The 102,130-nt window shown below is 39.3% G+C and overlaps 2 protein-coding genes across 2 annotated transcripts; both read right to left on the bottom strand.

Moving 5' to 3' along the window:
• Nucleotides 1-33,056: 33,056 nt before the first annotated feature.
• LOC122000234 (myosin-17-like) lies at nucleotides 33,057-78,066 on the bottom strand. The gene is made up of 37 exons (XM_042554708.1): nucleotides 78,049-78,066; nucleotides 66,305-66,448; nucleotides 66,068-66,213; nucleotides 65,833-65,989; nucleotides 65,647-65,705; nucleotides 65,393-65,552; nucleotides 65,129-65,278; nucleotides 64,843-64,979; nucleotides 64,607-64,753; nucleotides 64,372-64,473; nucleotides 64,223-64,280; nucleotides 64,049-64,150; nucleotides 62,505-62,542; nucleotides 62,200-62,326; nucleotides 61,948-62,118; nucleotides 61,701-61,832; nucleotides 61,489-61,598; nucleotides 61,321-61,381; nucleotides 59,979-60,156; nucleotides 57,420-57,625; nucleotides 57,135-57,254; nucleotides 56,972-57,070; nucleotides 42,432-42,653; nucleotides 41,985-42,124; nucleotides 41,391-41,551; nucleotides 40,342-40,406; nucleotides 40,047-40,217; nucleotides 34,959-35,120; nucleotides 34,639-34,845; nucleotides 34,394-34,534; nucleotides 34,240-34,310; nucleotides 34,046-34,145; nucleotides 33,930-33,986; nucleotides 33,754-33,810; nucleotides 33,588-33,668; nucleotides 33,343-33,422; nucleotides 33,057-33,243 (listed from the first exon to the last, which is right to left on the bottom strand). Exons 1-37 carry the CDS (start codon nucleotides 78,049-78,051, stop codon nucleotides 33,120-33,122), a joined length of 4,446 nt encoding a protein of 1,481 aa, XP_042410642.1. The 5' UTR covers nucleotides 78,052-78,066; the 3' UTR covers nucleotides 33,057-33,119.
• A 3,563-nt stretch (nucleotides 78,067-81,629) lies between these two features.
• Nucleotides 81,630-83,629, bottom strand: LOC122000233 (probable WRKY transcription factor 72). Its single transcript, XM_042554707.1, has 4 exons — nucleotides 83,495-83,629; nucleotides 82,856-83,233; nucleotides 82,566-82,679; nucleotides 81,630-82,314 (listed from the first exon to the last, which is right to left on the bottom strand). Exons 1-4 carry the CDS (start codon nucleotides 83,582-83,584, stop codon nucleotides 81,724-81,726), a joined length of 1,173 nt encoding a protein of 390 aa, XP_042410641.1. The 5' UTR covers nucleotides 83,585-83,629; the 3' UTR covers nucleotides 81,630-81,723.
• Between the last annotated feature and the right edge of the window lie 18,501 nt (nucleotides 83,630-102,130).

Genomic DNA, 102,130 nt, shown 5'->3' with positions numbered 1-102,130 from the left:
AAGTTCTCCCTTTCTATCCACCGGAGGAATAAAACCTACTTGTACACAATTCCAATTTGCTAGGTTAGTCATAAGAAAATACTTCATTCTTACCTTCCAATACGCGAAGTCGTAGCACTCGTAGAAGGGTGGAATCGTGATGTCTTCTCCGAGTCGATCCATTCTCTAGCTCGTGCTCCCCGGGTGTTAATCCGACGAAGAGCAACCTGGCTCTGATACCACTTATTAGGACCTTCGGATAGCGGCTAGAGAGGGGGGTGTGAATAGCCTGTTGGTGCAATATCCCTCAGGTCAAGGTTGACCTGGGTAACCAAGCTGAGTCTTGGTTTGGGTTTAGATGTTTGACAATAAGATATTGATTGAAGAAGAGTCAAGTAGGTCAAGGTTGACTGGATACTTGACTGGGAAGTCCTAACTGGGATGTTAGGCAAAATGAAAGACCTAGTGAGTGAAGCTAGGCAGTATGAAAGTCCTGGTGAGTGAAGCCAGGCAGAAGAGAAGTCCTGGTGAGTGAAGCCAGGCAGAAGGAAGTCCTAGTGAGTGAAGCTAGGCAGATGGAAATCCTGGTGAGTGAAGCCAGGTGAAAGTCCTAGTGAGTGAAGCTAGGCAGATGGAAATCCTGGTGAGTGAAGCCAGGTGAAAGTCCTAGTGAGTGAAGCTAGGCAGATGGAAATCCTGGTGAGTGAAGCCAGGTGAAAGTCCTAGTGAGTGAAGCTAGGCAGATGGAAAACCCTAGTGAGTGAAGCTAGGTGAAAGTCCTGGTGAGTGAAGCCAGGCAAGGGAAAATCCAGATGGATCAAGGATGATCGGACATCTGGTGGTGGGAAGTCCAAGTAGGTCAAAGGATTGACTGGATACTTGGCATGAAAGAAAAGTCCAAGTAGGTCAAAGGGATTGACCGGATACTTGGCACAGAGAAAAGTCCAAGTGGGTCAAAGGGATTGACCGGACACTTGGTAAGGGAGTCCTAGCAGGTCAAGGGAGTGACTAGATGCTAGGCATGACATACCAACAGGTCAAGGTTGACCGGATGTTGGTTTGGGAGGTTTGGGACTTGGTTTTGGACAAAAATCAAGTGCTGGATCGATCAGTGGATCGATCCAGGCTCTGGATCGATCAGTGGATCGATCCAGACCTGTCCCAGCGAACAGAGAGCCTCTGGATCGATCCGTGGATCGATCCAGAGGCCCCAATCGATCAGTGGATTCCAGAGCACGAGGCGCTCGGATCGATCCGTGGATCGATCCAAAGCCTCCGATCGATTGGGAACATTCGAATCGATCGGGATCCGACCGCTGACATCGATAAAGGCTGCAGGCGTTCGGTATTCCTTCACGATTCACTCCAGAGCTCTTGCCAACTCCTCCACAACGCTCACAAAGCTCAGATCGCCAGTTCTTGAAGGATCTTGGAAGCTCTCCAAGTCAAGAGGCGGATCAAAGCCAAGAAGAGAAGCTAGGGTTAGGGTTTTGTACTCATTGTAAGCTTGTAAGCTTGTATTTCTTGTATCCTTTCCCTCTCTTCTTGTATTGAGTCTTGTAGGGCTTCTCCGCCCTTGGTAGTTACCATAAAGGAGAGTTTATTTAGTGGAGGGTGTGTGTGTTGGTGTGGATCCTTGGATTAGTCACCTCTTGTGAGGTGGATACCAAGTAAAACCAACCGTGTTAGCGTTGTGTGTTTGTTTCTGTATTTTCCGCTGCACATCTTTGAAGGAACAAGCAACGCCGAGCACCGAGCGAACGCGACGAGCTATTCACCCCCCCCTCTAGCTACTTTTGGTCCTAACAAGTGGTATCAGAGCAAGGCCGCTCTTCACCGGAATCATCGCCGGAAGGGTCAAGCATAACAAGAAAAGCTAGAGGGTGAAGAAGTTGAAGAAAATTCTTCAAGTTCAAGACTTTATCAAGCTCAACTTCAAGATGCAATTCCAAGATGGACTTGGATTTGACACAAGGGTGGCTCCACCATATTCATCTACAAGCTTCGATTCTTGGAAATCAAGAATCGAAAATTTTCTTATGATGGAGATAGAGCAATGGTTTGCTCTCATGGAAGGTTTTGAAGCTCCCACAAATTCCAAGGGCAAAGTACTCAAAAGGAGAAAGTGGAGCAAAGACCAAATCCAAAGATGTGAGGCCAATGACAAAGTGACCAAGCTTTTGGTCAATTTATTGCCAAGCAACATCTTGGAACAAATTGGAGAGTTTGAAGATGCCAAGGAGCTTTGGAGCAAATTGGCAAGAATTTATGAGATCCCCTCCACTGTATCAAATCAAGGAGAATCCAAAGAGGGCGACTCATTGGATCAAGACCAAGAGGAGGACTCCGAGGTTGAGAGATGCTCAACCTCCGAAGAAGAGGAAATCCAAGAAGCTTCATCCTCAAGGGAATGCAACGAAGGGAACAAGGAGGGAGCATACTCCTTGTTTCATATTCAAGATGATGAAGTCTCCACCTCTAGGATTGAGGGGGAGCAATTCTTGGTGACACCGGATCAAGAAGAAGGAGAAGCTTCTACATCCGGGTCAAGTGAAGAAGAAGAAGATGGTGCCACCTCCACAAGTCAAGAAAAATCAAATGGAGGAGAATCAAGGTCCGATCAAGAGGAAGCTTCTACCTCCGGATCCAAAGAAAAAGATGCCACCCCTACAAGCAAAGGTATAAATATTTCAATTAATAATAAAAATCATATAATATGTTTTGAATGTAGGGAACATGGGCACTATAAGAGCAAGTGTCCCAACTTGGCCAAGAAGAAGGGCCAAGTGGCACAAAAGGGCAAGGAGAAGCCCAAGGAGACCACCCTCGGGACAAAGAAGAGCAAGGAGCACATTGTGTGCTTCTTGTGTCAACAAAAAGGGCATTACCGAAGTCAATGCCCCAAGGGGAAGAAGATGGTCAAGGCTCAAGGAGGCACTAGTCAAGGGGGAGCCTCCAAGGTAAAAAGGAAGGTAACTTTCATTGAGCCTATTCCCTTGTAAAATGGTAAAAAGCATGCTAGGTCAAATTTTTATCATTTTAATGCGATTTACCATAAGAATAGGAAGCATGAGGGCTTTAAGGAAAAGCATGTGGCCCTACATGCCAAAACTACTATCCCTAAGGCTAGGAATGTAGGTAAAAGCCTAGGCAAGAACACTAAGGATAATAGATACAAGCCCAAGAATAAAAATGCTCATGGATCAAATGAAAAACCAAAAACTAAGGACTTAGTGATAGAAAATCAAGTCTTGAGATCAAGGCTTGATAAAATGGAAAAGACCCTAAAAAGGATGGAAAATATCCTATTAGGGCAAAATGAGCATAACCTAGGTTTAGGGGTACAAAAGCCATCCAATGGCCATAGAGGTTTGGGATACAAACCAAAGGCTAAGAAGGATGTGCCCTCTTACCATAGAGTTCCATATAGTTATGGAACAAACCCTAGGTCTAGTGGTCAAGCCAAAAATGCTAGGAAAGTCATCCCTAAGAGTATTTTTGCAATAAATGTGACTAAGACTTCTAAGAAGTCTAAGAAAGTCACAAACAAGGTCACAAGGGAGGTTATCCCTAGAGTTGACCTAGAAAATGTGACCAAGGCTTCTAAGAAGCCCAACAAGGTCACTAGGAAGGTATCTAGGGAAGTTATCCCTAGTGAGTACCTAGAGCATCCAAGGAGCACCAATAGGTGTTGGGTTCCTAGGAGCATCTTCTCTACCCCATAGATGGGTTAGAGAGTGTCAACTCCGATTAGAAGGGTAGTTAACCCAACTTTGAGGAAATTGACACTCAAGGAGCAATTTCAAGGTTTTAGTTAACCTTTGAAAATGAAATGGAATTATTGATTACTCCTTGAAAGAGTAAAAATGTGCCTAATAGTGGAAGAAGTGATTTTAATCTTAAATGGCACATATTGGGAAATTCATAAGAACTATCAAGTTGGGATTTTGGTATGTTCTTAGGCAATTTAAGGCAACCGGGCCTTAAAATTTAAAAGTGCTACTCTTGAGGAAACATGGAATATGCCAACATTTGAGGACATGTTTATTTTCAATTGGCATACATTAAATCAAGGAAATTAGAAATGCCAATTTAGGTTTTGGCATTCTCTTGTAGCACTTTAGGGCAATCTAGGTTTAAGGTGTAAGTTTAGCTAAGACTTTAAGGATACTTAGATAGTTAATCTAGGTATATTTTATTTATGCTAAATCTTGCCATGATTGTTTGCCCATCATATGCCATGACATCATGTCTAGTTTTTGCATTCATGTTTTATTATGGAAAATCCAAAAATACCATGTCATGACATTCATACATCATGTAGTAATAGGATATTTTCTTTTGAAAAATTATTTTTCTGTTGATGTATGCCATAACATAATCATGCATTTAGTTTAATTCCTTGTAATTAAGGACGAATGGCATTTAACGACACTTATTAACAAGTGACATCCTGGGTGGATGTCTAATATCTCAAAAATGCCTAGATAGATATGCATGATCCCTAGATTAGGGCAAAAACCAAATTTTACATCTCACAAAGACCTCTAAAGTGACTTGTATGTGTTTTAGTGCATATTATATACAAGTGAGATGTTAGGATGATGAACAAAGCTCAAGATGTTGATTTAGTGCATTCCTTTGAGTTTTAAATTCATCAAAACACATAGTTATGTGTTTTCCCATCATTGGGAAAGCTAATGTACAAGTCATGTGCATTATGCCCAAGGAACATGATGGGATGTTGGTTTTGAAAATGTTTTTAAAATGTTGTTGGAAAACCTTGGTGAAGGCTATCTTTTGATAGTAATCACCATTGAATAGTTAGACACAAACTTGAAGAAAAACACTAAAGTTTTTGCAAGTTTTCAAGTTTGTGTCAATCTTTGAAAATATGATGTATTTTCATAGAAAGCTATTTTTCCATGATTAAGTATGCCCTAAATAATGTCTACACGAAATTTCATAATTTTTGGATTTTTGTAGAATTTTCTAGGGGTTTCTGAAGTTGACTGAAATGGAATTTTAGCAACTATCAGAGCTCCGATCGATCCATGGATCGATTGGAGTTCCTGAATCGATCCATGGATCGATTCAAACGGCAATTCCCGCGAGCAGAAGCTCGCTGGATCGATCAGCCGATCGATCCAGGGAGTCTGAATCGATCAGTGGATCGATTCAGAAAGGTTCAATCGATTGGAACCCAACTCCAATCGATCCAAGTTGCTGATTTTGGCTGGGAAGGCCTGATTTCAGCATCTTTGAACCTCTTTGAGTCTAGGTAACCATTCCAAACCCCTTATATACATTTGTATACATACAAAGGGTGTTTTCATGTTGAAAACAAGGATGGATTGGTTAACGAAGACTAAATAGAAGTTTAGGTTGAGGTTGTTTCAAATTTTGAATATTTGAACCTCAAAACTTCTAAATTTGGGTTTCCTAATGTGTTAGGGATTCCAAGTCATTGTTGGTGCAATGACAGAAGTCACCACCATGTCTTTAGGGGGAGGGACTCTTTACAGACATGAAAATTATTTTTCATAAACCTTGGAAGGTGGTTAACCTTCTGTTGTGAATTTAAACTTGAAATGGGGAGAAATGGGGAGTGGATATCCTCATTATTTCAAGTGGACACTCAAGTGGTAGATAATGCTCAAGGTTGGGTAGTTGTCTACATTGAGGGAGAAGTTAAGGATAAATGAAGGGTATGGGACCTTCATTATCGTGTTGATCACAACGAGTGATGTTGTGAACAACGATGAGCAACTCTTCAGGGGGAGAGTCTTCAACAAATGGATTTGTTGAAGTGTGCCCAGAATTGGAGCATAGGTTGATGTGTGTCCAACGATGGGTTGATGTGTGCCAATAGGGGGAGAATGTATGGTTAAGTTTAGGCTTTCATTACCTATGGGAAGGTCATAGGGGGAGAATGAAAGGACTCGTGAAAGGGAGTAAGTTAGGCTTTCATTACCTAGAGGGAGTTTGCCCTCTTTGGGGGAGAATGAAGAGCTTAATTTATGCTTTCATTACCTAGTGGCATGAAGAAGGAGGCTATGGGATTAGCCTAACTTACATATGAGATTGTAAGTGTTATTGTGGTATTGTCAAACATCAAAAAGGGGGAGATTGTTGGTGCAATATCCCTCAGGTCAAGGTTGACCTGGGTAACCAAGCTGAGTCTTGGTTTGGGTTTAGATGTTTGACAATAAGATATTGATTGAAGAAGAGTCAAGTAGGTCAAGGTTGACTGGATACTTGACTGGGAAGTCCTAACTGGGATGTTAGGCAAAATGAAAGACCTAGTGAGTGAAGCTAGGCAGTATGAAAGTCCTGGTGAGTGAAGCCAGGCAGAAGAAAAGTCCTGGTGAGTGAAGCCAGAAGGAAGTCCTAGTGAGTGAAGCTAGGCAGATGGAAATCCTGGTGAGTGAAGCCGGTGAAAGTCCTAGTGAGTGAAGCTAGGCGGATGGAAAACCCTAGTGAGTGAAGCTAGGGTGAAAGCCCTGGTGAGTGAAGCCAGGCAAGGGAAAATCCAGATGGATCAAGGATGATCGGACATCTGGTGTTGGGAAGTCCAAGTAGGTCAAAGGATTGACTGGATACTTGGCATGAAAGAAAAGTCCAAGTAGGTCAAAGGGATTGACCGGATACTTGGCACAGAGAAAAGTCCAAGTGGGTCAAAGGGATTGACCGGACACTTGGTAAGGGAGTCCTAGCAGGTCAAGGGAGTGACTAGATGCTAGGCATGACATACCAACAGGTCAAGGTTGACCGGATGTTGGTTTGGGAGGTTTGGGACTTGGTTTTGGACAAAAATCAAGTGCTGGATCGATCAGTGGATCGATCCAGACCTGTCCCAGCGAACAGAGAGCCTCTGGATCGATCCGTGGATCGATCCAGAGGTCCCAATCGATCAGTGGATCGATTGGGACGCGGCTGCTTCGCGCGATAAGCGCTGGATCGATCCGTGGATCGATCCAGGCGCGTTTCCAGAGCACAGAGGCGCTCTGGATCGATCCGTGGATCGATCCAAAGCCTCCCCGATCGATTGGGAACATTCGAATCGATCGGGATCCGACCGTTGACATCGTTTATAGCTGCAGGCGTTCGATGGCTGCGGCAAGCTTCTCCGATTCACTCCAGAGCTCTCGCCAACTCCTCCACAAAGCTCAGATCGCCAGTTCTTGAAGGATCTTGGAAGCTCTCCAAGTCAAGAGGCGGATCAAAGCCAAGAAGAGAAGCTAGGGTTAGGGTTTTGTACTCATTGTAAGCTTGTAAGCTTGTATTTCTTGTATCCTTTCCCTCTCTTCTTGTATTGAGTCTTGTAGGGCTTCTCCGCCCTTGGTAGTTACCATAAAGGAGAGTTTATTTAGTGGAGGGTGTGTGTGTTGGTGTGGATCCTTGGATTAGTCACCTCTTGTGAGGTGGATACCAAGTAAAACCAACCGTGTTAGCGTTGTGTGTTTGTTTCTGTATTTTCCGCTGCACATCTTTGAAGGAACAAGCAACGCCGAGCACCGAGTGAACGCGACGAGCTATTCACCCCCCCTCTAGCTACTTTTGGTCCTAACATAGCCGACCTCAAATTTGTGTTTCTTTCTACAAATCAAGTTAGCGCAGCGAAAAAATAACAACAGAAACGTAAATGGAGAAATCAAACCTCAAGCATAGCGATGTAACGAGGTTCGGAGATGATACTCCTACTCCTCGGCGTGTCCGTAAGGTGGACGAAGCCTATCAATCCGTCGGTGGATGAGACCTCGGATAACCGGCTAATATGAACTTCTTCTGGGTGGAGAAACCTCGCCACAATCACTTGCAACAGCAAGATAGGAGTACAAGAAAGAAAGCAAGAAACAAAAAGCAATACGAATGTAAAAACACTTTGCCTTCTCGTCGACGGGAGTCCGTTGATGAAGCAACAACTTCACGGATGCCCAACAGCAGCTGAACCAGCCGAAGGAAGCTCACTCGAAGCTTCAAGAAGTATGAGCTCAGCAAAGCTCAGTAAGAGCAGAAGGAACCAGGAAGAAGCAGCTATTACACTGTAGAAGCCCTCGACCTCTTTATAACCTGCATCTGCTCACCTGGTGACAGAGTTCTGCGAAGAAGACGGAGATAGTCGTTGTGACTCAACGGCTATGCCTGGACCGATCACCTGATCGGTCCAGGAGATCCCTGATCGATCCACAGACCGATCAGGCTAAGCCTGGACGGATCAGACCATATCCTGATCGGTCCAGGAGGGATCTGATCGGTCCCTGGACCGATCAGTCCTTTCTCTCCTTTTCCTCTGTGTTGCTTCCTGATCGGTCTCCAGACCGATCAGATAACTCACAGTACCACATCGGCGGTTGCGATCGGTGCACCGATCATCGTGGATCGGTCACGGGCCGATCCGTTTAAACTCGGCCCTAAACCTACGGTCTGAGAACGAGCTATCGAGCCCTCTCGGACCTAGTCCGAGAACGAGCTACCGAGCCCTCTCCGACTTGTCCGGTCCAGAGAACGAGCTAGCCCTCTCGACCTAGTCCGGAGAACGAGCTACCGAGCCCTCTCGACTTCGGTCCAGAACGAGCTACCAAGCCCTCTCGGACCTAGTCCGGAGAACGAGCCGACTCTGTGACTCGGTTGGTCCGAGAACGAGCTACCGAGCCCTCTCGACCTAGTCCGGAGAACGAGCCATCGAGCCCTCTCCGACTTGTCCTGGTCCGGAGAATGAGCTACTGAGCCCTCTCCGCCTAGTCCGGAGAACAAGCTACCGAGCCCTCTCCGAATTCGTATGCCAAGCTTCCATACTTGGACTTTTCCCGTGCCAAGTCTCCATACTTGGACTTTTCCGTGCCAAGTCTCCATACTTGGACTTTTCCCGTGCCAAGCTCCCTGCTTGGACTTCTCCGTGCCAAGTCTCCATACTTGGACTTTTCCCGTGCCAAGCTCCCTGCTTGGACTTTTCCCGTGCCAAGTCTCCATACTTGGGCTTTTCTCATGCCAAGCTCCCTGCTTGGACTTTTCACCAGGTCAACTTTGACCTATCTGGATTTCCCTTGCCTGGCTTCACTCACCAGGACTTTCCAACTGCCTGGCTTCACTCACCAGGACTTTCACCTGGCTTCACTCACCAGGATTTTCACCTGGCTTCACTCACCAGGATTTCCCGAATCAGGTCGACTCACCTCGGGTCAACCAGGTCAACCTTGACCAAAGATTGCACCCACAATCTCCCAAGTTTGTATTCTGTCAAACATCAGAATACAACTTTTCTATTCTCGTCAAACATCAGAATAGAACTTTTCTATTCTCGTCAAACATCAAAATACAACTCGAGTCAGGTCAACCAGGTCAACCTTGACCTAAGGTTGCACCAACAATTTCAAGTTTTGTATATTCCTAAGGTTGCAAGGAGTCTAAATATGTCCTCCATTATTTATTCGGCTTCTCCGGATGTGGTATTTTATATCATGCCCAATATGTGTGAGATATAACCCGATTCTTTCAATAACATTTTAATACCTTTGAAGAAGCCGAAATGGGTGCAATCGGAGTTCTCTAGGTCAATCAGTGAGTTTTGATGAATAGCATATTTGAACTCATTGCAATCTCAGAAATCCACATGACCTGAAATGGGTGTAATCGGAGTTCTCTAGGTCAATCAGTGAGTTTTGATCAAAATCCGCTGATTAACCTAGAAAACTCCTATTGCACCCATTTCAGGTCCTGTGAATTTCTTAGGTTGTAAAAAGTTCAAATATACTATCTGATGCGGTGATAAGGAGAGGCTCATCCTGTGGGGGATAGCTGCCACGGTAGAGGCCAAAGTCAAGGTGGTCAACGCTCAGATGTCATCGGCCGATTGGGCGATCAAGTCAACGCTCAGATATCATCGGCCAATTGGGCAATCAGGTCAATGCTCAGATATCATCGGTCGGTCGGACGATCAGGTCAACGCTCAGATATCATCGACTGACCTGGAGGAGAAGGTTCCGGTCCGATCCCGCCTTTGACACAGGGAGGTGTAAATGACCGACGCTCAATGGAGTAGTGGACGCCGGACGGAAGAGGAGACGATATGCAGAAGCCGGGTCGAGCAGCTACCCCGCTCAACCAGGCAACAAGACTCGACATTGGCATAGGGGAGCTCCGGCCGAGTGGACGTGGCACAAGCACAGTGGAGCTTCGCCCGAGCGGACGTAACACAAGCACAGTAAAATTTCGGCCTAGCGGGCGCAACACATGAAAAGAATGTTGGGTTTTTCGGGCCGCAAAAATCAAGTTTTCGCGTCGCGGAAACCCCGATAGCCCCAGCCACCGGATCCGTGCAAAGAAAAATTAAAACGAAATACGAGTACGAGTTTCTAAACCTCGATCTACAGTAGATCTACAAAGGGAAACAAGAATATACCCTTGATGCGCGCCCTACGCGAATCCCGCTCGTCCAATGGTGCCGGATCTCAAGGTTGTCAAAGTAGACAACCTTCTAGAAGATCCACACGAACACAAGAAGGAGATCACCAAACTAAAGTGTGCTAGCACCTTAGTTGGGTTCGGCAAGATGAGGAGAGGGAGAGAAGAAAATGGAGCAAGGAAGAAGATGATGGAATGAATGAGAATAATTTCCAAAATGAAACTTATTCCTCCCATTCATGTGGCCGGCCACATTAAGAGCATGTATAACTCCCATGGAATGCCAAGAGTCACAACTCTTGGTAACTCCCATGAGGTGGTATCCCACTTAAGCAACCATGATGATGTGGAGCATCATCATTGGTCCACATCTTGCCAACTCACCAATGAGGTGGCATAAAGTCAAGTCAAACTTGACTCTTCATCTTCCTCTCAAGTCAAGTCAAACTTGACTTAATCTCTCCCATGGTTGATCTAATCCAACCATTTAATTCAAGCCAATTTAATATAATGAATCTAATTCATTTAATTAAATTGATTCAATGAGTCATAATCTAAATTAGACTCATTGAACACATGAATTAACTTGAGTCCAACTCAATTAGCCCAATTAGAATTACTCTTAATCCAATTTGATTCATCAAATGAATCTAATCCTCTTGGTTCATCATATGAATATAATCTCCATCTAATTGTCCTTAGTGTGACCCTATAGGTTCTTGTAATGTTGGCAATGCCCCTAAACCCTTTTAGGAGCATAATTAATGAGCGGTATCTAGCAACACATCATTACTACCTAATGTTACAAGAATGTTGAGATCCAACATCACCTTGTGACTACTGATTGTGACTCCTCACAATATATGACAAGTGTCATTCTATCCTAGACATCTAGATTGATCAATGTGAGACATAGACCGTGTCATCCTCTAATCAATCTAAATCTTGAACTCCAAGTAGACTCACTAAATCAAATGAGCTTAATATCTCATATTGACTTATTTGGGCATGACCATGCACTTCGTGGTCTCACTCTATCAAGAATATCGATGTCACTCCCGTCATATAAGAGGGATAGATCCCATCTACATCACTCACATCCCTCTGCATAATTCGTTACATACCCAGTAATCACCTTTATAGTCCACCCAGTTACGAGTGACGTTTGACGAAACCAAAGTACATAACTCCTTATATAGGGATCCATGGTTACTTCAGGTCCAAGGACTAGTAGTCATACTAATAGCCACATGAGAAAGTATATGACACTCATATAACGATCCATGATACTTTCTCATGGTGGATCATTCAGTATACATTCTCCAATGCATACCCATGTGTTAACTTGATATCTCTATATCCATGACTTGTGAGATCAAGTAATCAAGTTGACCTACATTCTAGTCTTATTGCATTAACATTGTCCCTGAATGTTAATACTCGACTAGGAATGATTAAGAGTAGTGTTCCCTATATCATCTCACTATCGGTTCAACTAACCGATTGATATAGGTGAGAACCTTCTACTCAAGGACGCTATTATAGTTAGTTTATTTGGCACCAATACAAGTAAGTATAATAACCAAAACAATAAATGCCTTTATTTATATAAGAATATGATACAACAAGTCCATAATACAATCATCAAATGATTGACTCTAGGGCTCTAACTAACAATCTCCCACTAGCACTAGTGCCAATCAGTGTAGGCTCTAAGCCCCAATGACCTAGTGTGACCATCATGCTTCCTCTGTGCCAAATCCTTGGTCAAGGGATCTGTGATGTTAGCCTCTGTAGGTACTCTGCATATCTTCACATCTCCTCTCTCGATAATCTCTCGAATGAGATGGAAGCGCCGTAGTATGTGTTTGGTCCGCTGGTGTGAGCGAGGTTTCTTCGCCTGTGCTATAGCTCCATTGTTGTCACAATAGAGCTCAATAGGGTCAGCGATACTGGGAACCACCCCAAGTTCAGTGATGAACTTACGGATCCAAACTGCCTCCTTTACTGCCTCTGATGCATCAATGTACTCGGCCTCTGTCGTAGAATCAGCTACTGTGTCTTGCTTCGAACTCTTCCAGCTCACAGCACCACCATTAATGCAAAATATGAACCCTGACTGCGATCGGTAATCATCCTGATCAGTCTGGAAGCTGGCATCACTGTAACCCTTTATAGCTAGCTCGTCATTGCCTCCATATATCAAGAAATATTCTTTAGTCCTTCTTAAGTACTTAAGAATATTCTTGACCGCTATCTAGTGACTTTCACCTGGATCTGACTGGTATCTGCTCGTCATGCTCAAAGCATACGAGACATCAGGTCGAGTACATAGCATGGCGTACATGATAGATCCTATGGCTGAGGCATAAGGGATATGATCCATGCGGTCTCTCTCCTCTCTAGAAGAGGGACCTTGAGTCTTCGAAAGACTCACGCCATGTGACATCGACAGAAATCCCTTCTTGTAGTTCTGCATGGCAAACCGAAGGAGTACCTTGTCAATATATGTACTCTGACTTAGGCCAAGCAATCTCTTAGATCTATCTCTATAGATCTGTATCCCTAGAATGCGGGATGCCAAGACCATCACCTTAAAAATCCCCGTGAATTTTGTATGTCACGTTAGTGTGGACGTATACAAATTCAAACTTTAATAGGAGATTTTATCCATTAATTTTATTATCTTGCCAGCCTATCTTTATGACAAATAAAATTAATAGTTGGTCTTACTTTGATCAAATATTTGGTCAAAACTTTGAATTTAAAATAACATTGATTCCTCAAACAATATTATTTAAATTCACCAACACCTCAAACACCGGGAATTATGCATGCCACGTTAGTATGGATATATACAAATTCAAACATTCGTAAGAGGAGTTTTTTACCCATTAATTATCTTGTCAACCTTAAATTACCTCAAACACCATAAATTTTGTATGCCATGTTAGTGTGGACGTATACAAATTCAATTGTTTGTAAGAGGAGGTATTACCCATTATAAAATTACCTCAAACACCGTGAATTTTGTATGTCACGTTAGTGTGAACGTATACAAATTCAAACATTTGTAAAGGGGGGGAGGGGGGGGGGGGGTTTACCTAGCTTTATGACAAATTAATAGTTGGTATTCCTTTGGTCACACAAAACAATAGCAGTGACTCCGTTGGGGAGGATACTATTGAATCTGTCTAAGTGTATACCATTACTTGATACGTAGTCCATTAAATAGGATTGTGCCCCTTCAGTTTGAGAAGATCACACACTCCTAAATAATTTCCTATAACCATCCATAAAGGAAGTTTGATCTAGTGATCCGCAACAAACCCATCCGTTGTGGAGGGAGGCACTCAGAGCCAACACGCAAGCTTGTTGCATCACTTTCAAGCCAGTAATGGAGACCGTGAGATTTATTTAAAAATCCCTCTCCCACTTAGTTATTTAAGGTGAGGAATTTTAACTATGCTAGCATTCATCACATGCACACACACACACATCACAGTAAATAAAAGCAATAAATATGGAAATTAATTTTCCAACTATTATGGCTTCTTCCATCACTGTCCTTCGCGTGCTGCCATCCCTAGGGATCATGCTGTCGGGTCCATCGAGCTTCCTTTTCCGCTGCACCTCTGGTCCTCCAATAACACCACGCCTCGCAAGGATATGATCCGCGATAAAAATAGAATTTTACATATATCGATCCTATATTTCATAAAGGAATGTACATGTAATCTAGATCAAAATAAAATTGTAAAATCTTAATAACTAATACAGTTCCTGCTGTATTTAATATTGCAATCATACACAAACAATAAAATGCCCTGACATGTCCAAGGGTCCAATCACACACAATATCTATATGTCATAATAGTTGGAGTCTGCAACCACAAAGTTAGCACATCCTACTATTATCCTGCCTAAATTATGTATGACATGTGCATAATCTATCTGAAAACCAAACACACAGAGGCAAATCCTAGCTCTGATACCAATTGTTGGTTGGTCCTAGGAAGATCATACCGGTTCTACTGTATAAAAATTTTGTACAAGTGTCGAACCTTTCCTAAACAACCTATTGTGTTATTTAGAAATTAAATTAGGAATCGCAAACGGAACTTAATATTATTGATTCCAAATATAACTTATCTGTTCTTAATGGTTTAGATTTGGATCGCAAGCGGAACTTAACACTATTGATCCAAATCTACCTATGTTATAAAGTTGATTAAATATTTATATCTAAAATCGGCTCCCAAGTCAAACAAGGCGAGGCACTAGGTATTCTTGGGTATGGGATCATCCACCACTGCCTCGACAAAGCTTTTAATAGAAATTCAATATTTAATTTCCTAAAATAACATTAGGTTTAACCGAAAAGAACAATCGAATCACAAATCCAAAAAACAAAATAAAAGAAACACAACTTCGAAACAAATCCAAAACTCTACAATCATATGCCTCTTGTATTTGGAATTCAAACAAAGAAGAACTAGCATAATGCAGAAAATAATTACTAGTTATACCTTTTCTTTGTATGCTAATAACCTCGAGATCTTCTGCCGTATTCCTCGCCTCCTCTTGGACGTCGTGTGGGCGATGATCCTCCAAGATGAACACCACGCAAAACTCCTCCTCCTTCTCTAATATTCGACCACCACCACCACCAAGGAACAAAAGAGAGCAAGGGGAAAGGGAAGGGAGAGAGGGTCGACCACAAGAGAGAGCACCAACAAGAGAATAAGAATTGATATGTCATGAGGCCTCTCTTCCCCTTCTTTTATAATACTTGCCCAAGGCAAATAAGGAAAGATTTTTACAAAAAATTAAAATCTTTCTCTTGTTTTTCCTTTTCCCCTTTTATTTTTTCTTTTCTCCTTTAATTGATTGATTGATTCAATCATTGATTGGTTGACCCCTTGCTTGGGCACCAACCAAGGGTGGCCGGCCCTTTAAAGGAAGAAAATAATCTTGTAAAAAATTTATAAGCAAAGAAGAAAAGCTCTTATAAAATTTTACAAGCTCTCTTTAAATTTCCTAATGTGGATGTTAAAAAAGGAAAGTTTTAAAAATTAAAACCAAGTTTTAAAATTTAAAACTTCTCTTCTAAAATTTCCTTTTTTAACATGGTTACAAAAATAGAAAGTTTCAAATTTAAAACTCTCTTCCTTTTTTCCAACAACCATGAGGATGGTTAAAAAAGGAAAATTTTAAAACTTTTAAACTCTCTTTTAAACCATGTGGCCTAATTCAAATAAGGAAAGTTTTGTAAATTTAAAATCCTTCTTTTAAACTTGTAGTTATCTACAAAGAGAAGATTTTAAAAATTTAAAACACCCCTTCTAATTTGAAATATGATGGTCGACCCCTCAAAACTAATTGTGGCCGGCCCCCTTATGAAGAATAGTGGCCGACCCTTGGCTTGGTCACCAAGCCTCGGGTCGGCCCCCTCTTGGGCACCAAGATGGAATTTTCATAGGTGGATATGAGGCATTAATGAGGCTACGACAGGGACCTAGAGGAGAAATTAGTTTTGGTCTTCCGACGAGCTTGAGTATCCCGTGTTCGCCCCGAACACACAACTCAAGTTCATCAATAATAACTCATTCCACTAGAGAGTTATTATTGCACTACGACACCAATGCCAAATTACATTATGGGCTCCTTCTTATCATGAGTGTGTTAGTCTCCCTGTGTTTAAGATATCGAATGCCCACTAATTATTTGAGTTACTGACAACTCATTTTAATTAATGTCTTAGTCCAAGAGTAGTACCACTCAACCTCATTGTCATGTCGGACTAAGTCCACCTGCAGGGTTTAACATGACAATCCTTATGAGCTCCTCTAGGGGATATTCTCAACCTAGATTACTAGGACACAGTTTCCTTCTATAATCAATAACACACACTATAAGTAATATCATTTCCCAACTTATCGGGCCTATTGATTTATCGATCTAAATCTCACCCTTTGATAAGTCAAAGAAATAAATACTAAATATATGTGCTTGTTATTATATTAGGATTAAGAGCATACACTTCCATAATAACTAAGGTCTAGTTCTTTTATTAAGTCAGTATAAAAAGTACTTTAAACGATCCTACTCAATACACATAGAGTGTATCAGTGTAATTTATTAGTCAAGATAAACTAATACCTAATTACACTACGACTATTCCAACGGTTTGTTCCTTTCCATCTTAGTCGTGAGCAACTATTTATAATTTATAAAGAACTGATAACACGATCTTCTATATGTGACACCACACACCATATTATCTACAATATAAATTAATTGAACAACTACACTTAACAAATAAATGTAGACATTTGACCAATGTGATTCTTTTATTTCAAAAATATTGTTTACAAAAGCTAGGCTTTTAGTATACACTCTAACACTATCCATATGGCTTCCACGATATACCGAGATTTCCATTGCCTCAGTATTCGGCAACCGAGGGATCAGGTCCTCCAGACCTATCCACCTGGATTCCACGATATATCAAAATTTCCCTTGCATATCCTACAACTAGGACTTTCCAAGACTCAGTTGACTTCTCACCCTTACCTAACCATGACTAGGACTTCCCATGATTAAGCTCCATTAAGCATACTTAAACATATTTGTCGTACATTAAAACCTTGGAGGTCGATTGCACCAACAAGTCAAACACTAACTGAATACAATTAACTTAACCTGACTAACCAAGTGAAAACTGTTATCTTATGATAGTCAGTAAGTAACTAATGGTTAGACAGTTGAGGATTTTTTTAATGTTAGGTTCAGGGGGAGGATTAATTCAAATTATTTTCATACTTATTATTTTCTCTTCTTTGAAAATATTTTTGCAAAATTATTTTTGAAAAGTATTTTTCATTTCCTTAAAAATACTTTAGCAAAATTGTTTTAAATTTACAAAACTTATTTTTTATTTTGAAACTTGCTTTAATTTTGTAAACTTATTTTTGAAAATTGTGTTACTTTTGCCAACTCATTTTTGAAAATTGTTTTGAAACTTGCTTTAATTTTGCAAACTTATTTTTGAAAATTATTTCAAAAATTACTTTAACTTACAAAGTTAGTAGGTTTTTTAATAAGTGCTCAAAAGTTATCTTTCAAAACTTAGTTATTTTGAAAACGTTAGTAGATGTTGAAAATTATTTCTGAAAACTTATGTTTTTTTAAGTTAAACTCCCCCAAGTAACTCTGGATTCTGTTAGCAATCTCTACTACAATTTTTTATCACTTATTCCTATCTTTGCTATATTTTTTTGATGAATATCAAAGGGGGAGGGTTAGGTGGATTAAGTTAGCACCAAAAATGCCAAGCATAAAACACCAACTATAACTTAACTAACTTGAAAAACACTGTTCACTTTTTGCATATTTAAACTCTTTAGAACCTAAGAAATTCACAGGACCTGAAATGGGTGCAATCGGTGTAAAATACGACACCTAAATATAACCTTAAGGGAATTTTTAGAAATTTTATGAGAATTTTGGAGCTCGTATGACGAGTTTAAGGGGATCAATAATTGGGTTACGGGAAAGCCTGTTTAAGCTACCCATGTAGACGAGGAAAAGTTTTATTTTTATTTTTTATTTTTCCTTTTCTTTTCTTCTCCCATCGTCGAACACTCTTCTCTTCCTCTTCGTCGTCGAGCCCTAAGTCGATCGACTGCCTTCTCCTCTTCCCCGAGCTCATCCTCTTCCCCAACCCGACGCCGCCTCGCGTCCCTTTCCCTTCTCCACGAGTACAAAAGCAGTAGCCAAGGAGGTGATTCCTTTCTCTTCTTCCTCTTTCGGTTGCCATTGTGCCCTAGCCTTGAGTCGATCGTCACTAGTATGATCCTCCTTTGCCGGTGATGCCTTAGTGGCCCCAAAGCAGCAGCATTATCTCCCTTCTTCCACTCGATGTTGGAAATCGGGCTCTCTCTCGATCTCATCGACGCGGGCGCTGCTCCGTTCGATTGCTACGACGTTGGGCGATGGTGAGGCTACCTCGCACTGAAGCAGATGTTGGATGATCAGAGCACACTGCTGTTTCCCCTCGGCATCGACAACGGAGTGGGATTCGTCCCCTAGTCTGATATCTATAGAAACACCCTATCGGAGGGTGCTTGATGCCGGATCTCATGCACCACCATCGTCGGTGGTGATTGGGGAGAGGAGAACAACCATTTAGAGGGGATCTCTAATCCTTCACAGCAGCGACCAGGATCTCTCTCGAGCGGCTATGGGTTTGAGGGGAGAGCTTTCTCTTCAATTCAGCAGCCTCTGGTTTCTTCACTAAGCAGTTGTAGTGCTGCATTGAGGTGAGAAGTGTATAGAATTAGATTAGTACTAAACTAAATCCATTATTTCTTTGCTGCATTGGATTTATTCTTGTTCTAAGATTTGAAGTGTTAATTGTGAACAGAGGATTGGTTCATTTTCGGGATTGATGTTGTTAATCTGTGCAGCTTGAGTGGTGAGTGATTAGTTGTTTAGTTTCAGGTGATGGATTAAGATTTGAGTCTTATGCTCAAAGGTTAAAGTGTTGATTTTGATCTAGGGTGTGGATTTAGGAAATCAGCAACTTCACCTTGCCCGATTGCAACGACCAACAGCACACACTTTCCGGCTGTGAGTCAACAACGAAACATCCGGGTTTGGGTAAGTTTTGAAGTTAGTTCATTTATACTTTGAATTGGATTAGAGGTGAGTTTTTAGATTGGTTTGATTCATTATGTAGTAGATTGATAATTAAGGAAGATGATGGATTTATTAGGATGAAACCAGTTTAACTCTAGTTGAGGTGGGTAATCAGAAATCGTATTCGATTATGGTTATCCTAAATAGGTTTTGGAATGTGGTTTAGCTATTTTGTTATAATGAAACTTAGCTAAAACTGTACGATTTATTACAGAACCTTGATTCAGGACAAGCACTTTGACATAGCGATTGTTTAGCTCGATCTACATTGGAGGCAGGTACCTTGACTTATCTTTAGATATTGTCATTTGATATGCATAGTAGATTTTAATGAGTAGTAATGATTATGTTCATATCTACATCGGTATGTCACTACTTGTTACTTATTGCATGCTTGATTTTGCTTACTTGTTTTACATTCATTACCCTCTTGATTATTTATGCTCATAGTGGTAGTGACATACCATGCCTTATGATATACCGGACTAGACATTTACCATATCTGATACGTGTACCTAGACCTTCTTATTTGAGCCATTTATTTTTGGTACATGTTTTATGGAGGTAGATATGGTTAGGATTTTCATGCTTAGTGTTATGCATCATCTTGCATGATTACATGCTGAGCGATTGGTAGCTCAATTATTGTTGAGCTCATTGCTATTTACATGGATCTGCACACACAGCCACTCATGGATTAGTGGTATATCAGGCAAGGTGTATGGCAGTTTGCTCTGTCAGTTCTCCGCTAGTCCACTCATGGGTAGCGTGACGCAGCGTGGTAGCACATCAGGGATCCCTCCTCTAAATTGTCTCAGGGAGATGAGAGCATTGAGCTCCCCCACTTATGATTTGGGGTAGGAGGATAGGTGTACTCCGATAGCATCCTGTCTACTCGGTCACTCATCAGGAGTAGTGATAGTAGAGTGCACAGTTGTCATAGCCCTATCCACTCGATCTCACCATCGTGTGTGAGATGGCTGACTAGCATCAGGGGTGACCATGTCATATGCATCATATGCATGATTGCATTTATTACTTATGTTTGCTGCACTTTATTTCCTGTATATTGGATAGATGCATATAATTGACATGCATACAGGGACATGTTATTTACGGTCTGACGAACTTATTATCTTGATAGGAGGTCTTGGTGAGTACAACTTCTCCCTTTTCTTTCAGTTATGTATTTTTCATTACCTCAAGAGACTATATACATATTTATTACTGTTGGTTTTTATTTACTATGCATGTCAGCTTGGTATCCGCTGAGTGTTGGACTCCCCCGTTGATTATTACTATTTCAGGTTGATGCTGTCAGGAGGTTCCAGTCGCTAGTCCCCCACCACCTGTCGCGACGGGGTTTCAGTTTTGGATATTTGGTTTACTTGTTATGTATTTTCTATATACTTGTGATGTAGGATTGTACTCAAGGATTTTTTATCGAGTTTTGGTCTACTACCATTGTTTTCCACTACGTTGGATTTCTGTTGTGGGTTTAGTTTTCTGTTGTTGTAGTAGAGTAGGGCTTAATTAAATATAAACTGCGTGGTTGTGTCAGCCAGAGGCTGAGTTAAATATAAACTGCGTGGATTGTTTGTTTACTTTTATTGTTATATTGTTCCGGCCATGTTGGTCGAGGTTTGGGTGGCTCGGAGGGATTGTAGTAAAGTTTCAGATTGTCATCGGTACAAGGGAGATGCTATCGAAATTTCCTCGAGCAGGCACTCCCCTGGGGCGTGACAATTTATTTGGTATCAGAGCGAGGTTTGTGATGCCTATTTCTTTTTCGTGTTTTAGATTTTCAAGTTAATCTAATACCAATTTATTTGGTATCAGAGCAGGTTTACGATACCTATTTTTCGTGTCTGGATTTTCGAGTTAATCTGATACCAATTCTTCTTTTGGTATCAGAGCCTAGTTTTGTGAGTTAATTTGGGTATTTTCGAATTTGTATGGATTTTCGTCGATTTTCTTATTTTAGAATTTCGAGGTCATAATTGAGGACTGGACAGTGACGGAACATCTCCATACGTCAAATAGGTAAAATATTATTTTTTATAATTTTGATACTTGTAGTAATATCTGGGACATAATTTAACAGATATGACGAGGTCTACACGTGTTCCTGTGCCGAGATGTGGCGCAGGACGACCACGTAAGAGGACGATGGAATCCCTAGCGACGGAGTCGCTAAAGATGTCTGCTGGGGTCGAGCCTGTCGGTCAGGGATAGACTCCACATGGTACTACGGGCGCGTCGGGCTCTTAGACTCCGACGATTTCAGAGGTACATACCTCGATCGTACCCGCCATACTCACTCCCACAGTATGATATAAATCTAGAATAATGGACCATGTATTCATTTGGGTCTGTTTGGTACAGGCTTATACTTGTACTATTCCACAAGGATAACAGGTTGGACTTCCTAAAATATCCTTTTCTTCTTGTATTTGATTCCGCCATTCATCCATTTGCTTTCCCTACCCTTTCTTACCTCCTCTACAACACACTTACATGAGTTATGTGATTCCTCTTCCTTTTTCTAGTCCTTCTCCTGCTACATCTAGGGTTGGTGATTAGTACAACCACTAAAATTCAGTGGCTTCCTCCACTTAGAGTTGTGCTAGGGACCAATACTAGCGTCTTGGACACTTGAAATGTCTCATTCTGACAGTGGATTGAAAACCTATCTTGGTTAGGAGCAAATGAAATGCATTGTAGCAGACCCTTACCAAGTTAAGTTTCAGCGCCGATATTTAATTCACTGAGCATGGTAGGCCAGAGATTGGACGAATTCACATGGTTATCAGAGAGGATGCGCAGTGGGCCGACGAATTCGTTTTCCACAGTATGGTTTTACTTTATGCATTATCCGTTGATATGCTGATAGATACTGGTAGCTCGCATTCCTTTATTTCCCGTACCTTCATGAGGGGCATAGGTAGACTACCTACTCTTAGACCACATCGACTGACCATCTCCCTACCGTCCGGTGATACATTGGACATCACTCAGGAGGTCAGAGATTGTCCGTTAGACTTTGGCAATATGATACTCATGGTTGATTTATTAGTACTAAAAATAGTAGAGTTCGACATTATCCTTAGCATGGATTGACTATTTGCATATCATGCCACAGTTGATTGCTAGACGAGGGTAGTCACCTTCCGACCTCCGAACCAACCCTCATGGGATTTCATTGGCATCAGGGATGACGACATATCGATCATTTTTGCATTTCAGGCTTAGAAGCTGTCGTCGCATGGTTGTCAGGCATTTCTTTTGTCATTAATTAATGCTGACAACAGCGGGAGTACTCAGCTCTCAGACGTTCCAGTGGTCCGAGAGTATCCGGATGTATTTCCATATGAGTTACTAGGCTTGCCCCCCCCCTCCCCGAAGGCAAGTGGAGTTTGCTATTGAGCTGATTCTGGGGACCACACCAGCATCGAAAGCTCCTTACCGTATGACACCGAAAGAGTTGGGCAAGCTAAAGGTCCAACTCCAGGAGTTATTAGATAGGGGATTTATTCTCCCTAGTATTTCTCTGTGGGGTTCTCCGGTATTTTTGTCAAGAAAAATGATGGTACTCTGATGTTGTGCATCGATTACAGATAGATGAATGCAGTGACCGTCAGGAATAAGTACCCCTTACCACGGATCGAGGATTTGTTTGATCAGCTTAGAGGTACATCTGTATATTCTAAGATTAATCTACGGTCCGAATATCATCATCTGAGAGTTAAAGATTATGATATTCAGAAAATGGCATTCCGCACTAGATACAGACATTATGAATTTTTGGTAATGTCATTTGGGCTTACCAATGCTCCGGCGGTATTTATGGATTTGATGAACCACATCTTTCTAGAGTATCTAGATCATTTCGTTGTCATTTTCATCGATGACATATTGATCTACTCACGTTCCGAGGAGGAACATGCACAATATCTTCGCATAGTCTTAGAGACTCTTCGACGACATCGTCTATATGCGAAGTTCAGTAAGTGTGCTTTTTGGCTACCCTCAGTTGGTTTTCTGGGTCACGTAGTTTCTAGCCGAGGTATTTCAGTAGACCCTCAGAAGATCAAGGCTGCCACTAGTTGGGAGCAACCGAAATCAGTTCAGGAGATCTGGAGTTTCTTGGGATTTGTCGGATATTACAGACATTTCGTCGAGGGTTTCTCGCGTATCGCTATGCCGCTGACACGCTTGACTAGGAAAGGCATGAAGTTCACGTGGTTTAAGGCTTGCGAGACTAGTTTCCAGGAGCTGAAGCGGAGACTAGTAACAGCACCAGTTCTGGTTTTACCATCTGGAGAGGACGGTTTTGTACTTTGCACCGACACTTCTCTACAGTGTTTGAGCGCTGTTTTGATACAGTACGGTAGGGTAGTCTCCTATACTTCTCGTTAGTTGAAGGAGCATGAGAAGAACTATCAAGTTCATAATCTGGAGTCGGTCTCCATTACATTTGCTTTGAAGATTTGGCGGCATCATCTGTATGGTATTACATTTGAGATTCTCACTGATCATAAGAGTCTCAAATATCTTTTCACTCAGAAGGAACTCAATCTCCGACAGAGGAGATAGATGGTGTAACGCCCCGGTCTGGGCGGGCCCCACCCTGATCGAACTGGGAACGCCACCAAAATTGCCCATCGGGTTGACAACTAGCTCCACAGACCACCGGAGGTCCTTTCAGCGTGCTTTGTCCTCACTCGCACACACCAGGAGGTCACCCATCCTCAGATTTCTCCAAGCCAAACACGTTTAACTTTGGAGTTCTTAAGTTTGAGCTTCCGAAAAGGAAGGTGCACCTTGGTGATATGGATAGTACCATCTAATCTTTTTAAGTCATACTTAATCAGAATCTTAGAACCGGGGTATAACAATCACCCCCACTTAAAGACACAATGCCCTCGTTGTGTAACCATGAATCACACCACAGACAAATCCCAGAATCTCCCTTGCTAGATGGTACCCTAGGTCCTCTTGCCACAGGCGCACTCACGGTCGCAAGGTCGCTCTGATACCATTTGTAACACCCCGGCCCAGGCGGGCCCCACCCGGACCGAGCCGGGAACGCCACCAAAATTGCCCATCGGGTTGACGACTAGCTCCACAGACCACCGGAGGTCCTTTCAGCGTGCTTTGTCCTCACTCGCACACACCCTGGAAACCTTCCCAGGGGGTCACCCATCCTCAGATTTCTCCAAGCCAAGGACGCTTAACTTTAGAGTTCTTAAGTTTGGGCTTCCGAAAAGGAAGGCACATTTTGGTGATATGGATAGTACCATCTAACCTTTTTAAGTCATATTTAACCAAAATCTCAGAACCGGGGTATTACAGATGGAGTTCCTGAGGAATTATGATTGTGCAATTAGCTACCACCCGGGGAAAGCTAATGTGGTTGCCGATACACTTAGCTGGAAGTCCAGAGGGACTTTATCTTGTCACCGAGCTTTAGTCATGGACTTGATTCAGGGTTTCTCTGGGTTAGGCCTTGAGGAGCAGGGACAGACAGAGAAGGGTATTCTGGTTACCATGGTTGCTCAGTCATCGATCAGGACGAGAATCCGAAAGGCCCAAGTCGGTGATCAACGCTTACAGTCCATTGGCAGCCAGATAGCTTCCGGGAAGTTGATCGAGTTCACCCGAGATGATGAGGGCATTATATATTTTTGAGGCCGATTATGCGTAACTCTATCTCACTCGGTCAGGGAGGAGTTACTTCAGGAGGCTCATCGCTCTTGATTTGCTATCCATCCAGGCGGGACCCGCATGTATCGAGACTTGAGGCGTTCCTATTGGTGGAACGACATGAAGAAAGACATCGTGAAATTTGTAGCTAGATGTCTTGTTTGTCAGCAGGTGAAGGCTGAGCACCAGAGACCTGCCGAATTACTTCAGAGGATTCTGATTCCAGAGTGGAAATGAGAGCACATCACTATGGATTTTATGGCGGGATTGATTAGGACACGGCGAGGCCACGATGTGATTTGTGTAGTCGTTGACCGATTAACCAAATCTGCACACTTCTTAGCGATCCGAAAGATCGATTCTCTAGATCGATTGTTAGAGCTGTATTATCGAGAGATCATCAGATTGCATGGTGTTCCATTAAGTATTATATCGGATAGAGACCCACGGTTCACGTCCCGGTTCTGGCAGAGTCTGTAGCAGGCCTTGAGCACATAGCTCCGATTCAGCATAACTTTCCATCCGCAGACAGATGGGTAGTTAGAGTGGACCATTCAGACTCTAGAGCACTTGCTGAGGTCTTGCATTATGGATTTCAGAGACAGCTGGGAGGACCTTTTGCCATTAGTAGAGTTCTCCTACAACAACAGCTATCATTCGACTATCCAGATGGCACCGTTTGAAACGTTGTATAGTAGACCTTGTCGGACACCCACCCTCTGGGAGGAGGTTAGGGAGGCCCAGCTGCTAGGACCTCATAGAGCTCAGCAGGAGACAGAGTTGGTCTGTACTATCAGACGGAGGATGTTAGAGGTGCAGGACCGCCATAAGAGTTAAGTTGATCGGAGACGGAGACCCCTAGAGTTCTCTACTAGTGACTATGTATTTCTGAGAGTTTCACCCACGAAAGGAGTGAAGAGATTTGACCTCCGAGGTAAGCTAGCTCCACGATACATTGGACCTTTCCGGATCTTGGAGAGGATTGGAGCGGTAGCTTACCGTCTTGCACTACCACCGTCCTTGGTAGGCGTTCACGACGTATTCCATGTGTCTATGCTGAGGAGATATCCGACCTAGCCCATGTCCTGTCAGATACACCAGTTCCCATCCAGCCTGACGTTACCTACGAGGAGGTTTCCGTATGAATTCTAGACCACAAAGAGTGTCAGTTGCAGAACAAGACTATCCGGTTGGTTAAAGTCGGATGACAGCATCATTCCGATGAGGAGGCTACTTGGGAGCTCGAGGATACGATCCGAGCTCGATACCCCCACCTTTTTACTTGAGGTATGTGGGTTAATTTTTTCGTTCAATATTTATACTGTTTAGCTATAGCTAGTACTTGCTGATGGTAAATAACGGAAATTTGGGGATCAAATTTTTATTAGTGGAGGAGAATGTAAATTACGACACCTAAATATAACCTTAAGGAAATTTTTAGAAATTTTCTCAGAATTTTTCGGAGCTTGTATGACGAGTTTAAGGGGATCAATAATTGGACCATGGAAAAGCCTGTTTAAATTATCCATTTAGACGAGGAAAAGTTTTATTTTTTCGCTTTTTCCTTTTCTTTTCTTCTCCCATCATCGAACACTCTTCTCTTCCTCTTCGTCGCTGAGCCCTAAGCCGACCGACCACCTTCTCCTCTTCCCCGAGCTCTTCCTCTTCCCCAACCCGATGTCGCCTCGCATCCCTTTCCCTTCTCCACGAGTACAAAAGCAGTAGCCAAGGAGACGATTCCTTTCTCTTCTTCCTCTTCCGGTTGTCGCTGTGCCCTAGTCTTGAGACGATCGTCACCAGTATGATCCTCCTCTGTCGGCAATGCCTTAGTGACCCCAAAGCTGCAGCATCATCTCCCTTCTTCCACTCGATGCCGGCAATCGGGCTCTCTCTCGATCTCATCGACGCGGGTGCCGCTCCGTTCGATTGCCATGACGCTGGGCGACGATGAGGCTACCTCGCACTGAAGCAGATGTTGGATGATCGGAGCACACTGTTGTTTCCCCTTAGCATCGACAGCAGAGTGGGATTCGTCCCCTAGTTTGATATCTACAGCAACACCCTATCTGAGGGTGCTCGACGCCAGATCTCATGCACCACCATCGTCGGTGGTGATTGGGGAGAGGAGAACAACCATTTAGAGGGGATCTCTAATCCTTCACAGCAATGACTAGGATCTCTCTCGAACGGCTGTGGGTTTGAGGGGAGAGCTTTCTCTTCAATTCAGCAGCCTCTGGTTTCTTCATTGAGAGGTTGCAGTGCTGCATTGAGGTGAGAAGTGTATAGAATTGGATTAGTACTAAACTAAATCCATTATTTCTTTGCTGCATTGGATTGATTCTTGTTCTAAGATTTGAAGTGTTAATTGTGAACAGAGGATTGGTTCATTTTCGGGATTGATGTTGTTAATCTGTGCAACTTGAGTGGTGAGTGATTAGTTGTTTAGTTTCAGGTGATGGATTAAGATTTGAGTCTTATGCTCAAAGGTTAAAGTGTTGATTTTGATCTAGGATGTGGATTTGGGAAATCAGCAACTTCACCTTGCCCCAATTGCAATGACCAGCACCACACACTTTCCAGCTGTGAGTCAACAACGAAACACTCGGGTTTGGGTAAGTTTTGAAGTTAGTTCATTTATACTTTGAATTGGATTAGAGGTGAGTTTTTAGATTGGTTTGATTCATTATGTTGTAGATTGATAATTAAGGAAGATGATGGATTTATTAAGATGAAACCAGTTTAACTCTAGTTGAGGCGAGTAATCAGAAATCGTATTCGATTATAGTTATCCTAAATAGGTTTTGGAATGTGGTTTAACTATTTTGTTATAATGAAACTTAGCTATAACTGTACGATTTGTTATAGGACCTTGATTCGGGACGAGCACTTTGACATAGCGATTGTTTAGCTTGATCTACATTGGAGGCGGGTACCTTGACTTATCTTTAGATATTGTCATGTGATATGCATAATGATTATGTTCATATCTGCATCTATATGTCACTACTTGTTACCTGTTGCATGCTTGATTTTGCTTACCTGTTTTGCATTCATTACCCTCTTGATTATTTATGCTCATAGTGGTAGTGACATACCATGCCTTATGATATACCGGACTAGACGTTTACCATATCTGATACGTGTACCTAGAACTTTTTATTTGAGCCATTTATTTTTGGAACATGTTTAATGGAGGTAGATATGGTCAGGATTTTCATGCTTAGTGTCATGCACCATTTTGCATGATTTCATGCTGAGCGATTGGTAGCTCCATTATTGTTGAGTTCATCGCCAATTACATGGATCTGCACACACAACCACTCATGGATTAGTGGTATATCAGGCAGGGTGTGTGGTAGTTTGCTCTGTTAGTGCTCCGCTAGTCCACTCATGGGTAGCGTGACGCAGCGTGGTAGCACATCAGGGATCCCTCCTCTGAATTGTCTCAGGGAGATGAGAGCATTAAGCTCCCCCACTTATGATTTGCGGTAAGAGGATATGTGTACTCCAATAGCATACTGTCCACTCAGTCACTCATCAGGAGTAGTGATAGTAGAGTGCACAGTTGTCATAGCCCTATCCACTCGATCTCACCATCGTATGTGAGATGGCTTACTGGGGTGACCATGTCATATGCATCATATGCATGATTGCATTTATTACTTATGTTTGCTGCACTTTATTTCCTGTATATTGGATGGATGCATATGATTGGCATGCATACATGGACATGTTATTTATGGTCTGACGACCTTATTATCTTGATAGGAGGTCCTGGTGAGTACAACTTCTCTCTTTTCTTTCAGTTATGTATTTTTCATTACCTCAGGAGACTATATACATATTTGTTACTGTTGGTTATTATTTACTATGCATATCAGCTTGGTATCCGCTGAGTGTTGGACTCCCCCGTTGATTATTACTATTTCAGGTTGATGCTGTCAGGAGGTTCCAGTCGCTAGTCCCCCACCACCTGTTGCGACGGGTTTTCAGTTTTGGATATTTGGTTTACTTGTTATGTATTTTCTATATACTTGTGACGTAGGATTGTACTCAAGGATTTTTTTATCAAGTTTTGGTCTACTGCCATTGTTTTTCGCTGCGTTGGATTTCTGTTGTGGGTTTAGTTTTCCGTTGTTGTAGTGGAGTAGGGCTTAATTAAATATAAACTGTGTGGTTATGTCAGCCAGAGACTGAGTTAAATATAAACTGCGTGGATTGTTTGTTTACTTTTATTGTTATTGTTCTGGCTGTGTTGGCCGAGATTTGGGTGGCCCGGAGAGCTTGTAGTAAAGTTTTAGATTATCACCGGTACAGGGGAGATGCTATCGAAATTTCCTTGAGCAGGGACTCCCCCGGGGTGTGACAATCGAAGTTCTCTAGGTCAATCAGTGGATTTCGATCAAAATCCACTAATTGATCTAGAGAACTCTGATTGCACTCATTTCAAGCCCTGTGGATTTTTGATATTGCAATCAGTTCAAATATGCTATTCATTAATTATTTCTGCTTCTCCAGAGGTATTAAAATATTATTGAAAGAATTAATTGATATCTCATATATGTTGGGCATGATATAAAATCTCACATTTGGAGAAGTCGAAATAAACAACAGAAAATATATTTCGACTCCTTGCAGCCTCAGGAATTCATAGTACCTGAAATGAATACAATCAAAGCTCTTTAGGCCGATTAATGGATTTCGACCGAAATCGGTCAAAATACCACGTTGGGTTTGATATATAATCTCACCTTCGGAAAAGTCAAAATAAACAATGGAGGGCATATTTGGACTTCTTGCAATCTCAGGAATCCATAGGAATTGAAATGGGTGCAATCGGAGCTCTGTAGGTCGACCAAAATCCCATGTTGGGCCCAGGTTGGGCCCGATATGTTCTCATATCAGGCTCATGTTAGGTCTGATATGAAATCATATCAGGCTCAACGTGGGATTTCGACTGATTTCGATTGATTTCGGTCAAAATCCATTAATCGACCTAGAGAGATCTGATTGCATCCATTTAAGTTCCTATGGATTTATGAGGTTGCAAGGTGTCCAAATATGCCCTACAATTTTTTTTTTACTTTTCCAAAGGTGAGATTTTATATCAAACCTAACGTAGGATTTCAACCGATTTCGGTCGAAATCCATTAATCGACTTAGAGAGATCCAATTTTATCCATTTCAGGTTCTGTGAATTCCTAAGGTTGCAAGGAGTCTAAATATGCCCTCCATTATTTATTTCGGCTTCTCCGGAGGTGAGATTTTATATTAGGCCAAATGTTGGATTTAAGTTAATTTTTTAAATAATATTTTAACACATCGAGAGAAGCTGAAAAAAATAATGGATAACATATTTGAACTCTTTACAAACTATGAAATTCACAGGACCTAAAATGGGTACAATCAGAATTCTCTAGGTCAATCAGTGTATTTCAATCAAAATCCACTGCTTGACCTAGAGAACTCCGATTGCACACATTTCAGATCCTGTGAATTTCTAAGATTGCGATGAGTTCAAATATGCTATTCATTAATTATTTCAACTTCTCCAGAGGTATTAAAATATTATTCAAAGAATCGGCTGATATCTCACATACGTTGGGCATGATATAAAATCTCACATATGAAGAAGTTGAAATAAACAATGGAGGACATATTTTGACTTCTTGCAACCTCATTAATCCACAGAACCTAAAATGGATACAATTGGAGTTCTCTAGGTCGATTAATGGATTTCGACCGAAATCCATTAATCGACTTAGAGAGCTCCGATTGTAACCAATTTAGTTCCTGTGGATTTTTTAGATTGCAAGGAGTTCAAATATACTATTCATTGTTTATTTTCGCTTCACTGGAAGTATTAAAATATTATTAAAAAATCAATTGATATCTTGCAATCGTTGGGCCTGATATAAAATATCACCTTCGGAGGAGTTGAAATAAACAATGGAGGGCATATTTAGATTCTGTGCAATCTTAGGAATCCATAAGAACTGAAATGAGTGCAATCGGTGCTCTTTAAGTCGATTAATGGTTTTCGACTGAAATTGATCGAAATAAGCCAAAATCCCGTGTTGGGCTTGATATAAACTCATATCAAGCATAACGTGGGATTTCGGTTGATTTCGGTCAAAATCTATTAATCAACAGAGATCTCCGATTGCACCTATTTCAGGTTTTGTGGATTCCCAGGGTTGCAAGGAATCCAAATATGCCCTCCATTATTTATTTTGATTTCTCCGAAGGTGGTATTTTATATCAGGTCCAACGTTTATAAGCATTTATAAGATATCAACCGATTCTTTCAATAATATTTAATACATCCAGAGAAGCCGAAATAAACAATGATAGTATATTTGAACTCCTTGCAACCTCAGAAATCCATAGGATCTAAAATGGATGCAATCGAAACTCTCTAGGTCAATTAGTGGGTTTTGACCGAAACTCACTGATTGACCTAGAAAGTTTTGATTGTACTCATTTCAGGTCCTGTGGATTTCTGAGGTGGTAAGGAGTTCCAATATGCTATACATTATTATTTTTTATCTTTTCTGGTGGAGGTGTTTTGAAAAAAATAAATTTGAGTAGTATAAATCGATAGGTGAGAAAGAGATTGAGTTTCCACGAGTAGGGAGAGGGAGTGGAGAGAGAGATTGCAGTTGCATGTATTTGACAAGAGGGGTAGAATGAAAAAATTAAATAAATTAGTATACCTTTTGGTAAGTACCAAAGTAAAATGTACTTTTTTATAAATTCAAAATTTGATAAATTATCGAAACACAACAACAAAAGTCAACTTCTCTCTTTGTTTTAATCATAAAAGTATATTTCACTCTGTTTTTTTTCACTATTCAATCAACTACAATGTTATAATTGCTACAAATCTATAATATATATTTAATCTATGTAAATATATTCATATTATAATAATTACGATTTCATAATTACTATAATACAGAATTCAATCATGTTCATCTACTATTCACGTTATAGTAAATATGAAATTATAATTCTTACAATATTATAATCGTTATGATTTTATAATTGTTATAACGTGGACTTCACATGTTCATTTGTAGTTATTAAAATATGTTTGATGAATTCACAATTTAGAAAAAAAAAATTAGACGGAAAATAATAATAAAAAATATTATTGAAAGGAAGGAGGATCAATGTGCACAGTTTGACAATACGAAAGAGTTAAAATGCAAAATGGGTCACCTCCGGATGATTTGGAAAAAAGCAAGGGCATATAATGATAATTATGGAGATGAAATGTCGGAGGGGAAAAGATGACCTAGAGGGCAACTATGAAGGTGAAAAGGAAGATGAAAAGATGACAACAATGATATGGAAGAGCACAGAACAAAAGATGTAGTGTGTTTACTTGAATGAAAAATAAAGGAAGAGTATAATTCTTGTTATTTATCGTTTAGTTATCTAGAGGGTGAATAGAAGAGGGAAAAGAATCACTTTGTGGAAAAGAAAAGTAAGAAGGAAAGGAAACTCATGTTGGCCTGTCCATTCACTAAAGAACTTTGCAAAAACTTATATCACTTGGTATTGGAAAATTTGTTTTTTTTTATCCATCAACTATACACTTATTTAAAGGAATTATGCCAAGATAAATATGTGATTATTTTAATTTAGTTAAAAACTCACTATTGATTAGTGTATAAAATGTTGAATTCCATACTTGTCACTATACATAGATTTTAATACTGTCAGTTAAATCCATAAAGAAAACCTAAATCAAATGAAACCTCAAGGTTTTGGAAACACTATAATGGAAATCAATTTATCAAAATTTTGAATATTTTACATGCTCATTTCATATCCAGGAACGTCCCGAAACAACCCTAAACATGCTGAAAATAACACATTATCGAGGGATACAAGAGAGGTAGAGTTTTAAGGGAATAAAAACCTCAGCTGCCCCTGAAAGTAAACATAGAAAAGGTATTCATACAAATATGTCACAGCTCAAAGCATGACCACAGTTCTCAAACCTCGAATGCTGACTTAACCAGATATTGCTGTGGTAGATGATCTTTGATATATAACTATTGTTTACTGAGAGATGATTCGGTTCGACGCATGGGATTTGGCACATGGTCATATTCTTGTTCTCGAGAGGATTTTTCACACAGCATACGATCCTGTAGTGCATCTTCAACCGAAAGAAACACATAATCAGCCACAGTGAATTGTATTTTGTGATTTAAATATCAAATGCTAGCAACTAACCTATATTAGCTGATGATCTTATAAGAAGTGAATGATATGAATTGGCACACTTCGATGGACAATTGTAGGGAGGGAATTTACTCCTTCCTCTGTGTCAAGAAAGCAAAACCTGAGCTCTGTCGGATCAATGATGGAGGATCGACATCAGTTATCTCTATCCCTGTCATTGACTTACACAGTTCGTCAACCGTGAAGGGGATCCTGCATTAAGAATATCATCTTGTTCTTTGAATTGTGCTATGCACACATACAGAAAGAAAGGGAACAACCACGGCTTCAATTTGCTAGGAAAAGAATTACCTAGAGTCATCATCCAACAAGAAGGTATTGCTGAAACTTTTTGAATCCTCATTCATGATAGATCTCATACTTACAATAGCCTGTAAAACAAGAGAAGCCTTTGGATTCATGCTCTTTGCTAAGATTCACAATGTTTTTCCTAATCCCATTTGTAACTCATTAAGATAAACATCTTTCTGTTTGTGGTTTAGTTTACCATGCATATATTGATGTAAACACTTTGAAGAAAGTAGAACCCAACAGACCTCTGAAGAAACACTGTGAGTGCCATATTTGTCATCCCAATACATCGTGCTGATTCTATGTAGTTGCTGTACGCTGAGAGCCTGAAAGTTCAACAAGAGAATAGTCGATATGCAAGTAAATTTCATTGAATGAAACTGGATGCTATGGGCCAGGGATTCTCCTAACTGGACATAGGTCTTGAGTTAACTCCTCCAGTGTCTTTTTTGGCTTCTGATGTGAAATCTGTTTCAGGTTTTTGTAAGATAGTCTCACCGGAAAAATGGTACGTGCAGCATTGAGTAAACATGTTTGATGTGCTATTAAATAAACCAACATACACACACAGAAAAAAAAGGACATACCAGGAATCCAACAGTTTGCCTGACATGCTTCAACTCATCCCAGGCTGAGCCTGCATACTGCAAGTAAATGAACATTTAGCTCAAGTTTAGATTGCCTTGGTGTAAGAAGTGGCTACCTTTTCAGTTGCCTCATAGCACCATTGTTCTAGTTCAGCCAATCCAGCTTTAACATATTCCCCATTGCTAAAGGAACAGCATTCACGCCGCAGAAGAAGGCTAGAAATAAGTAAAAAATATCTGTGACTTTTTACAGTCATGTCAGAAGAATTAGGACAGAGGCAACAAATTCTTAAGGCAATTTAGTATGTACCTATTAAATAGTTGGACATTAATAAATGAAAATATCTGCATGAAGACCTTACGGACAAGGAAGGGAGGGACCTAAAAAGAAGCAAACTTAGGGATGGAACTTAGATTTATCACAAAAGAGACTTCTACATGTCAAACAATGATGCCATATATACATAATTCTCTTTCAGCGTTTGCAGGCAATTAGTTAAGCTTTTAACGATGCCCTGCCAGTGTGAAATCAAAACTTTCAGGGCCATGGCATTTGCTTGAGAACGAGTAACTTTGACTAAGCTTGCACGGGATGTTCTTGGAGCCTGCACGTACAAAATATATTACATTATTTTCATATTTCAAAAAATTGTAGGCCTTATACGAATGTGCTCATGTGAAATATAAGGTGTTTAATGTTTAACTGTACCTGGATACACAAACGAAGAATTGGCCCTATCTCTTTTTTTAAATTGTCTCTTATCATTCCATAAATTTTCTCAACAAATGCAATAAGTTGTTGCTTGAAAAGCAAAGCTGGATATTTAACTTCAACTATTTGGAAGTCACTTGATGAACCGACCACACGGTCATTGAAAAAAGGAATCACAGCACTCCTGGGTGAATTCCCAATCCCCTTGAAACAGTGGAGAATGGAAATGGATAAGCTATATAGAGTGAAATAAGATAAAATAAAATAAAAAAAGTTATGGTGACATCACTTCAGAAACACAAAGGATCATAGTTTACTTGAGACACTCTCCCAAACAAAGAGGCTGAAGTTCTTCGTCTTTGTGGAGTCATTGGGGTGTAACCATCTGTCCCATTTGCTTTCATTGTTTGTCGGAAGAACAGCAGTAATGTAGACGTGTTGGATAACCAATAGGACAATACATCAGCGTTATCCTGAGTCTTCAGTGAAATTTAGTTAATAAGTAACAAGTAAAAAATGGTAAGCAATATGTACCGCTTAGTATGACTAATAGAGGTGTCACTTGGATTGTACCCAAGGAGGCTCATGGGTCCATATCAAGTGCAAGTCACCGTCTCAGGTGGTAGGGCATGTTTAGAGCTATCTCAGAGACAACCCAACTTCACTATGGACTACAAGTGAAAAAAAATAATGCCCAACTATTCTTCCTATGAAGTTCAACCAGGTTTACACACTTTGTAGAGAAAGGACATTTCTCTTTCATTGTCCCTAGTTCACTTTCATAGTTAACAAAAAAAAATGATCCGTCGGTTTTCGTTAGTCTTATGCCAAGTGATTCACTAACCTAGGGGATTTACATGAGAGATCCTGATAATAAAATAATGATTTGAGGGGAAAAAACTTAAAGAAACTTAAAAAAAAAAAAAGATGGCCATGCAGTACTTTATCATTTAAATCAATTCTATTTAGTTACACTAAAAAAATTGTTAATCACGAAATTGATTCACTGATTAATTTGAAAAGCTAACGAACACAATCAAGAATACTCTCACCTTAATTATAATATCATACGATGAATGTTGTTTGTTTATAAGTTAACAATATCAATCATCCATTGCATAACTTCAAGTCTCCATCTATCTCACACAATGTCTGATGCGTACCAAATACAAATTAGTGATGCATTCCATCTCGATACACTATGCTTAAATTGTGACTTCGTTAGCTATATTCCATCTCTAAATTGTTTTACTCCTCTTCTATCCCCAAATATCATATCTTCAATGAATAGACAATGCCATGGTTTAAAATCTCAAGCGAGTTTCGGACTTGACGGGAACAATATGATTTCAGTATCATACCGTGCTGATATGATTTTAGCATTTTTTAAATATAAAATATATTAACTAAAAATAAAATAGTTTATATATATATATATATATAACAATTTTTAAAAAAGAAAAAATATTATATATTTTTAGAATTAAAATAAATAAAATATATAATTAATTAGATAATTTTATTATAGTTAAGTTTTTTATATTATCTCTATCATAACTAGGAGTTGATTGAGATAATCAAACATAAGTTCCTCAATTTTAAGTAAAAAAAAAACCACCCTCCTCGCGCGACCCCTCCTGTGCAACCATTGGGGTTGTGCGATTAGGGTGCAAATGAATCAAGCCGCTCATGAGCTATTCGAAGCTCGATTCAATAAAAGCTTGTTTGAGCTCATTTAATGAGGCTCGTTAAGATAAACAAACCAAACTCAAGCTTGACAATACTCGGCTCGTTAGCTCGTGAACATGTTCATTAGTAAACTCATAAATCAACTTTTAAATGAAAAAATAATAGTTTTTATATTGAATTTAAAGATTTTACACTCTATTTATGAAAAATATAGACAAATATATTAAATTTATTTATTAGAATAAAATTATAAATTATAATAAGAATATTATAATTTTCTCTAAATATATAATTTAGTTTTTAATAAATATTTAAATTTATAATTTATATTTATTAAGCTCATTTATGCTTGATAAAAGCTCAAATAAGCTCATTAGCCATGAATATATTCGTTAAATAAAACTTGAGCTCGGCTCGATTATAAACGAGCCAAACTCAAACATTCAAGAGTTCGGCTCAACTCGGCTCGATTACACCCCTACGTGTGAACCCTTCGACGGGTCGATGGAGTAGCGCGAACCCTTTGAAGAGGGTTGCGCTACCCCTTTAGTGTGGTCGTGAGGGTCTCGTGACCCCTCCTGTTAAGGTCGCACGACCCCTCTAGTGGATTGTCGCTTGGGTCGTGCCGATGTCGATCAATGGGCGAAACGAAGTGTTATGTCCGTTTCGACCGGCTCGACATGAGATTTTAATCCATTCACAATGCACCTAAATTTGTCAAAATTCCTCACTCAAATACAAACAAGACAATTAGTAGTATGGGTTCATGTGTATGATCTAGAGTTTTCAATAAGTGCTAGAAATAAAAATAATTAAAACAACACACATCATAACAATGTATTTTAAATGGTTTGGAGATTTAGCTCCTACTCCATGGCCTATCACACATTTGGTGCGTGGTGGAAATAAAAAAGTATTAAAACATCAAACATTCTAGCAATATATTTTATGTGGTTTAGAGATCAGACTCCTAATCTATGGCCTATGACACATTTACATCACCTCACAGAAAGAATGAGGTAAGCCTATACAAATCGAGATATGTAATCTCAAGCATTACACCTTGACCCACCCACCTAGCCAATGAGATCGCCACAAGCTTTAACAAGTTGGACTTACACGAGATTTTCACTCAAAACACAATTAATCTCACCTCTTTCTAAAGATAAAAATAAAAAACTAGGGAAAAGTAAATTATCAAGAGTTACACATATTGGGCCTTCAAGCATGGCCCTAGTTCTTGGATCCTTTTGAATAATCTGTTGGTGCGAGAAGCATCCGACGATCGAACCTGTGTTTTGATTATGTCAAAGGGTCCAAAGTTAAGTTGTCTTGTTATCTAACAAGATTCATTGAGCTTGCAGGAAAGTCCTACGTTGTTTTAGGCAAAAGTCCTAGTGGATTCTAGGCAGGTGGAAAATCTTATGGGGTGGTAACCCTAGGTCCTAGGGGGTGGTAACCCTAGGCGGTGGAAAGTCCTTGCTGCGGTTAGACAGGTGGAAAACCCTAGTGGATGGTAACCCTAAGTCTTAGGGGGTGGTAACCCTAGGCTGGAGAAAACCCTAGGGGGTGGTAACCCTAGGTCCTAGGGGTGGTAACCCTAGGCTAAGGAAAACCCTAGGGGGTGGTAACCCTAAGCAGAAAGTCCAGTCGGTCTGGAGGACCGATCTGGCAACAGGTAACTTCTCCTGAGAGGAGTAGGTGAGGACGCGTTCCCCGTTGAGGGAGCAGTAGGCGTCGGTTCGACCTAGGGTTTCCGGAGAAAATTCGAAGTCACAACCAGACAGTCCGAAGGCTGTCAAAGCTTTTTATTACATATTATCTGCTATGTGCTAACTCTGTTTTGCAGGAGACTAACATTTTGTGCAGGGTTAGATTCGACCTTGATCGGTGGACCAACCTTTGGATCGGTCAACCGAACCTCAGTACTGCAGACTGAGTTCGATCGAGGGATCGATCGACCGAACATGGGAATTGGTCGACCAAACCGAGGATAAGTCGTGACCTGGTCGAGCCGGGTGGACCGGATCAGATAGAACAGCAAGGTTAGCGGGATCGGTCGACCGAACGAAGACTTATCCAGGTGGCAGAAGCATGTGGACGAGAAGCTGGGCAGGTTCAGAGGGATCGGTCGACCGAACACCTGGATCGGTCGACCGATCATAGTCGAGTCAAAGACTGATCCCGAGATCAGTTGATCTGCATCAGGTCTACCTCGGCTATAAAAGGAGGGTCGACTAGTAGCTTCGAAAACAACAATTGTCGAGATCAAGAACGCTTCAACAACGCTCAACTGCTGCTCCGACAATCGACGACTTACTCATCCTTATATTGTCGGTATACTCTGTTTAGTCTTGTACTTGTAATTGCATACTTGTAAAGAATTTCTGAACTTATAGTGATTGCCCAACGTAAGCGATCAACGATCACAGGGCTTGGAGTAGGAGTCGTCACAGGCTCCGAACCAAGTAAATCTCTGTGTTTGCTTTGTCTTGTTTACTTTCCGTTGTGTTACTTTGAGTTTTCCGAAACGAACGAAATAGCCACGAACACTATTTAACCCCCCCCCCCCCCCCCCACTCTTGCGCTTTCGATCCAACATAATCTTGATGAGCACTACAAAGAATGATCCACAAAAATGAATTCTTTAATGCCTAAAAGCTTTTCAAGAACTTGTAAATGAAGACTCCAATAGGCACACATTGGACAATCAACTACTAGAACATCAATCGACAAGCCAGTTGATTGCTAAAAGGGCAATTGATTAACAGGTAGATTATCAAGAGGTCAATCAATTTCCATGTGAACAAAATGCTTCTATTCTCGATCCAATTGATTGGTTGAGAAGTTTCCCTTACTTTGGTTACACCCTCGAGAGTTAGTTGTAAAATTTAGAATTGAGGCAATCGACAAATACAACTTTGGAAACATACCAAAGTTAAAGGTTTTAAAAACCAAGCTCTAGGTAGTTCACCCACTAGCTATTACATTATACAATTTAGTCAAAAATAACTCCAAGATTGCAGAGTGTGCAATCACTACAAGGTTCACATTCTTTAGGTCTTCAACACCTCCTCAATCTAGGATCCTTGGCCTTGAGTCTTTTGAGCAACACCTTGATCCAAACCTCCAACTCTTAAGTCCGTCAAGCCCCTCCAAAGCTCCACTTGATCCACACCTACACCCTCGAGGCCAACAAGCATCTCCTAAACTCTTAGTCCACTAAACTCTTTCCGAGCTCCCTTCGATCTAGGTTTTTAGCCCTCAAGTCCATCGAACTCCATTAGATCATTGTTCTAGCCCTTGAGTCTAAAATCTCGCCATCGCCAAGATTGTCATGTGAAATCTCCAAATTGAATTGGCATGGCTATCCTACACACTTGACATAGCAATATCAAAAGCACACATACCTAAGCCATATTGCTAACACTTGATTTAGCTACACACGTCGTTTATTTCCCATTTTATGTGCTATATTTTGAAGTGATTATTATTACTTGCAGGCTGCAAATACAAATTTCAAACAGTTTAAGTTGTGGTTGCATTTGTAGCTTTTAAGGCCAAGCTGCAAATAGGTTTGCAGCCTGCAAGCCACTTGCAAGCAAAACATCTGCAAATATTCTGCAAATTCTATGTGCAACTACGTATTTACATGCAATCAAATAGCCCCAAGTTAAAAATGTAACATGCAACACATGCAACAAACAAGGTTTTACCTCAATAACCCAGCCAATTGCTTGGATAATACGGTCAAAAATATTTGTTGTTTCAACTTCAAAAGATCTCCAGTGAAGGAGACATTTGTGTGTGATACAAGCAGCTACAGGTCGATCTTTAGAGAATCCTAAATCTTGACAAATACATTCAATAAACAAGTCCTGGTATCCCTGAGGGAAGATAAACAGGAACTGTTATTTCCTGATGAAGGAAAAGGATATTAATATTATTTAAATATGAAATTGTTAAGACTATAAATGAATTATTAGATAGGCAATTCATCGAAAACCTTACTTGCTGTTTCTCATTCAGTGACTTCTGTTGTAAATCCTCTGTTTCAGGGTCCTGGGGTTGACAAACTCAAACCCTTTAGTTTCTCTAGTGTGCACCAAACAAAACCAGCTATTGTCAATTCCTTGATTTCTATAATAGTAAATTTTTATTTGGAAATAACAGAAATTTAGCTGCAATAGAGGCTTTTTTTAGCTTGTTCAAAAAATTCTTTTAAGAACAAAGAAATAATGAAGTTGTGGAATAATTGGAGCTGGCATGCTAGATTAAGTAAAAATGTTTAGGTTTCCAATGAACAACTGCTACATCTATTTCTTTATGAACTGATGATCAAGTTTTAACAATCTCTTTGAAGGGATGGTTAGTCCAAAGATACAAAACAACAAAGCCTTATTTTAGAGAAACACTACCATTATGGGAATGTACACACAATAGAAAAATTACATCAAACCATTGAGGTATGATTGCTAATATCTGACAAAAAGAAAAAAAGTATCCTAATTTTCATATGATCCATCCATCATTTATTGCCCTTTTCTAAAGCTAGAGGAAGTGCATCATCAAATAGTGGGTATGAGAGGATAGCATGAGAGTAGTGGGTATGAGAGGATAGTATGAGAGGACAAAAGTGGGATCCTCAAGCAAATGATTCCCATTTCAATGTAGCTTATGTAAAAAACTTTCTTTGACACAATGTACAATTTCCTGCTATGGAACTCACAAAGGAGTGAACGACTCAATTTTTTAAAGATAAATGTACACACTGATTAATGTTATAATGTCCTCAATATCAAACAAGATGAGACAGGACTAGTTGTGGTATGCAGATGTGGTGCATGGATGTGGTATGTAAAATAACGGTGATTTTATTGGGTTGAATATTTTATTTTCTATCTATTCTTCATACACACACACACACACAAAAAAAAAAACCCTATTGTGAAAGTTTAGATTTTTTTAACATCTATTAGGAAAAAACTCATTTGCCAGCACTGTTCTCTGGTGTTCTTGACTTCTTGTAGCAAAAAGTCAAATAAATAGGCAGCAAGAACCTGGGAGATGCATTCCCATACCTATTCTGATAAGGATACATACCAGGACAATGGTTGCTTCTGAATTTGTGGTTACTAATCGACTAGTTGGTGAAATTGCAACTGCTTGTTGACGAAGAACTTGGTTCTCTGATTCCACATTTGATACTTTCTCTTCAAGTCTATTTTAATTGGCAATTATAAGTTACTGCCTCTCATAGCGAAATGACAGAAGATTTGAGTGATAGATATAACTAATAACTTATAATATCAACATCATAATCATCATTAAGCTGTATTTGTTTCAATTATTTAGGGTTGGTACAAGAATGTAACTGTTTGAGATCACCACAAGAATATAAAAGGCATGAATCTTATCTCTTTAAGTTTCATATTCGTAGATTTAGATAAATACTGATGCTGGTCGTATAGGCTCAATGGAGTTCTCAATCTTCAACATCCGGGTTTAGGATGGGTGCTGATGTTTTCTAATTACTAATAACTTATATTACTCTAGATATTTTAGATTCACCTAGTGTTATAGAACCTAAGCTTTTCTATATGTCTGTTGTCAGTTATCTCTCTAAGTTAACAAACACAGATTAGACATAGCACCTCCGAATAGTTTCTTGAAGTTGATCAACTTTCATCTCAAAATCCTGAACTTTCTTAACAAGTTGGTTATATCTTGCTTGTATTTCACTCTTTTCTTTATTGGCTGCATCAGTTAACTGCTTTTTTGCTACCAAGGAAACCTGTCATGATAGCAAAGAGAGGAGAAGAAATAAGGTCATTATTTTCAGATTGTTGGATTAATTAACCAATTTAACAAGTATACAATAAAATAAACATTTCTGCTATATTTATCCTGAGCTTGTGACTTGCAATGTTTAACCCAACCAAGAAAACGTTCAACAACTAGTCAACATGTACAGACAATTATTAGTAGTTGGTAAGTTGCAAATATTTTCACTCTCTTAGATATATAATGGTATAAAAACTATACATGTAACACTATCAGTAAAAAGCGATCAAAATAAAGTTGGAAATAGGCAATCATACCTTCAAAAGCTCAATTTCAGATGTCAATGAATCAAAATTTCGTCTGTCATCAACAAAGACACGTGTTTCCTTGATAACTGGAGATGCTTCTTCCATAGCTTTTTGTGCAACCTTGCGTTCCTTGATGACCATCAACTTTGCTTCTTCTACTTGTAGTTGCATCATATTTAGCATATCCTTAAGTGTAACAATTTCTGTATCTTTTTTCTCTTCAAGTTCAACCTTGCATAATGCAGTAAACATATATCATATATATACCAAAAAAACACACAACAATGTAATTTATCCAAAGCATATCAAAATTATCATGTCCATGTTCAAATTATTATGTCCATAATCCATATTCGACAATATATGTGTGAGATACGACAATTAAATAATAAATGTTGATTAAAAAAATTATCTTGTAGAATTTCTTAGCATTTTAAAGAATTTTTCGAATTTAAACAGAACTCGTATGACATGTTTAAGGAAATAAATCTATTAGGCTTAGAGAAAGTCTACTTGAAATATCAATTAAATGGGAGTTGATTGATTTAATTAACATAACGTCATAATTAATTAACCTAAGATATAAATATCAAAACCTAGGTTTCCTAACCCTATTCTCCTAATCCCTTCTCTTCTTCTCCCTGACCCAAGTCACCGTTGCCCCTCTCCCTTCCTCCCCAAGTCAACGCCACCCTTCGCGTGAGGTCAGAGTCACGACCTGCTACTATGGGTCGCCACTGGAGGGCTAAGACAATGTCGGAGTACTGATCCGCTGTCATCTCACACAGATGGGGCCTAGGGCAACAGCTGCAACTCAACAGCTCTTGTTGTTGCCCCGTTTTGCCATAATTGTTGTTGTGCGCGTGATCGTTGGCACAACTCCCTACCTTGCCGACCGTTGCTCAGTTCATTGAGCCATTGCCACCGGCCCTCCACCGCGTGCTGCCCCACTGTGCTGCTGGGGGAGGAGAAGTCATCGGGTAACGAAACCCCCCACACTTCCTAAGTTTTGTTCATTAAATACCTTATGGGAAATTTAGCTCAGAATGTGAAGGAATTGTGGGATGATTAGGATAATTCAATTAAGGTTTCCTAATCGGTTTAGGATTAGGGTTGGTTATTAAACTTATGATAGAATTGGTTATTATTTGTGTTCTATGTTGTAGGATTTTGAGCTCAAGGCAGACCGTTGACTTGAAGACGATTAAAATGATCTACAGATAAAGGCAGGTATTTTCTTTCCTTGACTTCATTAGTATATTGACCTTAGCACATGAGTATAGTTAGATAGGCAGTTTATTACCTTGACTCTATTCTTATTTAGCTTGAGTTTGATATTTATGTGCTTGACCTTAGAGATGATCTACTTGATATCCATACAGTCTCATCTTTGGCTATCCATATTTCGTAGTTGTATACACGTGTATGGTGTGTACTATAGGTGGTTATTCTTTAGCTATTCATATTTAGTAGTTGTACATACGTGCATGATGTGTACTATAGGTGGTTATTCTTTGAGTATTCATAATTTGTAGTTGTACATACGTATATGGTGTGTACCTTAGGTGGTTTCTCTTTGGCTATTCATGTTGTTTAGTAGACACCTATTAGTTTCTGTATATACATTGTTTACCGTTTATACTTCTAGATATACCTGTATAACTATCGCATAGTGATAATTATATTTGTAGTTATGATTATTTACATTTTATTCATCATTGACATGTTGTCGACCGTGTCTCCCTTATAGTTGAGAGAGCCGTCAGTCATATTATCTGCTCACTCAGCCACTCGGGATAATGGTAGCTAGAGTTCCGTGCAGCTTGTCATGTTGTGTCCACTCGACCACTCGAGGTAGTGGTAGCGGAGTTGCATGCAGACAACGACCTCCTTGGTATGTAGCTAGATAGCTACATTGTATATTGTCCAACCAATTACTTAGATGTAGTGATAGCTGGAGTTGTGTACAGTTGTTATAGTCCTGCCCATTTGATCACATAAATGTAGTGGTAGCTGGAGTGATGTGTAGGAGTGGCTATACATATGCATGTGATGTATGTTTCATATAATGGAGATACTTATTGCGTATGCTTGTGATTTGTTGCATATGTTTGAGATATGGATGTTACATGTGTTTGACATTGCCATACATGTTATATACTGTGATATGTTGCTCGTGTGGTTACGAGTAGTGTTGTTGCAGATCTTCATTTATTACTGTTCATTATACTATACTTAGTAGATCAATTTTGGTATGGGCATTTATTATGTTCTTATTGTTGTTTATGTTGATATTACATGTGAGACTATATACCTTTAATCTCCTTACACTTAGTTCATGCACTATCTATCTTTTATTATCTGCCGAGTCATTTGAACTCACTACCCCATTTGTTTTCTTTCTTCCTCATGTAGTAGATAAAGGATATGTGAAGTTGCTTGGAGATCATATCTGCTAGTCCCATGTCACATCAAGAGTTTTCTACGTTATTCGTTTACATTTTGCTTACACTTTGGTTTTCCGAACACGTACATGTAATAACTGTCTTGTGCGTGGATTTTGTTTCAGTTAGGTACTTTATTATGATTATGGTGCTTGTTAGGTTTAAGCCGTGCTGACACGCAGTCTATCAAGTTATGTTTGGGTGGTTTTCATATGTCTTTTCAGTTGTAAGTTTAATATTATTATCTTGCGTGATTGTGCTTATAAAGCTGTGTGGGCTAGTTATCATGTCGTATCGAACATTGTCACAAGAGATACCATTTATATCATCAGACAAGTATATTTCTGGGATGTGACAATTTATAGTATCAGAGTCATAGGTTGCGAAACCTATTTTTGTGTTTCAGATTTCATGGCTTGTTTTCTCGAGATGACTTTATGAATTTTGATATCAGACAACGACATGGCATCTCCGAGCTATAGGAAGGTCGTATAATTGTTTATCTATACTTCTATTAGTACTTATCTAGTTGTCTATAACAGGAATGACACGTGGTGGGTCAGCCACTGCTCGCGGCCATGGTTCGGGTTGACCACGGAAACGACCTGTTGAGTTGATGAGGCTTAAACCTCTTTCCAGAGAGGTGAACTTCTCTGGAGTTCCGATTGATGCTGAGTCAGGAAGTAGAGGTCAGGTCCATCAAACCACTACTGGAGATCATGGGTTACAGTATCAGGGAATACCATCAACGGTACCAACCCCTGCTACTACCAGCTGCGTAAAGGATAAAGCTTGCATACCATTGTTGGCTCAGTTAGTGAAGGATCGACTTACACTGTTTCATGGAGATTCTGACTCTTGGGTTGCTCGTGTATAGTTAGATAACTTGGAAGACACATTTGAGTACATGATTTGTACTGATGCAGAAAAGGCTAAACTAGCTGCATACTAGCTACGGGATCAGGCTGTTACTTGGTGGAAAATGTAGAAGACAATTTTTGGAGAACAACACATCACTTGGTCATTATTTCGAGATGCCTTTGAGAGGCAATACTTTCCTTCTCCATTTTGTATGGCTTGTCCTCGGGAATTCTTAAACCTCAAAAAAGGTGATGGAGTACAACGCAGAATTTAGCCGACTCGTTGAATTTTGCCCTCATCTTGTAGCTCAGGATTGCTATTGAATGTTCCAGTTCACTCAAGGCCTTGCAACATATATTCAGATCCGGATGTTAGGATCTTTGGCACCTATCGGGAAGGGCTAGATCGAGCATTATTTATATAGATGACTCAACAACGAGTGTTTCAAGAGAAGGGAAATAATAAGCAGACATCACAAAATGGACCTCTAGATCAAAAGCATCAGGTTGCGCAATAGAAAGAGAAACAGGAACCAAGGCTCATGAGCTATTACTGGAGAGTCTTCTCGACCACATAAGTCGGGACGATCGTCAGCAGGATCTTCTCATTTCCATTAGCAAATCGAAAAAATGACATTGGTATGAACAAATGTCTATAATGTGGTTCCATAAGTCATGCCAAACTAGATGGCCCTCTAGACCAGGCTATATGCTTCTATTATAAACTCCTAGGGCATATGTGCTGAGATTGTACCTTGAAAGCACAATTGGAGACTACTGATGTTACCCTCAAGGGGGTCAACCCACACCATCTCAACCACAGAGAGGATCACAGAGAACTCAGAACTCTTCATGACAGCAGCATTTGTTACCTCCACATGTGTAGGTATACTATATCCAGGGTCAGGAGCACACAATGATACCTACGACTATAGAGTACCCGGCAACAACCTCTTTCTATCAGACATATCGAGCACAACGGTACTTATCCACCTCCACCTTGGCCATATCTGTTGCCCCAACATCAATCTCAACAGTCAATTACTGTTCCTCCGATCCAACCTTAACCGGTTCCAAAAAAGCCGCCGTCGAACTCAGAGGTTGGACGAGTCTATGCAGTTACTCGAGAGGAGGCACAATGAGCCGAGGGATTGGTCTTTCGGGGTACTATTTCAGTTTATTCTAGCAGATTCAGTGATAGATATTGGTAGTTCACATTCATTCATATCTCAAGTGTTTTTGGATCAAATTATTAGAATTCCTATACTTGGATCATGTGAATGAGCTGTATCTCTACCATATGGAGAAGCGCTGACCATCAATCAAGAAGTCATGGGATATCCTTTGAACTTCGGTAGTCATACACTCATGGTGGATCTTCAAGTGCTTAAAATGGTGGAATTTGACATCATCCTAGGCATGGACTGGTAGGCCACTTATCATGCTACAGTCAATTGTCGGGTGAGAGTAGTCACCTTTCGACCTTCGAACCAACCCTCTTGGGAATTTGCTGGGACCAAGGATGATGAGATTTATCTTATTTCAGCACTACAAGCACATACACTATTATCCCATGGTTGGCAAGGATACTTATTATCACAAGCTCTGAGACTATTATCCCATGGTTATCAGGGATACTTATTATCGTTGATGAAGACCGGTGAGGATGGTGCTTCGCAGCTCTCGGACATTCATATAGTTCGAGAATATCCAAACGTGTTTCCAAAAGAACTCCTAACTTGCCCTTAAAGAGGCAAGTAGAATTTACGATTGAGATGATTCCGAGTACAACACCGGTATCAAGGTCCCAAACCACATGACACCAAAGGAATTAGAAGAGCTAAAGATACAACTACAGGAGTTGTTAGATAGAGGATTTATCCGTCCTAGCGTTTCTCCGTGGGGAGCTCCGGTACTTTTTTGTCAAAAAGAAGGATGTATCACTAACATTATGTATAGACTATCGACAACTGAATACAGTCACCATCAAGAACAAATACCCTCTGCCATGAATAGAGGATCTATTTGATCAACTCAAGAATACCTGTGTATACTCTAAGATTAATTTACGTTCAAGCTATCATCAGCTTAGAAGGGATGCCGATGTACAGAAGACAACTTTTCGAACTCGGTACGGACATTATAAGTTTTTTGTAATGCCATTTAGGCTTACTAATGCTCCGGCTGTTTCCATGGACTTGATAAATCGAGTATTCCTAGAGTACTTGGATCAATTTCATTGTCTTCATTGACGATATTTTGATATATCGGTCTGCGAAGGAACACAAACAACATCTTCACATAGTTCTGGAGATGCTTTGACAAGAACATTTCTATGCGAAATTCAATAAATGCGCATTTTGGTGGTCCTCAGTGGGATTTTTCAGACATATTATTTCTAGTAGAGGTATATCTGTGGATTCTCAGAAAATAGAGGTGGTACTCGTTAAGAAGTTCGGAGTTTCTTGGGATTGACTGGACATTGCCGAAGATTTATAGAGAGGTTTTCCGGCATTGTTATGTCGTTGACTCGGCTAACCATAAAAGAAATGAAATTTACCTGGACATAGGCTTATGAGGTAAATTTTCAAGAGCTTAAACAAAAACTATTAGTTGCACCCGTCTTAGTGCTTCCCTCTGGTAAAGATGGGTCTGTGCTCTACACAAATGCATCGTTTTAGGGGTTAGGTGCAGTTTAGATGCAGCAGGTAATATCATATGCTTCTCGTCAGTTGAAGGATCATGAGAACAATTATCCTATTCATGATTTAGAGTTAGCATCCATCATTTTTGCTCTAAAAATATGGAGGCGCTATTTGTATGAAATCACATTCAAGATTTTCACATATCACAAGAGTCTTAAGTATTTGTTTACTTAGAAGGAATTGAACCTTAGGCAAAAAAGATGGATGGAATTTTTGAAGGATTATGACTGCATTATCAACTGTCATCCAGGAAAAGCCAATGCTATAACAGATGCTTTGTGTAGAAAATCTCAAAGGGTTCTGGCTAGTCACTGAGTAGCAGTTACAAAATTAGTGCAGGGGTTCATAGAGATGGGACTGGTAGAACAGGGATAGACATAGCGGGGGATTTTAGTATCCATGGATTTTCATGTGATGAGAACGGAATCCTATATTTTCAGGGAAGATTGTGTGTTTTTGAAATACACCCTGTCAAAGAGGACCTACTTCAGCAAGCGCATCAATCCAAATTTGTGATACATCCAGATGGTACCCGAATGCACAAAAACTTGAAACACTTCTATTTATAGAATAACATGAAGAAAGACATTGCGGATTTCGTAGCTCAATGTCTAGTACATTAGTAAGTGAAAGTTGAACATCAGAGACTAGCAGGATTACTTTAGAAGATTCAAATACTAGAATGGAAATGGGGGCATATTACGATGGACTTTGTTGTGGGGTTATCAGAATACAGAAGGAGCATGATGCAATTTGGGTAGTCATTAATCAACTAAATCTACTCACTTTTTATCGATCTGTAAGACGGACCTGTTGGATCGCCTAGCAAAGTTATACTACAGAGAGATTATCAGACTTCATGGTATATCTCTGAGTATCATATCAGATAGAGATCCGCGATTCACCTTATGGTTATGGCAGAGTCTCCAAGAGGCAATGGATACAGACAGTGAATGAAATGTCGTTCCGTGCCTAACAAGGACAGTTTTTACCATTCCGCCATAGAGGCGAAACCGGCACATCATGTGCGCGCGTCTCAACGTTTTTAGCGGAGCCGAAAGCGTCGCGTGACGCCTCCAGAGTCGTCGGAGGCATCACGGGCGCGCCCGCATCGCTTCTGGCGAAGCCAAAAGCATCGCGGGACGCCTTCGGAACCGCCGGAAGCGTCACCAGATGCTTCCGGTGCCGCTAGAGGAGTCGCCGGACTCCTCAGGCGCCATCATCGGCGTCGCGCCAGAGGTGGGCACGGGCAGGCGAGCGTTGCTAGGTTTACTGTACAAAATTCATATTCTAATTTAAATAAATTAAACAATTCCTAAGGAAGTGTGATATTGAAAAAATCTTTTATTAACCCTAATTAAATTATCCTAATAAAATATAAAAAAATATTTAAATTTTATTAAATAATATTATAAAATTGTTTATAATGTTTTAAATTTTATTTAAAAATTATAAAAAAAATTTAAAAATTCTAAATTTTTTTTAAAAAAATTTATAAAAATTCTAATAAATTAAATTTATATTATGATATTTTTAAAAAATTATTTTATATATTTTTTACTATTTTAATGTTTAATTGATATTCTAATTTTTTCTTACTATTTTAAATATATTATTTAAATTATTAAATAAATAAATAAATATTCAATTTATATAATTATTATATATAAAATAGTATTTTGTATGAATTTATATAATTATGATTATTTAATTTGAATTATTAATAGATCAATTTTCTTAACAAACTATATTAAATTATTTTTTCTAACAATATTAAATTATTTAATAATAGAGAACTTATATAAAATCAACATACAACTTATTTTTAAATTATAAACAATAAATAAATTTATCTAATAATTATTATATATAAATAAAAAAATAAAACTGTATTGGTACGACACAATACGATACCGAAACCATATCGTTTCTGGTCGAGATTTTAAACCTTGGGTACAGAGCTCCGTTTGAGTACAACTTCTCACCCACAAACAAATGGACAGTTAGAGCGTACTATATAGACACTTGAGGATCTGCTGAGAGCATGCGTAATGGATTTTAAAGGCAGTTGGGAAGATCATTTACACTTGGTGGAATTTGCCTATAACAACAGGTTATCATTCTGTTATTCAAATGGCACCTTATGAGGCTTTATATGACAGAGCATGTCGATCCCCTACCTTATGGAAAGAAGTTGGAGAACAACAAATTCTTGGACCATAGTTTAGTATGACGCAGAGTTAGTACACACCATTAGACGAAGAATGTCGAAAGCCTAGGATCGACAAAAGAGTTACGTAGATCGGAGACGGAGACCTTGGAATTTTCAGTGGAAGACCATGTGTTTTTGTGTGTTTCTCCCACTAAAGGGGTTAAGATATTTGGACTGAAAGCTAAGTTGGCTCCTAGCTACATTGGGCCCTTTCAAATAATAGAGAAGATTGGTGAGGTAGCTTATTGGTTGGCGCTACCACCGACCCTTGCTGGTGTGCATAATGTGTTCCATGTGTCCATGCTGAGGAAGTATGTACCGCATCCTACTCATATTCGGGAAGATGTGTTGATCTCACTCTAGCCAAATGCAACCTGTGAAGAAGTTTTCATGTGAATCCTAGATCACAAGGAGCGCCAATCGTGAAACAAAACAATCCGACTCATCAAAGTTGGATGGCAACATCATGCTGATGAGGAAGCAACCTAAGAGCTTGAAGAAAAGATTCAAGCTCGTTATCCACACCTATTTACTTGAGGTGTGTGTAGTTCCTTTAGTACTTGAACATGCTATTGGTTACTTATCACACTTAAGTAGGAAATTTATAGATCAAATTTTTATTAGTGAGAGAAAATGTAAGATATGACAATTAAATAATAAGTGTTAATTAAGAAATTATCTTGTAGAATTTTTTTTGGAATTTTTTTTAGGAATTTTTCAAGATTTAAACTGAATTCGTATGACATGTTTAAGGAGATAAATATATTAGGCTTAGAGAAAGCCTGCTTGGAATATCACTTAAATGAGAGTTGATTGATTTAATTAACATAAAGTTATATATAATTAATTAACCTAAGATATAAATATCCAAACCTAAGTTTCCTAACCCTATTCTCCTGATCCCTTCTCTTCTTCTCCCCAACCCAAGCCACTGTCTCGATTGCCCCTCTCCCTTCTCCCCTAAGCCAATGTCACCCTTCGCATGAGGTCAGAGTCACGACCGACTGCTGTGGGTTGCCACCGGAGGGCTGAGAAGCTATCAAAGTGTCGATCTGCCACCATCTCACGCTGATGGGCCTAGTGCAACAACTGCGACTCTACGACTCTTGTTGCTACCCAGTTTTGTAATCGCCGTTGTTGTGCGCTTGACAGTCGACGGAACTCCCTGCCTCATCGGCCGCTGCTCCATCCATTGAGCCGTTGCCGCCGGCCCTCCACTGCAGTCGTGTTCCACTGCGCCGTTGGAGAAGTCGTAGGGTAACGAAACTCTCACACTTCCTAAGTTTTGTTTATTAAATACCTTATGGGAAATTTAGCTCAGAATGTAAAGGAATTGTGGGATGATTAGGATAATTCAATTAAGGTTTCCTAATCGGTTTAGGATTAGGGTTGATTATTCGACTTATGATAGAATTAGTTATTATTTGTGTTCTATGTTGTAGGATATTGAGCTCGAGGCAGACCATTGACTTGAAGATGGTTAAAACGATCTACAGATAAAGACAGGTATTTTCTTTCCTTGACTTCATTAGTATATTGACCTTAGTGCATGAGTATAGTTAGATAGGCAGTTTATTTCCTTGACTCTATTCTTATTTAGCTTGAGTTTGATACTTATGTGCTTGACCTTAGAAATGATCTACTTGATATTCATAGTCTCATCTTTGGCTATCCATATTTCGTAGTTGTACACACGTCTATGGTGTGTACTATTGGTGGTTATTCTTTAGCTATTCATATTTCGTAGTTGTACACACGCATGTGATGTGTATTATAGGTGGTTATTCTCTTACTATTCATAATTCGTAGTTGTACACACATGTATGGTGTGTACCTTAGGTGGTTTCTCTTTGGCTATTTATGTTGTTTAGTAGACACCTATTAGTTTCTATAGATACATTGTTTACAGTTTATCACATAGTGATAATTATATCTGTAGTTATGATTATTTACATTTTGTTCATCATTGCATTATATGCATGTCGTCGACCGTGTCTCCCTTATAGTTGAGAGAGTCGCCAATCATATTATCTGCCCACTTGGTCAGGATAGTGGTTGCTAGAGTTGCGTGCAACTTGTCATGTCGTGCCTACTCGACCACTCAGGATAATGGTAGTAGAGTTACGTGCAGACAGTGACCTCCTTGGTATGTAGCTAGATAGCTACTTTGCATATTGTCTAACCAACCACTTAGATGTAGTGATAGCTGGAGTTGTGTACGGTTGTCATAGTCCTGCCCATTCGATTACATAAATGTAGTGGTAGCTGGAGTGATGTGTAGGAGTGACTATACATATGCATGTGATGTATGTTTCATATGATGGAGATACTTATTGCATATGCTTGTGATTTGTTGCATATGTTTGAGATATGGATGTTACATGTGTTTGACATTGCCATACATGTCATATACTGTTATATGTTGCTCATGTGGTTACGAGCAGTGTCGTTGCAGATCCTCATTTATTACTATTCATTATACTATACCTAGTAGATCAATTTTGGTATGGGCATTTATTATGTTTTGTTTTTATTGTTGTTTATGTTGATATTACCTGTGAGATTGTATACCTTTGATCTCCTTACACTTAGTTCATGCACTATCTATCTTTTATTATCCATTGAGTCATTTAGACTTACTACCCCATTTGTTTTCTTTCTTCCTCAGGTAATAAATAGAGGATATGTGGAGTCGCTTGGAGATCCTATCCACTAGTCCAATGTCACATCGAGAGTTTTCCACGTTATTCGTTTTACATTTTGCTTGCACTTACATGTAATAACTATCTTGTGTGTGGATTTTGTTTCTGTTGGGTACTTTATTCTGATTATGGTACTTGTTAGGTTTAAGTTGTGTCGGCACACAGTCTATTCAGTTATATTTGGGTGGTTTTCGTATGTCTTTCAATTATTAGTTTAATATTATTATCTTGCATGATGGTAACTCTGCCCATGATGACCGGTCATGGCCGGCCCCAAGCCCGGATAAAGGAGGAGGGTTGCGTTAAGTTGCCAACCAGCGTCAAACTATGGCAAATATTCAATGAATGAATCTATTAAACTATTGTGCTAATGCTAGGTTGTTCCCCGGAAGGAACGCGTTGCAGGGTCCAACTGTAACTTCTCGACAAGGACCGCTACATCTCCAGAACTCGAGTGTAGTGATAAATATGTAAGAGTTCGCGTTACAGGGTTCGACTGTAACGTCTCAACAAGGACCGCTACATCTCCATGAGAACTTGGGTGTAGTGTTAAATAGGCAAGAGTTCTCACATCATAGGTTAGATAAGAACAAATATGATAGAAAAACTAATAATCTAAGATTTGGAACATAGGAACTCTCACTGGTAAATCAATGGAGGTAGTAGATATGATGATTAGGAGAAAAATTAGTATTTTGTGTGTACAAGAGATAAAATGGACAGGTGAGAAAGATGATAGAGAACTCGGGTTTTAAGTTATGGTACACTAAAAAGAGTAAAGCAAGAAATGGAGTGGGTATTATTGTAGATAGTTTGTTAAAGGATGAAGTTGTAGGAGTAGTTAGAAAAGGGGATAGAATTATAGCCCTTAAGATAATAGTGGCGAAAGAAACTATGAACATAATTAGCGTATATGCACAAGTAGGATTAGATAAAGCTACCAAATCAAGGTTTTGGGAGGACTTAGATGAAATATTACAAAATATTCCACCAAATGAAATGATTTTAATAAGAGGTGATCTAAATGGGCATGTCGGAGTGAAAAATGAGGAATATGAGAGAGTACATGGGAGTTATGGGTTTGGAACGAGGAATGAGGAAGGGAAAACTATATTAGATTTTGCGATAGCATATGACCTTATATTAGCTAATACGTTTTTTAAGAAAAGAGAAGAACACTTAGTCACATTCAAAAGTGGGAATAATAAATCGCAAATTGACTTTCTTATGGTTAGGAAGAAGGATAGAAAGATTTGTAAAGATTGCAAAGTTATCCCTAGAGAAAGCTTAACTACCCAACATAAGGTAGTAGTGTTGGATATACACCTCAAACATAGTATCAATAGAAAGAAAATATATATAATTCCTAGAATTAAGTGGTCGAAGTTAAAGGATGGGAAGCAACATATATTTAAGGAGAAGGTAGAAGTACAAGCATTAGGTGAAATATACGATGACTCTAATACAACATGAGATAAGATGGTATCAAAGTTGAAAATAGTAGCTAAGAGTGTACTCGGTGAGTCAAAAGGACATGCACCACTAAGTAAAGAATCTTGGTTGTGGAATGAGAAAGTACAAGAGAAAGTGAAGGAAAAACGAATAGCTTATAAAAAATTATATATTTGTAAGAATGAGGAAAACTTAAAAAAATATACAATAGCCAAGAAAGAAGCTAAGAAAGTAGTGAGTGAAGCAAAAAATGAAACTTTTGAACGGTTATATCAAAAATTGGATATAAAAGAAGGGGAAAGAGACATTTATAGAATAGCTAAAGTGAGAGAAAGAAAAACAAGAGATCTTAGCCAAATAAAATGTATTAAAGATGAATATAATAGGGTATTAGTAAACGATGGAGAAATAAAAGAGCAGTGGAAGAGATATTTTCATCAACTTTTTAATGAAGGTTTAGGTGACCAACTTAACTTAGGTAATTTAATTAGGTCAAATGAGTATAGAAATTTTAATTTTTATCGTAGAATTCAAACTTCAGAAGTAAACAAACTTTAAATGAGATGCACAATGGAAAAGTCATTGGACCAGATGATATTCCGATCAAGGTATGGAAGTGCTTAGGGAAACAAAGTATTAAATGACTTACAAAATTATTTAACATGATATTGAAAACGAAAAAAAATGTCTGATCAATGGAGGATAAGTACTTTAGTTCTCTTATATAAGAATAAGGGAGACGTATAAAATTGTGCAAACTATAGGGGTATTAAACTAATGAGTCATACTATGAAACTTTGGGAAAAAGTAATAAAAAAAATTAAGGAAGAGACCACAGTGACAGAAAATCTATTTGGGTTCATGCCTGGAAGGTCAACAATAGAAGCTATACATCTTCTTAGACAATTAATTGAAAAATATCGGGAGCAAAAACAAGATCTACACATGGTATTCATTGACTTAGAAAAAGCTTATGATAGAGTCCTAAGAGAAATTATATGGAGAATTTTAGAAAAGAGAGGTGTTAGCGTAATATATATTGAACTAATTAAGGATATATATGAAGATGTAACGACCAGAGTAAAGACTTCAGGCGGAGTAACTGAAATATTTCCAATAAAGATAGGGTTACATCAAGGATCAGCTCTCAGTCCCTATCTTTTTACACTAATTATGGACGAACTCACTGCGCACATTGTTTGCAGATGATATTATTTTGGTAGATGAGACACGTGAAGGAGTAAATGCTAAGCTAGAATCTTGGAGGGAAACACTAGAAGGGAAAGATTTTAAGCTTAGTAGATTAAAGACAGAATATATGGAATTTAAGTTTAGCAATATTAGAAGTAATGAAACAATTGTTAAGATAGGAGAGGACGAGTTGCCCAGAACCGAGAGATTTAAATATTTAGGATCATTTTTACAAAATGATGGAGGGATTGAGAGAGATGTCTTACATAGAATACAAGCAGGATGAGTGAAATGGAGGGGAGCGTCGAGTGTTTTATGTGACCGTAAAGTACCTCTTAAACTTAAAGGTAAGTTCTATAAAACCGCAGTTAGACCTGCTATGTTATATGGAGCTGAATGTTGGGCTATGACTCGAGCACATGAGCAGAAGATGAGAGTTGCAGAGATGAGGATGTTAAGGTGGATGTGTGGACATACGAAGATGGACAAAATAAGAAATGAGAGCATTAGAGAGAAAATCGGAGTTGCATCTATTGAGGAAAAACTCCGAGAGACACGTTTAAGATGGTACGAACATATACTTAGACGACCAATAAATGCTCCAGTTAGGCGATGTGAAACTATAATAAACATGCATATCAAACGAGGAAGAGGAAGATCAAAAAAGACTTGGTTAGCAACAATAAAATAAGATAAAATTTATTTAAATATAGATGATGATATAATAGGAGATAGAGCTCAATGGCGTAAAAGGATTCATACAGCCGACTCCACCTAGTGGGAAAAGGCTTGGTTGTTGTTATTGTTGTAAAAATAAATCTTGCATGATGGTGCTTCTAAAGTTGTGTGGACTAGTTATCTAACATTGTCACAAGGGATATCGTCCGTATCGCCGGACAAGTATGCCTCCGGGGCGCGACAATATCTATTAGCGTCATCTTTTCACAAAAAACTCAAATATGATAGATGGAAGTAGAAGTTACCCTCACTCGTTTCTCCAACTGCAAACGCCAACTTAACTCCTCCACTTGCTTCTCAAGTTTGTTCTTTGCCTCTTTCAAAGCCCCTGTTTCTCTTGCAGCCTGTACAAATTCAAAAATGACTAACCTGCAAAAAGATTTAGAGATGGAGAAAATTGAAACAAACCGTTTTCAAAGTTCTGATCACTCTCCTGGCAAGCCTTTTCCGCCAAGCACATTGAAAAGTAAGTGCTGCCTTCTGCAAATTCATGTAATATGAGTGCCCACTGTAACAACGCCACTGAGCCTACAAACAACAAAATTATTCAAAATAAGACCTCTAGATGCGTGAAACAGTGAATACACAACAATCATTTGTTAGCTGAGTACAGGTGTAGTCATTACAACAAACTAAAATATAAAAATGCCCTCTAGTTAAATAAACTGCTTTCCGTATTGGAATTTAACTTACCTGTATACAAATTGCAGCTTTAGTGATTTTGCGGAATGTAAATGCATTACGAGCAATCATTGCTCTTATGCATGCCTGCAATGCAACCGCTGAAGATTGTAGTCTGCCATAGGATTTTCTTGCAAAGTAACAGTGTAATTGTTTCTGAATTTTTACTGCTGCTGCCACTCTTCTCATATGCTCAAACAACTTAGCTGCCAACCTTCCTGCTCCAGAAAAGAGAACATTCACCAATAGCATGAAAAGTAGTAACTGAAAATATCTGCATAGACCAAGCCAAGGATTCAAACAGAAAAATTTCCAAAGATTTATACAACCTAAGGCTAATATATCACAGTATCATTATTCCAGTAGTAGCTTAATTGATGGTATGAATTAGCTTAAACCCTTATTCCTTAGCATTGCAAAACACATTATAGAATGTTGATCGCCATGGATGAGACTTATCATTCTGTTGGAGGACTGGGTGGAGGGAGGGAGCTGATCTGCAAACATAGGAGTTGCCTGCACTCATCAAAGGGACCCCTCGTGCTCCCCCCTGAAGTGGCAGCAACAGATGCCTTCACTAAGGGGATGTTATCTCAACCCTCCATGCAAGCAAAGGGAATCATGACCCGAGTCTCAATATCTAACATCCTGCCTGTCCAATTGACAGCAACCACGCCACCTTCCTACTTCCTTTTCCCTCTTGATCCACATCTTCGCTAACTCTCCATCCAATTGAAAGGCATGGCCCGCTGTCATCGTTCTTCGCCACTCACTCACCTACTTGGCCGCACCTTCAATCATAGCCATCAGGATCACTCCATCAAGCAAAGATGGGGAGGATGTAAAGTGAGACTTAGGGCCAAAGTAGTCCAGTCCTCTCTTGATCTTGGGTATCTTTATGTAAATGAAAAAAAAGGGTTCCTTGCTCTTTTAAAAATAACTCCCCTTCAATGGCGGCATTTAATAATTTATGGGGAAATTGGTTATTGAAAACATATGGCTAAACTTTTGAATGTAAAAGTGAAATTTCAAGATATTCTTGCTATGTTCTATTCTAAATAAATGTTATCTATAAATGAACAACAAAGTTAAAGCCCTTCCCTTGCTGATGGAAGATATTGTGGTGTTTAGTAAGATATTATGAGCTACTACGAAATGGTCTTTTTCAATAACAAAATTAGGAACCTGGCCCGTTTACGGTCTGTTTGGGAGGAGGTGAGGGAAGGGGAAGGAAGTGGAAAGAAGGGGAAGGAACCTTTACACCTTATTTATTATTTGCCCTTATCTACTTGATTATTTTATTAACCATGGACTCATATGTTATTTCTTTTATCATATGCATCATACTGGATATGACTCATTTCTTACTTATCACTTGCTTAAAATTTCCTATTGTCTACTATTATACTATAATCATGCCCCACATGCTGAAAATTGCTTAGACTCATTATCATGCTCGTGATGTGCCATTGTTTTTACTATTGTTATGGCCATTTTATCCACATTCACATCTTGAATGCTAACTAGAATTAAAAATATTACTCACTTGTTTATCAGCCTCTTGCTAGCCCAGACTTAGTTATGGCCACTAATGTTTAATAATAACACTCAACTAATTACCAATATGCAAGTGGTTTGGCGAGCTAGTCGTACCTATGCTAAGCATACACAAAGTACCTCTTTTAGGGATAGTAGGGAAAATCTAAAAAGCCACATGCTCAAACTTGCTATAAAGCATTAAAACTGTGATACAAAAATTTCCCAATGTAGCTTAAAAATATCATACCACATACATTTACTTTGCTAACTTTATCTTTTATTATTTTTCATCTTCCTACTATTGCATGTGCATATTATTGCATTCTATTTTCATCGCTAACATCTTTTATTGTTTTGCCTCTAGAGACTGTCTGAGGCAAGTGTCAAGATACCATGCATATGTGATTCTTTCATCTTCTCCCCTTTTCCACCTCTGGATCTTCTTCCTCTTGTTCTCTTTCTCCCCAATTCGTTCCTCATTTTGCCTCAGTTACCCATGCACGAGCATGCTCAACATGGCATTAACACCATATTGCTCTGGTTGAGGATTAAAACCAATGCTTAAAAAAAAAATTTGAACCTTCTCCCCATAGTTGAAGACAGTTCTAAACATTTGAAAGGGGTTCAGATGTATACACAACATGGCTTAACATGACACTTCCAAGCATGCTTCCATTACCAACTGAACTGGTCTCAAATATTACTTCTTAATTTGACACTACTTTTCTCAAATTAAGGATCAATCCTAAGCAGTATATAAACCTACAATCCTAGGTATCATTAAAAGAAACAGTTTTGCAAGAAATAACAAAGGGGACTGAATTTTATATATACAACAACGACTAAGTCTTATCCCACTAGGTGGAGAAATAACATGACATTAATTTACCAAATAGAAGCATGGTTGGAATGAGGAGTACGTGCCAATACTAGCAGGACATTTGTTCTAGATTACCAAATGGGTCATGACATAACTAACAGAGAGGGAGAACAGTGAATTATATTCAAGTTAAATAAAAGTTGGGATTGCACCTCTCCAGAGTGATTGCAGGAAAATAGATCTATGTCTTAGTACAATGAATGCTCTACGGGTGATGTATGTACGAATTTTCCTCTGAATAGTTGTGGCAGCTCCTCCTAGTATTGCTGCTCTTCGAGCATCCAATTGAGCCATCAGACCAGCTCTTAGAAATACCTTAGTCTTGCCTAGCTGCCAAGGCAAACAAGATGCAACCTTAACAGAAGAATACTAGAAGTAGAAGGTAGTTTAATTACATTAATGGTTATTTTTTAGTATACTAGCAAGATAGGTATATGGATACAAGATGAACACAAATATATAAATTAGCAAAATACATTCTTCAAAGCAACTCTAAACTTTCATCTGCACTCTAAAGCAGTGAAAGAACATCAACAATTTGGAAGAAACTGTAATGTACATTTGTCTGTTTTAGTAATTTTTCAATTTTGACAAAAAAGGGAACAAACCAGGATTAAATAGTATTGTTATCTCATTTGTTCGTCTAGGTTGACTCTTACTAAATAATCGGGACTACCACAGCTTGATGATGATGATGAACTAGAGTTTTTACTGGTTTGCCTGCTCTAATATAACAAGCTAAACCTGATTAATGCAAATGCTCTGGCTTGAGTGCTACACTAACTGCATTATTTTCTAGTGTTTACTAAGTCCACATCTTACTAAAATTTACTACATAGATACTCGGTGTATATAAATTGTCTTCTCTAAACACACTAGGAGTTTCTTTATTCCTCTTCAAATAAGATCATATATGATATTTGTTCACATCCATTTGAGTGCCCACTTGGAGTAAAAAAAAAAGGCCATTTAATATATTTAGAATATTTATGTCTAAATTATTGCATTTGAACTTACCCATAGAGCTATAGGGATAAATTCCACTTGATATCCAATTTCTAGAACATAATGGATCTCAAACTATTAGATTTACTTGAATATGCAATCATGCACAATAAAACATGTTATTTAATTAAATTAAAGAAGACTAATCACTTTTTTGCAAGACTTCGTTTACAGTTTGCTTATCCTAGTAACATCATTGATAATTGATATTAGTAAAAAGTTCATGAGTAATTGATTATTTTTTATATAATTTAATTCATTCCACATATATCATCAATATTCATCCTAACTTTTTTATATCTGAATCTTTGGTGATCAAACATGAACCTCATCTTTATCAGTATAAACAACATGGTTATTGTACTCAACTTTCTTTTGTTTTCCTTTAACACTTACAGAAGCTTCTCTGTATAATTTGCCTATAGTTTTTAGGATTCAAATATCTATTCAGAAACAAGAGATAATGTATTTCAGTGACATAGGACTTACTTGGTAATCTTTTGCTCCAATTTTATCTAGAATCTTTCTACACGCAATCTTCTCATCATATCTATTATGAGAACCAGAAAAGTTGTATCGAGCAGCACAATATATCAGCAATATTAAACAATTAAAAACACACCAATAAAATTGTCTGGAAGCTAACAGCAGACTTACTGTCCTTCTAAAGCATTTGGCTCAAGAAGAGCAAACCGAAGGAGAAATTCATAAAATGTTCTACGAGTTGGATATCCAGCACAACTTATCTTTATTGCTTCAAGAACACCCTATAATAATGTCCAATGAGCATAACGAACATACAAAATGATGCCAAGATCAGATAAGATTCAAAGTGGTCTAGAATGGTTTTCATAAATTTGGGAGCTTACACCACAACGTAGTTGGCTGGTGACATTGATGTTCTCAAAGATAGACGGTTTGAGGACATTGTTTGGCTTTATGCATCTAATGTAATGAGGTTGTGTGCAACTCAAGGTATCCATCAGAGCTTGAAGTTGTAGCTGAAATTTATTTTTGAAAAAGGAAGTTAGCAATAATGCAATACAATCATGAAAAGTGAGTAATTGAATCTTACATCTATTCCCACAATAGATGAAAGAAACTAAGAAATATTACTTTAAAGCGAGACGCAATCGAAGAGAATTTGGATGCCTTTGATGTGACTTCAGGAAGTGATGAAAATAAATTGGCAACAAAGGGACATTTAGAAGCATGGAGTAAATCCAGATGCTCTGCCACTACATAGTCTTTGTTTTTGTCCAAGAAATAATTGGCTTGATATATTACCTGTAGATGTAATAAAAGAAAATTCAACAAGTTGCCATCAGAAAGCTGTAAAGTAGGAATTTTGACAAAGTTTGTACAAACCTCGCCTGCATAATGGTAAATGGTAAAGTCACTGCTAGAAAGCTTAGGTTTAGCAAACCTCTTGTTATTTCTAAAAGTCTGATACAACTTCTGAGCAAATGTTCTATGTGTTGACTTCGGGAACATACTGTTTAATACATGTAAAAGAAATCAAGTATTGTTAACAAGACTGATATAAGGAGAGTAATAAAGGACATATAATGAATGCATGCAAAGTGATCAGCATCAAGTTGATTCTCTGTAGTAATCTCATTGTATAAGCAAAAAACATAAGCTATGAGAAACAATGCAAGAGAAGTGCTTACCAAGCTTCATCTAGGAGAGCAATGATGCCACCAGGTTTCTAGAACAAAAGGAAAATGTCATGGCACTAGCATTAGACATTGAATATTCAAGGGGAAACCCATCAAAGAAATAAGGTCAATCAACATCTTGCATGTTTTCTTTTATTATAATTAAAGAGACCATGTCAAGGAAGAAAAGATTACCAAAAACCAAAATGATAATAAGAAAACAATGAAAGTGCAGGTTTCAACTGTGCCAACAATAGCCCATATGAATGAATGCAGGCGGACATTTGGTTAAGTCCGCAAATACCCATCTTTCTTCCAGGATGGTAAATATAAAAGTAAGAATGAAAGTTTGGAATGTAAAAGCATTTTTTTTTAGTTGGCATCAGGTATCCAGTTCTTCGAACCAACTAATCTTTGGGTGATTGGCCCGGCCCCACGGAAGTTTTCCACTGGCCACTCAAATAAATTGGGAAGCGCTCATGGAGGGCCATCCAGATGGCTAGCATTCTTAGGCCCGCTTCTCACCGAAGGGAAAATCCCCTGCAGTGCACCGCAGTTGATATTAGAATCTTAGATCCCTTGGTTATCCATTGGAGAGCCTAACCATTGCCCCTGGAGCGTTAAAGCCATACTATTTACTATAGAAAATATTGTCATTTGATACAAATTTCCCTTAGTCAGTGTAAATTGATTAACTTAACAAAGGGTTGGTTGGTTGGTGGTTGTTGTTGTTAACAAAGGGAGCTTAGTGTTATTGTTGAAGAGAGTTCACAATTTTAGTTGATACTAATAAAAGCTCTCTTTGTTTTTGCAACATTATTGATTGAGGTAAATGCCCTAATTGTAAAATCGCTGACTTAGGCATAATCTTGTAGGTAGGCTCTCTTCTATTTCCAATGTTTGTTGCCCATTAAAGGATCAAGGTTCTCTACACACTTTTTATTATTTTAAAGAAAAATTATCTGTGCTCTAAAATTCATTTGCACGTTTTATCTATTGATGCTCTTACAAGATCCTCATATGTTGAGCAACCGCTTATCCAACTTAGACTCTCACAAATTATGGACAATTTGTGGACCAATGAACAAAAGCAATTTCATGATTTCTGAGATGGCACAGTCCTAAACTTATAAGATTTTTTTAAAAAAAAATCAATACTCTAAAACAAAGCTAACAATAAAAAATAAAGGGTTAATTGAAAAGGTAAGTAATCATATCCAAGTCAGTTAGTAATTATTGCAAAGTGTCAAATATAACGACCATTTTGAGACCTCAAAGCACATCTCTGAATCTATATCATTCTCGTGAGGATGACAATGTGAATATTGTTTGAGTGGAATAAGAATAAATGAGGAAATATAATGGAATCGTAAGAACATAAGATCTGTTTATTAGAGCATAAGCATAATTTCTTCCAGAACAAATATGAACACAATAAGGAAGACCAATCTTATGCATTTTATGAGATAAAATCACTCAACTGAGCCATGATTAAACCAAAATCAAACAATTTCCTTTATACATTTCCCCCTGAAACAATTTAACCATTAGTATACCTTCTCAATTAAGTCAAGCACATCTTGGTTATCAACAAACTCTATGTAGCTCCAATCAATTCCCTCCTTGGTATACTCCTCTTGCTCCATTCTGAAGACATGCTGTAGAATATATCATGTGTGAATAGCTTTTAACTAAAGTATCTGAGGATGATGCAAGATCTTCAAGCAGACCTGATTAAAATGTTGCTGCAATTTTTCATTGGTATAATTGATGCAGAATTGTTCGAAACTGTAAGTGAAATATAATAATAACCACCTATCAAGCTTCATCATCAGTATTCAATAAAGCTTTACAGAATTTGACTGATGAATTAAATTACCTATTAGATGTGAAACTTTCGAAACCATAAATATCAAGAATACCAATGAAATGCTTTGAACTCCTGTCCTGACCGATTGATGCATTAATTTTATCGACCAACCTGTTGAAAAGAATATCAATACTGAGCTCAAAGATCACTCATTTATGTACGCAAAGAAGGTCCTTAACTGAGAAGCTTGCCCACATATGTTTGTAACAGTACATAATAAACAAACTGCAACAACATATATTACCAATTAAATAAACGGGAATAGATTATTTTTGCTAAACCATCTCTGCTAACAATTGCAGAACCAGGGTCAAGACTTCGTGTAATAACTTCTTCGGGGGTTACCATGACATGCTTAATTAGTGCATTCTCAAGAAGATGAGCATCACACCTTGCATAAACAATACGAATATCCATTATTCTGTTGGTTAGAAATGTTTTGACTTTTGAGTATTACATAAGCAGAAAGTTTAACCATACATGAGAAGTTCAGCTGCCATGCTTAGGTGAAAGTTCGATTTATCATTCTTAATAACTGCTGAATCTATTTCTGCTCCCTTTGCAAAATCAACGTTCCCGAGATGAAGGATGGCAGCCACAACCCTGAAGATTGCCTCCTGAAGAAACATTCAGAGAAAATAACTCTTCTCATGATAAATTATGATATCACTAAGAAAACGAAGAAAGAAAAGTTGTATTGTTGTTTTCTAAACAGAAATAATCATAATAAAAAAGGAGCATAAAACAACTAACAAAAGAACTGCACCTGTTCCTCCACACTTATGCCAATTATATCCATGGCCTTTCTAGTTGCTAGATAATCTTCAGCATCGTCCACACCATCCAATTGAAAACAACTGGATTGGTTTAAATAATTGAATGACTTAGGACTCTCCAACTTATATTTCTCAATATCCTGCTATGCAATACAAGTAGATGTGATTTATTCAGTCTGATTATAAATTGACAAAGCATTAACAAGGTTAATGCCTGCATGAAAGGAACAGTCAAGAATCAGACATTAAGCCACCTTATGAGGAGCAGCACATAGAAGGTAAAAGCAATGGTAATTTCTCTCAGGATCATTGATTTGGCATACACGAGATTTTTCAAGCAAGTAGGTTCTAATAGCAGCTCCAGAGATCCTCCCATTTTCATCAAATTGAATCTCAACAAATTTACCAAATCGACTTGATTGTGACGTCATGAACAGGAATTACATATGTAACAGTTAGGTTAAGCATAACTTTCCAAAGATTAAAATAACAACAAAGAAACATGTACCTTGAGTTGTTGTTTCGTACTGTTTTGGCATTCCCAAAAGCTTCAAGAACTGGATTAGACTAGTAAATACATAACAGATTAATACAAACTGAATGCTAAGATTTATTTTTATTTAAGAAGACGAGGGAAGCAAATTCTTCAAGTATTAAATAATTCAATGTGAGAACTGGCTCAATCTTGTCTTACTTCTAGAACTTGTTGTTCAACGGTCCGTCCTTCAATTCCAGATCGTCTACCTAAGTATGCCAGATATTGCATAAGCAACTTTGTCGTTTCAGTTTTACCCGCTCCACTTTCTCCACTGACCAATATGGAGTTGTTTCTTCCTTCATTAATCATTGCCCTGTTTCCATATGATACACCTCATGCTAAGGGAGAAAATCTAGCAACTTGTACAATAATTTACCAGCATTAAGTTCACCTGAATGCAACATCAGCAATTGCAAAAACATGTGGGCTTAGCTCGCCAAGTGCTGCTCCTTTATATTGTTCCATCATATGCATATCTTCCAGATGTGGCAACCTTTGGAAGGGGTTTACTGCAATCAGGATATTACCAGTGTATGTCTGGGAATTTCAGGAGATTTACAAAGAATTCCTGTGATCATTTTTTAAGTCAATAGCACGACAACTGTAATACATATGAGACATTTCTTACATATATTTCATTAAGCTCATAGCGTGTGGCAAGGTTTTGCAAGACACCAGGTTCATGCAAATATGATAACTTTATCATGTCATCTACTCCTGCAGGTGGAGCTTCTGTATCTTTTGGAAACACCTTCAACAGATTTGCCACAACCTTTTGCCAAAATAAAGCAAAGGATTACATTATTTAAGAAAGATATCAATGATTGAGGCCTATAGATTATATGTTAAATGAAATAGTATCTAGGCATGTAGTCAGAGAGCAAATAGTTGAACTGGTCCATTATCAATTTATCATCCATATTTAGTAAAGTCAATGTTACAACATTTTGTGTCCTTCCACACATTCCTACTGGGAACCATCTCATTAGCAAGGTTTTGTCTGACCTCACCTTCTACAATGTGGTTAGTCCGCAAGGAACCCTTTGATTGGTAGATTATTTGGATCAACAGAAGATGGTCAAGGTAGCTTGACTGCAAACCAATACAATAGATGATAATGTAGTCATAGGAAGAGTCCTTTTTGACATCAACAATTTTTGTTATCACCGACCTAGATGAAAGAACTAACTCATTAACTTTTCTACTAGAGTCTAGAATATAGGATGCAGCATTGACCAGCTGGAAAGTTAAATAGTTGGCTTTCAGTAAGTATGCACTTCTAAATATTATTGTTGAGGGAATATAAATTGACTTAAATATTTGTAGAAAAAAGATAAACTCAAGTAATTATGTTGGTTATATTGATACTCTCTCACCATTAACTAAATTGGCAATGATGTAACTATGTCTTTATATTGCCACACCTTATATTAACGTTTTCATCAACTTAATATTAGGGTAAAAAAACATAGCTATTTTATACCAAGGCCTATTATACGAGGCTTCAAAAGATCTTCATTTCAAATGCTCATGATATGTTCATCAATATCTCCTTGTTTAACTGTAGATCCGAGATATCTAAACTCTTCCTTGCACCTTCTGTTGGTGCAGGGAGCACCAGATGATCGAACTTGAGTTTTGATTATGACAAAGGGTTCAAAAGTTAAGATGTCTTGTGATCTAACAAGTGTAACTGAGCTTGCAAGAAAGTCCTAAGTGTTCTTAGGCAAAAGTCCTAGTGGATTCTAGGCAAGTTGAAAACCCTAGGGGAGGTAACCTTAGGTCCTAGGGGGTAGTAACCTTACGTTAAGGAAAGTTCTAGCTACGGCTAAGTAACGAAGTCCTGATCCGGGAGCCTGGGCGAAGGCTTGGCGGGTCGAGGATGTTGGGCGAAATCCTGGAGTCGAGGACTCTAGGTGAAAATTCTGGGGGTCGCGGACACCAGGTGGAAGACTAGACGGATCAAGGATCGAACGTTCAGCATGAAGTCCTGACGTCTCGGACGCTGAGCAAAAGTCCAGACAGTCTGGAGGGTCGGCCTGGCAAAAGGTAAACTCTCCTGAGAGGAGTAAGTGAGGACGCGACGCGTTCCCCGTTGAGAGAACAGTAGGCGTCGGTTCGAGCTAGGGTTTCCGGGAAATCCGAAAGTCAAAACCGGATAGTCCGGAGACTGTCAAATAATTTATTATTCATATTTTATTATACTAACTTTGTTTTGCAGGGTATATTTGGTAGTTTGGACTAATGTATCTTACAAGAAGTGAAAAGCACACAAAAGGCTCAAATGAACAGTGTTCAAGGCGCCTCCGAGGTTGTTGGAGGCGCCTCGGGTGGCTTGGCCGAAGGTCCGCACGGAAGAGGCGCGGAGGCTCCTTCGAAGCGTCTGAAGGTGCCTTGGATACCGGATGGAAGGCGCCTTCCATGAGCTTGAAGGCGCCTTCAAAAGGATAAAATTCGCAAAATGCAGGAATTATCGTCTCCACAGATTCAGGGATAAGGATCCAAGCTAGAGGAGCCTTCAAGGGGGTTGAAAGCGCCTTCAACAGCCCATAAAAGAAGGCTTCGGGCAAGAGCTTCAAAACAACTCATTCTCACAATCCCTCACTTGTGCATTGCTTCAAGGACGATCCTACGACTCTGCGACATGACTCCGATGACCGAAAGCACGATTTCTCGGATCTTTAAGTTGTCAGTATATTTTACTTAATGCAAAGTTGTAATTCAATATACTTGTAATATTCGAACTGATAGTGGATTACCCAACGAAAGCGATCGACGATCGTGGGCCTTGGAGTAGGAGTCGTCAAAAGCTCCGAACCAAGTAAACCAAAAGTATCAACATTTGTTTGCTTTTTCCTTTTTTTCATTTTTATTGCGTTATTCTCTGTTTTTCGAAAAGTGTGAAAAAGTCATGAGAGCTATTCACCCCCCCCTCTAGCATATCTCGATCCTATAATTGGTATCAAAGTGGGGCCGCTCTGAATCGGTACAAGTACCGTTCGAGCATTTTTTCGTCGCTTTTTCATCCGTTTTCTTTTAAAATAAAATTCTTATGCCTTTTTTCTGTTTTCAAATTTTTACTATAAGTCAGGATTGGTCTAATAACCTCTCCTAACAAATTTGTTGATTCATCGATTTTTTTTTCGAAATTGGTGCAACACCATTCAAGCCGATTTATTACCTTATTTTCCTACGACACTACTAATCCAAGACTAAGTCTTGGAACAAGTTTCATCGTTTTTATCTTTGCAAGAGTCTTTTTCTAAATGACCCACCAAGAAGACTACAACATTGCAAGACCACCGCTATTCTCCAGTGAGGATTTTGGCTACTGGAAAAATGAATAGAGTACCACCTCAAAACGTAGGTAGAAATATAGATAATTATCCAGACGAGATTCACATATCCCACCGAAGACAGTGCTCTCGTTCCCTGTGACAAATGGGGCACACCAACCTGTAAGAAGATTGAAGCCGATGCAAAGGCAACCCAGACTCTTCAATGCAGCTTAACTAAAGAAGAGCTGAATCGGGTCGACCCCTTCAACAACGCCAAGGAGTTATGACAAAAGCTAATCGAACTGCATGAGGGCACCTCCGACACTAAGGTAAGTAAGAGAGATTTAATTTTTAATAAATTGTATAACATCAAAATGCAGGATGGCAAATCAGCAAGTCAACTACACGCTCGAATCCAAGATCTACTCAATGGCCTCCACATGATCAGACAAAAAATGGAAAACCGTGACATTATTAGGTACGCACTTAATGTCTTTCCAAGGAATACTTTATGGTCATCCATGGTAGATACTTACAAAGCATCTAAGGATCTTTCATTAATTAAATTAGACGAGCTATTTTCGAAATTTGAACTTCACAAACAGACTAATGCACTGACGGTAGAGAAAGGTATTGCTTTGGTTGCAGGTACAAGTAGAACACAGGAACCAAAAATCAAGCGTCGAACTGAACCCGAGCCTGAAGACGAATCAGACTCAGAAGATGACGACGAAATTACCGCCGAGCTCTTGAAACTGGTACGAAAAATGTAAAAAAAGAAGAAGGTGACTTAATCAAATACAAAGGCCAAGTCTGAAGTCACTTGCTACGGCTACAACAAGAAGGGACATATCAAGCCTGAACGTCCAAACCAGAAGCAAAGAAGAAGGAAGGCCTTGAAAGCAATGTGGTCTGAATCCTCAGAAGACTCGAACGAAGAACACGAGCAAGCAAGCTTCGTTGCTCTACCAACACAAGCGTACATTGTCGAAACCGAGTCTGAGTCCGAAATCGGAGCTGAATCAGAAACCGAGTCCGAAAGAAGCCACGGATCCATATCCATTTTCGAAGGGCCAAACAACATTGTAAGTTCTCTGGTCACTGGTACTCAAGTAGATGAATTACAAAATTTAATTGAATACTTATTAAGAAAATTAGCTAAGTCTAATATCCGGGCCAAGTCACTCAAAAAGGAGATTAAATCCCTTAAGGAGACTAACCCAAGCTCTTTGACCGAACAAGTTCAAGATGGAACCTCAACTCAAGTCCAACAACTTGAGGAAGAGAATTCCAATTTAAAAACTCAAGTCAAAGAACTCAAGGACTCATTGGAACGGTTCATTTTGGGTTCCAAGAACCTTGATCTGATTCTTGGAAAACAAAGGGTCGTATATAATCGATACGGACTCGGATATAAGACCAAAAAAAATTCAGATCATACCTATCGTTAGTGAATCGATCAACTAAGAACCTAGTCCAAGCATGGGTCCCCAAGTCTAACCTGACTAATCAAGTTGGACTTCGTCAATATTGGATCCCCAAGGATTAAATCCATTACCTTGATAGACCTTATCAAGGTTATGATCCGAGGGAGCCAATAGAAAGACCATCTTTATTAATAAACCTGATTGATGCTTGATTTACTACTTTTTTCTTATACATGCTTAGATTAGAATAGATAAGGACTTAGGCTTGATCGACATTTGTTTAGTTAGACCAAGGATTTTCAAAAATAAAATTAAATATTTAATTTCTTTAAAAGACTTTGTATAGAAGTGGTTGTTGTTCCAATATCCAAGAAGGTCTAGTGTCTCGCCACAGCCTGAAAGCCAATTATTGAAATGAATGTTTAATTGACTAATTGTTAAACCTCAATCTAACTCAAATGTAAATCAATCCTTAGATTTTAATTAAAATTAAAGATAAAATTAAACCATCTTACAAAACCCATAAGGTTCTGTAGGACCCTTAACAGTCGGCTAGAGAGGGGTGAATAGCCCTGCAAAAATAACACGAACCTTCCTTGAATGTTATAACTTAATTAAACTAACACTTGCATAAATTAAATAAGAAACTAGAAAGAAGAGGCACAACGTGGTTTACTTGGTTACAACCGAGGAGGTTGTTAATCCAAGGAAGTTGAAGTTCACTATCAAAGTCTCCTTTAGGCGGAGAAGCAGTTAACGCACTCAAAATGCAAAGCTAGACAAAGGAAATTGTTTACAAGTATTCTGTCTAAGCTTCTGGGACAGGGTTGCATTTATAACCCTGGTCGGGGCGCCTGGAAGGGTTCCAGGAAGGGGATAAAATTTTATCCCCGTCGCAACGGATCGCGTTTGACGCGATCTGGATAATTTTCATGGTCCGGGCACCCGAACTTGATCCGGGCGCCCGAACCTGGTCCAGGTGCCCAGACCAAAGTTAACCTTATGTTAACTTGTTTGGTCCTAGTTCTTGCTCCGGCTCCGCTAGCTTTGGTCAGGGTCTTCCTCTCTGGCTCTGGCTCGCTTGCTTAGGTGATTTCAGCCATCCGGAATAGAGCTCACCCGAATCCATTTTCTGGCCTTTAAGCAGTCTTCCGCTTCGGCTTCTCTTTCCTCGGAAAACGCAGCGTGCCTCCTTCTCGTCCGTCAGCGTACTCTTCCGTAGCATCTCGTCCCTCGGATGCACCGAGCCCGTCAGCTCTCTCCCATGCCATCTTTCTTACTAGCTACGTCTTTCGCTCAACTTCCTATGCTCCTAAGTTTCTACACACTTAGACACAGGGGTTAAAAACCAACAAGACCTAACCTAACTTGGTTGATCACATCAAAACTACCTTGGGGTACTAACAATCTCTCCCTTTTTAATGTGAACAATCCAAGTTAAGTTAGGGTAAGCAAACATAAAGAAATAATGACAAGGTAATAAATTTTCAACTCAATAATGTGCAAAAATTAAATTTACCCTCCCCTAGACTTAATATTTCCTTTTCTCCCTTTGATCGTATTAAATAGGGTACTTTTAAAATGACTTTGGAAGATCTAAACTTAAAGTCTAAGGAAAAAATCAGAAAAATTTTCACAGAAAGTTAAATTTTAAACAAATTTTTAAAAGTTTTGTATTTGGATAACTAATTCATAGAAAATTTTCTAATGGATTGTTTAAATAAAGTCTAAAAAAATAGATTTGCTAAAATAACTCTAACAAATATGATTTTTGTTAAATAAATTTTAATGATCAGAATTTTTCTAACAGAAATTTTGACAAACTATTTAAAGTATAAGTTAAATTGATTAAATGTTCACAGTTAGTCAATTAAATATTTTATTTCGGTAATTGACTTTCAGACTGTGGCGAGGCACTAGGCCTTCTTAGATATTGGAACAACAACCACTTTCTAGACAAAGTCTTTTAAAGAAATTAAATATTTAATTATCTCTCTGAAAGCAAAAAAAAACAATTAATTTAAGCATGTTTTTGGAACCTAATATAGGTTCCTTCCTACTGGGTTAATTAAAAATTTCCGAGGAATATATTTTCTAGATAATTTTCTAATTTTCCCTTTCTAATATCTAAATTGCCAATTTAATCCTTTATAGTTCTTAAAAGTTGAAGCAGACAAATTTAAACATGTAGAATTTTTTAAATTTTCTATTTGATCAATTAAATTTGCATTCTCAATTTTCAATTTTTCATTTTCAGTTTTAATCTTGTCGAGATCTTCTAATTGACAAGATATAGCTATGGTTGATTTTAACTCTTTATTTTCTTTTTCTAATTTACAACAATTTTTCGATAATAGTTTTATAAACTAAAATAACTTGTCAAGAGGAAGAGAACATACCTGACTTACCTTGTCGATCCTGCATTCTAAAGCTCCCCCTGAAGTGCTGCTTTTTCCGATGTCGCTCCCCCTTCATCGATGCTCATTTCAAATGAGCTTGCTTCATCTTCGTCTTCTTGGTGACTTGCCACTAACGCAAGTCCGGCGATTGCTTCGATCTCTGATTCGGACGATGTTTCGTCCCATGTCGCCTTTAGAGTTTTATACTTGTTCTGGGTTGTTTTCTTGTTATTTTCCTTGTCCGTGTTCTTCAATTTTGGGCAATTATCTTTCACGTGCCCTTCTTCATTGCAGTGGTAGCACTTTACCTTTCTTTTCCTTTTTGTACCATGCACTTGATTAAATCTTTTAGATTTAAATAATTTTTTAAATCTACTTACCATGAATGTCATTTCATCGTCCTCAAGAGAAGATTCAGAATCTTGTTCGTCCATCTTTGCCTTTAACGCAATATTGCGCTTTGGCTCCTTCTTCAAATCTGCACATCTCATTTCATGGTCTTCAAAAGTTGAAAACATTTCTTCTAAAATACTTGATTCTAGATCCTTAGATATATAATAAGCATCTACTAATGATGTCCATTCAGTAATTCTAGGAAATGCGTTAAGCGCGTACCTTAGCGAATCTCGGTTGCTTACCTTTTCTCCGAGATTCGTGAGTCCAGTGATGAGTTCCTTGATTCTTGAGTGGAGGTGTGCGATGGCTTCACCTTCGTCTAACTGGAGGTTGCTGATCTGGTTCCGGAGCAAGTCTCATTTTGCTAGTTTTGCCTCCGAGGTCCCTTCATGTAGTTCCAAGAAGTTCTCATAGAGCTCCTTAGCTGACTCGTAGGCTCTGATACAGTTGACTTCTTGAGGTAGTAAAATGCTATGTAGATGAAATTTTGCTTTGCCGTTTGCCACGAAGTCGGCTTGCTCCTTTGTCGACTAATATTCTTCTTTGTCTTTATGGACTACAAAAACATATTTCATAATTATTAATAATACAAAATTTCTTTTAAAAAATACCTCAATCTTTTTCTTCCAGCTTGCGAATTCCCCATCGAACTTCGGTGAATTGATGCTTGGTCCGACCATCTCGTGTGCTTGCAGTTAGTCTTCCTGAAGCGAACCTCGCTCTGATACCAATTGTAGGACCCTTGGTGGTCGGCTAGAGGGGGTAAATAACCCTGCAAAAATAGCACAAACCTTCCTCGAACGTTATAGCTTAATTAAACTAACACTTTCATAAATTAAATAAGAAACTAGTAAGAAGAGGCACAATGACGTTTACTTAGTTACAATAGGGGAGGTTGTTAATCCAAGGAAGTTGAAGCTCACTATCAATGTCTCCTTTAGGCGGAGAAGCCTCACAACAGTTAAAGCACTCAAAATGCAAAGCTTGATAAAGGAAATTGTTTATAAGTGTTCTGTCTAAGCTTCTGGGACTAGAACTGTATTTATAGCCCTAGTCGGGGCGCTTGAAAGGGTTCCAGGTGTCTGGAGGGGGATAAAATTTTATCCTCATCGCAACGGATCGCGTTTGACGCGATCTGGATAATTTTCATGGTCCGGGTGCTCGGACCAGGTCCGGGCACCCGGACCAAATCTAACCTTATGTTAACTTGTTTGGTCTGGGTTCTTGCTCTGGCTCCACTCGCTTGGGTCTGGGTCTTCCGCTTCGGCTCCAGCTCTGCTTGCTTGGGTGATTTCGGCCATCCGGAATAGGGCCCACCCGAACTCATTTTCTAACCTTCGAGTGGTCTTCCGCTCCGACTTCTCGTTCCTCGAAAAATGCCTCGCGCTTCCTTCTCATCCGCCAGCATACTCTTTCGCAGCATCTCGTCCCTCGACGCACCGAGCCCGTCGATTCTCTCCCGTGCCGTCCTTCTCACTAGCTGCGTCCTTCACTTGACTTCTTGTGCTCCTAAGTTCCTGCACACTTAGACACAGGGGTTAAAAACCAACAAGACCTAACCTGACTTGGTTGATCACATCAAAACTACTTTGGGGTACTAACAAGTTCTCTAATTGAAAATTTAGAAAATGGTGAGATGGATTTAGGTTTATATTGAGAATTAATCTAACCTAATTCAAATTCAAAATTAATTTTAAAATCTTAATTAATTTCGAAATGTTAATTAATTTCAAGATCATATTGACTTTCAAATGTTAATTAATTTCAAAACCTTAATTAATTTCAAATCTTTAATTAATTTCAATTAATTTCAAAATTAATTATTTTCAAATATTAATTAATAGTTTCAAAATTTAAAATTCAATTATTCAAACGTAAATATTATGAAAAATTCAAACTTAATTATTTTGAAACTCAAACTTAAAATACTTTTTACAAATTCAAACTTAAATATTTTAAAAATTCAGACTTAATAATTTTTAAAATTTAAAATCAACTTTAAAATTAATCTAACTCCATCTCAAACAAACTCATAAGCTTAACATGTTTGACAACTTAGAAAGGGTGAGATGGAAAATCAAGAAAATAAATGATTATTTTTAATATGTTCTTAATTTTTTATGCTTGGACTCTAGGATTCCCAAACTTAAATAAGTTGCGTAATTTTTCTTTGGCATTAATCAAGAGGGAGAAAAGGGAATTAAGTTAGTTTCAAATGTCAAAGTATTTTTCAAAAGGAAGTTAAGTTTTTTTTGGTTTAACTATTTTTAAAAAATAATAACCTTAAATATTTTTGAAAAAGCAAGTTTAAATATTTTTATATCTGGAAAAATAAGCTTTTGAATAAGTATTTTTAACTAGGTTTTTATGAAAATTCTCAAAAGCTAAGTACTTGACAAAGTTTTTTAAATCTAAGAATTTAGCCAAGTTTTTTTATTAAAGAAAAAGCTAAGTTCTTTTCTCAAAACCTTTAAGTATCCTTTAAAATTTTTCTTTCAAGGCTTTACAAAAAGGTTAAGTTTTTGTTAAATTCGAAGCGGTAAATTTTTGAAAAACTAAGTTTCAAAAACTATATCTTTAGCCAAGTTCCTTCTAAAAACTTAAGTATTGTTCAAGAGCTTTTTTCACAAGTGTTTAGCTATGTTAAATTCCCTATTTGATTTTTTTTCTTTCTTTCACTCTCCTTTTCAAAGTTTTTCAAAACAAAAATTCTACTATCTCAAAAGTAGAGTTTTGTTCCAAAGTATTTTTTAAAGTACTTGAAAAGCTAAAATATTAGATTTTGAAATTAAGTGTTTTTTCCTCCCTAAATTGTTTTTGATATATGTCAAAGGGGGAAGAGAATATTCAAAAGTTAAGGGGGAGAGAAAATTAAGGGATTAAGGGAGAGCTAACAAGTTAATTCTTTTCGTTATAAATGAATCTCTTAACTTTTGCTATATGTTGCATTTTTTTTGCTATATGTTTTACTTAACTTTTGAATCAAGTTGCCATAATCAAAAAAGGGAAGATTATTAGTGCAGGGAGCACCAGATGATCGAACTTGAGTTTGATTATGGCAAAGGGTTTAAAAGTTAAGATGTCTTGTGATCTAACAAGTGTGATTGAATTTGCAGGAAAGTCTTAAGTGTTCTTAGGCAAAAGTCCTAGGAGATTCTAGGCAGGTGGAAAATCCTAGGGGAAGGTAACCCTAAGTCTTAGGGGGTGGTAACTCTAGGTTAAGGAAAGTCCTAATTACGGTTAGGCAACAAAGTCCTATCTGGGGACTGGGAGAAGTCTTGGCAGGTTGAGGAAGTTGGACGAAATCCTAGAGTCGAGGATTCTAGGTGAAAATCCTGAGGGTCGCAGACACCAGGTGGAAAACTGGACGGATCATGGATCGGACTTTTAGCATAAAGTCCTGACGTTTCGGACGCTTAGCAAAAGTCCAGACGGTCTGGAGGACCGGTCTGGCAAAAGGTAAATTCTCCTGAGAGGAGTAGGTGAGGATGCATTCTTGTTGAGGGAACAATAGATGTCGGTTTGACTTAAGGTTTCTGGGAAATCTAAAAGTCAGAATCGGACAGTCCAGAGACTATCAAATAATTTATTATTCATATTTTATTGTACTAACTTTGTTTTACAGAGTATGTTTGGTAGTTTGGACTAATGTATCTTGCAGGGAGTGAAAAGCATACAAAAGGCTCAGATGAACAGTGTTCAAGGCGCCTTCGAGGCTGTTGGAGGCGCCTCAGGTGGCTTGGCCGAAGGCCCGCACGGAAGAGGCGCGGAAGCGCCTTTGAAGCGCCTAAAGGCGCCTTGGATACCGGATGGAAGACACCTTCCATGAGCTTAAAAGCGCCTTCGAAGGGATAAAGTTCGTAGAATGCGGGAGTTATCGTCTCCACGGATTCGGGGATAAGGATCCGAGCTGGAGGCGCCTTCAAAGGGGTTGAAGGTGCCTTCAACATCCCATAAAAGAAGGTTCGAGCAAGAGCTTCAAAACAACTCATTTTCACAATCCTTCACTTGTGCACTGCTTCAAGGATGATCCTATGACTCTGTGACACGACTGCGACGACCGAAAGTGCGACTTTTCGGATCCTTAAGTTGTCGATATATTTTACTTAATGCAAAGTTGTAATTCAATATACTTGTAATATTCAAACTGATAGTAGATTGCCCAACAAAAGCGATTGACGATCGCGGGCCTTAGAGTAGGAGTCGTCAAAGGCTCCGAACCAAGTAAACCAAAAGTATCAACATTTGTTTGCTTTTTCCCTTCTTTCATTTTCACTGCGTTATTCTCTATTTTCCGTAAAGTGTGAAAAAGTCACGAGTGTTATTCATCCCCCTCTAGCACGTCTCGATCCTACACCTTCAAGGTTCATGAATATCACTTATAAATAACCTTTGAAGAATTGAAGAGAAAATGAATTATAGGATCTCCCAATGACATAGTGGAGATATTAGCAGGTCAATGATTGGAGGTGACAAGAATAGGAACATAAAGTGATTATAATAATTATGAAACACCAAGATGGAATATGCATAACTGCCTGATTATCACAATTCACAAAGGTGTTATTTAATGAGATGCATTACATTCATTTGAGATTAAAAAAAAGATCAGTTAAATAAACCAATTTATAAGTAATAATGTCATATTTCTACTATGTTAAATTCAACCATGAGTGCAGAAAAGCAAATAAGGGGGAACCAACTTGGTTGTACAGATTGAAGAATCTAGAATTCCAAGCAGTAATGGAATGCAAAGTTTCTAACATACACACAATCTGCTAGTTGCTATATGCCAAGTCCTAAAATAAATGATGCAGACAAAGTATACTATCGATGACATTGTAATAATATGTCAATTATTTGTGAAGATACCATTTTCCCATTAGTTGTGTGCACGTGGACCTGATAGCCACTGATTTGTGAAACCTCTCCATCAATCCATGACACAAAAGGATCTTCAACCCACACATGTGAACCAACAATAATGGTACCTGGACTTTCCTGTGAACCAATATCAAGATTATGAGTTGAAAATAAAAGGAATTCATCAGCATGTTGCTCAATAGAACCTGATGCTGGTATAACTTAAATGAGGATTAGTTTGAATGAAATGGAAATGTGAAGCACAACAATCAACATACAAAGTCCTTTTGTGACACAAATGTCACCATGCATAATACACATTCCTGTTTATGAATGAAGGTCAAAAAGGCCTTCTGTAATTCATGAGCATAGGCGTGTACCACTGCAGGTCGTAAAATAAGGTAGCTCATGCAGATACAAGCTCCAATGCTATTTATTTAAATGAATTACTCTAAGATATAAATATGGAAATCTAAATTTTATCCAAATGATGAAATCCTGGAGATCATTATACAAACAATGACTCCTACAAGAATAGAGTAACACATGCATGGTTTTGAACTCACAATGGCTCCTAAATCACACCTCCAACTGTAGTTGTCCAAAAGCAGGTTGCGAACTCACAAGACACTCAACAACTCGGCCTCAATTTATGCAAGTGTCTGCTAGTCTATTGCCAAATGAAACTTCATGTCATGATGTTGAGGATAGCCATGCCCCTTTTATAGCCTAGACTAGGGACCCTTATCAAATTGATTTCCAATGAAAACTACAATGCTTTCTTCCATTAAAAAAGTGCTATCTTGGTAAAACTAAAGAAAAATTAACTGCCCATTTACTGTTGTAAAAACAAAATGAAATATCCTCGCCTGCTGTTCATTCAGGACAATTACCTCAAATGCAGAAATTGCTACCAGCACTAGTTATACAAACTCCAGTAGAAATCTCCTTTCCAACTACTGTTAGTTTATAATCAATCTTGACAGACAACAATGTGGATTATGGGTTTGATAACTATTGCTTTGCATGGTCCATCAAGAAGTTGACAATTTCAACCAGGCAATAAGCCAATGGAAACGATAAGCGACCGGGGATACAAAAAATAACTGCATGCATTCTTGAAGTAATCTCATCCATTGACCACCAACAAGTAAAAGGGCATACATATGAGCGGGCAACAGAGAAGAGTTTGGAATGTCCAATGACCAAACAGAACGCTCAGTGCATTGTTTTCAGCAAATGCTTCCAATGCGCAGTCACTATCCAGCGGTGGAGTAAAAGCATACCTTCAAAAATCTCATAAAAGTCCACTTTTGTCGTTTATCATTTTCCAAAGACTCATTCACTTACATCCATAGGTCGAGAATCCCCTAACGTGGACCATTACCATCACCATTGGTAAAGAAAAAAAAAAAAAAAAAAGGCATTGTTCTTTACCTCTTACGAACGATGAATCGCAGAAAAAGGATAAACAGACGAGAAGAAAAAATGGGAATAAATTTCCCTAACTACATCGGAATAAGCAACAAGTAAAACAGAGCTATCCACAATCGAGAAAAGGACATGCAGAAATGTAAGGCGGGTAGGAAAAGGTCGACAATGAGGTACCATGGATCATCCGCCCGGGATCGCCGGCACCCGTGGCCGAGCCAGAAGAGGGTAAATCGAGGCGAGATGCGAATGCGTCAGATCGAGGAGGAGAAGTCGATGACGAAGGATAGGACCAGGAAGAACAGAAGCCGCAGATACGGAGGCGACGGGCTTCGATCGTGGCGTCCGCGAAAGCAAAACCAGAGAACAAGATCAAATGCTCGAGCAATTTATAAACGCAAACTTCAGAGGCATTCCAGAGATCTTCACCGAGGTCCTAAATAATCTAGACAATTTATTTTTCCTCCTTGGCTATTTTCTCAAAATCTCCTTTTAGTTTGACTAAATCATTTTACCCCCTTTTTTCTGAACCTCTGCTTCGGCCACTGTATATATCTACACATTTAAATAGAATACAACCATGCATCATACAATTATCAGAGGGCAAAATTTGGTCTTCATGGCCTAGCGTAGACCGAGGACGTATAATATTTTTAATGTAATAGTCAAAGATTAAGAAGAATTGAGAATTAGGGATATATTTTGAAAGATTTGTTAAAAGTAACATTTTTTCCATAATTTTTATTTTAAAAAAAAGATATTCTAAAATTATTATAGTAGCTTCGGAATAATTAATATTAAAATAAACTAATTTAATTGGAAAAAATATTATATATAGACTATTTTTATATTAAAAATCTATAAAAATTATAATCATTAAACAATTATAAAATATTATAATACAGTAGTGATTAAATAATCATTAAACTATTATAAAGATTATTAAATTGATGGATGCTGGGCACGCTCTAACAAGATAAAAAAAATTAAGACGATTGGATATTTAAATTATTTAAAAAAATATTATAGTATTATTATAGCAGTTATAGAATATGACAAAAGACGTTTAATTTATTTAGTTCGTCCCTAAATTAAAGGAGATAAATCATGAATGACTAATAATCATTTGTGTAATAATAAGGGCATAAAGTAAAACATATTCATCTCAAATTTTACCCTGATCACCTAATATAGTAATAATTTATATCTTAATCATACCTAATATAGTAATACTTCATATTTTAACCATTGCATCCCAAAGAGGACTATTATAACAGTTGTACAAGTTATCGTAATTGTTTTAATTAATTTTAAATAGTCCTCAGGGCGTAGCGTAGATGTGGGCGTATGATATCCTTGGTATAATGGTCAGGGGTCGATTCTTAGGAACTGACGATTTGAAATTTACTCCATCATACGTCTATGACTTGTGTACTTGCATATATTTCTCTCTATATCCGTAGGCCGCTAAGGTAGCGGATCTTTTTTTGATGAAGTTAACATATAAAATAGTTTAATAAAAAATATTCTACTTATATTTTTATAGTAAATTGAATTAAAAAGAAAATAACTTTAATATATATGCTATAGTAGCTTATTATTATTATTATTATTATTATTATTATTATTTTATTTTTCGTCTAAATTATGAGTTGGTCGGATGTATATTACGGTAGTCAGTAGTTATAAATCTATAGTTGCTATAATGTGAAGGCCGGATGTATATTATGGTAGTGTTGCTACAATGTGAATATTAAATAAGTTGAACACGATTAAATTCACTTATAACACTTATAAAATTATAGTTTTTATAATATTAATAATTTTGAATATGTTAAACATATCTTATAAAAGTTATGAAATTATAATTACTATTCAGAATTCAGATGGTATATAATAATTAATATGAGCAATACTAACAATAGTACTAGATGATTAAGGGAATACTGAGTCGGAAACTTTTGAGAAATAAAAATCAAAATGGAACTCCATGATTTAAAAGAAAAGAAAAAGTCATTTTGACTTTTGCCATGTTCTTTTTTTTACTTTTGGCCAATATTTTCCAGGATGAAAAATATAATAGAGTGTTGTTTTGGGAAATTTGTTGGCTTTCTATTAATTAATTGTATTCGTTCATGCATAAATGAACTACATTGCAATTCCAAATTCCAAATTCCAAATATGTTCTTCTTCAAATTCATATACACAAGGGAAAGAATAAATGCCCAAATTTAATTCAACTATATATATTTCTCATCGTCTCTGCGGCTGGTTCAAACTCCAGGAGTTCAAGATCGTCAAGTAATTCCCTGCTGCTGCTGCTGCTGCTGTTCCTGCTGCTGTCTCCGAGGGAGGCGGTGCCAATTCCTCTTGCTGCTGCCGCTGCACATGAACACCGCTGTAACTTGGCCTTCCCCCGACGCACATCTTTACGGCCGCCTCCAAAGCAGATCGGAAGATCGGGTGCGAAGTGATAGCCCCCGCGATCATGTCGGTCGTCAGCGTCTGCTGCTTCGGCATGACTCGAGCTGTTTCAGCCTCAGTCTTCATCTTGGCCGAAGATGAGAAGTTGAAGCTGGTTGAGGAATAATGGGGGAAGTAGCTGATTTGGGGCGTCGGCGCCGGTGGCGGCGCAGTGAGATCCAGAGTGACGGTAGAGTGGGAGTGGGAATAAGGGCTGAACTGACTTCGCTGAAAATCAGAGGTCGAGGAGCCGGCCATGAGCATGCTTGCAGCGGCCGAGGTGGTGGAGGCGATCGCGGAGGCGGCCAGGGGAAGTGGGTGGTTGTGAGCTCCTTCGTAGGTACTGATCAGAATGGACAAGTCTTCAACACATCTTTGCACCTGTGAATTTAATTTGGAAGAAAAAGAAAATGTTAATCGTAATTATATTTATATTTATCATTCTTTGATTGTCAATAAATATAGACATGGTTGTTATTGCAATCCAACAATTAAAATCAATTTCTAATTATTATCCTATACGTAATTAATTTCCTCTCTCTTCTTCTTTTTTCAATCTCAAATCAATCATTATGCATAACAATATTGACACGATACTAAAATAGTATGGTTTCAAGAATGAAGATATTCACCTGCTTTCTTACTGGGCATCCCGGTGCAATGGTGCAACGATAATATGCTCGGGGGCATGGATTTCCTTTGGCTGTCTTCTGTCCATATTTCCTCCAATGACATCCATCATTCATCTGCATTTTACACAAATGATTTTTTTTTGTGAGAAAATAAACTTCGAAAACAAATTTTTGAGACTAGATTTACTCTGAATTATTAATCCACTTTGAGATAGAGTAATTTTTCATTTTAAATTTTCTTTAGAGACAGGGAAAATAACTTTTAGGGTTCGTTAGTGATTTTTACTTACAGTTGGGGTAGCACATCTTGCTCTCACTGAAACCCTAGCTCTCTTGAGGTTGGATTGTGGTTGTGGCACTTCCTCTACATTCTTTGGCTCCTTGCTGCTGCTATCTGCGGCACCAGAAGCTTCGCCGCTAAATTGATCGAAACCGAGGGAGAGGTCACCACCTTCCTTGAGCTCATGATCAGTATGCTTTGCCTTGGCTTCTATTTTGGCCTTGCTTTTAGTACTTAGGGTTCCGAGGCTAAGAGAAACAAGATCAGAGTCTTCACCATCTTCTTCTTGACTGTTCACTTGGCTGAACAGTAGGAACTCTTTAAGTCTCTTATTTTGATCTCCTACTTCATGCTTCACTTTGGAGGATTCAGCAAGATCCTGATCCTCCTGTATATTAATTATAGGTAATTAATTGAAACATAGATCCTGATCCTCCTGTATATTAATTATAGGTAATTAATTGAAACATATTTCTGCAATTAAATTTACAAGAACAGAAGATCTAGATCTTATTTGTGCATAAACTCCCATGCACAAATGAAATAAAGAAAAGGAAATCAGATCTGAACATGTTTTTTGATCTGAAATAATGAATTTATCTCACGAAGAAGAAGAAGAAAAAGAAAAGAAAGGGAAGAACATAAATACAAGTTTGATTTCACCAAATTGGGTTTCAATCTTCTGCTTCTTCTTCTCCCTGTTCTTAAGAGCTGTATCTGAAACTGGCAAGAATTCCATGTCGCTCTGCTAATTCCTCAATCAAGGAGAAGAACCACCAAACACACACACATATATTTGTGTATATATATATATATATATATATTTGAAGGAGAAAGTAAAGCCACTGTTTTTGACTTACAAATATAAAAACAGTAAGAGGAATTAAATTAAATGAAGTAGATTATTATTATTATACATCCTTATCGTTTACAGCTAAAAGGTCAACAGCCCAAACTGCACTGCAAGAGGCAAAAAGGATCAAACTTCAACGTGCAAGCCATGAAGAGGGCTCTACGAACGTCATGCATGGCATGGCATGGTCCTCCTCCCCTCGCTTTCAAATTCGTGGATGCATCATTATATATAAATAATTCGATTTAAATAAAGATACTATTATGACTTTTTATTTTTGAAAATCTTTTCTTTGATGTATTTTTTTTTTAATAAAATGGATGTGTGAAAAGGTCGGGCAACTTGCGCGGAGAGTCCAGGGATTGCACTCTATAAAGTTGAAATATTAAGGATTGACAATTTGAGCAAGAATTTGTTTAGTTAAGAAGAGGACATTACTTAAAGGGCTCTTCAAGGTCAGCTAGACTTTGCCTTAGCTTAATTGTCTTTTCTACCTTTGCATCCTGCAGTAGGAGTAAACAGCATATTGCTTATGCCTTCACGCATGCTGGTGTTTACTTCAAGTCTAGACCTCGGGCTGATTCCAAACTGATTGAAAAAAAACCCGGGCTATCTTCCTCTCTCTCATGTTCTTTCTTTTTTTTCGTCGTAAATCCGAACTCCGTCTCAATGTCATCGGGCTAAAGCCCGGATAGGCTAACAAGTGACTCCGCCCTTGCTTTCACTCGTTCACTCGTTTAATTATAGCATGTGCACGATAAAAAAAACTTGATAAAATATTAGATGTCTACGTTTAGTTATAATAGATGTCTTTGTTCGATGTATAGATATATAGTATTCATTTAGTATCCTTGCACGAGTTTTATCCCTAGCGGGCAACTGATGGATCGAAGCGGAGTCGAGGATCACTCAATGGCTTATCCATGGTGATCCAGTGGTAAGGGAGGGGTCCACCTTATAGAAGGTCATCGTCACGTGAAGGGTCATAGTCAAAGTGGTCAACGTCTTGGGCACTCGCCCGATCAGGCGAACCACTTTCTCGATCAGCATGAAGAGTAGCTGATCCGACATTTCGACAGCTCGGCCAAATGTCGAGCTTCCGACACTCAAAAAACTCAAGCATGAAAAGACGAAGGCCGAGCGGCCATCTCACTCGGTTAAACGGTGGACGCAGCCCCGATCAAGCAGGCAGGGCTCCCTCGCTCGACAGGACGGAGCCGAACAGCAGACCATTGGCCGAGCGAACGCTCGGTCTGGCCATAGTATCACCCGGACGACAGACTGGTCGAGCGACTCTCCCGCTCGGTCCAATAATGGACAAAAGGAGCAGTTGGGAATATCTTCCTAGGGATCAGTGTCGCCGACAGGCTGCATGTTCAGACAAAGAATCGTACGGTGGAAGCTTCCACTCTCACGTCAGGGATATGCTCGGGCTGTTAAGGTATGGCGTCAGACATGTTTTTCTGACATATACTTTCCAAGTATGCTCTGAGAAGCGTGCACGCGCCTCTCGAGAGCCCTATATAAGGACCCCCAAACTTCGACGGAGGTATGTTCACTTTAACTATAGCTACAGTTACGTAGCTGCTCTTTTCTCTTCTCCACTTCCTTCGCTTGTTGCTCGTGACTGACTTGAGCGTCGGAGGGTCATCGCCAGGAACCCCTCCCCAGCTCGACACTAACGACTTGTGGTTGTAGACTTAGGTCGTCGGAGGCCTACGTCATCTTCAGTCTATATTCAGTCAACGTGAACATCATCTCCCCAGCGTCCATCGACTCGACTCTCGGACACGACCACATGATTTAAATTAATCATGGTCAATTAGCTTTCTTCCATAGTAAACAACTTCTCCATACTAACTTATGTCATGTGCTTGCCATGCTTGGAACAAGTCAAACCGTTAACCCTCTTTCTTTTGCTAATTAATGACATGGAAATCACCAGCTGCACAATTTATTATTTGTTTGACTTGGCCAAACTGATGCGTGTCAGCATAGACAAAGGCAAAAGGTCAACCCCAAAGTGAGACAATTATGGAGGACAAGAACTCTGTGCTTGATCAAAAGTCAATCTGTCTCTTTGGGAACACATTTAGAATTAGAACCGGCCATGATCAGAGCAAGTACTGAGGCATGAAACATATGCATGAGGAATTCGGTTGAACTGATAAAGCTATGATTGAGAACGAGATTGAGGAGTGAGTCGACATTGTGGTCTAGCTGATTTTCACATTCAATGTTTAATTGTGGGCTTTGACTTTGTGGGGTAGACTTTTTACCAATGCCAAGAAAAGTTAAAGTATTTATTTTTAGTCAGCAAGAGCCACTTGACTTTAAGAGATTTAGTATAGTTTGGAAAAGCAAAGAGACTTTGAGATATATTTGAGGGCGAGTAGGCCGTCAAAGAAGTATGAAAACTAGATTTTGTGAATCATGGTGAACGTGATTAACTCAATCTAAAATGTGATATTCTAATTAATTTCTACTCACGTTCTATATATGAAGATTGCATTAAAGCTCAAAAACAGAGTTCAATCTAATTGAATAATCTCTCGAAATGTAAGCATATTTAATGATGTAGTAATCCCCTTGGATAAGTATAGTGGCTAGTGCATGAGGTGTTATCATTATGAGATTTAGGATTTGAATCTCAGCAAAGTCGAGGTAATATCTTCCTTATGTGCTAATCACTATTTCAAAGGCTAGTAGTCACCTGTGATTTACCTCTTCCGTGTTAATCTTGGGACGGGTTGACGGGAACAATAGGGGTGAACGTTTTCATCTTTTACCACAATATTTAATTATGTAGCAGAGATGACAGGGACAACGTGGCAGACTCGAGATTTGATCGCTAAAAAAAAAAAAAAAAAAAGTCTATCGGGATATTTTCTGGATAACACTTATGAAAATGTGTGTTGTTATAAATTTTATAACGAGACTTATTAAAATTGATTAATTTTAAAAATAAAATATCATATTAGAATCTTTATAATGAAAATTTTTATAAATACCATTATAGGTATAAATTAATAAATATATTCTTCAAAATTATTTAATTTACTTAACCAAAACTTTACTTTTCTCACTGCATCGTATCCTTTGTCACTCCTTTTCTCTCCACAGCCAAATCTTTGATCTCCAATAACTGATGAGGAGGCAGCGAGCATCGGTCGACAAGGCAACGAGGGGGGGCTACACGTGAGGTGGTCACTGACTCGCCATCGAAAATTCATAGTTATAATTAGTCGGCAAGTGTAATCTCTCGATGAACTCTACATTCTCCTTCTCTTGCACGATCTCGAGCGATTAGGTTTTTCTATTGCTTTTGATGGCTCTCATGATGATCTTCGAGTAGCCTTGCAGTGGTAAGCCGACAAAGGCCACTTTCCTTGCCGACGCTATCCAGTCCGTGGATGACCCCAAACTGTTGATGAGGATTATATACGAGTTGTAAAATACCGTAATCAAATAATAATAAAATAATAAGGTTTAGTATAGACTAATAGCCTTAACAGATTTTTTAGAAATTTTTCTGAAATTAATCAGAGCTCGTACGACATATTTAGAATGACTGCACTTATGGACTCGAGAAAAGCATGTATGGAATACCCGGAGGTGGGAATTGATTGAGGAAGTTAACCTAAGATTTAATTAAAAATCCCTAAGTTATATCTATAAAAAAACCCTAATATATTCTCTTGATTCCTCTCATTTTTCCTCCTCATCGTCGACTCCTTCTCTTCTTCCCTCAATCTCGCCGCCAACTCATCTCCCCCTCCCGATCTTTCTCGCTCGATGTCGACCACCTCGTCTTCTTCTTCCCCTTCGTTGAGCTCGTGTCGTCGCCGACGCACCTCTCCGGAGCTTTCTCCTCTCCTTCCCCCGAGCCTCCCTCTCGCCTCTGCTCGACCCTTTTCTTCCCCAACGCCGACGCCAAGGGAGTTGATCGTCGGTGACTGAGCATCCCTCCTCTTCCCAATCTCATCGTCGCGGACACCCGATCGTTGCCGCTTGGACGTTGTCGATCTCCAAGGCCATTGGTACCGGACGTGGCCGCGAAGGGAAGGAATCCAACCCCTCTTCCGATTTGTCGTTTGTGCCCTAGATCTGCCTCTCGCTTCGCCACCTGAGGTCGCACCACCGTTTGCCGTCGTCGGGCATCGACGTCGATCGACTCTGCCCCAACCCTTCTCTCCCGATGACACCGTATAATTGTCGGGCACCTCTGCCCTAGACACAACCGGTGTCATCACAGCCGACATCATCACATCCAACCACCAGATCGAGCTACACCATCCACGTTGTGCCCTAGCCCCCAACTACCGCCGTCCTTGTCGCAGCACCTGGGCGCCACACCTCCGACTACTTGTCCACCCTAGGACTAGTGCTGGACATTCCTCCTGTTCGGCGGCCACGAGGAAGACACAGTTGGTGTTAGGATGTATACTAAAAGTCTAACTTTTGTATGAACATTTATTTTGAAATGAGAATCACATTGGTCAAATGTCTGCATTTAGTTAAATTCAGTTGTCCATTTAATTTATATTGTAGATAATATGGTGTGTGTGTTGGTTGCTATTCAGAATATCGTACTGGTTCCCCTATATAAAAATTTTGTACAAGTCATAAACCATTCCTAACAACCTTTTGTGTTCTTTAGAAATTAAATTTGGAATCGCAAATAGAACTTAACATTATTGATTCCAAATTCAATTTATCTGTTCTTAGAGGTTTAGATTTGGATTGCAAACGATGCTTAACATTATTAATCCAAATCCACCCATGTTACAAATTCGATTAAATATTTATTTCAGAGATCGGCTTCCAAGTTAAACATGGTGAGACACTAGGCCTTCTTGGGTATGGGATCATCCACCACTTCCTAGACAAAGCCTTTCAATGAAATTCAATATTTAATCTCCTTATAGTAACCCTAGATTTAACCATTAAGAACAATCGAATCACAAGATCAAAAAAACAAAAGAAACACAAACTCGAATCATAAATTCGAAACCTAGAATCGTTAGCCTCTTGTGTTTGGTATTTCAAAATTCATACAAACAAAACTAGTATGATGCAGAATAAAACTACTAGTTATATCTTTCTTTATAAGCAATAATCTCTTGATCTTCTATTGTATTCTTCTTCTTTTCTTGGACGTCGTGTGGGCGACGATCTACCAAGAAGAAAACCACCAAAGCCTTCCTTGCTTCGAAGTTTCGGCCACCACCACAATGCTCCAAGGGATGCTAGAAAATAATGCCTCCTTTCTCTACTTCTTCACCTCCAAGCTACCGGCCACCAAGAGCTCCACAAGAGATGATGCCGCCGACCACAATGAAGAAGAGGAAGAGAAGAGGTAGAGTCGGCCACTAAGGATAGAGGAGAGAAACGATAGAATAAGTTGTGTCTCATGAAGACACCCTCTGTAAAATATTGAAAATGGGCGAATAACCATAAGGGAATTTCTTGAAATTTTTAGAAATTTTTCGAGAATTTTTCAGAGCTCGTATGACGAGTTTACGGGGACAAATATTGGGCCCCAGGAAAGCAGGCTACCTCGTTTTAGCGAGAAAATGTTGATTTTCTTTATTTTCTTTTCATTTTCTTTTATTGTTTCTCCGCTTCCTTCCCCGCATGCCGAGCCCTCACCCAAGCCTTCTCTCGCGTCAAGTTTTCTTCCCCGCCGAGCCCACGTGCCCTAACCGCTCCCAACCGCCGCCACAAAACCGCCGCACGCCTTGCAGTTTAAGCCTTGGCCAAGGGGAATGCAGACTCAACTTCTCCATGCCCGATCCCCCTCTGTTCCTTCTTCTCTTCTCCCTCGCGCGCACGCCCTCACCCCTTTGCCGCCGGCGATGAGAGCCACCTCTCCTCTCCTCTCCTCTTGTCGAAGCAGACGCCGACTCCTCTCTTTCCCGAGCGTCGGCCATCGGCTAATATTCTCTGCCCTAGCCGTCTCCACTGCCGCCCTTCTCCCTGCTCGAGTCATGATTATAGTGACGAGATGAGGTCGAGCGCTGACGTCGATTGCTAATCACCATAGAGGACCGAGCCACCTCCAAGCCCTAACCTCGCTTTGATACCAAATAAATTGTCACACCCAAGTAGTCTCTGCCAGAAGAAATTTCGACAACATCTCCCCTGTACGGGTGACAATCTGAAACTTCCTACAACATCCAGATTGTTGGTTGCTACTCGGAAAACCTAGAGGTTCCACTGTACAAAAATTTTGTACAAAGGTCTGAACCTTTTCCTAGCTACCATGTGTTCTTTTAAATTAAATTTTGGATCGCCTGCGGAACTTAACACGTTTGATCCAAAACTTAATCTATTCGTTCTTTTAGGTTTTGACTTGGGTCTCCTGCGGAACTTAACACGTTCGACCCAAATCGCCTTAAGTTATTAATTCCATTAAATATTAATTTCCATAATTGGTTCCCAGTACTGACGTGGCGAGGCACATGACCTTCTTGGATATGGGAGCAACCACCACCGACTAGACAAAACCTTTTATAGAAATCTAATATTTAATTTCCTAAAATAACTTTAGGTTAACCGAAAAGAACAATCAAATCACAAGGAAAAAATAAAACAAAAGAACACAACTTCGAAAAACATATTCGAAATACTAGAACGTAAGCCTCTTGTATTTGGTATTATTTCCATAAATAACTAGTATGATGCGGAAAAGGAAAAACTACTAGTTATACCTTTTAGAAAGACCTCTTGATCTTCTACCGTATTCCTCTTCTAACCTCGGACGTTGTGTGGGCAACGATCTTCCGAGATGAGAAAACACCAACCACCTTCTTCTCCTCCTAGCTAGGTTCGGCCACAAAGAAAGAAGCTTCACCAAGGAAGAAAATCAAAACACTAACCAAGCTCCAAGAGATGCTCGCTTCCTCTCCTTCTTCTTCTTCTTCTTCTCCAACTAGTATCCGGCTACCACAAGAGCTCCAAGGAAAGAGAGGGGTTCGACCACCACAAGAGGAAGAGAGGGAAAGGATGGCCGGCCACACCAAGGAACAAAAGAGGGAGAGAAAATAATAGAGGTTGTCACTCATGAAGGCACCCTCACCCTTTCTTTTATATTCCTTGGCCTAGGTAAATTAGGAAATTTAATTACAATAAAATTTCCTTAATTTCCTTGACATGATTTAATTGAGAAAAATAAAATAAAATTTCCCCAATTAAATTCAAGTGGCCGGCCACATCATGAAGAACAAATTGGACAAGTTTCAATCAACAATTAAAACTTCCTAATTTGTTTCCGGAAATTTTAAAATTAAAATTTCTCTTTAAAAATCTCTTCATGGTTGATAAAAGGAAATTTCTATAATTTTAATTTTACAACATGTGAATAATTTTTAAAGAGAAAATAAAATATCTCACCAATCTACAAATAAGGAAAGAGATCTAATCTCTTTCTTTAATCTTTTGTAGATCTTTTATAAGAGAGATATTTTAATTTAAATTCTCTTTAATAAATTATATCTTCCACATAATAAAAATTAAAATTAAAATCATTTTTTAATTTAATTTGGCCGGCCCCTCTAGCTTGGGTTCAAGCTAGGGCCGGCCACCCCAATCCCTAGCTTGGTTCCCAAGCTAGCTTGGCCGACCCCCTATTGGTGGGTATAGAAGGTGGGTATAGGTGGGTATAGTACTCTATAAATAAGAGGCTACGATAGGGATCGAGAGGAGGAATTGGTTTTGGTCTCCCGATAAAATTAAGCATCCCGTGTTCGCCCCGAACACACAACTTAATTTTATCAATAATAATTCATTCCACTAGAGAACTATTATTGAACTACCGCACCAATCTCAAATTACATTTTTGGGCTCCTTCTTATTATGAGTGTGTTAGTCTCCCTATGTTTAAGATATCGAATGTCCACTAATTAAGTGAGTTACTGACAACTCATTTAATTAATATCTTAGTCCAAGAGTAGTACCACTCAACCTTACGTCATGTCGGACTAAGTCCACCTGCAAGGTTTAACATGACAATCTTTATGAGCTCCTCTTGGGGACATTATCAACCTAGTATCTCTAGGACACAGTTTCCTTCTATAATCAACAACACACACTATAAGTGATACCATTTCCCAACTTATCGGGCTTATTGATTCATCGAACTAAATCTCACCCATTGATAAATTAAAGAAATAAATATCAAATATATGTGCTTGTTATTATATTAGGATTAAGAGCACACACTTCCATAATAACCGAGGTCTTTGTTTCTTTATAAAGTCAGTATAAAAGAAACGACCTCAAATGGTCCTACTCAATACACTCTAAGTATACTAGTGTAATTATACAGTCAAGATAAACTGATACCTAATTACACTACGACCTTCTAATGGTTTGTTCCTTTCCATTTTGGTCGTGAGCTACTGTTTATAATTTATAAGGTACTGATAACATCATCTTCTGCATGTGACACCACATACTATGTTATCTACAGTATAAATTAATTGAACAACTACAACTAAATGTAGACAATTTGACCAAATGTGATTCTTTATTTATAATGAATGTTTACAAAGCTTAGGCTTTCAGTATACACTCCAACACAGATACCTCGACCAACACGGCCGGAACAATATATATAAATAATAAGCAACATCCACGCAGTTTAATAGTAAAACTAAACTAATACAACGATAAGGAAAAACCAAGTCAAAAATCCTACTCAACTACACCCATAAAGCTCAAAACTTATATCCTACTCCACTATACCCATAAAACACAAATCATAACGATAAAATCAATTCACCTCTTCTGCCGTCCAGGCAGGCATGTAGCAAAACATATCTAATAAAACTCATCAACAATAAAACCATACAATATCCAAGTGTCAAAAACCAGAACCAGTCTACATAATAATAAGAAAACCAAAAGATAAAAATACATCCTCGTGATCTGCAAGGGACTAGCGACTGGAACTCCTTCAAACAGCCTCAACCTGAAAATAGTAAATATCCACGGGGTGAGTCAACTCCTCAGCGGGTAACTACTGATATGCATAATAGAGAAAAGTACAAATAGCACTAATCATGCGTATAATCTCCTGATATAAGAAGGATAAATGCAACTGAAATAAATAGGAGAACAACTGTACTAACCAGGACCTGATGTATGGATAATAAATCGAGAGATATAGAAATCTAGTATGCATGTCAAACAAATGCATTCATCCAATATGCAGCAAATAAATATAGCAAACACATACAATAAATGCATTAATGCGTATGATGCCAATGACATGTCTTGGTCACCCCTACTGCCAGTCAGTCATCTCACACACGATGGTGAGACCGAGTGGGTAGGGTTGTGACAACCGTGCACTCTGCCATCACTGATCCTGATGAGTGATCGAGTGGATGGGATGCTGTCGAAGTACACCTATCCTCCTACACCAAATCATAAGTGGGAGAGCGCAATGCTCTCATCTCCTTGAGTAAGTCCAGAGGAGGGATCCCTGCCGGCTACCATGCTGCGTCACACTACGCATGAGCGAACCAACGGAGCTAAACAGAGCAAACTGTCTGTCGGTTACCACGCTGCGTCTCCAGACCAGCGGAGCCTAACAGAGCAGAACTGTCTGCTGGCTACCACACCGAGTCACCGGACCAGCGGAGCTTAATAGCAGAACTGCCACACACCTGCTTGACATACCACTAACCCATGAGTGGTGGTGTGTGCAGATCTATGTAACTGGCGATGCGCTCAACAATAATGGAGTCGACTATCACACAACATGCAATCATGCAAGATGGTGCATGCTACTAAGTATGGGAATATCCTGAACCTATCTATTTCTACAAAATGTGTACCATAGGACAAAGAATCAAATCAAAGGTACACAGATTAGATAAGGTATAAAAACCTAGGTCCTGAACATAATAAAGTATGGTTATGTCACTACCCCTATAAGCATGTATAATTAGGTAGGTACTAACATGAAGTGTATAACAAGTAAACAAAACAAGCACAGCCATGGAGGACAACACAGTCAGTCAGGGACTCATCGAGCAGGGCGGAGAGCCCAATCTTCGCATGGCCAGCAGAGGATTGCTCCCCCTGCAACTGCTGCTTATGGCATGTATGGACAAGAGCACCCCAGTGCCCTCTTGGTACCACAGAGTTCTGTTATGGGACCCTCGTATCAGCTGTAGCATCAGCCCCTAGTCCAATATCTGCAGCCCCAGCCATTGGTTCAGTACTAGACGCAGTCATCTACCAGTACAGTATTAGTCACAACCCTCTCATTCACCTCTGGCACAGTCTCTAGCTCCGCCTCAGTGGTAGGCTCCTGCCCAAATGCAGCAGTCGCTGGCAGCGTTACCACCTCTACCTCCGCCAGAGACTGGACGGATACACGCGATTACCAGAGAGGATGCGCAGCGGGCCGACGGATCCGTTTTCTGTGGTACGATTTTCATTTATGTCTTATCTGCTGATATGCTGATAGATACTGGTAGCTCGCATTCTTTTATATCCTGTATCTTTATGAGGGAGATTGGTAGATTACCCAACTTCATACCGCAGCGACTGACTGTCTCTCTACCGTCCTGTGATGCTTTGGACGTCACCCAGGAGGTCAAAGGTTGCCCGTTAGACTTTGACAACAAGATACTTACGATAGATCTATTAGTACTAGAAATGGTCGAGTTCAATATTATTCTTGGCATGGATTGTTTGTCGGCATATCATGCCACTGTTGATTGCCAGATGAGCGTGGTTACATTCCGGCCTCCGAATTAACCCGCGTGGGATTTCACTGGCATCAGAGACGACGACATATCGATCATTTTGGCGATTCAGGCTCAGAAGCTGCTGTCACATGGTTGTCAGGGTTTTCTATTATCTTTGATTCATACTGAAGATAACAGTAGTTCCCAACTCTCCGATGTTCCAGTAGTCTGAGAGTATCCAGATATATTTCCAGAGGAGCTAACAGGTTTACCTCCCCGAAGGCAAGTGGAGTTTGCTATTGAACTGATTCCGGGGACCGCGCCAGCATCGAAAGCTCCATATCGTATGGCACTGAAAGAGTTCGACGAGCTAAAGGTCCAACTCCAGGAGTTATTGGATAGGGGATTCATTCACCCTAGTGTTTCTCTGTGGGGTTCCCCGGTACTATTCGTCAAGAAAAAGGATGGTAGTCTGAGGTTGTGTATCGATTACAGACAGCTGAATGCAGTGACCATCAGAAATAAATACCCCTTACCGTGGATTGAGGATTTGTTTAATCAGCTCAAAGGTATCTCAGTGTATTCTAAGATTGATCTGCGGTATGGATATCATCAGCTGAGAGTCAAAGAATCTGATATTCAGAAGACAGCTTTCTGTACCAGATACGGTCATTATGAGTTTTTGGTAATGTCATTTGGGTTTACCAATACTCCAGTGGTATTTATGGATTTGATGAACCACGTCTTCCTGAAGTATCTGGATCAGTTCGTTGTCATTTTCATCGATGACATTTTGATCTACTCGTGTTCTGAGGAGGAGCATACGCAGCATCTTCGCGCAATTTTGGAGACTCTTCGATGACATCAGCTATATGCGAAGTTCAGCAAGTGTGCCTTCTGGCTATCTTCAGTCGATTTTTTGAGGCATGTGGTCTCTAACCGAGGTATTTCAGTAGACCCTCAGAAGATCGAGGCTGTCACCAGCTGGGAGCAACCGAAATCAGTTCAGGAGATCCGCAGTTTTCTGGGACTGGCTGGATATTACAGACGGTTCATCGAGGGTTTCTCACATATTGCTATGTCGCTGACACGTCTGACCAGGAAAGGCGTGAAGTTCACTTGGACAGAAGACTACGAGACCAGCTTTCAGGAGCTAAAGCGGAGATTAGTGTCGGCTCCAATTTTGGTTTTGCCCGCTAGAGAGGATGGATTCGTACTTTACACCGACGCATCTCTTCAGGGTTTGGGCACTGTTCTAATGCAACACGACAGAGTAGTCTCCTATGTGTCTCGTCAGTTGAAGGAGCATGAGAAGAACTATCCTGTACACGAGCTGGAGCTTGCCGCCATCATCTTTGCTTTAAAGATTTGGCGGCATCATTGGTACTACCTTTGAGATTTTTATGGATCATAAGAGTCTCAAATATATTTTCACCCAGAAGGAACTCAATCTCCAATAGAGGAGATAGATGGAGTTTCTGAAGGATTATGATTGTAGCATTAGCTATCACCCGGGGAGAGCTAATGTGGTTGCCGATGCACTCAGCAGGAAGTCCAGAGGGACTTTGGCTTGCCACCGAGCTTCAATTACAGACTTGATTCAGGGTTTCTCTGAGTTAGGCCTTGAGGAGCAGGGATAGACAGAGCAGGGTATTCTTGTTACCATTGTTACTCAGTCGTCGATCAGGACGAGGATCCGAGAGGCCCAGACCGGTGATCAGCATTTTCACTTCATTGGCAGTCAGATAGCTTCCGAACAGCAGACCGAGTTCACACGAGATGAGGAGGGTATTATATACTTCCAAGGCAGATTATGCGTATCTCAGTTTCACCTGGTCTTACAGGAGCTACTTCAGGAGGCTCATCACTCTCGATTTACAGTCCATTCAGGTGGGACCCGCATGTATCGAGATTTGAGGCGTTCCTACTGGTGGAACGGTATGAAGAAAGGCATCGCGGAATTTGTAGCTAGATGTCTTATCTGTCAGTAGGTGAAGGCTGAGCACCAGAGACCTACCGGATTACTTTAGCGGATTCCTATTCCTGAGTGGAAATGGGAACATATTACCATGGACTTTGTGGTGGGTTTGCCTAGGACACGACGAGGCCATGACGTGATTTGGGTAACCGTTGATCGATTAACCAAATCGGCGCACTTCTTAGCGATCCAGAAAACTGATTCCCTTGATCGATTGACAGATCTGTATTGCAGGGAGACTGTCAGATTACATGGTGTTCAGTATTATTTCGGATATAGACCCACGGTTCACGTCTTGATTCTGGCAGAGTCTGCAGCAGGCCTTGGGCACTCAGCTCCGTTTCAATACAGCTTTTCATCCGCAGACAGATGGACAGTCAGAGCGAACCATTCAGACTCTAGAAGACTTGCTGAGATCTTGTGTATTGGATTTTAGAGGCAGTTGGGAGGACCATTTGCCATTGGTAGAGTTCGCCTACAACAACAACTTTCATTCAGATATCCAAATGACATCGTTTGAAGTATTGTATGGTAGGCCTTGTCGGACACCCACCCTCTGGGATGAGGTTGGGGAGGCCTAGTTGCTAGGGCCTCATAGAGCTCATCATGAGGCAGAGTTGGCCCGTACTATCAGACGGAGCATGTTAGAGGCGCAGGACTGCCAAAAGAGTTTTGCTGATTGGAGACGAAGACCCTTGGTGTTCTTTACAGGCGGCCATGTATTTCTGCGAGTCTCACCCACGAAAGGGGTGAAGAGATTTAGCCTCAGAGGTAAGCTAGCTCCGCGATACATTGGCCCTTTCCAGATCCTGAAGAGGATTGGAGTGGTAGCTTATCGGCTGGCACTACCACCGTCCTTGGTAGGTGTCCACGACGTATTCCACGTATCTATGCTGAGGAGATACATACCCAACCCGACACATGTGTTGACAAATATCTCAGTTTCCGTTCAGCTTGACGTTACCTACGAGGAGGTTCTGATATGGATTCTGGATCGAAAAGAGCATCAATTGTGGAACAAGACTATCCGACTGGTTAAAGTTGGATGACAGCATCATTCAGACGAGGATGCTACTTGGGAGCTCGAGGATACGATCCGAGCTCGATACCCCCATCATTTCACATGAGGTGTGTGAGTTATTTTCGGTTCAGCATTTATACTTTCTATTTGTTGTTAGTGCTTGTTGATCGTAGATAATGAAATTTGGAGACCAAATTTTTATTAGTGGGGGAGAATGTAAAATACCAAAAATGGGCGAATAACCATAAGGGAATTTTACGAAATTTTTAGAACATTTTCGGGGCTCGTATTGTTAGGATCCTTTGTACTCGGCTAGAGAGGGGGGGTGTGAATAGCCGACCCCAAATCGTCGTTTCTACAATAAGGGTTAGCGCAGCGGAAAATAAAACAAAGAAACGAAAGCGGAAAGATCAAACCTCAAACTCGTCGATGTAACGAGGTTCGGAGATAAAACTCCTACTCCTCGGCGTGTCCGTAAGGTGGACGAAGCCTATCAATCCGTCGGTGGATGAGTCCCCGGAAAACCGGCTAAATCAAACTCCTTCTGGGTGGAGAAACCTCGCCACAATGTCTTGCAACAGCAAGATAAACAGAAGTACAAGAATACAGCAAGAAACTAAGTACAATACAAGAATGTAATAACCCTAGCTTGCCTTCTTGTCGATCGGATGAAGCAGCAACTCAGCGCGTCAACAGCAGTGATCGGAAGCTCACGCGAAGCTTTGGACGAGCTCAACAAAGCTCAAGCACCAAAAATTCGGCCATGGAAGGAGGAAGAAGAAGAAGAAAAGAAGTGAGGCTTCTACTTCCTTTATAACCTGCGAAGAAAGCGAAGAAAACACGAAGAAATCTGGCCGTTGTGTCGCGCCAGTGCTGATCGATGCGTGGACCGATCAGGGCTCCATGTGATCGGTCCACGCCGATCCATTCCTAACTTCGCTTGGTCCCCCTCGATCGGTCCATGGACCGATCGGGAACCTCGATCGGTCCACGGCACAATCGAAACTCTGATCGGTCCGTAGACCGATCAGCTTCTCTCCCGAACTTGCGCCTCGATCGTTGTCGTCGATGCGGCCCGATCGATCAGAACTAATCGACGGTCACCGCATCGATCAAGAATCGAACAGAGCTTCGATCGATCGGTCACCGCACCGATCGTAGCAAACAGTATCACCGGATCGAGTCGGTGACGATCCGAGCTTGGTTTTTGCCCAAACCAAGTCCCAAGACTTCCAAACCAATATCCGTCAACCTTGACCTATTGGTACTTCATCCCTAGCATCCGGTCACCCTCGACTGCTAGAACTCCCTGCCAAGTGTCCGGTCAATTCCTTTGACCTACTTGGACTTTCCAACACCAGAAGTCCGATCATCCCTGATCCATCTGGATTTTCCCTTGCCTGGCTTCACTCACCAGGACTTTCACCTGGCTTCACTCACCAGGATTTCCACACTGCCTAACATCCCAGTTAGGACTTTCTCACTGCCTGGCTTCACTCACCAGGACTTTCCCACTGCCTGGCTTCACTCACCAGGACTTTCCACACTGCCTAACATCCCAGTTAGGACTTTCCACTGCCTGGCTTCACTCACCAGGACTTTCCCACTGCCTGGCTTCACTCACCAGGACTTTCCACACTGCCTAACATCCCAGTTAGGACTTTCCACTGCCTGGCTTCACTCACCAGGACTTTCCCTTGTGCCAAGCTCCCTGCTTGGACTTTTCCCGTGCCAAGTCTCCATACTTGGACTTTTCGCGTGCCAAGCTCCTTGCTTGGACTTTTCCGTTGCCAAGTCTCCACACTTGGACTTTTCAGGTCAACCAGGTCAACCTTGACCTAAGGTTGCACCTACAATCTCCCAAACACCTATTCTTGTCAAACATCAAGAATACAACTCTCTCACGAGTGTCAAACATCAACATGCAACTCAACTAGGTCAATCTTGACCTAAGGTTGCATCAACAATCTTCCCAAGTCAAACATCAAAATACAACTCGAGTCACGTCAACTCGAGTCGGGTCAACCAGGTCAACCTTGACCTAAGGTTGCACCAACAATCTCCCCCTTTTTGATGTTTGACAAAACCATAATCAAGTTAGGTTAACCCGATAACCTAACTTAGGTTTTCAATCATCTTCCAATGTCCAATGTTCTTTCCTTGAACATTCTCTAGACATTCTCCCCTTAGGTTAACCCGATAACCTAACTTGGGTTCTCCAATAATTCTCCCCCTTTTTGACACACATCAAAAAGAATTCCAATGTTCTTCCTTGAACATTCCTTGACATTCTTTCCCTAACTTAGGTTAACCCGATAACCTAACTTGGGTTCTCCTATAATTCTCCAATGAACACTCTCCCCTTTTTGACACACATCAAAAAGAAAAAGGAGAGTATCAAGGTCAAGAGTTTCTTCCTAATGAAAGTCCCATACCTTTCATTGAAACTCGTAATTTCCCCCTTGATACTAAACTCAACAATCAATTTAGTGATAATCCCATATCACTAATCCTCAAAAGTCTTAAGGAGTACAAACTCCCCCTAAAAGTCAACTCCTCTTGACAATTAGGTAAAACTCCCCCTAAAGGTCAACTCCCCCTTGACCATTGCACCAACAATGTCTTTGAGATTTCCAAACCTTTAGAAATCCACAAAACCCAACTTCCAGCTGAAATTTCAGACCAACAGCTGAAAATCAGAAACTGGCACGCACTGATCGGTCCCCAGACCGATCAGAATCCCCCTGGATCGGTCCCCATACATCGCACTGGATCGTCACTGATCGGTCACCAGACCGATCAGTACTTCCCTGGATCGGTCCGGTGACCGATCCACACTCTGAAATCAGAGACTTCTGATTTCCCTTCCCGGAAATTCAGAAACTCCTAATAAATTCCAGAAAATTCCAAAAATCATAAAATTTTGAGGATACACTCCTCATACCATATACTATCACGGAAAAATAATTGTCTATGGAAATAGTTTCCATTTTTCAATCTTGATACAAAGTTCAAAAACTTTGAAATAGTTCAAGTTTAACTTAACTTTGTATCACAATGTTCAATGATGAATGCTATCACTAGGAAAGCTTCATCAAGGTTTTTCAAATCAATTTTAAAATGCTTTTAAAACCATTTGAATTTAGGACCATAATCTTAGGGCTAGATGTACATGACTTGTACACAAGCTTTCCCTATGATCCTTAATTTCTTGAATTAGGGTCATCTAGGTACAAGGACTATGCACCTTGATCCTAACTCATGATCCTAATATCTCACACACATCTAAAGTGTATCAAACACATCCAAGTCAATTTTGATGTGAGATATGGGTTTAGGTATCTTAGACTAAGGTCTCATGCATTTTCTAAACACAAATTTGATCTCAATATCAAAGTGTGTTTTTCATCCTTAAATCAATTCAATTGATTACTAATGCAAGAGATGATGACATGGCATAAAATGGTATCATAAATGAAAACATGTGCCAATGTCATGATGTCATGGCATAAAGTTTGAAACGAAACTAACACATGACATATAGATAACCTAAGCATTATCATGACATTTCAAATGATAATAAAATAAATATGATGTCATGGCATGGCATATGGCAACCAATCATGGCAAGTTAGCACAAATAAAATACCTAAATTCCCTATCTAAGTATCCTTAGCCTTAGCTAACTTAGAATCTAACCCTAGATTGCCCATATATCCCTAAGAGACAACCAAAATCCCAATTATGGTTTTTCTCTAGGTTTTCTTAAATTGTGCCAAATAAGATTAAAATCGATATTTTTCAAATATGGCACAATTTACTCTTTAAGGAGTAAATAATGATCCTTTTTCATTTTCAAAGGTTATCAAAACCTTGAAAATGCTCCTTGAGTGTCAATTTCCTCAAAGTTGGGTTAACTACCCTTCTAATTGGAGTTGACACTCTCTAACCCATCTATGGGGTAGAGAAGATGCTCCTAGGAACCCAATACCTATTAGAGCTCATTGGGTTCACTAAATATTCACTAGGGATAACTTCCCTAGCAACCCTCCTAATGACCATCTTAGGCTTTGAAGCCTTGGTCATTTGGGTCTCATCAAGGTCAACTATAGGGATGACTCCCCTTGTAACCTTGGTAATGGTCTTCCTAGCCCTAGGTTTTGTTCCATAATCAAATGGAACATTGTGGTAAGTGGGCTTGACCATTTGGGACTTAGGTTTGTGACCCAAACCTTTCTTGTCCTTGGACTTGGGTTTTTGACTCTTAAACCCTAGAGATGACTTCTCCATGTTTTTAAGAGCCTTTTCTAAATTATCAAGTCTTGACCTCAAGACTTGATTTTCCCTCTCCAATACCTCAAGTTTTAATTTGTCATTTTCTCTTGAGATATTCCTAGGCATGTGTCTAGTCTTCTTGGGATTTCTACCTAGGTTTTCCTTAACTTTAGAAGCGTTAATCCTAGGGTTGGTATTTCTAGTGTTATCCTTACCTAGGCTAACATGTTTAGCTCCTAAGCACATGTATTGGTTCCTAAAGTTAACATGCTTATCATTATTAACAATTGCAACAAAACTACTAGCATGAGTTTTATTAGAATTGCAATAATGAACCTTAGAGGTTACCTTAGGGTTTGCCTTAGCTCCCCCTATCGATGTGCCCGGTCTCTTGCCCTTGTGAGGTTGCCTCCCCCTCGGACATTGGCTCCTATAGTGTCCCCTTTGCTTGC

Source organism: Zingiber officinale, chromosome 7A (assembly GCF_018446385.1).
Source record: "Zingiber officinale cultivar Zhangliang chromosome 7A, Zo_v1.1, whole genome shotgun sequence".
NCBI classification, from domain to species: Eukaryota; Viridiplantae; Streptophyta; class Magnoliopsida; order Zingiberales; family Zingiberaceae; genus Zingiber; species Zingiber officinale.
This window is presented reverse-complemented; position numbering and strand designations above follow the sequence as displayed.

What these genes read in the sequence shown, in the direction of transcription:
- LOC122000234 (XM_042554708.1), bottom strand. An exon ending in TTCTTCGTTTGTGTATCCAG is followed by an intron (nt 34,535 to 34,638) that starts GTACAGTTAAAC and finishes TTGTACGTGCAG; the next exon opens with GCTCCAAGAACATCCCGTGC. An exon ending in TAACTCAAGACCTATGTCCA is followed by an intron (nt 33,669 to 33,753) that starts GTTAGGAGAATC and finishes TTGAACTTTCAG; the next exon opens with GCTCTCAGCGTACAGCAACT.
- LOC122000233 (XM_042554707.1), bottom strand. Translation starts at nt 83,584, where the DNA reads ATGGAATTCTTGCCAGTTTCAGATACAGCTCTTAAGAACAGGGAGAAG. An exon ending in CAAGATGTGCTACCCCAACT is followed by an intron (nt 82,680 to 82,855) that starts GTAAGTAAAAAT and finishes TGTAAAATGCAG; the next exon opens with ATGAATGATGGATGTCATTG. An exon ending in GATGCCCAGTAAGAAAGCAG is followed by an intron (nt 82,315 to 82,565) that starts GTGAATATCTTC and finishes TTAAATTCACAG; the next exon opens with GTGCAAAGATGTGTTGAAGA.